Source organism: Cryptomeria japonica, chromosome 11, assembly GCF_030272615.1.
Source record: "Cryptomeria japonica chromosome 11, Sugi_1.0, whole genome shotgun sequence".
In the NCBI taxonomy this organism is placed as follows: Eukaryota; Viridiplantae; Streptophyta; class Pinopsida; order Cupressales; family Cupressaceae; genus Cryptomeria; species Cryptomeria japonica.
This window is the reverse complement of record NC_081415.1, coordinates 11,304,865-11,449,043: the sequence shown is the minus strand read 5'-3', so window position 1 is coordinate 11,449,043 and position 144,179 is coordinate 11,304,865. Positions and strand designations below refer to the sequence as shown.

At 37.1% G+C, this 144,179-nt stretch overlaps 1 protein-coding gene and 1 non-coding gene across 4 annotated transcripts; both read right to left on the bottom strand.

The window, feature by feature from the left end:
- Positions 1-53,234: 53,234 nt before the first annotated feature.
- On the bottom strand, positions 53,235-126,365 carry LOC131049503 (uncharacterized). Of its 3 annotated transcripts, none has more exons than XM_057983569.2 (5): positions 125,858-126,365; positions 99,723-99,796; positions 99,433-99,608; positions 63,458-63,566; positions 53,235-53,730 (listed from the first exon to the last, which is right to left on the bottom strand). In XM_057983569.2, exons 1-5 carry the CDS (start codon positions 126,246-126,248, stop codon positions 53,431-53,433), a joined length of 1,050 nt encoding a protein of 349 aa, XP_057839552.1. In that variant the 5' UTR covers positions 126,249-126,365; the 3' UTR covers positions 53,235-53,430. The 3 variants fall into 3 exon arrangements, with proteins under 3 accessions (XP_057839552.1, XP_057839553.1, XP_057839554.1); XM_057983570.2 differs by having other exon boundaries at positions 99,723-99,868; positions 125,858-125,995; XM_057983571.2 differs by having other exon boundaries at positions 99,723-99,833; positions 125,858-125,969.
- TRNAV-AAC (transfer RNA valine (anticodon AAC)) lies at positions 118,414-118,485 on the bottom strand. The gene has a single exon. It is a non-coding gene; the product is annotated as a tRNA-Val (tRNA).
- Positions 126,366-144,179: the final 17,814 nt, after the last annotated feature.

The following is a 144,179-nucleotide window of genomic DNA, read 5'->3' as shown; positions in this document are numbered from 1 at the left end:
CGACAGTGGCTTGGTGAAGATATCTGCTATTTGTTCCTTTGTGCTAACATACTCCAACACCACTTTCTTCTCTTGAGCTTCTTCTCTAAGATAATGATATTTGATAAAGATGTGTTTCGTCTCAGAATGCATAACAGGATTCTTTGAAATGTTAATGGCACTAGTATTGTCACAGAATATAGTTACTAGCTTGGTAACTTTCTCATTTATACCATCCAACAGTTGTTTGATCCATGCTATGTTGGTACAATTTAATGTTGCAGCAACATATTCAGCTTCTATTGTTGACTGTGAAACACATCCTTGTTTCTTGCTAAGCCAACTTACTAGTCTTTCTCCTAAAAAGAAAGCTCCTCCACTTGTGTTTTTTCTGTCATCAATGTTGCCTGCCCAATCAGCATCAGTATAAACTTTTAAATCAAAGTCATTTCCTTTCTGATATACTAAGCCATAATCCTCAGTGCCTTTCAAGTATCTAAAAATTCTTTTGATTGCTGTCATGTGTGTTTCCTTGGGATCTGCAGATAATCTTGCAACTATACCTATTGCATGTGCTATATCTGGCCTGCTATGAACAACATATTGTAGCTTTCCAATCATGGATCAGTAAAGTGTCTCATCAACAGATGCAGATTCATCATTCTTTGATAATTTACAGTTGGTAGTCATAGGAGTACTTACTGGTTTTGAATCCTCCATTCCAAATTTCTTCAAGATTTCCTTTATGTACTTGGATTGAGTAATGAAAATCTCATTTTTCATTTGCAGTATCTATAAACCTATAAAATATTTTATCTCACTGATTAATGACATCTCAAATTCTTTGCTCATTTCATTTCCAAAGTTCTTGCATAAAGAGTCATTTCCACAAAATATAATATCATCAACAAATATGGCTGAGATCAATATTCCATTTTCATCATTCTTCATGTACATATTGTTGTTCTCACTTGTCCTTATAAAACCAATCTTAATCAAATAAGAGTGCAATCTTTCATACCATGCTCTAGGTGCTTGTTTCAAACCATATAATGCTTTGTTCAATTTACATACCTGATTTTTACTCTGGTCTTCAACAAATCCTTCAGGTTGTTCAAGAAAAACTTCTTCTTCTAATATACCATTCAGAAATGCAGATTTGACATCCATTTGATATACCTTGAAATTTTTGTAAGCAACATATGCCAACAATGTTCTTATTCCTTCTAGTCTAGCCACAGGTGCAAAAGTTTCACCATAATCAATTCCTTCTTCTTGAGCATAACCTTTGCAAACTAGTCTTGCTTTATTTTGAATGACCTCTCCTTTTTCATTCAACTTGTTTCTGAAAATCCACTTTGTACTGATTACATTTTTGTCCTTCAGTCTTGGGACCAGTGTCCATGTGTCATTCTTCTTGATTTGATCAATCTCTTATGTCATAGCATTTATCCAATCTTCACTGTTAAATGCCTCTTTCACTATTCTCGACTCAAATTCAGATATTAGACATGTGTTATGCTTCAGTTTGTTCCTTATCATAACTGGATCATCCTTATCTCCTATAATCTGACTTGACGCATGATGTCTTCTGACATATTTGGCTAATACAGGCTCGGTAGGCTCTATATGATCTTTTTCATCACTCGGTAACTGGATATTCTCTTCATTTTCTTCAACAGTTTTCTCGGTAAGACTTGTCGGTTGAACATAGACAAATTCATCATAGTCTTCTGGTTCCTTGGAATTTCCTTCATCATTTCTTTCTGCAAATTCATCAATTTTCACATTTGCACTTTCTACTATTTTGTTAAATGATTTGATGAGATATTTAAATGCTTTGCTTCTAGAAGAATAACCAAGAAATGTTCCTTCTTCACTTTTTTGATCAAACTTGTCATTTCTATCATCTTTGTGTACATAGCATCTACTTCCAAAGAATTTGAAATAACTTACATTATGTTTCTTGTCATACCAGATTTCATATGGTGTCTTCATAGTTCTTTTCTTCAGTTGTACTCGGTTCGGGGTGTAAATTGTTGTGCTTATTGCTTCTCTCCAAAATGTTTGTGGCACTTTCTTTTCAATCATCAGGGTTCTAGCACAATCCACAATAGATCTGTTTCTTCTCTCAGCTATTCCATTTTGTTCTGGAGTTCTCAGTGTAGAGACTTGTCTTTTAATACCATGATCATTGCAAAATAATTTGAACTCATCAGATGTGAACTCTCCTCCTCTATCTGATCTAAGACATTTCATTTGTCTTCCTGTTTCATTTTCAACTCTTGCCTTGTACCATTTAAACATTTCAAAAGCTTCTAATTTTTTTTAAAAAACATAACTGACATCATCCTTGAGTAATCATCACAAATAATATGAAATATTTATCACCATAATAACTTTGAACTTTCATAAGACCACAAAGATCGGTGTGCACAAGATCTAAAATTCCCTTAGAAGTGTAAGACTTACTTGTAAAGCTTGATCTTGTCATCTTACCCATCTGGCATCCTCGGCACATAGCATTCTCAGGTTTTTCCAAACTCGGTAGACCTCTTACTTGGTGCTTCTTACTTATTTGGATCAGATTATCAAAATTTACATGACAAAACCTTTTATGCCATAACTAGGTATCATCTATCTTTGCATACAGACACTTATTTCGAGTTGAATCAAGGTAAAATGCGTTACCTTTTGTTTGTGTCCCGGTAGCAGCTAACTTTCCATTCTTGTCATAAACTTTGACAATTCCTTTCTGAAATTCTATTCGGTATCTTGTATTGTTTAGCTGTGCTACACTCAACAAATTGTATTTCAAACCTTCAACCCAATAAACATCATTGCATCTTGCATTGTCAAGAAGTGTTATAGATCCTTTACCTTTTACTGGACATGGTGCATCATTACCAAATCTTACATAGCTCCATCATAATCTTCTAACATAACAAACTTGTCTTTATCACTAGTCATGTGATGTGAGCATCCACTATCTATGATCTAAGAATCATTAGTATTTATGTGAGATATAGGGTTTTTTCTTCATACCTTTCTTCATCTGATCCATCTTTGATAGCCACATAAACTACTTCCTCTGTATCAGTTTCATCTAATTCATCATCATTGGATTTCTCATCAACTATTAAGCATATCTTTCTATCTCTTCTTCTAAAGTCTCGGTATCCTCTGTAATGATTGTCTTTCTGTCTATCATCTCGGTAATCTCTCTTTTCAGTAGAATCTTTGTCGGGACAGTTAGAAGCCATATGTCCTATCTTATCACAATTGAAACATTTCAAAGGTAGTTTTCCTTTATACTTACCTTTGCCTCTCGGTAACCTTCTAGTTAATAGTGCTTCAAACTCTTCTTGCTTTCTGATTTCCTCATACTGTTTGTGTACTTCCTTCATGTTCTTACGAAATGTTTCACTTGCTCCACTGTGATCTCCTTCAGAGTACTTATACTTTCTTTCATTGTAATTATTAGATTCATCAAGATGAAAAGAACTAAATGCAGATTCAACTTTATTTACAGAAGACCCACTGTTATCAAAATTACTTAACTCACATGCATGTAGCTAACCAATAATAGCATCTAAAGAAACTGGCATATTGGGTACAGACCTTAATTCATTGATTGCAAAGACTCTGATTGCATAAGCTGGTAGAAGGGTTTTTAACAACTTACTTGTTATATCCTTTTCTTCAATGGTTCCACCTACTCCTTTGATTTGATTGACAATCTTCTTTAGTCTTGTACTATACTGAGTTATGTTCTCACCTTCAGTCATCCTCATAGATTCAAGTTGCCCTCTTAGACTGTCCACTTTTGCTCTTTGAACATGTTCATCACTGCCATATACAGATATGAGCTTGTCCCACATTGCCTTCACATCATTGCAGCCTTCTAGATCATTAAACTCTAAGTCAGTCAATGCAAATGTTATTTTAATCATTGCTTGGATATGTTCTTTCTTTGCCTTTATCTCTTCCATTGTCAATGGATAGGTGCTTGGTGTAATGAAATCATTCTCCAGATAATATACAGCATATTCTCCAACTCCTGATAGGTGCAACTTCATCCTTTTCTTCCATGTATAGAAACTTACTTGTTCAGCTTTGGTGCATCCCTCTTATACATCTTTGGATCTTTGCCTCAAGTACCTTTAAACTTTTCTTCTGGAGTCCAAAGCTCTGATACCAATTGATAGTTCTGATAATTAATGTTAAGTACAGATGCCAAGCTGATAAGATGAGAGGGGGGGGTGAATCATACAAACTTAATCTTCCATAAAAACATCAGATTCAACCTCGATAACATATACTTCAGTGATATAACCAAAACTGTTAAACATGCAAACTCAAAAGCAGTTAAACATCATAAACCTCATAACACCAGATTTAATGTGGAATCCCAAATAGGGAAAAACCACTGTGGGATTTCAGACCCACTAAGAAATATACTCTTCTAGAGTATGCTCTGTTAAAAGCAAATCCTGTTAAAGATTACAAACACATTGCTAGATGTGACTCGGTTAAGGGATTTCCCTCAAATCTGTTAGGATCTTCACCTTGTTATAAGTGACCTTGTTAAAGGATTTCAAACACTCAATCAAAATGTCACCTTGCTAAAGGTTTTTTCAAATAAGACTGTTAAATCCACTCGGTTAAGAGATTTTTTGTCACTTCACAAAATAATAGTAATAAAAATCTATCTGCAACTTCACATCTAAAATGCTAAAGTAGATTCTTATTTGCTCAATACAATCTAGACATAGAACTAATCTTGTCCATCTACTGAGCTCTATACTCTATTATACAAACAGTTCTTCAAGCTTTTGTGCTTGATAATTACTATGTAGCATCCCTATGCATACACTTGCCCGCATACATTGTTTATCAACAGTTCCCTATTTATAAACAATTGTCAATCACTTAATCTCCTTGATCACATTTCCCATGATCAATCATAGCCATCAGATCTTCAAACTTTGACCAGGTTCAATGTATTCTTCGATCTGAAAAATGTTTTACCCCACCTTGGAACTTGCATACATTTCTTGGAACTTGTGCTAGGGTATGCAGTTCAATCTGCATTGTAGATCTTCATGTCGATTTTCCTTTGCCATAGATTCTTTAACAAACTTTATGCATGCCATACCAATCATTTAATCAGTTCCAGCTCATCAGCTCCCTTCATTAAATAACGCATGTAACCATTTGATGCATTCTATTACAGCTCGGTTACAACTCGGTAAATACTAAACTTTACTCAATAGACACTCTGTCTTCATTAACCGATAGCGATAACCTTAGGGTTTACCGACTAGGTTCTTTGCTCGGTAACATAGTATAGTATTAACCTTACAATAAATAACATATGTATGATATCAAAACAATCTAAACATTATGATCTCATCATTGTCTAACTCAGTAATAGTTGCCCATTGAATAACTTATTCATCCCCTTATTTATCATATTCTTTCTGTGTCTTTTACCGACACCTTTATACTCATCAAATCATACTTCTCAAGATATGGCAACATCATACTGATTTAGAAAATCAATATCTTGACATCAATGACAAAATAAGAATATTAAGACAATAAATCATCCTTAATCATTTATATCCATAATCATCAACAACCTTCTCAATATCCTTATTGAAATGCCAACAATCTCCCATCATCTATTATAATGCCAACACCTAATGCATGAACAGGTAATCTACCATCAAAGATATATATATAAGCAACTAGATCAACATGATTCACCATTTGACAGAAAGCAACATAGCATCACATGAAGAAGACATCACACATGACACGCATATTTTTCACATGGAAACCCAATTGGGAAAAACCACGATGGGGATGAATACCCACAAGCTTGTTTTTGAACTCTTTAGAAGTCTGCTCTATTAGGAGCCTTGTCCATCTCTTTAAATTGAAAAAGCAGTGCTAATAATGTGTATTGGGTAGAAGGTCTCATGCATAACCTTTTGAGTGTTGCTTAGCTGAATGATAAAGGACTCACTCTGGAATTCAAAGAAGGAGTGTGCAAAATAAAAGGAAAGAGTAGTGAACTGATGGCCACTGGTATGCGGACCAAAGGTAACTTATTTCAGTTAAATACAAATATCAATCAATGTCTAATGGTTGTTTCATGACAGTTGGATATGGCATAGGAGACTCTGCCATGTAAATTTTGATAATATTGTGAAGGCCAGTAAGATCAAGGCAGTTAGAGGATTGTCTGTGCTGAACAAACCGGAGAATCCTTTGTGCAGAGAATGTCAACTGGGGAAAATGTCTTCCTCAACCTTCAAAGGTAAATCTTTCACAGCAGATGATTTACTTGATCTTGTGCATACTGATTTGTGTGGTCCTATGAAAACTAGGAGTGTTCAGGGAGATAGGTACTTTATGATTCTTACTGATGATTGCTCAAAAATGATGTGGGTCACATTCTTGAAAGACAAGTCTGAAGCTTTTGGAAAGTTCAAAGCCTTCAGAGCACTAGTTGAAAAGGAAAGCGGTAAGAGGATCAAAAACCTTAGAACCGACCAAGGAGGTGAGTTCACTTCTAGTGAATTCAATAAGTATTGTGAAGAGAATGGCATCAAGAGGCAACTGTCTGCCCCCCAGACTCCACAGCAGAATGGACTAGCAGAAAGAAACAACCAGACTGTAGTTGAAGCAACCAGAACAATGTTGATTCAAGGGAAGGTCGCTCACACTTTTTGGAGAGAAGCGATGAGCACTGAAGTCTACACTATGAAACGAGTACTCATTAAGAAAGGTAAGGATAAAACTCCTTATGATTATTGGACCGGTAAGACTCCTGTAGTTAGCTACATTAGAGTGTTTGGTAGCAAGTGTTATATCAAGAGGAGTGAACACCAAAGCAAGTTTGATGCAAAATATGATGAGCGAATATTCGTAGGGTATTCCACCAAGATAAAAGCTCTTAAGTGTTTTAACAATAGGACTCAGAGAATTGTTGAAAGTATCAATGTTAGAGTTGATGAAACCTCTAAGAAACCTGAAGAAACTAGCAGTGAGCGAGCGGTAGATGAACCGGATGTAACCTTCTGGGAACCGATTGTAAAACAACCAAGTACCTGTAATAGTGCTCCTACACCAGTAGATGTTGATGAAGATGAGGATGAAGAAGAAAAGAAAGAGGAATTAGTTAAGATCATTCCTAAGTATGTAAAGCTACATCATGATCCAAAGCAAATCATAGGAGATAAGGATGCAAGAATTCTTACAAGAAGAAAGCAACTGGCAAGAGAACTGGTATGATGGTATGAAGTGAACCGATATGATGATGTGAACTGGTATATGCGAAAAGGTGAACCGATATGTTGGAATGTGAACTGATATTTGCAAAGTTTTTATCGAGGTTTCATTTGATATGACTACTGGTTGGTAGTCTCAGCTTTAGGGTTTTTGGTTGATGCATTTCAAGTCTATGTGATTCTACCGACAACATCCTGTGATGAGTTAGCACCAAAATGAAGATCAGATCCTGTTGCCACGTCAGCCTTATGTGCGTGAAGAATTTCCTTGAGGATCTTGCGTGAAGAAGATTGATTCTATCTACCTCGGGAATGTGTGAAGTCTTAGTAAACGGTGGAGAGCGCGTGATGGGTTATTAGCTTCTAGAAGCGGTGAAGAATGAACAATGGAGAACATCTTGAGATTTGTTCAATATTGTTTTACCCTATACAATGTGATTCTCTACAAAATACACAATTGTTAGATAAAAGTTTGTGGTTGTATAACACAAAAAAATACAAGAAGCAAAGATCCAAGTTAGTGTTATTCAACCAAAAACTAATCTAAGCAGGCATATCAAAAGAGATACTAAAAACATGATAAGATATTTAACTATGGAAGTAAATATAATGAGGCATCTCCAAATGTCTTTTAACATGCTCTTAGCTCCTTCTCCCTTGTTTCTCTGCTCTCCAAGTTCCAAATTAGTGTAGCTCTCAGTAGCTTTTTGCACTATGGATGCCTTATGGAGATTCAAGAGTATAGATGATTACTCTAAATGCTATGCAAGTATGAACAAGTTAGAAATGAGATTTTTATCTAATCTAATGTTGATTTTAATCCAAAAGAGTGAATATGACTAAAATATGTTAAATGCTCTCTAAAATTCACTATAGATTAAATGCATACAAGTTTTTCAGGATCTGGATTATGAAGAAATGGGCTCTATTTATAGGAAAAATGGAACAATGGATGGTTGAGATTGAGTAATCTCAACAAGGTCAGGATTGAATGATATTCAACCCATGTGAGGGCTTTCAATCCAATCCCACGATGACAAGTGTCAACATGAGAGGGGTTGAGAGGAGAGGGAATAAGCATTAAATGCTTGACATGACCTGAGAGTTAACTTGGGAGTTAAGGTCAAGGTTGGGTTGAATGAATAAATTCTTTATTCAAAGAATAAAGCTTTTATCCAATGGATAAATTCTTGTGCAAAGGTTAAAGGGATAACCATGGTCAAAGCAATAAATGCTTGAGGAGACACGTGAGTCGCATGAGAGTTGAGTTAAGGGTTAACCATAAATGGTCATGTAAGAGCCATTAGTGGTTTGGAAGACTTTAGAGGTTAGTTTTTTTAACACATAAAGCATTAAATGTTTTTCAAAGAATTTGGAGTCTTTGAGAAGTGACTTCAAGTTGCTTAGGATTGTGACAATATTTAGGGGATGGATTAGGTTAATTAAGAAGGGGTTAGAAAAATCTAGAAGGGGGTTTAAGAATGCAAGTGGATTTGGTGGGTGAGGGAAAATAGGATTTTATTTAAAATAAAAATTCATTTATTTCAATAAATGTGTGCAAGTTGCATTTGTAGGAAAATACAAGTGGGGGGGATTTAATGATTTAAATAAATATTTTATTTAATTTATTTAAAAGAGGAAAAGGGGATTAAATTGAATAAATAAAATTTATTCATTTAATTGATTTGTGAATTTGGTATAATGATTTAAGTAAAATAAATTGAATAATTTATTTAATTAATAGGAGAATGTTTGAAGATGAATTAATTAAATATTAATTTAATTAACTGATGGCTAGTGGATTTTTAAACAAATAAATAGCAAATACTTATTTAATTAAACTGGACAAATTTATGTGACTACATTTGCCCCTCTTTGAGATGGTGCGATTTGTCGCGTCGTTTCAAAGAAAGAAAAATAGGTGTGAAGAAATGCCCCATAAAATGTTGATTTAATGGGTGGTATGCCCCCTCGAGAGATGGGTCGAAAATTTTTTAAAAATCGAGCGATCTCTCGAAAAAGAATGAAAATTGGCAGGGTGGTAGAAGAGAAGAAGTTAGCAATGCTGGTGAAAAATAGAAGAAATTGAAGATAAAATGGAGAAACGGGAGGCTCGGGAAGTTCACGGGGACCACGACGGTGAGCGGGGAAAATTAGGGTTACAGTGAATGGTTTATATGGGGAGAAAGGGGTGAAAACAGGCTCATTTGCATTCGCGTCCATAGTGAAATTTTAGCTCTGATAGTAACTTTTTGGAAGAGCAAGGAACAGTCAGGATGTCAGTTCTCATAGCAGAGCACCGTTTAGAGTGAGTCTGTCAATTCCAACGGCCAGACGACTACGGACCAATAGTATGTGAATTTGAATTTTTTATTTTTGTGTATTTTTTATATGTTTTTAGCTAGGTCCAAGTTGAGTTAAGACAATAGTGCTAAAACTATGTTTTAGCGCTGTTGTCAACTAAATGAGCGTTTTTGTGCCGCTATGGCACTATTGCATAGTATTTTTAGCGTTTTGTCAAGGTAGCACTATTGCATAGTTGTTTTAGCGCTTTCACTTGTTTAGCGCTATTGGGTGGTTGATTGAGCGCTATTGTGGTTAAGAAGCGCTATTGCATAGTCAATATAGCGCTATTGTTGTTTGAGCGCTATTGCCTAGTTGATTGAGCGCTTTTGTTAGGAGATTAGCGCTTTGTGTGCAAGATAGCACATTTGCATAGGAAAATAGATGCCCCAGTTTGTTTGAACAAAAATCTCCTGATGCCAATGATGGATGGATGGAGAGATGAGATTTAGAGTTATTTTGAACCATAGTAGCCCTGATGAGACTTAGGTCATTAGGATAAATGCCTGTTGAAGTCTAGGTGTGCCATGATTGCTTACCTGTTGAGACCCGAAGATACTTGATCAAAGTATCTGTTGATATTCTAGGTTTAAACATAAGAAAGTTTGAAACAAAACAACTGATGATGATGATTGATGCATGTGTGCAAGAGGAGCTTCACGTCTTACAGTTGCGCAAGAGGCATCCCGCCACATAGGTGCTTCGCGAGCGGTTGACAAAAGCCGAGGTGGATTGCATTGCAACTACAAGCCTATATGATGTGATGTATATGCCCGTGATTCAGATGAATCATAGTTTGATTACAGCATTGGCAGAGCGGTGGCATAGTGAGACATGTATGTTTCACTTAGCACTGGGAGAAATGACAATGACTCTGGAGGATGTATGGCGCATCCTGCACATTCCTATCCGAGGAGAGCTGGTGAGTTATGACCGAGCATGGGGGACCCTAGCAGTGTAGAGATTTTTTGAGGAGGATGTCTATATTGATGATGGTTCGATAGCCTGGGAGGACATAGCTGTCTTGTATGAGCCATTACCAATAGTGCTATTAGGTATTGTTGGGGGACTACTATGTCCAGATAGACGATCGCATGGACTGGTCGTTGGTTGGGATTAGGTGATTGAGCAGATGATGACAGAGGGGACTTGGTTTGCATGGGGACTGTGCATGCTATCGCACTTATATCAAGAGCTACATGAGGTAGCATATCGAGGGATGAGCTCCTTGGGAGTGGGTATCACACTACTTCATATTTGGGCATGGGAGCATTTACCATTTACCCGACCAGTCAACTTGAGATTCCAAGCAGTGGATCAGTCCTCTGTATACATGTATGGAGGGATGATGAGTCAGCCCCACCTGGGGAAGTTAGAGTGGTGGCGGCGGGCACTGGATGATCTAGATACAGTGATCTGGAGATCATATATTGAGTGTGAGCCATGGGAGGATGATGCGGAGGCATTTCCATATGTGTTCATGACACGGTACCTCATTGGTAGGACAACCTACAATGTGGAGAGACAGTTGTCGGGTAGGGTGTTGAGACAATTTGGGTAGAGACATGGATTGCCTATTGGTTCAGAAGTGTATGCACAGGTAGTGCGAGAGAGATATATATGGGGACCGGTGTTACCCTATGATCAGGCACTGGCAGAGTCCGCACATTGCAGGCAAGACCATGGCAGATGAGGTCGAGGATAGTAGATGTTGGGGTGTTAGAGGAGTACATGCAGTATATGGCAGCACATCCTATTCTGTGGATATCAGATCCGATAGAGCCAATTCCATAGTTTGAGGAGGATAGGAGATGGAGACGAAGGAGGAGAGGAGGTCGCAGAGTAGTAGGTGGACAAGGGAGAGGGGATGGTGATGGTGGGGATGTAGGAGGAGGAGGAGGGGGTGGGGGTTTTGGAGGAGGTGGTGGATTCGAAGGTGGAGGTGGTAGTGGTGGTCGATTTCAGTGGAGAGGGAGAGGTGGGCAGCCATTGCGTCTATCTCAAGGACCTTTGATACAGAGAGGCATGAGACTAGGTGTCAAGGATGCAGGTGAGGGACAGACACCTATGGAGATAGAGGGAGCCACTGGAGAGGAACCTATGGATATGGGAGAGGGAGTTATAGGGGGAGATCTATGGGATCATATGATAGGATATTTGTAGACTCGCGTAGAGGATTTGTAGGCCGAGGTGGCAACTAGAGATGTGCAGCTATTTGCACGAGAGCCAGAGTTAACCATAGTGCTGCAGGAGAGGGATGATGTAGTGGAGAGATTAGCAGAGCTGCAGGAGAGAGTCTGAGTGGGAGTAGGAGCACAGGGTCCTACTGGGGAGGTGATGAGGGAGATCCGATGAGCACAAGCAGAGATAGAGTATTGGTATGAAGTGAACCAATATGATGATGTGAACTGGTATATGCGAAAAGGTGAACCGATATGTTGGAATGTGAACTGATATTTGCAAAGTTTTTATCGAGGTTTCATTTGATATGACTACTGGTTGGTAGTCTCAGCTTTAGGGTTTTTGGTTGATGCATTTCAAGTCTATGTGATTCTACCGACAACATCCTGTGATGAGTTAGCACCAAAATGAAGATCAGATCCTGTTGCCACGTCAGCCTTATGTGCGTGAAGAATTTCCTTGAGGATCTTGCGTGAAGAAGATTGATTCTATCTACCTCGAGAATGTGTGAAGTCTTAGTAAACGGTGGAGAGCGCGTGATGGGTTATTAGCTTCTAGAAGCGGTGAAGAATGAACAATGGAGAACATCTTGAGATTTGTTCAATATTGTTTTACCCTATACAATGTGATTCTCTACAAAATACACAATTGTTAGATAAAAGTTTGTGGTTGTATAACACAAAAAAATACAAGAAGCAAAGATCCAAGTTAGTGTTATTCAACCAAAAACTAATCTAAGCAGGCATATCAAAAGAGATACTAAAAACATGATAAGATATTTAACTATGGAAGTAAATATAATGAGGCATCTCCAAATGTCTTTTAACATGCTCTTAGCTCCTTCTCTCTTGTTTCTCTGCTCTCCAAGTTCCAAATTAGTGTAGCTCTCAGTAGCTTTTTGCACTATGGATGCCTTATGGAGATTCAAGAGTATAGATGATTACTCTAAATGCTATGCAAGTATGAACAAGTTAGAAATGAGATTTTTATCTAATCTAATGTTGATTTTAATCCAAAAGAGTGAATATGACTAAAATATGTTAAATGCTCTCTAAAATTCACTATAGATTAAATGCATACAAGTTTTTCAGGATCTGGATTATGAAGAAATGGGCTCTATTTATAGGAAAAATGGAACAATGGATGGTTGAGATTGAGTAATCTCAACAAGGTCAGGATTGAATGATATTCAACCCATGTGAGGGCTTTCAATCCAATCCCACGATGACAAGTGTCAACATGAGAGGGGTTGAGAGGAGAGGGAATAAGCATTAAATGCTTGACATGACCTGAGAGTTAACTTGGGAGTTAAGGTCAAGGTTGGGTTGAATGAATAAATTCTTTATTCAAAGAATAAAGCTTTTATCCAATGGATAAATTCTTGTTCAAAGGTTAAAGGGATAACCATGGTCAAAGCAATAAATGCTTGAGGAGACACATGAGTCGCATGAGAGTTGAGTTAAGGGTTAACCATAAATGGTCATGTAAGAGCCATTAGTGGTTTGGAAGACTTTAGAGGTTAGTTTTTTTAACACATAAAGCATTAAATGTTTTTCAAAGACTTTGGAGTCTTTGAGAAGTGACTTCAAGTTGCTTAGGATTGTGACAATATTTAGGATTGTGACCTCTCATAGTAATCTTGTTCACATTTGCAGAAAAAAAAAGCATGCATATGAATAGAGAATTTTTAAATGGATGGATGACATGCAATGAAATGCAATATAAACAGATGAGATGGAATGATGATCCATAGTGCTTTATTTTTCATCATTGAGCTTTAAAATGTTGTAATAAAATACAAGCAATTTGACATAATGATTCAAGATGACCTGAGTATTCCTCACATGGATTTGGATATAGCAAGTTAATACAAGCAACTTGATATAATGGGTCAAGTTGACATGAGTATTGCTTGCGGAATAGACAAGGATCATCTCCTTTCATGCATGACTTGGAACATCCTCCTTGACCTTGGGCCGATCATATCCTAAGACAAATTCATATTGTAATAAGAGATAAAACCTTTATCTAGCTTGGATGAGGTAGGAGGAACCAAAAAAAGAGCATTGTACCTGTAAGCAAACAACATATTTAATGAATAAAGAATATGGATCCTCGATAATGGTTCATGCTCATATGGTCGAGGTATACGTTGTAGTGAGCAAGCCTCAGTGATCTATGACTGTGTTTTGCATATGATCATGTAGCTTAGTGAACTTCCCATGTAGACACCATTAGTACATGCCCCAGAACTTCATCAGAAAAAAAATTCACAGAAGACATACAAACAATGCTTAGGAACCCGTACGGCCACTCTAATCCCTTTGTGGATATCCCAGAGTAGTGTATGAACCTGATATATATAAATGAATGAATAACCTATAATCAACCAAGTATTTGATAGTTGAAACAGAATTTTCTTGTCAAAGAAAATGATATCATGTCTTTGTTTTGGTAAGGAAGGATGCATCCTTGCTAAGACAGTTTGTGTGTTGATGTTGATTGGTTCGTCGATTTGATAAGTGATCATCATGTGAGTATTTTTTTTCAAAATGTTTGTTTGGTATCTGCTCAGATGAGTATGTACAATGTGTTGCCATGTTTTTTGATTTTCGATGTTTTCTGATGTTTTTGGATTTTGTGAGATAGTTTTCCAATGTTTTTTATATTTTGGTGATTGTTTTGAATGTTTTTGGTATTTTGTGAAATAGTTTTGAATGAAGAACCCAACGAATCACATGTAGAATCCACTTCCATCAAATAGGGTAAGGGCATTGCCCTCAGTTTAGACATGACTATGAAAAAGCAGGATGCAAGATGCATGAAGTACTTTCTTGATTGTAGATCAATAACAAGCCATGGTTTGGACGGATGGATGTGTGTATGTCATGAATGTGATCACAACAAACCTGAAAGACAATGGAGTCATAGCCTTTATGAGTGGCCCCTGTTTGCCAGGTTTTCACCATCGCACTTACCCAAGGTGCCACCGGAGTGGTTGTTCACTGTTTGGATGCATGATCTTTCTTTACTATTTTGATGTTTTTTTGTATTTTCTTTGGGATATTTTTCTGAATGTTTTCGGTGTTTTTATGGTATGTATGAGAGCTTGATGCTCTGTATAGCTTTATGTATAAAACTGTTTGAGGTGCATGTTGCTGATCGGATCTGCTAGTGGTTCTCCTTCTGAAGTAGTCAACTGATATGCCCGAGACCCAAATACAGCAGTGATAATATATGGACCCAGCCAGTTTGATTCAAACTTTCCTTGACGTTCTCGGTTGGTTTGGTTATGAGGATTCTCTCATAGAACAAGATCACCTACCTCAAATTTATGAGGTCTAACTCGGTGATTGTAGCTTCTGCTCATGTGTTGCTAATAGGCTTTGAGGTGATTGTATGCAACTTGTCGTTTCTCATCAAGTAGATCTAAGTCCTGAAGATGTGATACCCTGTAGGCTTCATCATCTATTAGTTTATGCAAGGAAACTCGTAGTGATGGTATCTCGACCTCAATAGGTAAGATAGCTTCTGCACCATAGACCAGTGAGTAAGGAGTTGCGCCTGTAGGGGTTCGAATACTAGTTTGATATGCCCATAGTGCTCGATTTAATTGAACATGCCAATCATGACTAGCATCATTGACTGTCTTCTTGAGGATTCTCCATATGTTCTTATTTGATGCTTCAGCCTAGCCATTGCCTTGTGGGTAATAGGGAGTGGAAAAGCGGTGTTGGATGTGAAACTTCTCACAGAGTTCACGGACATCCTGATTTTTCAAAGGAAGACTGTTATCTGTGATGATGGACATGGGTACACCATACCGACAAATGATGTAATTGAGGATGAATGAGGCGATCTGCTTGTCGGTGACTTGGGTAAGTGGAACAGCTTCGATCCACTTTGTGAAGTATTCGGTGGCGTTAATAATGAATTTGTGGCCGTTGGATGAAGATGGATGGATTTTATCCAAAAGGTCAAATCCCCATTGACAAAAAGGCCATGGTGTTGTGATTGGTTGCAATTCCTATGTTGGTGCATGTATTAGGTCTCCATGAACTTGGCATTTCTTGCACTTTCTGACAAAGTAGTAGGAGTCTTTTTCCATTGATGGCCAATAGTATCCGGCTCGTATGACTTTTTAGCTAGTGATAGGCCACTTGAGTGAGTCCCACAAATTCCTCCATGTACCTCTTCCAAGGCCTTTGTTATCTCATCTTGTTCCAGACATCCAAGGAGAGTACCTTCAAGCCTGCGTCGATATAGGGTTTCAGCAATAATGGTATATCGAGCAGTTTGGCGAATGAAGGTTTTACGTTGGTTATTCGATTGGCTAGGAGGAAGTGTGTGATCGTGGAGGTAGGTGTAGAACTCGCCATACCATGGGGATTCAGAACCGATAAGGTGACATATCATCTCAGATTTGGGGATATCATAAGCAGGAATCCAAAGTTGTTCGACCAAGAACTCATAGCGTGTTGAATTTTTTGGAAGATCTAGAAGAGATGCAATAGTAGCCATAGTGTCAGCAGCTCGATTCTGATCTCTTGGTATCTTCTCAAAGGTGAGAGTTGTAAATGATTCCTTTAGACTGTCCACCATTTATTTGTACGACATGAGTTTGTCATCTTTAGTCTGATACTCATCGTTTTCTTGTCGAAAGACCAACTGGGAGTTGCCATATACTTACAGTTCTTGTAACTTCCATTGTATGGCTAGCCTGAGTCCTATGATCAAGGCCTCATATTTTTCTATGTTATTTATGCATGGAAAGGTGAGCCTATAAGACTTCAAAATTGTGTCACCTTGAGGTGTGATAAACAGAATGCCTACCCCTGAGCCATGCCTAGTGTATGAACCATCAAAGTATAGTTTCCATGGTTGTGTTGTTGTGATCATGAATATCTCTTCATCTGGAAAATTAGAAATGAGAGGATGATCGCCTGTGAGGGGTGCATCGGCCAACTGATCTGCAATAACTTGTCCTTTGATAGCCTTACGGTCCACATACTCGATGTCAAATTCACTGAGAATCATCACCCATTTGGCCAAACGGCCTATCAATGTTGCTTTGCTAAGTAAGTCCTTGAGTGGATCAATCTTTGCAATGAGTTGTACTTTATGTGTTAACAAATAGTGCCTCAGTTTAGTGGCCGCCAAGATTATTGCTAGGCAAGCTCGCTCAATAGGGGTGTAATTGAGTTCATAGCCAACTATTGTACGAGAAATGTAGTAAACACCATACTCTTTCCCTTCTGCATTGTGTTGTGCCAATAGTACTCCCAAAGTTGTATTAGTTGTTGAAATATAGAGCAATAGAGGCCTACTTGGACCTGGTGGGATCAACAATGGCGTATTCATGAGATAATTATTAAGCATCTGGAATGCTTGCTGGCATCTAGCATCCCACTGAAAGCGGATGTTCTTGTGTAGCAGGTGTGTAAATGGGTGACACTTATCTACTAGTTGTGCAATAAATCTTCGGATAGATTGAAGCTGCCCTTGTAGTGTCCTTAGTTGGCTAATGTTCTTTGGAGGTGGCATGTCCATGATTGCCTTGACCTTTGTTGGATCGACCTCAATGCCTTTGCTTGAGATAATGTATCCTATAAGTTTCCCTTAGTTTACTCCAAAGACACATTTCTTTGGGTTGATTCGAACATGATATTGTTCTAGTCTATCAAATATTTTCTCTAATATGTCCAGATGACCTTCTCTTGTGAGTGATTTTGCTAGTAAGTCATCAACATAATCTTCCATTATGGTATGCATCATATCATGGAAGATAGTGTTCATTGCTTGTTGATAGGTCACTCCGGCAATCTTTAGACCGAAAGGCATTACGTTCCAGCAGTATGTGCCCCATGGACATGTGAAGGTTGTCTTATGTTGATCCTCTGGTGCGATCTTTATCTGATTGTACCCTGAAAAACTATCCATGAGTGAAAGCATGGCATGTCCTGCTGTGAGGTCTACTATGATGACGATATTTGGTAGGGGAAAGTCGTCTTTAGGACATGCCTTGTTCAGATCTCTGAAGTTAGTACAAATACGGATGCCCCCATTTGGTTTGCCGACGGGCACAATATTGGAGATCCAATCTGCATAATCAATTGGTCGAATGAAACCAACATCTAGGAGTTTCTTAAGTTCTGCTTTGACTAATACCGCAATCTGAGGATGCATTTTGCAAAACTTCTGCTTGATAGGCTTAGCTCCTTCTACTACTGTAAGGTGATGCATGACTAAATCTGGATCAAGACCAGGCATGTCTGCATATGACCATGCAAAGTTAATCTAGCGTTTCTGGAAGAATTCGAAAAACTTAGGTTGTTCCTCTGGAGTCAAAAGAGATGTCAGATGTATGTGGTGAGGAGTTTTAGGAGTCCCCACGTTGTATTCTTTTGTTTCCTCGATGAGAATCGTTGATCATTCCTGCCATGTACTAGAGGGAAGGATGTCAAACCTTTCATCCTCGGACGCCTCAGAGAGGTTTTCACAGCTGGATACCCTCTTTCTTTTTACTTTTGTGGGATCAAACAGTGCCACAATGTGGTTTTCACTAGAAGATCCATGTTTTATTGTTATATTTTTGCAGCTAAAAGGTTTGGCATCCACCCCAAAGTATGATGTGCTATTAAGTCCTATAGCGAATCCAGCTTTGTGATTGTTAGGCCCAATATGGAAAGCTAATGTACTGAGAGGGGAGGGGTGAATCAATACTTCAAATCCTTTTCTCAACAATATCTTTACTGTTATGCATAAACAGAATAATGCAGTAACATAAAACAAAACTATAATCAACAGATAACATTCATACATGATTCACTCCATAACACATATATTTTGGTCACGCAGAAACTCTTGGTTAGAGAGAAAAAACTGCAGTGGGGATGGCACCCACAACTTCACTACTGCAATAATAAAGAGTGCTCGGTTAGAGCTACATTTAGCTATTTCTGATAGCTTACCCTGTTAGGAGTATTAAGATTAGTTAGATCTACCTTACTAAAGGATTTATACAACACTATATAAGTGTAGCACCTGGTTAAAGGATTTACAATTTATAGACTTGGTTAGAGTCTTTTACCCTGTTAAAGGTTTCTTTTACAACTTCAAAATATTACAATATAATCATTACAAATATATGCAACTTCACATCTGAAATGTTGTAGCAGATTCTATATGCTCAAAATAAGATTACCTTGCCTATAGCATACCTCGGTAACTCATAAAGTAACTCGGTAAACCCTTCTGTTTACTCTATTCCTCGACCGTTCTCTGATAACCTTCTCGGTGACCTCTGTGTCTCTGTTACAGTCATAATACTCTGTGATTTCTCATGTATCACATAAGTCTTGCTTCATACACATATGCACACATATTTCTCACATTCACACCTCTTTCTAACCCTAAATTCATGTTGTATAAATAGACTTCTTATGTCGGTGATCTGATTCATTGCTTTAATCTTACAAACATGATTTCTTAAATAAATAACCATGCAAAATATTTCATTGGTTAGATGACCTCAAAATTATACAAAATCTGCATGTGCAATTTCCAATGTGATAACGGTTCTATGTGCCTTGATCTTGTAACACATTTTCATATGTGTGTCCAGGTTCAATGAATCTGGTAACACGTTTCACTCAGTGTATATCAACTCGGTGTATTATCTTTACTGGTCAGTAGACATGAAATAACACTCGGTAGACAGCTTGGTGTATACTGGGCTTTGTGACTGTTTTCCTTCTGTAACCGACTAGGATGTTCATACCGACTAAATATATCGATAGTGGTAACCGACTAGAGTATATAGAATGACTTTGTATATAAAACTAATGGCAATTTGATCAGTAGTAACAATCTCCCCTTTTGACATTAGTTGAGATGTTTGACAAAACTACTTTCAAAGTCATTACTCAAAAATCTGTATTCTTTACAAAATTTGACTAAACATGCAATATATATATTAGTCATTGAAATAGTATAATCAAATATACTCCCCTTATCAATATTCTATACAAAACTATGTAATGTGTGCTTGGTGATCAATACTCTGTAATCACTATTCTTTCCTCTGCTCACTGCTCTTGGATACTCTGCTTATTCTGCTCATTCTCTGCTCGATATACTCCCCCTATATACTACACTCCGATTGTGTGATACTTTGAATACTATACACTCTTGATGATATATTCTGATATATACACTCTTGATGATATACTCTGATATGCTCCCCCTTTTTGACAAACATCGAAATTTAGTTACCATTGGGAGGTGACAACTGATCAAAAATGGATTTGTACTTTGTCTTGGCTTTGGTGAGAGTGACAGAGAGTGCATCCTTTACACTATCCATTAAGGAATTTTGTGCATTAATATCAGCCAATAATGAAATTAAGCCATCTAAAGTGCTTCCCTCTCGTGTAGTAGAGAGATAAGTGGCTCGGTTTAGCTGTTCTTGAACGGATGAAAGATGAGGAAGAAATAATGTTTGAAGTGTCATTATGTCCATCCTGATCTTGTGTTCTTCATTCCTCGGTTCTAATTGTTGAGCCATGAGCTATTGTAGCTTAGTATAAAAATTCTGAATTGAATTGAGCTCGGGGGTCAACTTATTGGAGAGATCGGTGATCTCTTTCTCAATTGCTTCTGTTTTATTCTTAATGTCCTTAATAAATAAAGAAAATAAGCAGAGTTTCTGAAATAATGAAAGAATGTGCTTGAGTTGAGGGGACAACTTAGCAATAAATTTAACAAGTTTTACCTTGCCAACAGCAATGGATCTCTGTACTTCCTCTATCATTTTAGCAATTAGCTTCTTGTCTTTTAGTTTGCTCAAGTATTCGGATGCATCTACTCCAAATGTCTCAATCTGATTTAGGAGTTCATCCAATTGAATATGGACGGCTGCATCGATTGATACTGTAGCTGAAGGTAGCATATCTGATAGTAAGGTCTTGACCTTCTAAAGTACTTTATTCTTCTTTTGTATGGCCAGTTGCTTCTCCTATTTGACCTTTGCTTTACACAGTTCACCAAATTCATTGAGTGCTTGCCCTTTCAATGTGGAGATGTCTACATTGGGCAACACTATCAGTTTTCATAAATCAATTTTGAAACTATGCTTCTTCAACTTCTTTTCTTTACCTTTCACCGGGTGAACCACTACAATAGCTTGAGTGGCTTGAGGACCCTCGGTAGGTTGCTCGATAGAGACAACACTTTTGTCAGTTTCTTTAGCCTTGGTAGTGTCCTTCGGTGTCTCGGTGCTTGGTGTCTCAGCTGTAACATTTTCCGTGCTAGAAGGTGCTTGAGAGGTTTGTTCTTGTGAAGTACCTTCTGTTGTAGATTGTTGACCTTCAGTGCCTTCACCTGTAGCCTGAGGAGCTTCGGTTGTAGCAAATTGATTGATCGGTATGTAAGGCTAAACTTGTTCCAAAACAAATTCACTGGAGACAAGTTTTGCATAAGCATTGCCTTCTATCATTTCTTGTTCAGGTGCCTCTGCATCCATGATATCTTCATCTATTTGAATGGTGCCAGCAGGGTCTTGCTCGGTGACATTAGCCTCTTGGTCGGTGACATTGACTATTTCCACTGTAGATTGTTCACCAGCATTCTTTCTATTGAACAATATATTTGAACTTAAAAATCTTCCCGACGGTGCGAAAGCTAAAAGATCATCGGCCAAAAATATCACGTCGAACATCTCAAAATGAGTTTCACCGAAAGAATAGTTTCATCAAAATAAAACATAAAGTGTAAAACACTAAGTTAAAATGACTTCGGAAAAATATCTTTTTCAGTAAATGAAAGAAACCACTCATCGATATTCCAGTTTCATCGAAAAGCGAAAGGCCAACAAAAGGCAAAGTCGAGGAAATAAAATTGTCGAGGAAACTTAAAAAAAACATTCATCGAAGAACAAATCTTATCGATAACAATATGTCGATAAAAATAGAAGGATTTCATCGATAAAAGAAGGACATCGAAGAAAAAAGATTTCGGAGGGCTCGCGTGAACTTTCACCAAAGTATAAAACTCATCGAAATATGATTTTGATGAAACTCATGAATAACTCATCGAAAAAGATTTCATCGAAGAGAATGATTTTGAGGAGACTAGAAGATGGTTTTTCGACAAGGGCCATTCACCGATGAGGTGATATCGAGGAAAATGAACTTTTGATGAAAGATTAAAGCATTCAACCGAAGACAAGGGTTTCATCGAAAACTCGATTCACAATCATTTCAGCTGAACAGTACTTCCCACGAAGGAATTAAAAGCTCAAATTGAGGATGTCACATCTGCAATTAAGTTTGAACATTTGAGTAGCCGTTGTAAACACAGAGACATTAACTATTGTACAAGTTGCTCACACAATTACAGCTGAATTGATCGGATTTTCATAAAGAACCAGATCGTTGCCAAAAGACGGGAAGTTACAAGGAGCTAGCTGAAGTTCGTAAACAACAGTCAGAAGAGCTCGGCAAGTCTCCAAGTAAGTGTGATATCTTGCATTGATTAAAGTTATGGAACCCTCTTCTTCTTCTAAAAAGAGTAGGAAAGGAAAGGAATTGAACCCTGAAGAGAAACCCAAACGACAAAAAAAGGAGGGTAGAACTTTAGCTCAGGATCTGTTAGACCAGTGCCCGACATCTAGTGTGAGGTCCAAAAAGATAAAAAGTGAAGAGGAAGGGTTGGAAGATAGATTTGAACATCTAGGAGACATATGGACTAAAATCAGAGGACATGAGTTGTTCTTATTCGGTTACAAGAGAAGGGATGCTCCCAAGCCCGTGAGTAACTTGTGGAAGAAAAATTTAGGGAAATTGGTAGTTCCGAATGTATTTGTGGACGTCGAATTAATGAAAGCCCTAGTAGATTGTTATGATCCAAAAACCAAAACCATATATGACTACCGAGGAAATCCTATGGTGGTAATTAACAAATAGACCATTGATATGGTGTTTGATCTAGACTGGGATGTAGAAGAGAAAATTGACATATAGAAACTATCGCAAGAGTTCTTCAATTTAGAGGACATCTATAGGACATGGAGACTACCCATTCACCAACCAAAAGTGGGAAAGTCCTTAGTTCCTTTCAGTAAAGATGACAAGGTGCCTTTTGATGTCAACCAATTCCATCCATATTTCAAGTATACATACTATGTTGCAGCCCAAGTATTAGGCTTAGAAGCTCATCCTCTCATGGATATTGGGGTTATGGTTCTCTGTGTTGATCTACAATCAAAAGACCCTAGGCAGTTTGACTATGCCACTTATGTTGCAGAAGCCTTAAATCATGGGTTGGAAAAGTTAAAAGGAGATCTTGTAAATGTTCATTTCTCATTGTATTCCTTATTAATGCACATTATTCTTTATTGTGAACAAGAATTCAATTTCTGGTCAGACGATTTTAGCATCAGAGCTTATGATAAAAATGGTTTGAAGAAACCAGTCCAGTTGTGGGTTTCTGCATGGGATCAAAGATTTATAAACAAGCAATATTGGCACTTTCAAAAATATTTTGTAAAACCACTTAGTGCAGCCTTCGGACAACATAGAAGTTATTCTTTGTCTCCTGAAATCAAAAGATTCCTCAGGCCAAAAGACTTCTCTCCAGAGTCTCAGATTGACCACAACTGGGGTGATTGGTATTGCCACCCTAATCATATAGAAATTAGGGTATTCGGGTATGAAGGAAAACCATACATGCTTCCAATTACAGTGCCAAACAGGGTGGCTAGTCTAGAGATTGTCAGACAAATGTCTACTATCAGTGCCAAACATCTCACAGATTTTGGTAAACAATCTATTGTGCTAGGGTTACTGGTGTTTTCTGATTTCACTGTCAAAAGTTCTAAAAGTTATCATTTACTTCAAAATAAGTTAGATTATTATGGCATGACTCTGGGTGATCCTAGAGAGAACTTTGATCCTGGGGGATATATAAAAGCTGCAAGGGCATCACAGAAACTAAAAGCTGGAATACATGTGGCTCAAATGCCAGATGATTTAATCAGGAACCTTGAAAGGGAAGAGGCCAAGGTTTTGAGAGAAAGATGCGAGATGACTTGGGAAGCTTTCAAGTGGAAAAGAGCAAGGGGGATGGTGGATGGAGACCTACTTGGAAACCTCCAAGATCCTTTGGAGATATCCAAAAAACTACTTCAGCATGAGGTAGAGATTATGCATAGAGTACCCCCACAGTTCCTCCATTTTGTCAACACTAGAATAGATAGTAAGCCATTGGCTCACATGTCACCACAATCAACTGCTAGTAGCATCCCTGCTGACTCCCCTAGAGAAGATTATCCCCCTGGTTTTGAAGCAGAGGTAGATGTGGAAACTGGTGAATTTAATATTAGGGATATAGTTGATATAAGGATGACAGAACATGAAGACTTTGTTGCGGATGATGGATTCTCTTCCTCAGGAGAATTCCTTTCATTCTTATACCAATACAAGGGGGCTCATGTGAGACGATGTATGGCTGGGAGATCAAAAGAAGAGCAGATGAGAAGGCTGCAAGATGAGATAGATGCTATCATGAAAGATATGACCCCTGAGAAGGGGAGAAAAATATTAAAGGAGGCTGGTGTTATCATTTTTTCAGTTTGGGATATAAATTCAGCACTTCTGTTTGATGGATTCTTGAAGAAGCAAGACCTAAATCAACAGGTATTGCCTCAAGAGATAGATAAATTATTCATAGGCTCAGGATATGATCCTGATCAAAAAGCTCTCCTACAATGGGCACTGTATCCAAGAGGAAAAAAGACCAATTATTGTGGATATTGAAGAAACTTTTGGACACCTTATGATCCATCAGGTAGGAAAGACTGACCCTAGGGTCACTGCAAAATTAAACTTGGATGTAGCCAAACTAAATTTGGATCAGATAGAGTTTTTGGTCAAGGAAAACATTACCTATAAGGGTTTATATGAAAGAGCTAAAGAGGAGAATCAGAGGCTACAAGCAAAGATATTGCAACTTGAGACAAGAACTCCTTTAAGTGAATATGCTTCATATCCCACAGGACAAAGCTTGGATGATGTCTCTGATGTTCTGTATTGGAAATACCGAACAGAAAAGGCTACCAAACAGGTGATTAATATTCAACAAAAGATGGATAAATTGGTTAATGATATCATTAAACACAGGTTCAACACCATGCTCATACACGTTGAACATTATTGGAGGGTGTACACTGGAACCATAAAGGCATTAAGAGAGCATGAAAGGTTAAAAGCATGATTGCATGAAGTAATAAGCAATATTGATGTGATGACGCCAGAGGAGAAAACAGAAGGGACTTTGTATATGGAGAATCATGTTAAATACGAAGATGCGCTAAAAAGAGATCTTCAAGAATTGGATGATGGGAGCCCTATTGGAATGCCCTCGATTTATAAAGAGGGAGAATTAATATCTATGGAGGGATGGCAGAATAAACTTATAAGCGTCAAGGATCGGGCTCTGTCAAGATTGGATCGAAACAAAGATATGGCCCCTACCATCAACGAGATGATATTCGAATACCTCTCATAGGGAGAAGAATTAAAGAAACAGAGCATCAAGATCAAGACTTTTAAAGAAGATGATTACATTCATCATTTAGGGATGCTTAATCTCTTTTTACTTAATTTTGTCAGGAATGTTCAAATTGACAAATAGTATTTTGAAAAGACACATCTTTTCGTAGATAGCAATTGCTCTCATATATATATGAGAGAGGTTTCTTGTAATGAGGACTGTAATATATGACAGCTTGAAAGCTTCCTGTTATACAAATTTTTGACAGATACATAATATAATCAGTCATCTTTTCTTTTGCATATGTGTTGTGGATTATTTCATTTGTTGTTGGCAGTTGCTTGTGATATTATCTAAAGGAGATAAGGTTATTCATATTCCTTGAGTGAAATTCATGTTGTATGTTATAAGGTTGAAATAAAAGTTCTGCTTGTGAATTATAATTGTTCTTTGCAGTGCTTACTTGGGTGGTCCCTTAAAGTCAGGGTTAAATTCATTCAAGCAACTTATGATATAAGCATTCAATTGATCTCATAAGAAATAGTAACTGACAGATCCATAAAAGGGGTGGGTTTAAAAACTGTCTCACAAGATCACACAATAAGTCCTTAGGAAATATAAAGACTTTGTAGCCCAGATAGCAAAGAAGGCACTGGCCATTTATAAATTACAACTTATCACCATATTCATCACATTTTATTTTTAAACAATAGGATTAGTAGAGTAGGTATAGCAGGTAATTTAGCCAAAGTGCAATATATATACTTTTACAAAGATCAATACACACATCTGAAATCAATCTGTTTGAGAAATTTATGTCATTCTGAGACTAAGAGATATCAGATTAAGACACTAAATCTGCTATAAAAAGCATTAGCTGAAGGAACAACTAGTGAGTAGGTATACCCGCCTAGGTCCTGCAGAGCCTAAAGTGAGAAAGTTAGTAACCAAATAGGATCACTCTATAAGTTGGCCAAGTCAATTGGAGGGTTTGATCATAGGAGTTGGCATTTCCTTAGAACCTATCCAATCTGTTGGTTTGAGACCCAACACTTTCTTCGAAAGATAGTCTTCCATTGCTCTTTTGTTTCCTTCTCCACTTCTATATACAAGCCATTCATCAATTTCAAGGCCTTTTGTTTTACTGTAAATTGAGTTTGGTTGTTTGTCAGATGTTCTTTTATTTCATCAACTGACATATCAGGGAAGAGATGCACCAAACTTCTTTCTCTGATTTGTTTCTCTGAGTCTAGGGCATATTGTCATCTGGTTTCAATATGTGCATATAATTCCGTAGGAATAGAATTACATACTTCTAATGGGACAACTCAGAATTTGAGAAGTGTGCAAATGACAGCTTCTTCAATTTGCCTCTTTTCATCAGCAAATCTGGATTCATATTTGACAAATCTGAATCCACGAAATCCACCATATTCCTTTAGATTATTACAAAAAAATTCTACAATATATACATCTACCTTCTTGCTTTTCACAATCTAAAATTTATTTGCATCTTCTGATTTGGTATCACTCGACTCTTTTGGCAATATGAGTCTCCGAGTAGATTTCTTGTAAGTTCTAGTTACCTTAGGAATGGCAACAGTCTTTTGTTTCTTACTCGGTAATGCAGCAGATGCCCTTGTGTTAGGTCTCTTTGATGGAGGGGTCGGTAGGGCCATTGAAGTGTCCTTTTTCTTTCTCTTCAACACTTTTCCCTTCGGCAATTCGGTGCTAAGTGTTATGGCTGCTTCTTGGGCTTCTATCTCCTCTTCGGTGATGGCTAGAACTCCTTTGACAGGTGTGGAGGAAGACTCTTCTCCAAATTTCTCAGTTAATGCCTTAAACATTTTTGTAGCTTTTCTTGTATCCGTAGGTACTACAATGCTCATTTTTACTTTTTCCTTCATCTCTTCATAGGTTCCATACCTCATCTCGGTAGTATGCCTTGGCAATGATAGATAGGCATCGATTTGTTGTTGTGTGATATCAAAATCAATCTCGTAACCCATAGGTGACAAAGATTGAGTCCTCGATTCCACAGCATTCACATAACAGTAATCGGTGTCGACCTCAAAACATATTTCATCTTTGTATTTTTTTACCAGTTGTGGTGGAATCCGGTACCTGTTATGCATTTTCTCTTGGAACTTGTTGAAGTAGTCATCCACTATATCATTAAAGTTATCACCTAACTTCTTGATGAAGTCATTGATCTGATGGGTGATTGGTCGGTGTAGTTCCCAAACAACTTTACTGACTGTTGGAAAAAACTTCTCAAAATAGAAAAACATACATACAAGTAGTGATCCAAATTTTAGAGTATTTGTCGAGTTGTTCTTCGGCTTCCTGATTGTGTGCAGATTTTCAAACAAGTTCTTCAGCAATACTTCACACAAGTCAATTTTCATGCCTTTCTTAACAATTTTGTATGCTAAGTCCACTGCTGCACAGGGTACACTATTTTCCCTTGCCTATTGGAAGAAACAGTAACCAATTACTCTAATGGCAAATTTGAGTTCAGGATCAGTGACATTGTTCAACTTCAGACCTCTGTAATCTGATTCAACTCCAGTCAAACTAATCAATTCCTTCTATGATATCATTTTCTGTGCTCTGGCATGATCATAGATAGGATATCCGGTGATCAGTTGAATGGTTTCTTTAGTGATCTTAAATGGTTGCTCTTGTAGCCACATGAAATCATCATACACTCGGCTTAGTACAAACTTGACCCACTAGGGTTTGAACACACGGGGATAAGTTAGGGCTTCAGTCAATCCCTTGATTTTGATATGCTCATACTTGCTATCCATTTTACCATCTGTGCACAATTCATCATATGCATCTTTGATCTCAACATGACCGAGTTCTTCAACACGACATTTTGTGAAGAATCTCACATCCTCGACTAACAAGACTCGATCCGGGATGAGTGAAAAAGCAGTTTTGTCATCCGGTGCAGATGCAATTTTGGGAGTCAAAGAGTATTTTAGTGAGGGCTTTTCTACATTTGCGACAACAATGGGGTCTTAGATCTTAGATGCCATTTTGATTTCAGATAAAAATTGACACAGGAACCTTAGGGTTTGAGAACTAAACAAATGGCAGATGCTTCACACTCAGCAGATAATAACAACTTAATGAGTTCGGTAAACCAGCTTAGCAATGCGATGAGATTCAATGTAAATACCTTAGATTTTTCTTTGAAGATGGTTTGATTGCCTTGATTCGCTCTGCTCTGCTTCTTGAAAACTTGGTGAATGAAAATGACCACGAAAAACCTTTTAAGTACTCAAAAATACCTTGTCAGGCTCCGTGCAAGTTAGGTTAAAGACATTAAATGCTCTCGGTTTACTTAACTTTCTTTCCCTTTTTTTTGCGCTTTAACCGAGTAACCAGATTTCCTTCATATACCGACTTGACAAGCTTCCTAAATTCACCGACTTCACAGTTTTCCTTTAAAGTGCTCCAAAAGACTTTGATAGAATTTCAAACTTACTACTACATCTTACTATGTAGATTTTGAATTCAGTACATACTAAAATAGGAACTGTTTAAGATTTAACCTTGTGAGAATGCAGTCCCTTCATACCTTTGCCGATTAATTTGGAGTGGGAGCCCCTAACTCGGTAGGTAAGGTGCTTTCTTTATTTGACACAATTTCCTTCTTTCTCCAAATCATCTTTAATTTCTCTTTTATTTCCTCAGTGTCTTTTCAAGGTTGATCTCTGCAATCTCCAGTCAAGTGTCCAACTTTGTGACAATGAAAACATGCCATACCAGTATTTCTCCATGATCTTCAGTTATTCATTCCAAACCTTATAAAGCAATTGGCACTTATATGTCCATATCTTCCACAACATTCACACCATATCCTTGTATTGTAATCCCATGGTACTGCAAAATATTGTCAGTAAGGGTCTGTGTGAGTTTGGTAACCTCTAGTATTTGCTCGGTGTGCAGACCACATGTGGTTCTTTTGCTTAAACCAACACTTCTCGGTACTATGTTCATATCTATTGCAGTTTTCACAAAACCCTTTGAATTTTGCCTTATGATAATTGTTAATAGACTTTGTCCTACATTGATTAGATGTGTGACCATATTTATTGCAATTGTAACAATAACCATTGGTCTTAGTGGTATTTGGTTGCTTACCTTTTCTGATTTGACACATGTTGGCAGTATGACCTTGATTTCCATAGTAGTAGCAAATAGGCTTCTTCCTTTTGATGTCATTCCTTCTTCCAGCTTGTTTTGATGATTCTCCTCTCTCGGTAGTGCAGATTCCCTTCTTGGTAGAGTCTTTTCCTTTGTAACTGAGTCCTCCTTCTTTGTAGGGTCGTCTTGTGTTCAGTTGCTCATCCAACATCTTTGATGCTTCATAACTCTTCTTTAGTGTTTCCTTGGATTTCTTCTTTGTTTCAAGTTCATTGCTCAACCTTGATACTTCAAGTTTCAATGCTTGATTCTCATCATTTTTTAGATTTGCTTCGTGATGTGTATAACCTAGTTGATCTGTCAGATTTTGTTGAATACCAGTTAACCTTATGATTTCATCATTCTTATCAGATACTAAGACTTCAAGTTATTGTTTCTCTCTTTGTAGATCTCTTTCTTTATCCTCGGCTATCCTTAATGCATCTGGATTTTCAGTCATCTTTGTACTGAAATGTTCATGTTCTCTTTTCATTGCTTTTAGTTGATCAGCCAATGCTTTGTTCTTTTCTTTCAACATTCCAATCATTTCTTCAATTTCTTCAGATATATTGTTCTCAGATGATTTCTCAATTTGTTCCACTAACTCCTGAGAATCCTGCAAGTCATCAAATAATATTCTCCTTACTTTCAGAGATTTTTGCATTTGCCTTTGCATGTCTGTAATCACTTGGTTTGCATTATCTAGCTCTTCTTGTAGAAACACAATCCTCCGAGATTGTTTATAGCCTTCCATTGATAAGATCTTTCTCTTTAGGTAGTTAAACCCTTTTCCAAGATTCAAGCTCTGATACCAATTGTTAGGCCCAATATGAAAAGCTAATGTACTGAGAGGGGAGGGGTGAATCAGTACTTTAAATCCTTTTTCTCAACAATATCTTTAATGTTATGCATAACAGAATAGTGCAGTAACATAAAACAAAACTATAATCAACAGATAACATTCATACATGATTCACTCCATAACACATATATTTTGGTCACACGGAAACTCTTGGTTAGAGAGAAAAAATTGTGGTGGGGATGGCACCCACAACTTCACTACTGCAATAATAAAGAGTGCTCAGTTAGAGCTACATTTAGCTATTTCTGATAGCTAACCCTGTTAGGAGTATTAAGATCAGTTAGATCTACCTTACTAAAGGATTTATACAACACTATATAAGTGTAGCACCTGGTTAAAGGATTTACAATTTATAGACTTGGTTAGAGTCTTTTACCCTGTTAAAGGTTTCTTTTACAACTTCAAAATATTACAATATAATCATTACAAATATCTGCAACTTCACATCTGAAATGTTGTAGCAGATTCTATATGCTCAAAATAAGATTACCTTGCCTATAGCATACCTCGGTAACTCATAAAATAACTCGATAAACCCTTCTGTTTACTCTGTTCCTTGACTGTTCTCTGATAACCTTCTCAGTGACCTCTGTGTCTCTGTTACAGTCATAATACTATGTGATTTCTCATGTATCACATAAGTCTTGCTTCATACACATATGCACACATATTTCTCATATTCACACCTCTTTCTAACCCTAAATTCATGTTGTATAAATAGACTTCTTATGTCGATGATCTGATTCATTGCTTCGATCTTACAAACATGATTTCTTAAATAAATAACCATGCAAAATATTTCACTGGTTAGATGACCTCAAAATTATACAAAATTTGTATGTGCAATTTCCAATGTGATAACAGTTCTATGTGCCTCGATCTTGTAACATGTTTTCATATGTGTGTCCAGGTTCAATGAATCTGGTAACATGTTTCACTTGGTGTATTATCTTTACTACTCGATAGACATGAAATAACACTCGGTAGATAGCTCGGTGTATACTGGGCTTTGTGACTATTTTCCTTCTGTAACCGACTAGGTTGTTCATACCGACTAAATATTTCGGTAGTGGTAACCGACTAGAGTATATAGAATTACTTTGTATATAAATTTAATGGCAATTTGATAAGTAGTAACAGTGATCCCCGCTTGGTATGTTATCTCATAATTCCAAGAAGTCAATGATTGCCTCATCGTTTTGGAAGTGGTCAAGGCATGGGGGATTAGGTTGGTTCCATTCAATGAGTTCAGGATGGATAATGGGCATTACCTCATCGATTAGGTTAAGTTCATTAGATGTGTCAGTGAGGGTTAAGACGTTGTGGTGAAGGTTGTTGATGGTACTCTCCTTGTCAGAATCAGGCGTAGGATGTGAAGTAGGGTCTGTGGAAGAAGTTTCCAGTTCAGGAACCCAAGAGGTCTTTATCTGTGCTTCTCCGTAAATAGGGATATCTTTGTGGGGTGCAGGTAGTGATGTGTCTTCCTCATCTGTAGTGTTAAGCTGCACTAAATCAAATTCCCACTCATGGGAGTCAGTTTCTGAGTCACTTTCCAGTAGCCGATTATTGTACCATACTGGGATATCTTTTGAGTTAAATATTGCAGGTGTGATCGGTTGATGTACCTTTGTAGATAAAATGATCAGTGTTGCAGGAAGATTTATAGAGATCAATGAATCTGATATAGGAAGTATTGGTAGTGATGAATCTGCTGCTTCTGCTGGAACTGCTAGTGTTGTAGATACTGCTAGGAATTCGGATATAGTTGGTGTTGCGAAGGGGACTACTAATGTTATCACTGCTATTGATGGTGTTGCTGGTTCGATTGATGGGATGACTGGCGTTGCAGATGGTGTTGCTCAGTTTTTTATCCTCAATGGGGTAGTTGCTATGTTTTGGGGTGTTGCTTTCATAATCAAAGGCGGTCTCTTTGTAGTAGGTTGATATAGTGGTTTGTTGGGTTTCCCTTTGAATCTAAGCTTAGGAAAGATCTCCTTTTGAAAGCCTAATCTTGTGTTGTCTTTGGGTTTTAATTCTGGCTGCAGCGGCTCATGTCGCCCTTGCTTATAATACCCTAAAGCACTTTGACCATTATATCCCATTCTTTGCATAATGAGAAGACCTTTGCCATATTGATCTGTGGGAATCTTAGCTTGCGGAATGTCGGTGGTGATAGGATCCTTATAGATCCATTCTACTAAGTCTTCATCTCTGGTTTCCTCTTCTTGACTCTTTCCAAGGATGAAAGGTGTCAATGTACATGCTAGTTTGACCAGTGACATTTGAAGTACCTATTGAGATTTGCCATGTGTTTTAGGAGAAGTGGGTGTTTGTCCAACATAAAAGAGTTGGCTTAGATTGTATTCTCCAGGAACTTCCTCTGTAATTTTCATCTTGAGCTTCTCTTGCTTGGGTATAGTGGTGTTTCAACTGGAAAGAGAGGCTAGACTTACATATGACATGGAGGAGATGGCTTCTTTATTGTTGGGAACGGTAATCTCTGGTTGATGACTTATGTTATGACAATATGCAAAGGGGTTTGCATCACCTAGGATCATGATTTCTACACCATTATGTGGGAACTTGATACACTAATGGTAAGTGGATGGAATGGCTTGCATGGCATGTATCCAAGGTCTTCCCAGCAACAAATTATATGGTAGAGGAAGGTCCAGAACCTGACATATGATGTGCTTCACCACAGGGCCCACTCAGATTAGTAGTACAACAGCTCCTTTGGATGAATGCTCTGCATCATCATAAGCTTTGATTGTGATCTTCTTGCGGAGATCCACTAATTCAATTGCATATCCCAATGCAATGACTAATTGTAGTGTGCAAATATTCAGGCCCGCTCCATTGTCGATCAAGACTCGCTTGATCCTATGATGATTGATAAATCCTTCAATGTGTAGTGAGGCATTGTGAGGTTGCTGGAAGGATGAGTTGTCACTTTCAGAGAAAGTGAGACAAGGTGATGACCTTAGATTTCCGACCATGGCTTAGAACTGATCTATGTTCAAATTCGCAGGGACTGACGCCTCTTGGAGAGATTGATCCAAGATTGTTTTATGAGATGGAGATAGGCGCAATAGCTCTAGGATAGATATCAGTGCAGGTGTTTTATCTAATTGGTCCACAAGGTTATACTGCTTTAGGATACATGTGGTGCCTTGTGGAGCTGCTTTTATGGTAATCTTGTCGTGACATGTAATAACATTGCAAGTGGAGCTGGGATTTTTGATGGTAATAGTTGCAATTTGTTCACTGGCATCATATAGGTGATTCATAGTGTAATTATACATCACTTGTGTATAATCAATGGTGTCTGTGTTTCTCCCTGAAGTGGAAGGACCCCTTTGATCTTGTGATGGAAGTGGATTTTTGAACATCAGATGATCATTGTTTATTGTCTTTGGGCCGTGTCCTTCGATTTCAATTTCACCTCGATCAATAAGATCCTAAATAAGATCTCTCAATCTGTGACAATTGCTTGTCTTATGCCCTTTCCCTTGATGGAAATCGCAATGTTCAGTATCCCTCCACCATGAAGGTTTGACTTGAGGTTCATAATTTTATGTTTTGGGTAGGGTTACCAGATTTTGAGAGACCAACTGTCGTAACACTGTTTCGATGGGTTCCCCTAAGGGAGTGTATGTTCGTTTTGGTTTAAAATTGTGTTGACGTTTTCTGGGTTCATCTTGAGATGTGATGCGGCCTTGATTTGGAGGAGAAACTGTGTTATTCTTGGATGGGGGATTTTGTCCTGCAAATCAGACCACGGGTTGCACACTTTTGATAGTTCTTGCATCCACAACCCTGTCATTGATGACATTTTTGTTTTTGTTCCAAAAGTTAGGCTTGTCACTATTGAAGCACGGGCGAGGGCCATCCTTGGGCTCATTGTAGATTTTGATAAGTCCTTTCTTGATGAGAGCCCGCTCACATTTTAAGCCTTTGGTGATCATGTCATTGAAATAATCTGTGTCTTTGATGTCTAGGTGAAATTCCATTTCTTCGTTTAAGTTGAAAATAAATATTTCCACTAGTTCTTGTTCAGGTAACTAAAGAGAATGTCTTCTAGACATTTGATGCCATCGTTGCAAAAAGACTGAAAATAGTTCACCTAGTTTTTGTTTAGTGTTACATAGATCAGCCATGGTGATATCACGTTCAATGTTGTGTGAGTAATATGCCAGGAACTTATGGATGAGTTCTTCAAATGTCCTAATGCCACCTTGTAATTGGGAAAACCATGACGTGGTTGTTCCTCCCAAACTTTGGGGGAAAAGGCGCATTAGGTACGTATCCTCGTATGCCACTTCGAGGCAAGTTGAATGGAATTCTCTAACATGATCACAAGGATCTCCTTTTCCTCGGTACTTTTCAAACTTGGGTGTTTCAAACCCTCATGGAAAAGGTGGCATATGAAGATTCCTATCAAAGGGATAGGGAAAAATATCATTAAGTGAAAATTGATTAGTTTTCACACCACTATGAAGTTGTTGGGCAAGATTTTCAGCTTGTTGCCGCAACATCTCTATTTCATTTGGAGGAGGAGGAGGTGGGGGATTACCTTGATGAAGGTTGTATCTGATGGGATCTCTACCTCTTTCTTCCTCATTTCGACTTTGTCATTCTAATGCTTGTCTCAGTTGTGCAACATCAAAGTCAGAGGGTAGTTTGGCTCCTTCTTGAGAAAGTTTTAAAAAGTGAGCATCAGCATTGCTCCTGAGTATTTCGTCAAACAGTCTATTAAAGAGAGGGTTGTGTTGTGCCCTTTCTATTGCCGCAAGAGTAGGAGTACTTGGATTTTCATCATTTACATTTCCTCCCATGGCTTCTTGGAATTCATTGATATTTTCCTCCTCTTCTTCCTCAATCTCTTGTTGTCTAGACCGTGATCGGGTATGAGCCATTTTGTTTATAAGTTTTTGTTGAAGTTGGGTGAAAATGATGATGATTTGTTGATGAAATTAGAGATTTATGTTTGATGTGGTGTGTTGCATATGGATCTCTTGCACTAAAGGTAGATGTTACCAAAGTTCTTTCTTGATATGCTTGTTGTGTTTGATAAGGTTTGATGTGATAAGGTTTAGAGAAATCTGATATGTGTTACAGACTTAACTACCTAGTAATGAGAGGATTCACTCATAGATTAGTTTTAACCTGCGTAGAGATGTCTCTTAGGATGAGCTTATCCTAGATGTAGAGACACTCTAAAAAGTGATATTTTTGTGTTTGATTCAAGCAATGTCGAAATAGAACTTAGGACAAGAACCTCTTAATGTTTTGAGAGTTGAAACAGAGTGATAATGTGAATGTAGGAATGGATGAAATGTTTAACTTCAATAAAAGCTTTGTGTCACATATGGGACAAATTCTTCTTCTTTTCTTTCGAGAGTTGGTGGTTCTTCCCGAGCTATGTTATATGTGATGCAAATATCTGGAAAGAGGTCAGGATTGATCTTGCCTCCTTTGTTTTTGTGATAACTCAAAGTGCGATATTGCATAAAAGCTCGACGGTTTAATGACTCTTGATCAAACTCATTTGATTTCCCTTGAAGATAGAGATGCATATGATGTAGAAAAGCTCTATTAGAGACAAAGATTTGTCTATTTAGATAGAAGAATTTCCTCCTTTTGATAAGAGTCTTTGAGCTCAATGGTCTTTTCTTCAAGTTGATGTGTTGATGAAGATTCTTCTTTCTCAAGATGTGAAGAATGGTCATATAGTTTGATACTTTTGCTGTTTGATTTTGATCCTTTGTTGGTTTCTGAAAAATGTTTGTGTTGGATGAATACTTGTTTTTGGAACTGATTTTTTATTTTTCTTTGACAAGAAAACAAAGCAAGCACACAAACACAAGAATGTTGCCTCAAAAAGGCACAAATAAGTATGGGTCTAGATCAACCCAATCCTTGGACTTTTTATGACCCTTTCTTTTAGATGTATTTTAACGTGTTTTCCAAAGCCTAAAGTCAGCTCAATTTGTACTGGTCTTGACTCAAAAATGAAAACACTTCAAACACTCTTTATCCCTAAGGTCAAATGGCTAGTTGTGATAATTTCAGCCCACATCTTAATATTTCTTCGACTTTGGTACTACATACCTTATGAATCCCATCGTGGCAGGTAAGGATGTGATATACTAAGTCTTGCACGAGCATAACAAATAGATGATCCTTATGATGTGGGAGTCACCACTTTTATCGGGCTACAAGTAACCTTTCAAAAAGTTATGTTTCTACTCAAGGAAATATGTATGGTGAGTATCTTGGGAGCAAAACCATCTATGCTCTTGCATTGAATATATCACAAATATCCTCAACCAATAGAATGGGTGCGCTACTACTTAAAGGTGTTTGGTAATGTTCAATTTTTTTGGACATAAGTTCATTCTGCAGTGACTCACTTAAGAGTCTTGTAACTTGTGGTGGAGCCCATTCGTCCTTTCGGCAAGTTACACTATAGAAACAGCTATACCCAAGGCTACAGCTTTCGCTCTCACCTGATTTTTATAGTGGCTCGAAGGATTTACCGCACGAGGTCATTCCCAAGAGTGATCGATCTCTTGGCAGGCCTCTCTTAAAAAGATAAAACTTGGGTGTTACTAACACTTTTCTCTTGCACCTAGGACCATGAAAGCCAAGGGAGAGGATAGTGTGTGTTAGAAGTAGGACCACTCGACAAACTATTTTTGCACAAGTGTGCCAAACACAAAATACACTTGTTCTTTTAACTTGTCATTGCAATGATGTTCTATCTAATTTGGAGATGTTTCTCCAACAACCATGATGTTCTTTTTAACTTCAAAGGCAATATGTTTGAGTAAACTAGAATATGAAATCTTGGTCAACTGAATTAAAACATGTATGCATGAAGTAAATCATTTTGCAAAATAAGACAAATTGATTGTTCTTTTTACTTGCACAACAAGTTGAAGTGTTGATTGTGAATTTTTAAGTCTGGATTGATGCAAGGAAATCAAATTTGTGTTGTTGATTTTAAGCACCAAAAGGAAAATGAATCCTAATCTTGCAATGAAAGCAAATTTGAAGTTGTTTGTTCTTTTTACCTTGCAATAAAGAAAGATGAATTTTCGTTTAAACACCAAAAACAAGTTTGAGGTTCATTTTATGCACTCCAAAATAAAATGTGAGGTTTATTTTAACTTGTACAAGAAGGAAGAGTGGATTCTTTTTAACCAACTTTTGTTGAAAGAAAGTAAAAAAAAAAAAAAAAACTTAAAGCCTCTAAACTAACTCTTTCCCTTGCACAAAAAATATTAGAACCTGCACATAGTCAGTGATCAAATGTTAGTGTGGGCTTACACAAGCCTAAATTCTGATCTTGGTTACAAATTTTACAATATTGATCCTGAAATGCCTTGAAATTTGACTAAGTCTAAAATTTGGAAGATCTTCCAAAAACTAGATTTTGCATTACAACTCCTAGAGGTTTGAAACCCTTCTCAAACATCCTAACAATATATATGGAATATAACTTAAAGTATAAGAAAGAGAAAAGAGAAGAGGAGATGTCACTTATACTTAAATGTTATATTCCATATATATTCTTCCTCCGACAAGCCTAAGAAAAATAATTTTATCAGTTACAAGGCCTTTTTTACAATATTTTGTTACAATAGCGCTACTCTGTGTGAAAACAAAAGTGCTACTTAACACAAACACGCTAAAGTTTAGACAAAAGTGCTAAAGAAGGATATTAATGCAGAAGGGCAAAAGCGCTAAAACCTAAACAAAAGCGCTAATAAAAAGACAAAAGCGCTAGACTATAGACAGAAGCGCTAAACTTTGTACAATAGCGCTATCGTAGAAACAAAAGTGCTAGACTACTAAATCACAATAGTGCTAAAGCATGAACACAAGCATTGAAGCGTGACCTATGTGTCAAGCTAAACAGTCAAAAAGTTAGTTTGTTAAAAAAAAGAGTTGTTGGATTCACGTCGGGTTCACCAAATGATGCTCTTCAAAATACACAATTGTTAGATAAAAGCATGTGGTTGTATAGCACAAAAAAACACAAGAAGCAAAGATCCAATTTAGTGTTATTCAACCAAAAACTAATCTAAGCAGGCATATCAAAAGAGACACTAAAAACATGATAAGATATTTAACTATGGAAGTAAATATAACAAGGCATCTCCAAATGCCTTTTAACATGCTCTTAGCTCCTTCTCCCTTGTTTCTCTCCTCTCCAAGTTCCAAATTAGTGTAGCTCTCAGCAACTTTTTACACTATGGATGCCTTATGGAGATTCAAGAGTATAGATGATTACTCTAAATGCTATGCAAGTATGAACAAGTTAGAAATGAGATTATTATCTAATCTAGTGTTGATTTTAATACAAAAGAGTGAATATAACTAAAATATGCTAAATGCTCTCTAAAATTCACTATAGATTAAATGAATACAAGTTTTCAGGATCTGGATTATGAAGAAATGGGCTCTATTTATAGGGAAAATGGAGCAATGGATGGTTGAGATTGAGTAATCTCAACAAGGGTCAGGATTGAATGATATTCAATCCATGTGAGGGCTTTCAACCCAATCCAAGGATGACAAGTGTCAACATGAGAGGGGTTGAGAGGAGAGGGAATAAGAATTAAATGTTTGACATGACCTAAGAGTTAACTTGGGAGTTAAGGTCAAGGTTGGGTTGAATGAATAAATTCTTTATTCAAAGAATAAAGCTTTTATCCAATGGATAAATTCTTGTGCAAATGTTAAAGAGATAACCATGGTCAAAGCAATAAATACTTGAGGAGACACATGAGTCACATGAGGGTTGAGTTAAGGGTTAACCATAAATGGTCATGTAAGAGCCATTAATGGTCATGTAAGAGCCATTAGTGGTTTGGAAGACTTTAGAGGTTATCTTTTTGAACACATAAAGCATTAAATGATTCTCAAAGACTTTGGAGTCTTTGAGAAGTGACTTCAAGTTGCTTAGGATTGTGACAATAATTAGGGGATGGATTAGGTTAATTAGGAAGGGGTTAGAAGAATCTAGAAGGGGGTTTAGAAATGCAAGTGGATTTGGTGGGTGAGGGAAAATAGGATTTTATTAAAAATAAAAATTCATTTATTTCAATAAATGTGTGCAAGTTGCATTTGTAGGAAAATGCAAGTGGGGGGGATTTAATGATTTAAATAAATATTTTAGTTAATTTATTTAAAAGAGGAAAAGGGGATTAAATAGAATTTATTCATTTAATTGATTTGTGAATTTGGTATAATGATTTAATTAAAATAAATTGAATAATTTATTTAATTAATAGGAGAATGTTTGAAGATGAATTAATTAAATATTAATTTAATTAACTGATGGCTAGTGGATTTTTAATCAAATAAATAGAAAATATTTATTTAATTAAACTGGACAGATTTATGTGACTACACAATGTGATTGAACGGTCAGGATTGGACCGACTGTATTGTTAACCTAGATGCTTAGGGTTTTAGGGTTTTTCCACTGACCTAATTGTTGTCTATAAGGTCAATGATGATTCTCATTTGAAGTTGTTGGCAAATGTTGTGTGTGTATCTAAGTGTAGAGATACTTGATTCTTGCCAAACCAGTGCAGTGAGTAGAGATTTGCAGAGTGTGATTGCAGATGTAAAGGAACTAAAGTGGATTTGTCTTGGCATTGAGTGTTGTTATCAGATCAGTGTATTACCTGTTGACTTCTAACCATTTCAGCAGTTGGAAAATCCCTTTACCGGGTAGCTTTAACAGGATTTTTGTAAATCCTTTAACAAGGTGACTCAAAATCATTGAGTTCTTTAAATCCTCTGACAAGGTAACCTTTAACAGGGTTTTAACCTCTAACCAGATATTTAGCCATCCCTTAACCGGGTGATCCCTAGCAGGATCAGTTCCTAGCAGAACCTGTTGAAAATTCCTTAACCGGACTAGGGTCCTAACAGAGCGTACTTCAAAAGAGTTCAAGAAAAAATTATGGGTATTCATCCCCACCATGGTTTTTCCCAGTTGGGTTTCCACATGAAAAATCAGTGTGTTATGTGTGATGCTTTTTCATGTGATGTTTTAGTGTTTTCTATTAAGTGGCAAAGCATGCTGATCCAATGGTCATTGTATTTTTGATGTATTACTTTCGTAAGCATATAGGTGAAGTTGAGATGAGATGTTAGGTCTGAAGATGATCTAGATGAACCGGTTTATGTCTTTCACAGTCATAGTGTGTATTACCGGTAGTGCCTTGTTTTAGATCGGTGATATTGTTTGCCAGTCAGTGCAGTCTTTGCAGTTTAAGTTGTTGAAGAAGTTTTGTCCATACTGATTCACCCCCCCTCTCAGTATCTGTTGGTTATTTACTATTCATCATTATTCATCAAGAGAGAGAGAGAGAGAGAGTTGACAAAGAAAGAGAAAGTGAGTGGGAGGGGGAGAGGGAAAAAGAGAGATAGCTGAGAAAATAGAGAGAGAAGGGTAGGGGGAGAATGGAAGAGAGAGACACCTAAGAGAGAGAGAGAGAGAGAGAGAATGGGAGAGAGGCAAACACCTAAGAGAGAGGGAGAGAGGAGTGAGAGTGAGAGAGAGTGAGAGAGGAAGGGGAAGCAGAGAGGGAAAGAATGGAGAGAATGGAAAGAATGGGAGAGAGAGAGAGAGAGAGAGAGAGAGAGAAAGGGAAAATAAGGGGTAGGGAGAGAGAGAGAGAGAGAGAGAGATAATGAGAGATAATGAGAGAGAGACCTAAGAGAGGCGGAGTGAGAGAGAGAGAGATAGAGGGTGAGGGAGAAGGGGGTTGGGAGGGAGAGAAGTAAATAGAGTTAGAGGGAAAGAGATAGAGACCATATGGTGTCCTAAGGGGTCATATGGTATCCTACTACCCCTTAGGACACCATATGACCCCTTAGGACACCATATGGTTTCATTATTGGTTGTATTGTGTCCTAAGGGGTCGTATGGTGTTCTATTATCCCTTATGACACCATGTGACACCTTAGGTGTCATTAGGGTGTCATATTGTGTCCTATGGGGTGATATGGTCTTCTATAACCCCTTAGGACACCATGTGGTGTCATTAGGGATCGTACGGTGTCCTAAAGGGTCATATGGTATTGTATGACCCCTTAGGAAACCATATGACCCCTTAGCACTCCATATGGTGTCGCTATGGGTTGTGTGGTATTTTAAGAGGTCATACGATATTCTATGACCCCTTAGGACACCATAGGACACCATTTTGTGTCATTATATGGTGTCCTTATGGGTTGTATGGTGTCCTAAGGGGTCACACGGTGTTCTATGACCCCTTAGAACACCAAATGGTATCATTATGGGTCATATGATATCTTAAGGGTTCGTATGGTGTCCTATGACCCCTTCGGACACCATATGACCCCTCATGTGTCATTAGGGTCATATGGTCTCCTATGACCCCTTAGGACACCATATGACCCCTTAGGATACCATATGACCCCTTAGGACTCCATATGGTGTTTTTATGGGTTGTATGGTGTCCTAAGAGGTCATATGGTGTTCGATGACCCCATAGGACACCATTTGGTGTTGTTATTGGTCGTATGGTGTGCTAAGGGGTCATATGGTGTCTTATGACCCCTTAGAACTCCATGTGACCCCTTAGGTGTCGTTATGGGTCATATGGCATCCTAAGGGGTCATATGTTGTTCTATGACCCCTTAGGACTCCATATGTTGTCGTTATGGGTCGTATGGTGTCCTAAGGGGTCATATGGTGTCCTATGACCCCTTAGGTGTCGTTAGGGGTCATATTGTTTCCTAAGAGGTCATATGGTGTCCTATAACCCCTTAGGACACCATATGACCCCTTAAGACACCATACAACCCATAACAACACCATATGGTGTCCTAAGGGGTCATAGGATACCATATGACCCATTAGGACACCATATGACCCCTTAAGACACCATACAACCCATAACAACACCATATGGTGTCCTAAGGGGTCATAGGATACCATATGACCCATTAGGACACCATGCGACCCATAACAACACCATATGGTGTCCTAATGGGTCATATGGTGGTCTATGACCCCTTAGGACACTATTTGGTGTCGTTATAGGTCCTATGGTGTGCTAAGAGGTCATATGGTGTCCTATAACCCCTTATGATACCATATGACCCTTTAGGTCTCGTTAGGGGTCATATTGTGTCCTAAGGGTCATATGGTGTCCTATGACCCCTTAGGACACCATATAACCCTTTTGGACACCATATGACCCTTTAGGACACTATATGGTGTCGTTACATGTCGTATAGTGTCCTATGACCCCTAGGACACCATATGACCCCTTAGGATACCATATCATGTTTTTAAGGGTCATATGGTGTCCTAAGGAGTCATATGGTCTCCTATGACCCTTTAGGACTCCATATGGTCTCATTATGAGTTGTATGGTGTCCTAAGAGGTCATATGGTATTTTATGACCCCTTAGGACACCATTTGGTGTCATTAGTGGTCCTATGGTGTGCTAAGGGATCATATGGTGTCCCATGACCCCTTAGGACTCCATATGATCCCTTATGTGTCAGTATGGTTCATATGGTGTCATATGGTGTCCTATGACCCCTTCGGACACCATATGACCCCTAAGGACACATGCATGGATCCCAAGGATACCATATGACCCTAGAGAGGGAGGGAGGGGGAGGAGAGGGAGGGAATGGGAGAGTGATACACCTGAGAGAAGATGAGAGATGAGATAGAGAGATAGAGACTGAGAGGGAGAGACAAGAGATAAATGAGAGAGAGAGGGGGGAAGATAGAGATAGAGAAAGGGAAAGGGAAAGGGAAAGGGAGGGAGGGAGAGAGAGAGAGAGAGAGAGAGAGAGAGAGAGAGAGAGAGAGAGAGAGAGAGTCGAAGAGGGAAATATAGGGAGAGATAGAGATAGAGAGCAACACAGAGAAGGGGACTCAGAGAGAGAGATATAAGAGGTGGATGGAAGGATTGAAAGAGAAAGAGAGACCTAAGAGGTGGAGGGAGGGAACGTGAGAGAGAGAGAGAGGGTGAGAGATAGAGAGAGTCTAAGTGAGAGGGAGGAAGGGATGGAAGGAGAGTACAAGATTATAGAAAGAGAGAGGTATGAAGAGAGGGGGGGAGAGAGAGAGAGAGAGAGAGAGGGGGGGGGGGAGGTAGGGAGAGAGTGGGAAAGAGATACACTTGACAGAGGAGAGTGAGATAGAGAGATAGAGGCAGAGAGGGAGAGAGACTTGAGAGAGAGAGAGAGAGAGGTTGATAGCCAGAGACTTGAGAGAAATAGAAATGGAGTGAGAGGGAAAGAAAAATAGATTTAGAAAGAAATAAATACTTGATAGAGGAAGAGAAAGGGAGGGCGAGAGAGAGGGAGAGAATGGGAGAGACACTGAAGAGAGGGGGAGAAAGAGAGGGATATATGAAAGAGAGAAAGAGGGTGAGGGAGATGAGAAAGAGAGGGAGAGATACCTAAGAGAGGGAAGAAAGTAGAGAGGGAGAGGCCTAAGAGACAAAAAGGTATGGGTTAAGGCAGAGAGAGGGGGAATGTATGGAAGAGATGAGAGAGATAATGTTGATACGAGCATGATGATTACTGAAACTTGACTAAGTCAAAAATTTATAAGAATACTCAAAAAACTAGAATCTGCATTATAACTCTTGGAGATATGGAACCACTCTCAAACATCGTGACAATGCATACATAAAATATAACTTAAGATATAATAAAGATAAAAGACAAAGAGAAATGCCACTTATACTTAAATGTTATATTTTATGTATATATCTTGTTGGAAAACCTAATGGAAAGGTAAATGAATTGCATACAAGCCCATATTACTAATTTAAATTTTATTGATAGACAAATGCGTACGTGGTTTACAAACTAAAATTGCGTACGGGGTTTTAGTTTATAAACTGCGTACGATGATTTAGTTTCAAAACTGCATACGCGATTAGTATACTTTAAACCCTATATGTGGTTTATGTTTGGTTAGGCTTGGCAAAATGAGCCTAAACGCATACGAGGTTTTTATAATTTGAAATACGCCATGCACATTTTGTGTTTTTTCATTTTTTGAGGGGGGTGTGTCCACTTTTTGCACACCATCTTGGTGCACACACCCAAGTATCTTGCAATTGTAACTGTTACCCATGGAGAAGAGGCCTTGGGTTGGGGCTTATAGCAAAAGAAAAAGACAACATCATTCTTTCAAAGACTAACGAACAGAATGGATATAAAGTCCTAGAATTTGAAGGGTATTAAAAACTTCAATTTGGAATGTAAAGAGACACAATTGGAAAAGGACATAGTAGAGTGGTAATTCTAGTTGAAGAGACATGGATAAAAAATATAAATTTGGAACAAGAAGACCTAAACAAATAGTACATATGGCTGAAAGTAACAAAAAACAAGTAACAAGCAGGCTAGTCGTTGCCTACTTTGCCTCTAAAGGTTACAAATTATACAAAAAGAGGAATTTAGGTAGAATTCGAACAATTTTACTTGAAAAACCTACAATGAACAAAGTGTGGTAGATTATTTATTTTCATGCATAAGTATGTCTCAAGGCTAATGCACTTAGGAGTGGGAGACTACTAATAAAGTTGAAATTGGGTGAGAATTCAATATACATAAAGCTAAACATCAAGATAAATAAGAAACTAGGGGAACAAGTCCACCTCAACCAAAAGAAAGCACCTTCACAACAAAGAATATTCATGACTCAAGAAAATAAAAAAATCTTCAATTGCTCTTGAACGGCTTTATAGAGAATATGAAAATAATTAAGCTTACATAGAGAGCAAATTTATGAACTAGAATATGTTGATTTCCCTAATGGTCAAGGGCTTAGATAAGTGTAAGGGGGCTTGACCCAATAGAGGAATAAAAAATACTATTTTGACAAATCCTTGGCTTGATTATGAGTGCAAGATAGCAAAGAGAAATCTACAAGATTGCAAAACGTGCAAAGAAAATAAAAAAGAGCATGAAAAGATGCTCTAAGTTTAAAAAATAAAATTGTGTGAACACGAGAAGGGAGAAGTTGTTTTCACTTGGAAAACACAATCCCAAAATATTTTGGAAGAAACTACAACAAAAGAGAAACAAATAATAGAAAACAATATCACAAGTTTACAATGCCTTGAGTATACAAAGTTTCTTTATGAACCTGAACAAGATAAATATACACCCCTAGTAATTAGTGTGACTAATGAACATTTCACAATAGAAGATATCAACTAGGACATAAAAAGTTTGGAAAAGGGAAAGCACAAGATATCAATGGGCTGCAAGCAAAACATTTAAAGTGGGGTATTGAAGTCCTTGCACCCTATATCAATTGCATCTTCAATAATGTCATCCAAGAGGGCTTCCTGAAAGATTCTCGAAAGACTGGACTAGTATTGTTATCCCCTCTATGTTTAATCATTCACCGAACATTAGAATAAAATGTCAAGGACATTCTACCCTATCTTGATCAAAATCACTGCGTATGCCAAGATTGTATGAGAAAGACCACATGACGACTCCAAGGTTTATATATCCAAACAAGCGATTTTGTGTTGGGTAGCTTCCTTGGTTATGTATGTTGAAATACAAGGGGTACTTACGCTCAAAAATATTATTCACAAGCTTGGACTTATACAGATTTAACAATAGTTGCTCTCTCTCTCTCTCTCTCTCTCTCTCTCTCTCTCTCTCTCTCTCTCTCTCTCTCTCTCTCTTTTGTGATTTTCAGATTTAGACTTCCTCAAAAAGGATAAGGGTTTAGAGGTTCTATTCTACTCCTAGGAAATTTGAGAGACGATGTTGATTAAGGCAAAGGAAGCCTTACTTTGGTTTGTCAAATCAACTAGACAAAGAAGGGTGCAATCTTCAAGGGTTTGTGTTTGTAATTTTCATATCTAAAGTAAATATCATCAATTTGAATAATATATACTTAGATAAAAGTTAAGCATCCACATAGACAAGCTTAGGCTAACTTTACACGATGAATGAAAATCATCCACTCATCAAAAGTATGAGCAAATAGCTTCACCTTGAATCGACAATTATCAAATCTTGCATTTCATTTAACAACTTAAAGCAAATTCTAATCTATTGTGTTGAAGAAATAGTAAACCATGCCAATCACTTAGATAATAGAGATTACAAAGCGTAGAACCACACAAGCAATTTATTATCCAAAATGACCTCTTGCAACAATTTATCAAAAATCTCACACTCTCCAAATGAGAGGAAGAGACCTTATATAGGCACACAAAAGTTTTGAACAGTTGAGATCAAATATTGATCAAGGGCCCAGATCAAATAAACAAAACCCTAATTAGGGTTTCCCAAAACTCAACTAGTTCAAACAAAAGAGAACAAGACAAGTGGCACAAGTTGCTATTTTCAAGGAAGTGAGCATCCACTTTCTCTTATGGAAGCTACAAATTCAATGTATCTGGACGTGAGTGGTTGAACCTCCTCCATGGTGACATATGGCAAGTTGCCAATTTGATAATCAATCATATCCATGTCATCGGTGCATGCAGCGAAAGTACCTTCCCAATTAGCGGCTTGTGTTAATAAGTTCTCATCAATGAGCAAGAAGCTTGAAACTTTGGTGAGATCATCTTTGAGAATCGGCCCTGTGAAGCTAAAGAAATTTCCTTGAATCTTGGCCTTCAGATTCTCTACATGCAAATGCTTTTCGTGCACCTCATCCTGCCTCAATACCTCAACTACTACAAGGAAGACCTTGTCCTGAATACCTCGGATAATCCTCTCTCTCTCTCTCGCTCCACACAGTTAGCTTCTAATTTCTTCAGAGACTCGACCCTGGTAGTCAAGGCAAAGTACCAAGTGTTGAAGTCATATATGTCACCAGGCTGAATAACATTTCCATCGATTAAATCATGTTGGGGAAGCCCTCTAATGGCTTTCAAGCACGGGATTATTTTGCTCTGAATGTCTTCAATATCCTCCCAAGCTTCAGATATATCTTGGATTCTGTTGAAGAGGGATGAGGTGGAGTCATATGTTGATACTAAATTCTCAACAAGTATATCAGCATGCTCTATGGCATCAGAAGTCCATCCTTTGATTTCTCTAAAAGTTGTTCTCATGTCCTCGTAATCCTTCATGGACTCTTTTGGAAGGGACAAGGGTGGAGTAACTACTACCTCCTCCCGATCAATGGGGTTTGTCAAATGCTGGACATACCTCTTCCACTACTAATTTTCAGCTTCCAACTTCTTTCTCTTCTCAACTTCCTTGTTCAATCTCATCTTGAGGGTGTTGCGGGAATCATCAAACTCCTAGACTTTTGAATTTTGGTATTCTTACCCAAGCTTATGGTGGTGATTTCATATTCCTCGGGAGTGATGTTATCCTGAGCTTTATCTACTTTAGGCACTACCACCTAGACAGACCTGAATCCCACACTGTTCCATTGGATCAAAGAAAACTTCTTGGCTAGCTTAGATAGTCTCTTTTCATTTGGCTTATTCAACTCAACCAAGAGTGTTGTTGTATTATCTTCTTGATGAACTTCTTTAGGAACCTTAACTTTCATCCTATCTTTCAACCAATCAGAGATGGTTGACTGCTCCATGCCACTATCATCAAAATCATCCTCAATTCCTTTTAGTGCAAAAATTATACCATCCAAGAATCCTCCTTCAGGTTCAAGATTCTTTGCCTCTACAACTTTAGTGGCGATGGGCTCTTGAATTGGTTCCTCAATGATGGGAGAAGGGATCTCCATCTGATTGCCTCCCATTTCGTTGTCTAGTTCATTTTCATCAATTAAAATTATGACTGGAATTGTGGATGAAGCACTAATAGTTGAATGGCCTTCATTGGACTTCAGTCTCCTACTTCCATCTTCCTCTCCAATGACTTTCTTTCCCTTTACCCGTACTGAATTCCCAGTAGACTCCTTCCTTTTCCTTGATCCAACACTTTCTGGGTTCCTTGGATAGTTGCATATCACACCATGATTAGAAGATAAGGACTCATTAGTCCCCCTAAGATCGTAAGTGAAGGAGATATTCCTCGCTTTGAGCTCCTTTGTCTTATGTGCAGCCCACCACTTAGAGTACTCAATCACGGGTCTCATTAAATCACCCAAGTTGGATCTCTCAGAATTTGTCCATCCACTAGGGCAAGAGGCTCGTTCTTCAAGTTGGCATAGTGTGGCTACTCATATTCATTATCTACCTCAAGTTATCTACCTCAAGTTGATCTGCTATACGGAAGACTTCAGATGACCTAATCAAACTGAGTGGAATTCTAGACCATGGTGTCCTCACATTGAAGTTGTCCACAGCGTTGGCCCAATAGTCTTCAAGTTCTGACCTATGCTCAAACTTCACTTCATTCACCATTCTCATTCGGTGAAAAGGATCAAAATAGCTCCTTGCTTGATACTGCAGGAATGGGTACCACTAAATCTCTTTATCTGCATGTGTGGCAGCCTGAGCGAATGGACAAGACTCCAAGCCTTTTCCAATATTGAGGGGAAAAGATGCTCCTGTCTTCTGCTTTCCTCTCTGCACAACCATGAAAGTTTCCAACTATCTTATCACTACGAGCAAAATCATGATGTTTGTGGGAAACATGGAAAGCTTGTATGGGGGTCCAATGAATCCTTGGATTCACAAATATGTAAATCTGGGGTATTGGATATACCAATATCTAAATCTGCTAATCAAATCCTTGGACTACTGAGAGAGTTTGTAATGAATGCCTCCTTGAAGGGTCCTTGTGATGTGCATAAGAAAGGCGTCATTGACCATTTTGAAGTGAAACTTCTCTTCTAGGTGCAACTGTGGGTAGCAGTCATATACACTAAACTGGTTCTCCTTATTCCCCACTTCTTTGCAAACTAGGCCTTTATATCTATACGTTATGGCTAAGGAATATATCTGGTAGGAACTCATGTAAAAGGTCCTATTCCTCTCCAAGTTTCAAAGTTGAACATCGAAGTTATCACTAATGATCTTAGCCCAATTGATCATTTTCATGCATGTTGTACTCTCATGGATAAAGTAGTACATCCATGGCTCAAATGGAACACCTTGTTGGCTGCCCATAACTCTATTTAGCAAAACAATTAGATTGTCATAGTCTTCCTTTAAGCAGGGTCTGAGAAGGGTCTTAGGCATTTTTGACACTCTTTCGTGGCTTTTCCAACCATGAATGGTTGATATTGGCTCCGTACTCTTCAATGTTGTCCTCATATAATTTAGTAGCCTCCTCCCTTGTCATATAGATTGTGTTGTGGTATTCAGGGATACGAAAGGCTTCTCTTATTGCTACTTCTCCTATATTAGCCAGCACCCTTCCATCAGGAGCTACGATGTCTCTCTCCACATGGTTGTAGTGTTTGGAACACTCAACGATCAACTCATTAGGCTAGACTACTGGAAGAAAACCAACAACTTGCACAATTTTGTTCCTCACTATTCTCCAAGCAATCGGAGTGGGTAATTGTGAGTCTGTGCCATGCATTCTCTTCTTGAATTCACGGAGGTTGATATGTCCAAGGTTGGTGTCTCCAACCTGCTTCCACTTTGAGTTCATCTTGGATTCTGGAGGGAAATCCTTGTCTACTTGGAACTTCACCTGAACTTTTCTTGATGATCTGACCCCCAAGGTCATCCAAATCTACAAAAAAAAAAAATTAAAAATGAAGTTAAAATCTTCGTTTTATGTGTGCATCTAGGGGTTTTGACAACTAAGTAAATTCTGATTTTCAACTTTTTCAATGCTTAGTGATTTGGACAAGTTCTCAACACTTAGATTTTCTGAAAATTCTTGGGAAAACCTAAAAAATATGGATCAACTTGGGAACTTTGGGACTAGAATTTGGGAAAATTCAAGTCCCAAATTCCACTAGGTATGCATTAAAATCCCATTGAAAGGGCAAAAAATGAGAGAGGAAGGAAGAAAATTGAGACAAATAAGTTCTTTCTCTCTAAAAACTTAAAAAAATCAGGTCAAAAACCCTGATAATCTGCCTTAGAAACCCATTTCACCTTTAGAAATAAGACAAGAAAGAATAAAGGTGGTGTTGTTTGTCTTAGAAAATATGTGATTGCACCTGAAATATTGTTGAAATACTCTTCAAAACCTTCAAAATCCGCTTCAAATATGTGCGAAACTCTTCAAAACCTTGTTGAAAACCTTTAAAACTTGCATTAAACTCTTTAAAACTACTCCAAATTATCTCTCAAGCTCGAACTTCATTATGAATAAAATGAGAGAATGAAAGGTTATTTGTACAAAACCTCAAGAAGTTTGAATTTTCAATTTAGAAACACAGCAAATAATTCCAAGTTCGAACTTCTTTTGTTTCCAATTTTGCTTCAGTCTTCAAGTTCCAAAAGAAAGTTACTATTTTCTGTTTTAGTTGAGTTGAAATCCTTTAGGAAAAATCTGATTATGAATTTCAGTCTAATCAGAAAGTTTCCAATTTGATTCATGAATCGAACTCAATCTTCAATTTCTTCCAATTTGAAAACTTTCTTAAGATGATTTCCTAGTTCGAACTTGGACAAATCTTTGACAACAAGGCAGATTTCATGAGAATATTCTTTCACTTCAAACTTTAGTATGTTTCCTTGGGTGGACTTCGTAGTTTTCATTCCCTTGTAACTTGGGTGGACTTTATGCTTTTCATTCCATATTGCAAGTGAGACGGGGGACTTGGTTGCATTCACTCCCCAATGAGAGCGGACTTCATAGCTTTCATTCCTCGTGCCAAGTTGATGCAGTCTATTGTGGGGCGGTCTTCATTAACACTTTGAATTTCTTTGCTTCTTGTTTTCTTAACCCTTGGGTGGACTTGATCCCACCCTTGCACCATGAATATCTCTTTAAGGCAGACTTCACTTGCTTCCCTCCCTCTTCTCATGCCATGGGGGCAGACTTCATAGAACTTCTTCTTAATCTACATGGCGAACTTGATCAAAGTTGTGCACCATGCCAAGCAGACTTCATAGAAGGCATTCCTAGGGTGGGCGGACTTGATTAGGACTATGACCATGCTAAATCTTGTCCAAGGCGGAGTTCATTGATACCTTGACCACATGAGCATCAAGACCATCCTTGGGCGGACTTGGCGAGGGTTGTTCTCCATGAAAGCCAGATTTGAAACCTTTGTATCTTATCCAATTTTACTCAAATCATCTTGAAATTTTGAAACCACACACCATTATGCCTTTGGATTCCTCTGGTCTCCACAAATTTAGGAACTTGGCTTTTCGGACAAAATTTGAATTTTGGGTGAAATTCTCAATCATACCTGATGTGAATGGTAGCAAAACCCTAAGGAGGGCAAAACCTGATTTAAATCGCCTTCAATCTGATGTGCATTTGCTCCTTGAATCTGCTTCTGATTTGCTGATTAGAGCCTTGAATCTGCTCCTCAATTGATCAGCTGGAAATTCACTCCTGCTTCTTAATTTGCGTTCCTTTCTGCTGAGATTTGCTCCTCAGTTCTGCACCTCATTTGTCAACTTCTCTGCAAGAATTCGCTTATGTTTCGCTATTTAATCTGTGCTCCTTATTTCGTTCAGCCTTTAATTTGCTTTGAATGATGTTAGGAACGAATTCCTTATCTCACCTTTATAGCTCCTCAAAAGGCACTTACACCTCCTTGACACAAAGGTCGGTTAGGCTTGCATTTTTTAATTTTTTAAACTTTAAATTCATGTTTTGCAAATAAAAACAATTTTTTTTTGGAGGGAAATTCATGTTTTGCAATCCAAGTCGGCCCTCTAAATTCATGGTTTTTATTTCCTTTTCTAAGTCAGGTCGTCCTTCTTAAGGTTTTCAATTTTTCATTATATTGAAGGGTAAAAATGTTAAGTAAAGCACTGACCTTCCCAAGCAAATTTTTTCATTTGTGCATCCATTAATTCTACCCTGCATAATAATTTCGTGGATTTTAGCGTGTTGAGGAAAAATCCAAATGCATCCAAAATTTCGTGGATTTTAAGTGCTGTAGATGAAAAATTTCAGGGATTTTGGAAAGTTATGGAAAATCCAAGGCCTCCAAAAATTTCGTGGATTTTCCACTTTCCTAGTTTCATGGATAAATTCATGTGCTAAAAAATAAATTGTGGATTTTGCTATTGCAAGGAAAAAATTTCATCCCTTCACCTTTTTGTCGATTTTGTACACTCAAGGAAAAATCCAAATGCTTAAAAACAAATCGTGGAATTTGGGAAGTTATGGAAAAAATTCAATTTCACAAGAAAAGTCGTGGATTTTACTTTGCCTTGGAATTTTTATCACTCACCCTCTCTTTCATTTTCCATGATTTTACATCACTTCTCCATAATTTTTCCATGGTTTTTCCATGATTTTTGAGTGGGATGTTGACTTAGACATGGATTTTTTTGAAAGACCTTCATCCTAGACAAGGAATTTTCCAAATGAAATTTGCATCGAGTCATGGAATTTGAACTTGAATTCCTGACTTGATCACACCGTTCAAGGACAAATCTTGCATTCTAACACATTTCAAGGATTAATCAATACACTATTCCAGGATTGACAAGACATTACTACCTTCACCAAAGGCTAAAAGACAAATTATTATCAAGCTTAAGACAACTAAGCAAAAAAGCAAACAAGTGGGTGTCCCCATTTGCAATGGGAAGTGTGTATTTACAACACAACAGGTCCCATAGGCTGCTCCTTGTGGACTTTATTAAAAAATCTTTCATTTCATTTCATCTCAAAGCCATCTATCAAATCCATATTGTTCCTTAATTCTGTGGAAACACACATCAACAATTCATGACAATTTTCATCCTTTAAAACCCACAATGAAATTGATCAAATTACAAAAATGATGCCAAAGTTACATATACTTACCCGTATGAAAAGCAAGTTCATGCTTTCAAATGCCCAAACAAAACAAAGGCAAATGACTTCAAACAAACTGCCCAGATGGTAAAAGCTCGCTTAGTCTATAGTTTCTGCATTATTTGAACTATCAATCACCCTTCCATATGCAACCTTACAAGTTTCAATGAACAAAGAGGCAAATGGAAGCTCTGATCCTTTTGCTTTCTGCTAAAAGTTCTCCCTTTACCAAGATTCATCCTATTGCTTTTTACATTGGCCAGTTTCAATGTACAATTCCCTAATTCTAAATTGATGCTATCCAACTCAAAAATACCATTCTGCTCTTTGCTTTCAGCCTCATCCATAACATAGCTCACATACACAGGTAAGCCCTTGAAGCGTTCCAATTCATTGGGCACTTTGACAAACCTTTCAGCACCTGGAGAAGAAACCTGCACACAAAAGGTGAAGAATTATTGATATGACTTGATATTCATATAAGAAGGTTAACTATGATATGCATCTTCCTATTAAAAAATCACGTTCATATCTATAATTCTATTTGCCTTTCATGACGATAAAGGAATAGATTGTATGGTTAGAAAATCAACACCCAAAAATTGAAGCCCATATTCTTTGAAGAGGCTCATGTAAAAAAATATCATCTTGAATGATAGACTCTGAAGTAACTTCTCATTCTAGCTACACTAGCCAAGGATTTAGAAATGCTGGGTTTTCGACACCTAAGAAACAAGGTACCTTCTATTAGCACTAGCCACTCGGTGTGGAATCATCACTCAGAACGAAAGTTAAAAGTTTGTAGGAACTAATGATTCAATAAATTCATCTACTCAAACCATACTCCAATAACTCCAAAAAAATATTCCAAATTAGCCAATATTAAAGGGACAAACCACATTTCCTTTGTACAAAAAGGGCCTTGAAAGAAATGTCAATAACCATAAATGAAAAAGATAACGAAGCAGCCAAAGCACGTTGATATTTATATTCATAAAAATAGATATGTCCCTTCTCTTTTCACCAACTTTGTTGAGTTTATTCATTTACAAATTACAAAAATGGATTGGAATACATAACATGTTATGCATTGTTTCCACTCACCCTCAAAGATTTGTGGTTCTCTCAGTAAGTGAAAAGGCCAGAATACAAAAGCAATTTGATATCTTTATATGGCTGCTCAAAAATGAAATTAATGAAGACAAGATAAATGTAATAAGCATGGTTGGCATAATGATATACTGTCATGTTCTATGTTCAAAATTTTGAATGCAGTCTCTTCTATAAATATTTGGGCCTCTACTTTGACAAACTTGTGTTGGGTATAAAATAAGATTTTACTGAAATAACTAAATGCAGATGAATCAAATTGTGAGGTTACAAACTAACGGGTTTCTTCTTTAAAATAGGGTACAAATGGTTGATTTAGAATTTATATCAATGTCCTGTGTGAGAACCAGGTCTCTCAAAGGAATTTTGGAAGAAAGAAAAGTGCAGAAATAATAATTATTAGAAAAATTAGAAACAACTGTACAATTTCATTATGCCATGGTATTAGCCACAACAGGTCTGTAGCCTTCAAGAGAGGTGTTTATGTCAGTTTTTAACATAATTAGGCAAGATAACACATATGGAGACGAAATGTTATTGTGACTAAGGAGAATAGTTGGTATCACAAAGTGGATTAAGAAATGGGAAATTGAAGAGGTTTCCTAAATAACCACCAGCCATCTAAGAAACAGTCTCTCCTGCAACCCAAGTAGGCCTTGACTTCATCAAAACCCTTTCACACTAACAAAGCTAAGTGTATAGTTAAACACCAAGTATATAGGCAAATGCCACAATTGGCATCCGAAAATTTTAAGAACCTTACAAGTAATGATAGTTATTTTTATGACATCATTATTGCTTTAACAAAAATAATGAAAATGCCACATTTTGGTGTTTTATGTTCATAGACAAATTGCATTTGAATGGAAATGGCATTGTGAGTTTTTGAGAAGAAACTCTGCCACTCCCTTGCACACTTGCACACTTATGTTCTTTGGTGTTTGTTGTCATGATTACATTATGCAGGTTACAGTTTTAAGCTTTTCACAGCATCAACAAACACCAAGTCCAAATCTCCAGAACCACGTAGGGTTTTCTCAGAGAGAAATATCATAAATGATAAACTCAACATATTCCAAATGAGCTCTGAAATCATTTTTATAATTCCTCCAAGCTCAATGCCCTAATTAGGGTTGTGCAACCTTAAATTTAGTTTTAAATTAACCTGATGTCTCCCTAAGTTGCCAAGAAAATCATTTTATTAAATTAAATAACATTAGTCAAATATTAATTTTTAATTTCATATTTTAACATTATTTAGAATAATATCCCAAAACACCCCATATCGCCAAAATATCAACAAATTAAACAATCATCGACTGTCCAAAAATAGTAACTCTTCCAACCGCCATGTGGGTGTCCAAAACTAACACTTACTATAAATAGTATGGACAAATTGTCTAAAATCCCTCCAGAAAGTGTGTCAGAGAACTCCAATAAATCCTCTGAGCTCACTGGCGACATCGAAATACTGCTCTAAATTGGTTGACACAAACCTTGAAAGTTAGCGCCAGCTGCACTAAAAGAGAACTCAAAAAAATGGGGCATTACAATTTATAGTAAAGTTTTCTTAGGGCATTCTTAGGACATAACCACATTATCTCTCAAGTTATAAGATCAAGACATGCCTTAAAGTTATGCTGTCCTATGTTAACAATTGACATTAGAGTCAATACACATGAACAACCATGACAACTAGATGAATGGGTAGCGTAGAGGTTCACTCTTCATTCACCCATTGAGGGCAATATTAATAGATGATTCTTTGTTCTCTTTCTGTTCCAATATTTTGATCCCATTTCTTCACACATGTTTTGTAAATCCTTCAAAATCAATTTCAACAAGTTGCACAATTTTCCAATAGCTCTGCAAGTTCATTTTCGAATCACAACATCAGCAGAAGTCCACACCATTGATTGCTTCATAGATCAACAGTCAGCATGACAGGGCAAAGTTGTCCCTTTGACATATATTCCCTGTTGTGCCATTGGTTGAAAGATTGACACATTGGCTTAAACCACCCCCACAACAATAGAGATTATTAACAAGGCTTTCAAAGGAATGAAACCATCAACCACACATTCAGTAGATCCAACAGCTAGTGCGAGTTCTCAAAATTGTTGTAATGTCCCTTTCTAGAACATTGCTTATTTTTGCCTTAGAATAATATTTCAATTTCTAAATGATAACTGCATTTATATTTATAAAGATAAATTAAATAGACATCATGAATTTTATTATAGTATTCAAATAATTCTAATAATAATCTTATTTTCTATATCTGCTATATTTCTCCTTCTAAATAGCAGCTATTTCCTTGAATGATTTTCCTTTAATTGCTGGTCAAGATTTGGGTTTTCGTCCAAAACTTGATAATGAGAAATAAGAGTTTTTGTCTTTAAATCTCTTGATTTCTCCTTTGAGGGTTTGCATTCTCTTTGCCTGTAATTACTTATTTGCAAGTCACCTCATATTATCCAAATCGATACCCTTCTCCTTTGCTTGGTCTTCTTTAAATACCCGTTTTCCTCAAGAGCCACAACTATTTGTATATCTTTTCTTTATTATTTTAGTTAATACTTCCTTAGAGAAATTATATGAGTAGATTTTCTATTTTATTTTATATCTTTTTCATTAGTCTGTGGGTATAAGATTTCTCTTTAGGCTGTTTTGTATACAGCATATCATCATTGTTGTCATTGTTTCTATTCAACATCAAAACAGTCTTAATACAAGGGATGTTTCGAACTTTTACCAAGCTGACCATGCTTATTTGGTGTAGTAGGTGGCTGCAGCAACCTCTTCTACAGTTCACAATATTCTCAATAGTAAATACCTCCACACACCTTGCTTGACTTTGTATATTCAAGCTTTTGATGATGTTTACAGTCTCTAACCAATGTTAGACAGGTGGGGCCAGTAGGTTGAAAACAGTCTATACTTCCTTATATCCAAAAGCCCTTAGAGATTGATCATGCTTCAAATGTTATTAGGCGTGGTTCGGCATATACCATTTACGACAACACATTGATGTGTCTCTTCCATGCTGCAACCAGTTTTAATGGTGCGACTGGCAGCTTCTTGACAATTTTTCCCAATGATATATATAGATCTTTAAACCCATGCAGAAGACTTGAGCAATTTTTTCCTTATCATGAATCATGATGCATTTTGTCTTGCCCTAAGAACCGTAAGAGATGTATGAGGGGCTTTAGGGTTACTCTTATTTTAATTCAAGGTGGGAATATTACACTTGTTCAATCTAACAACTTGAAGCTATTGCACTATTGTATAGGAGCCCAGTGAGTCAGCCAAGTGGGTGGGCCCAGTTTTGTTTTTAACTTTCAGTGGAGACTAAATGAATTAAGGAAAGGTACTTGTACTATCAAACGCGTGCTGCTTTGGCACTTCTCAAGCAAAGGTCAAAATAACACAATTTTCTAGCAGCATCGTTTGCTAAGAAAAGATGTGATGGACAAAATGAGCCCCATTGTGATAAAGGTAAGAGGTATGAGCTGAAGTCACAGCACAATTGAGCCATTAATTTTTCTCATAATCAATGGTGCGTGCACCATTTCAAGAGCATTAGTCTGACAATATTTTCTATTGTGCCATTAGCTGAAAGTGAACACGTCAACAAATGGTTGAGCCCAAGTAGAAATAAGGGTTTTTAAAGACATGTCACCATGCAACGAACGTGTGGTGCACAAATGCTTACCAAGAATGTTGTCAAAACTGACACATGATTCTAATGCCCTATCAATTAAAGATGATATAGTACAAGGTAAGTGAACCAATCAAATTCGTCCAATATAATAAATGCAAAATGTAGCTAGTGGTGGAATAAAAAGAGCTTGAATAATGAAGTACATGCCAAATTCCCATCTCAATTGTCATTTGGAAAGCCAATTTGTAATGTCCCTTGTCAATTCTGATATAAACTTCTGATTTTCTTGGCTTAGATTGTAATGATCCCGAGGCGATCAGCTCACAGAAACCCCTCTGGCAAGTTGCGAAGACCGCAAAGAAGGCGTATGGTGGTGTTAGTGCAGAGGCCATACGGTGTTACAATGCAGGGCCATACGGTGGAGTTGGTGCAGAGGTCGTACGGTGGTATGGGATGGAGTGGTTGTACGGTGAAGGGGGTCGTACGGTGGTGTGGGGATGGAGTGACCGTACGGTGAAAGGGATTGTACGGTGGTGTGGGGTGGAGTGACCGTACGGTGAAGGGGGGTCGTACGGTGGTGTGGGGATGGAGCGACCGTGCAGGACGAGGTCGTACAGTGATGTGCGGAGAGAGTGGCCGTACGGTGAAGGGGGTCGTACGGTGGTGTGGGGTGGAGTGACCGTGCGGGACGAGGTCATACGGTGATGTGAGGAGGGAGTGGTCGTACAGTGAAGCCGTACTATGGACTTCTACATGTGGTAGGAGGGGAGGGTCTGCCCTGTGGTACGGTGGTTCAATGGACTACCTTCGGTGGTTCAAGGGTTGATCTTCTGCGCATATATCAAGTATTGACCTCTGAATGATAAGAATCCTTTAATATGCATGTATACTAGAAATGAAGCTATTTGATTCAACAATGATGAGTTTCCAGATTTGCCAGATCCAGAACAAGTACACAGAGCAGAATAGGGTGAGGGATGAATCCTACCGAAACTGCGGATACCAAATAGGGAGGGTCTTTCACCTCCGAAATGGCAGATAACAGAACTCCAACAGGAATTCGCACAATAGAGAAAAGATACCAAAAATTCGCATCCCTACCACAATGACTAACCCGGCCATATGTATGGGCTCCAGGAAACTTCCTGAAGGGTTACAAACGGGCCAACACGACCAACCAAAACTTGTCTAATCTAATTAAATAAGAGGGCCCGAAAGATTTGTTATTAAATTTGGGGCCTTACAACAAAATAATTAGATTTATTATTTAATTATATCGGGGACGTCACATAGATATTCCGTCAAACACTTGGCTAACAAGTTCTCAGCTTGCTGATTTTAGTTTCAGTTTGATATAAGGGACATCAAACACTATTTTTATTATGAAAAATCATTCGTAAATAACTTGAAAGTGAAGCATGACAACCATATAGTGTTTAGACGGCAACATAAGACAATTGGAACTCACAAAAATGGATAACTATGGACTGTCATTATGTCAAATAGATGTCATACATCCTCAGGAACTGATAATACAAGATGCAGCCACAAACTACTTCAAAACTTATTATATGCCAGCTCAATATGCCATTACAAAATCATCATATGGACTCATAACAAAAACTATGTCTCAGATTTTCTTCTGACAAATGGCACTTACCAATTTAATGCACAACAACTGCAAATTACAAGGGATTGTGGTGTCTAAATAACCTGGTGTGGATCGCTTGAATAAGGCGATGAAGAATCAAGCAATATCCAACATATTAAGGCCTTCCCAATGCTAAATCTAATCACTCCATAGTTCGGCCCTGCTGCTGTATGAAGGATGACTGAGATGTTGATGTGGTCTGCCAATAACCCCTCCAAATCGCCTCCTAGTTGACCAGTCACAATGCTAGATGGAAGCGCCTCACTGAATGGTAAGTCTCAATGCTCATACAAGAAGATATCACCCAAATCGAGGGGTTATTCAATGCACAGGTCCGTCTGATAAAACATTTATATAAGACTGATTTTTATCACCAAACTCCCTCAGAATACCTCAAGGGAAATTGCCTTGCTTCCCAAGTGAGATTGCTGTCCTTCAAGGTGGAATACAATGCACAATGATGATGAAGGGATCAAGTTCGTGGAATGGATGAAGTCTGTACCAGTCTGATAAATGTCTGCAACACAATGCGATTCACCTCCAAACACTCCCAAAAAGCATCGCCCTCTTCCTTAGACAATATTGCTGGCCTCAAACATATGAAAGCTTGCATATACTATGGCCCAAGGAGAAAATCATGAAAGTCTGAAGCAACTCTCCAGCTGATATGAAATCTCCTTAAACTCAATGTGAGAAGCTGAGTACTCCTCACTCACAAAGCAACCCTTCAAAGGATCTTTCACCTCCTCAGTTATGAGGATCGAAGGGAGGTATCGTTCCCTAGGATCAATTTTGCGGACAACCCCTAGGTTCCACAACTCAACACAAGAGGAATTAACAAACAACTGATGATTGACCATGAATCTCCCTCTTCTATTTATTCTTTTCATAACCCATCATAAGATTCCTTCTAGAAGAGGGTAGGTACACTTTATTATTTTTTAAGTGACTTTCTAATTATTTTTATTTTATACTTTAGTCACTTTATTAATTTAATAAAATATAAAGTCATCTCACGTATGTTATTAACATAAATATAATGAGACAACTTATATAATATTAAATTAATTAATTTCCCTTATCTCTCCACAAACAATTCCAAGCCAAAATCGGGGACATTGCACAATTTTAGCTCCATTGCATGGATTTCTTGCATACAATCTCCCAATTTTGCAGTTCTTTTGGTGATAATAGTATAAATATGTAGTTTGTATTCTATAGGAGCTCTACAAAGAGAAAAATGCTTATCTTTCTAATATTCTGGCCTTCAAGGCAAGAGATTGTTCTTTATATTCAGTTCACTAAACTAAGTGTCGCTATGCAAGTTGGCCTTTTGCATTCTGTGTAAAGAAAACTGATATAAATAGAAATCATCTCTTCTTCCTATGCCCACTTGTTGATTTTCTCCAGTTTTTATTATTGATCAATTGTTTTGTCATTAAAAGCCTTAACTTGTTCATGTGAAATTCTACAATTTATAGATAATATTGAAATCATGCATAATTGTGCTCTCTGCTTTCACTTAAGATTGTTAGTTTTAAATGGTATAAGTTCTATGCAAACTTAAATGGCAAAAGTAAAATCAAATGCTTTAGCGATTCATCTTGTAGCTTTGTATTTCATTTCAAGCAAATTCTTCTCTTTTCCTCCTTAAAGTTAGATCAAGAATATATTGAATATCATAAGAAGTATAAGCTTCTTAATCTAAGGTTATCTTGTAGATCATTACCACATTTTCAAGATTTCGAATGTTGGTACAAGTTATGTGATAATACGAATTTGAATATCAACAAGTAGCTAACCTTTTTCTAAGGAATAATACCTAACACAAGTAGAATATGATGAATGAAAGGTTTAACAAGTTGTACTTCATGAAATTATTGAACATTTTTATTTGCTATCTTGATTTGGCTAATTATTAAGATGCAATTGGTCAAAGTCACACATCAGTGATGCCTCGGGGCAATGAACGTTGAGGAACAATAAATAACACATTGTGTCTTGGTGACAGCTTCCACTTAAATCAAACCAGATGCACTTTGATTGAAAATGGTATATGTGCACAAATACTAAATTTGTTGGGCTTGGATCACATCTTTGAAAGGAAGCTAGCAAGAAAACACAACTTTACCCCACATGACATAAACTAAAGATCACCCATACAAAGAAGCAATGTTTTCATTAGAACATTTATCTGCACAAAATACATTTGATAGTACAATCCAAGGTAAGGTCCAATCACTTTGGAGTTTAGAAGGAAAATTAATAACATGAGCCAAGAACCATCTTCATGCATGCTATAAAACCAAAGTCAAGTAGGAGATCAGATGCATATGATGCTTTATTGGGACAAGTTAGACTGAGAAATTTATTACAGCAAAAACAAAACTTTTACAAAAGCTCTATCATTCTTTATCCTATAAACCTCCAAGGTGTCCAATGGATGTTCATCAAATTTCATTTTGCATCAACCCACAATTCCTCAAAAGGGATGTTATGATGATGAAGAGGTTAAACAATAAACTCCTCTAAATCTCATTCCAGATGATGAATCGTTGCATGCTAATCAGAGGTCTGTTAGGGGTCAATAACACATGTCAGTAGGGATGGGTGTTTATGTTTATGATTATGTTTATGATTATGAATATGTTGTGTTCAGTCGCCGAGAGGTTCCCGTCGAGTAGTTGGTAGTTGGTGACGGTTGGCAACTAGGCCAACCGTCGAGTCTATATATGATTTGGATGGAACCTCGGCAAGGATGGTATTGTACTAGCATATTCTTGAGAATTGAATAAAGATAGCATTCGTCTGGTATAGCTGTTTGTTATTGTTACTTATGCTTTGATATATAAATGTTTTGTACATGTCTAGTTGGTACGTGTGGAAAATCCTTGTTTATCCATGAGTTTACCAACATCACATTAAGGGCTAAACATTTTGGCGCCATTGCCTGAACGAAACTGGCGATAATTATGGCGGCATGCGGAAGGAATTGATGGGCCGGCCATTCAACCAGCAATTAATTGTCGTGGACAGCGACACACACGAAGAAAGTACCACGGAAGAGACCCGAGAGGATCAATTGACGGTAGACTAGGTCGAATTGTGGGATGTGTCGGTCACACAGTACATGCAGAGAGAGGCTCAAAAGAGAGCCGTCTCTGAAGGCACGGTACGTGGTGAACTCACAGTCAGCACTCCCGTCTTGTTAGAAAATATATTGTGTTATATTATATCATGCATACAAGTTTCAGACATTACTAGAAATTTATGAGAAGATAAACCTTAGTAATCAGATTAATGTTGCCAGGCAAAATTTAGGATTTGGCAATCATATGAAATCATCTATAGGACGGTACAGACCGAGGTTTTCCACCGTACTTAAGCTAATATGCATCCATGAATCCCTACCTCAAAATTTTGCCAGATTAACTGAAAAAGCACTCTAAAGATACTACCCTTCCATAGTCTGCAGATCAATCACCCAAAATTCAAATATCTTGATCCATATTTACTGGAAAGAATATTGAAGTCCAATCCTAACAGAGTAAATGTAATGTCTTTCTACAGATAATGGCATCTTTAAACAGATATCTACTAAGAAGTTTGCTCTGCTGACTAATAGTAAACAGAAACTATTCGGTTCTTAATTACATTTAATTGAAAAATTTGAGCATCTGATACATTGCCGTTGAAAAATCAAAAACCAAACAGTCAACCACTACTACTTTACCTCGACAGCCAAGTTATGCGGTAAACCCCCACCCTGCCCAGCTTCCTCTAAACGTTCTGCATACAAAGAATGGAATGCTTTAATGTCATCAATACTTGGGCAGCCATACCTGCAAAAAGCAAGAACATAGATTGAGAAATCACGACCCAGCAAAACTCACCAGACCCAAATTGGACTAGAACTAGGCAACTCGGCAAAAACCAAAACTCAGCAAAATTTCCAAACAGTGAAAAAAACACGTTTTTTACATAATAATCTTAGATAGTATGCATAAAACTGATTAAGACAACTGATAAGTGTAAATGTTATTCAATTCTCAATTCAAAATGCAAGTTATATTCTAGGTTATCTTTACTTTTATCTATGTAATATGATAAATCTGATTATCTTCTTTTATATTGCAGGTGAGAGGAGCATTTATTGATTTCGATGTCCTTCTCACAAATGCCGATTGATATGTATATGCAAGCAGGGAGGATCAAGCAATGCCTTGACCGGTCATGTCTGATCAAGACATTACTTGATTGCACCCTTTGACTGATCGTTACAATTACCAATCGGTGTTTACTTAATTAACAGCCCAATACCAATCGGTGTATACTTAACTTGCTACCCGATACCAATCGGTTTATACTTAACTTGCTACCCTATATCAATCAGTGTACACTTAACTAATCATCCGATACTAATTGGTGTATGCTTAATTTGCCACCCAATAACAATCGAATCCCGATAACCATTATTGTTCACTGTTTAATATATAAACCGATATAAATCGGAATACATTGGTTAGCCCAATAATAATCGGTGATCACAGTTATAATGTAAACTGAATTTAATCGGTATTCTATGCTATGATATGATTATCGATAGTTTAAGCATTGATCGAACTAAGTAGATTGAACATATACAAATGAAGAATGATCATCAAATGAAGGAACAATAGCTTGAAGTTTTTCATCATAGTTTATCGATAGGATAAATGATTGAATGAGAGACTTCATTTATCTCTCATTCAATCATTTATCTTACTGAAACTATAATGCATTAACAATAAGTAGATTTTTATTCACTCGTAGATAATAAAGAAAGTTCAATACACATCATAGTGTCATATGATCAAAAATTACAAATCCATTTTAATATTTTACAATAAAAATCTACATGTAGCAATTATTATTGACTGTGTGGGTGGCTATTTTATTCTAATATACCTGAAAATAGTTTCTTAAGCCAAATGGCTTCCCTACAAGCATGAGTAGCCGCCATATACTTAGCAAAACTGATTGCACCACCACATAAAGTAAACACACAAGCGCTGGTGAATTGTTTGCTATCAACATCACTTGCTGTCATATCCCCATATAAATATTTTTACACATTCATCTTATTTCTTACTAACTCATTTCCATCCTTTATATGTATTATTAATGAATTTATCTAACAATAATATTTAATATTTAATATTTATCCAACAGTAATATATAATACTTAATATTCATCTAACAATAATACTTAATATTTGATATTACCTAACGGCTAACAGTAATATTTAATTAGTTATTGCCACCGATTACCAATACCATTTGGGGGGAGACGTGACCCCACATAAGCCACGCCTCTCCCAACGGACACAGTCTCTGCCCCAATATAAAGCACGGGATCTGCAGGAAGAAAGGCACGACAGAGGAAGATGCAGGAGGAGGTCACATCCATAATGACAACCTGATCGAACATCCAGGTATGTTCATTAATATCCAATCATTGCTGACTGTAAGTTAAACAGTAAAGACAATCCTGTATTTGTTATTTAATATTATTCAATATATGAACACTATATATATATATATATATATATATATATATATATATAGAGAGAGAGAGAGAGAGAGAGATTATATGAATATATACACAAGAATAAATTAGTAATCCATTCTGAAGATTATAAGTAGACAGTACTTAACCAGATTTACAGTGATACAAATACATCAAAAATAAATAAATATATTCATCAAAGAACATGACTACCAATTAATTTAATACATCAAATAACAATCAGTTATACGAATCAGAGGTTCATAAATAAATAGATAACAAGATAAATAAACAATTGATAACTCCTGCAACATAAACAGAATGTCTTAAACTGTCCTAAAACCATAATCAGTACTGTATTTCCTATTCCCCGAGGGAGATGGGTGCTGCTAGGTAGGTGCAGAATAAAACCACTGCAATAGGAAGCCCCAAGGGTGAAAGGACTCCTCCTGAAATTTGGGCTGCAGGCCCCAAGGGTGAATGGATTGAGTCCCAGTAATCTGGGTTACATTAAGGAGGTGTTGTCAAGCACCCTAGGCAGCCAAGCCCTCTTTTGGGAATGGGGTCAGATTGGTTTGGGTTTAGGCATGGTTTTTAATAAGTTATATTACAAAGAATTAGTTGGTTATGCTCAATTAATAGCAATAGAAGGTAGTATTATAGATGTTGCTCTTGGTAATTGACAGTGTATAAATAAGGGACATTACAATTGGTATCAGAGCACCGTTCCTGCCAGCCTAAGGAACGAAATAATTGATGCAACTTACTAGGAGGGCTACATCCACCATCAATGAACAAATGATCAATGAAATGAGAGTCTTCATGGAGCAAACAAATCAAACAATCATAAACCAGAATGAAAAAATTGAAAGAACAAACCAAGCACTACTCTAGGCCCTACAAAACATGGGGAATTCAACTTACAAAAACAATCCCTCAAATGAGAGAGACATCAGTTCAAATCATTCAAGAAATAATAATGCATCATCTACATCTAGAGTACCCAAACCCCCATTCCTACCCAGGGAAGATACCCCAAGGGAGGAAGATGAAATTGACCTTCTCTCAAATAGCACTAAGGAAATTGCTAGAGCTTATAGAGACTTGGACACTGAGGTTAGGGAACTTATAACATTTAGAGAGTTTTGTGAAGCCAAGAGACATGAGTTACCTAGGAAAGGGGAAAGGCAACCAAATAAGGAATTGAGACAAAGTAAATAAGGTAACACTCCCTAACTTTGATGGGACAGATAAAATCACAGCCCATGCCTGGTTGCAAAAACTAAAAACCTATTTCACACTCAACCCAATAACAGAGGAGGATGCACTCCAATTTTCTACCCTACAGTTGGAAGGTCTAGCCCATGATTGGTGGCACCATGGACTCCTCACCCAAGGACATCAAAATATAACCTTCTATGAAGAATTCTCACAAAAACTTATCAAGAGGTTTGAAAGGAAACACCCCCAAGAAGACTTTAAAAGATTGACTCAATTAAAACAGCAAGGGTCAATAGAGAGTTACATAACAGAATTTCAGAAAATCTCAATCCAGGTCTCAGGAGTAGAAGAGGACAGGCTTACCTATCTATTTGTAGAAGGTTAAAAGGATTCACTCAAAGGGTTAGTGAGTGCTCTTAATCCACTATCTTTAGAAGATGCCACTGAAAAAGCATCAAGACTAGAGGTTACAACAGCAAGCAACAAACCCTTTAATAACCATGGCAAACCTTTCCACAAAAAGAATGAAGCTCACAAAACCATCCCTTCTAAGGAAGAATGTGATGAACTCGAGAAAAAGAACATATGTTACACATGTAAGGAACCTTGGGAGCGTGGACACTCTTGCCATAAGAAGGAAAAACTATGCTACAACTGTAAGGAAAAATGGGAACCAGGACACAAATGTGGCAAGACGGGTCGAGCCCAAATGATAGAAGTAACCTCTGAGGAAGAAATTGAGGAAAATGCTAACAAATGAGTTAGGACTTGTTGATGTGGCTAAAGTCGAATTACCAACTCTCTCAAGTCAACGCAAAATAGAATTTGTTGAGTATCCTATCCTCTCTTGTATAAGGAATCCCTAATGCTGTTTTAAGTGATCAAAGGGGACAACCTCAAGGTTCCAAATGTCAGGTCATGATTGCGGGATAGCTCAACGGTTTGGTGTGTTTTGTTGGTAACACAAGGAGCTTATGTTCACAACAAGTTGGTCTACATCTAACGATGCTAATTCTCAAGCTAGGAAATAAAAGCAAAAGAGAAGGGTTTAGGAGACCTAAGGACAATGACAATAACAGTTAATGCAGCGGGTAGACAGATTTCGATAAACCAATTCTTGTTTCACCAAAGACACCCTCACAACTCGACAAGAATGGTGCAAGCTCGAAAGGATAAATGGATTTTCAAACCATGGGGATTCATCCAAGCACCCAATTCTAGCGCAACCTGAGGCAAATACCCACAGTTGAACTAGGCACAGTTTTGAGTTCAGACTAACCGTACACAGTGACCTACAATCAGCGAGTCCTCAATGGTATGAACCTAAAAAGGAATCAAATATCCCCCACATTTCACCATCAAAATCATTGAATAATTCTAACCAGCTGAAAGGAAACCATGCAAACAGAATAAAACCAAAATAACAAACACCAAATTCAATGTTTATATATTGATTTTAACTGCCATTACAACAATTACCAACAGCAATTCTACTCTATTCTTAATCTGAAAATTACTTAAACTTATCTAATTTCTAACTCCTAAGAAACTAACTACTAAAATCTAGTTGTCTAAAAATTCTCACATCTAACTCTTTACAAGAGAAAGGCCTCTTCCTTTTATAGATTTTACAATTCGAATCAAGGGCCAAGATTGACTGCATCCAAGGACCCTAATGTGCCTTCCACAAGCTTGGCAGCTTTAGCCCATGCCCATTAACTTTCATTTGTCCTCCCAACCATATTCTCAACGAATTGCAACTGTTTGGCATCAATTCGGTCAATTTGGTAGTTGGAAATAACTGTCTTGTGTCCCTTTGTTATAAAAAGTCTTGAACGGGGCCCACAGGTAGTCCTTTTACTATAAAGTAGTTCAGTTTTACAACTGATTTTCTGGAATCAATTCCAGCTGTGTATTTCTGAGTTTGCACATTTTATAGCACTCTGTGTTCTTTTGTTTTCGATCTTGCTAGGACTTCAACTTGCCATCTGTTGATGGCACGTTTCCCCGTGATTTTTTTCTAGCTCTGCAATGCGTTCTTTATTGGCAGTGCTCACGATTGAGTCCTCAATCTCCGCCTCAAGTTGTCACCTTAGCCTTTCTTGACATCGTCGATCTACAAACAATCAATTTCGACTTGAATTAATCACCTCGCAAAATTAAATAAATTTAACAAATATTAAATTTTTGTCAAGGCAATGTCAAATTTTGTTTTGGCGAAGGTGAAAGATGTTTGCCTTTAAAACAATATAAATCCCGCTTTGCAAAATTAGGGTTTTAAGATTAAAATATGTGAGCTCTCACTTGGTTGACTCCTTGGCAAAACTTGGCTTTTTTGGGTAAAATGCGAACTTTTAATTTTCTAGCAAAATTTATAAAATCGTGAATCATCATCTATCTCAAGCCTTTGGTTATGAGGAACTTGGTCTTTAATTCTTTCCTCTCAGAACCTATGAAGTCGCTGATTTTGATTCACGCCCTAATTCGCCTAGTTGCAAACTCGACCTCTTAGCCCAAAACGTACGACTTCGACTCTTTCTTGCCAAACATAAGCAAAGGCTGATTTTCTGTTTGAATGCCTTCTCACTTAATGAAACTCAGCCATTTTATTGGACATGTGCGATTTTCCTTGTTTCTTGCAAAATGTGAGAAAAGGCTGAGTTTTTTTTTTCCATTTCGCCCTTGCACTTTAGTGAAACTCGGGCCTTTGCTCAAAATGTGCGACCTTTGTCCTACCAAGGGGATTCGGCCTATTTGAAGAGATTGGGCGATCATGTCTTTGAGCGACTTTCCTTTTAATCCTGCAAACTCCACAAAATCGTCGAGTTGTCTTTGCTACGCCCTTTGCAAATTGGAAATTCGGTCCTTTAAATGAGAATGAGCGAATTTCATTATGTCCCTCCTTGGTTGAGTTGCAAACTCAGGCCTTTTGGTGAAAAGCGAACCTTGGCTTTACTTTATGAAATGTGCCCCTTAGATTCTATTCACCCCCTTTGCTAAGAAAATGTGAACTTTATGAATTTCTCACAAATCGCACGTAATCACCAAGTTTTGCCTTAAGAATTCGCCTATTGCTAAGTGAACTTCGGGTTTATTGGTGAAAATGCGAGATTTTCACTTGGCTCTTTTTGCTTTTTGTAAATTCGGCTCTCTGGAAAAGAATGCGAGCTTTCTATTTCTCGCAAAACAGATAAAAATGCCGAACTTCTTTTTCGATTTGATTTTCACTTAAGAAAAATTTGGGCTCTTGAAGAAGAAATGTGAGAATGCCTTTCATCGCAAAAACTCACAATCTGGTTAAAACCGCTGAACTTCTCTTTCGCATTTTGACACCCTAATGCTTTTGTGCGTGATTGTAGACATTCTACAAGGGGGGATTTCTCGGTATTTCTTTGGCATTTGCAAGGGAAATTCAACTTCGCCCTTGTCTTCAAAACGCCAAACTCTGCAAATATCTAATGGGATGGAAGCCACGACACTGTGACGGGATTTGAAGGCAATATGAAAGGTTCAGATTTCCTTTAAGGCCCTCTCTCATACTCGGGTAAGCAAAATGGGGGTCCCAATCAAAAAGACAGGGATGTGTGCAAAACACACAACAGGACTAAAGAAGATGAACATGTAACCTTAGCCACCATCACTCACACTTCCAAACATCAGCTATTCCGCATCAAAAGTACAGTCAGAGGGCAAAGAGTTATCGTCCTTGTGGATAGTGAGGCATCCCACAATTTCATAAATGAAGGGTTATTGGCGAGAAGGAAGTTAAAAACTGAAAACTTTAAAGGGTTTACAACAACAATGGCTACAGGAGACATGGTCGAATGCAACAAAATAGTTCCACAATTAGAGATGTTCTTAGGCAAACATCCCATCAAGGAAGATTTCTATGTCGTACCCTTAGATGTTGATGTAATCCTAGCCTTGCCTTGGATATACTCTTTGGGATGTGTTGGTGTCTGTTTTATCATCTACCAAACACTAGAATAGGATACCCGAAAGTATTCTATCCTCTCCTGAAAAATCACCACTAATTCCAAGGTCTATATGTGCGAACAAGCGACTTTAGGGAAATAGTTTCTTGGGTAATGTATGCTGAAAATCTCAAGGGGGACTTACGTTAACAAGTGTCTTTTGAACTGCTGGACTTAGACGGATTTAGCAATTTTAGGCTCTTTCTTTTTTAGATTTTCTAGGATTTAGACTTTCAAAAAAAGGGGAAAAGAGATAGGGTTTAGGAAAGCTGATCTAATCCTACAAATTCTGGAGACAATATCAACTGGGTGCTCTCAGGAAACCAAACTTTGCTTCGCCACACTAAGGACAACTACACAAAGCCAATGCAATCTTCAATGGGTTGTGCTTATGATCGAGATGTTGGGATGCACAGAGGATGGGCTCAGACTAACTTTGCACAGTGAAATGGAAATCATCCATTCACCAAAAGTATGAGCGGAGATACACCATCAATTAACACTTATCAAATCCTTCATTCAATTTAACAACATAAAAGCAAATCTAGATTAATTTTAACTAAGTGTTGAGGAAATTGAAACCATGCTAATCATTCAAACAAAAGGGATTACAAAGCCTTAAGAGAAAGCGCACATGCAATATATAATTCGAAAATGACCTTCACACAACAATATGTCAAAAACCTCACCCTCTCCAAATGAGAGGAGGTAAACTTTTATAGTTTTTCAAAAATAAATGAATGGCCGAGATCAAATAATGATCAAGGGCCCAGATTGAAAGCTACAAACCCTAATTAGGGTTTCCCAAAACTCTACTAGTTTGAAAGAATAAGAAAGTGACATGTGGCACAGCTACTATTCTCACTGAGGTGAGCGTCCAGTTTCCTCTTTCGCAGATTCAATGTACCTGGACACGATAAGCCTGACCTCCTCCATAGTGACACTTGGCAAGCTGCTAATCTAGAAGTCGATGATGTCCACATCATCGGTACATGCGGCGAGGATGCCTTCCCACTCAACTGCTTGGGCAAGAAAGTTCTCATCGATGAAGAGAAAATTTGCAATCCTTGAAAGATCGCCCTTGTCAATCATCCCCGAGTCTTTGAAGAAGCTTCACTGCATCCTGGCTCTCAGGTTCTCTACCTGCAAATGCTTCTCCCTTATACTCTCTTTCTTCCAAATCTCAGACGCTACATGAAACACCTTACTCAAAATCTCCCTTACACTCTCCTCTGTTTCAAAGCACTTAGTCTCAGATTTCTTCAAAACTTCAATCTGGGTGACCAAAGCATAATACCAAGTGTTAAAGTCATACCTATCCCCAGCTTGTATGACACCTACATCCACCAAACTTCTCTTCGACAAGCCTCGGATAACCTTCAGATGTGGAAGTATTTCATCTTGAATTTCCTCCACATCTTCAAAATTTGCAGCTAGGTCCTGAATACGGTTGACCAACGAAGAGGCAAACTCGTGTGCTAATACTAAGTTTTCTACAAGTATATCAGCACGTGTTGAAGCATCTGAAATCCACTCCTTGGCCTGTGTGAATGTGCCCTTCATATCCTCGTAATCCTTCATTGACTCTTGCTGAAGAGGCTGCGGAGGAGTGACCGATATCTCATGGTTGAGTGGCCTGGTAAGATGGAGAGCATAGTTCCTCCATTGCTGGTTTTCTTCCTCAACCTTCTTTCTCTTCTCTCTCTCCTGGGCTAAACTCGCCTTGAGGGCGTTACAAGAGTCATCAAAGTACTGGACTTCTTGGTCTTGTGGAGGCTTACCCAACTCTATATTGGTGATCTTATAATCTTCTGGGGCAACATCATCCCGAGTTTTCCCTTCCTTTGGCATGGCTATTTGAACTGTCCTGAATCCTGCATTATCTCTCTGAATCAAAGAGAACTTTCTGGCGGGCTTGGGTGGCTTGATTATGGCTAGCTCATTCACCTCCTCCAGAAATGTTGTTGTGATCTCTTCAGAATGGGCTTCCTTAGGGACCTTAGCCAATCAGGAATGGTCGACTGCTCTACAGTATTCTGATCTAACCCATCATCTGTCCCTCCTATTCTAGTAGCTATACCATCCAAGAAGACTACTAGAGATGCAGGCGTTTTAACTTCTACAGCTGCATTTAAAATTTGCTCTCTGTCCGAACTTTGGACAACTCTTATCCTTTCCCTCAGCCAATCAGGAATGGTCGACTGCTCTACAGTATTCTGATCTAACCCATCATCTGTCCCTCCTAGTCTAGTAGCTATACCATCCAAGAAGACTACTAGAGATGCAGGCGTTTCAACTTCTACAGCTGCATTTAAAATTTGCTCTCTGTCCGAACTTTGGACAACTGCTTTCATTATTTCCTCAATCGAAGGAGAAGGCACTCTCACTTCACTATTAACCATACATATGTCCTGCTCCTAAACTGCATTCTGATTAGGCACGGCAAATGTGGCACTCAAGATGGAATGACCTTCGCTAGACTCACGTCTCTCCCCTACAACCTTCTTTCCTATGGCCTTTCCAAAGCTTCCAACTAACTCCTTCCTCTTCCGGGACCCAACACTCTCTGGATTCTGAGCATTGCCTGTAGAGATACAAGGGTTGGAGGATAAAGAGTCATCTACTCCCATCAAGTCGTAGGTCAGGGCCACACCTCTAGACTTCAATGGTTTCATCCTTTCAGAGGTCCACCATTTAGAATATTCAACCACCGACCTCATGAGGTCTGCCAAATTTGATTTCTCTACCTCTGCCAATCTATCAAAGCTAGTGGTTCATTTTTCATCTTTTCAAAGCCTAGTTGCTGAAGCTCAAGGCTATCTTCTACTTGGTCAGCAACTCTAAACACCTTCGTTGCTCTTACCATGCTCAAGGGAATCCTTGATCAAAATCTCTTCCTGATCTCGAAACTATCAGCTGCGTTAGCCCAATAATATTCTAAATCAGCTCTGTGCTCAAATGTCATCCCTTCGACCCTTTTTATTTTGTGGAACTGATAAAAGGGGTACCAAGCCAACTCCTTCTCAGTAGTAGCAGTGGCTTGTGATGACGAACACGTTTCCAGTCCATTCCCAATTATGAGAGAGGAGGTTTCTGCCTTCTTCTGCTTATCTCTTTGGATTGCCATATACCCCTCCAATTGCCTCACAACCTTGAGTAACACAACTCGGTTGGTAGGGTAAGCTGGAAGCTTACAGGGAGATCTGGCAAACCCTTGAATTCTAATGTAAGTGAACTTCGGGTATTGGATATACCAATATCCAAATCTACTAATGAAGTCCATAGACTCTTGAGAGAGTCTCTGATGTAGTCCTCCTTGCAACGTCCGTGTGATGTGCATGAGAAATGTGTTTCACCCTTTTAAAATGGAACTTTTCTTCCATGAGAAGCTGGGGATAACAATCATAGACTGGAAATTGATTTTATTTGTTTCCCACTTCCCCTCTGCAGGTGAGACCTCTGTATCTGTAGGTTCTTGCCAGGGAATAAAACAGGTATGAGCTCATGAAGAAGGTCCTATTTGCTTCCAGGTTCTTCAGCTGGCCATCCAAGTTGTCACTTATCATTCGAGCCCCATCTATCATCTTCACTCCGTTCATTATTTCATTTATAAAATAATACATCCAGGGTTCGAATGGAGCACCTTGAGGATTCCCCATTATCTTGTTCAGCAGGACGATCATATCTCCGATATCTTCCTTGAAGTATGCTCTTACCAAGCTCTTCCTCTGAAGTTTGGAGGCACCTTTCCTTGGCTTATCTAGCCAGGAATGATTGACGATGGCGTCATGCTCCTCCAAGTGGTCCTGATACATGCGATCAGCTTCATCTTTGGTCACATACACGGCATTATGATACTCTGCTGGAATTCTGAAGGCTTCCCTGATGGCCTCATCGCTGATGTTCGCCAATACTCTCCCATAGGGTGCAACAATATCCCTACTGGCGGGGTTGTAATGCCTAGCACATTCAGCTACTAATTCGGTGCATTGCATGGTGGGGAGAAAACCAGCAGCATGCACGATGCCACTCTTCATCATCTTTCGTGCGGTTGTGGTAGGCAAGAAGTTGTCCAAACCAAACATCCGTTTCTTGAACTCCCTCAGATTGATGTGCTCGAGGTTACTGTCGCTAACGTTCTTCCATTTCGAAGTCATCCTTGACTCGGGAGGAGCATCTTTGTCCACTTGAAATTTCATCGTGCTTAAAATCTGCAAGTAAAAATGAAACTTAAGTTAGCAATTGGTTCGCGAATTGAAGAAAATAGAGGCTGCGAATGGCTAAGTGTTTGGAGACTTTATTTTATTTTCATACTTAGCCACAAAAAACGGTTTTTTCACATGTAAACTCTTCAATCCTAGGGATAATTGTGAATGCAGTCCAACACCAAGTGTTATAGCTTCAAAACTTTTCTTTACTTAGCCAATAAAATGATTTTCCTTCACTAAAATTCGAATAGATCCACTAAAATCACTTTCAATGACTCTGAAAAACTCAGAAAATGCAAGAAAACTGCATTGTAAATTCAACTTCACCTTCGAATGACTTGGAATAAGGCTAGAAGTTTCTCAGAAAACTCAGAAAAAAATAATAATTCTTCCTTATACCTACCAGCTGGCTCCACTCCCAAAATCTGTGAATTCTTTGCCAAGAAGCTTGCCCAACTGCAAGCAATATCAATATTTTCTCCAAATGAACTCCAATCTGCAAATACTTCTTAATATTTTCCTTAGCTTGCTAAGGAATTTCGAACTTCTTGGTGTAAGAATGAAGCTAAAAAAGGATGCATTTGTAATGAAGTTGATTTCATAATTAGAAACACGCAAAAACAATCCAACTCATGTTTCTAAATTCAACTTAAATTTTGGGAAAGTTTCTCATCCAATTTTGTGTTGTGTTGTCATCTCTTTTAGTTCGAAAATCTTGTACTTGTGCAAGTTTCTAAATTGTTTTTAGTTCATAAATTCAAACTAGGCTTATAAATTAGTATCTTCCAAAAAGTTTCTAATTTGGAACTCAGTTTGAAAATCATCTTGATCTGCAAATATCTTCTTTCTAATTTCCATTCTGATTTTCTAGCTCGTTGATCATTGAAAATCTCTTTTTTCAACTTTCTAAATTGACTAGAAGTTCGAATTTTAGGAAGATTTGATGACATCACTTGGCTTCTTGTTGACTTTGTTTGATTTCCAAGAGTAGGGCGGAGTTTTAAGTGTTCAACTTCATGTTTGGGCAGAGTTTTGGAGGCTCTCTTCATGTTTGCTTGCCTTCAACTTCATGCTTGGGCGGACTTTTAGACTACCTCCAAGGGCGGACTTTGTCTTGGCACCAAGTATCACTTCATACTTAGCTAAATTTCTGTCATCAATTCTCCTTCATATTGCATCATATTAACCTCTCCATTTACTGACTTCCAATCTTCATGTTGCCGTCATTGATGTCTCTTACATAGGGCGGAGTTTGAAGGCATCACCTTGAGGGCGGACTTTTGAATGACCTCAACACATGGCAGAGTTTTGGGAGGCCTTAAGAGGCTTACACACCACATGAGCGGACTTTAAACATCCCTCTACATGGCGGACTTTAGGCACTCTCCATCATAGGGCGGAGTTTGAAGCCTTCACCAAGGGGGCAGAGTTTTCACTACCTTCTCAAGGCATAGAGGAGTTTTAAAGGCTTGGTTACTTGTTTGGACAGCGGAGTTTGAGGCTACCTTCTTAACATGGCGGACTTTTGGGTGACCTCAACCAAGGCGGACTTTAGAGCTCTCTCTCGAAGGCGGAGTTTTGGAGGTATCAAGGCAGACTTTCTCCACTTCACCTAGGGCAGAGTTTGGGCATCCCTCCATAGAGCGGAGTTTTGAGCTTCCTCTTCAAGGCGGACTTTCATGAGACATCAAGGAGGGAGGACTTTTGACTACCTCAAGCAAGGCATAGGGCGGAGTTTTGAAGGTCTTCCTTGGGCAGGCTTTGAAGGACACCAAGGAGGGCGGACTTTGAGTGGCCTCAACAAGGCCTAGGGCGGAGTTTTGAAGATCTTCCTTGGGCGGACTTTGAAGGACACCAAGGAGGGTGGACGGACTTTGAGTGGCCTCAACACATGGTGGACTTTCATATTCCCTCTTCAAGGCAGACTTTTCCATTGCTAGCATCTTGGGCAAACTTTGATGCCCCTTCCTTAAGCATGGCGGAGTTTTGGAAGGGCACCAAGGGCGGACTTTCTTCCCTTCCTTTGCATGGCGGAGTTTTGAGTGTTGGCCATCAACATAGGGCAGAGTTTTGTGCTCCCTCTTCATGGCGGACTTTTGAGTGTTAGCATCTTGGGCGGACTTTGATGCCCCTTCCTTAAGCATGGCGGAGTTTTGGAAGGACACCAAGGGCGGACTTTCTTCCCTTCATTATGCATGGCAGAGTTTTGAGTGTTGGCCATCAACATAGGGTGGAGTTTTGTGCTCCCTCTTCATGGCTTCTTCAACATAGTGGACTTTCTATCACCTACCATAACACTCAACATCATTGATTAGCCAGACTTAGAAAATTTTGGAAAATTTCAAAATTTCACAATTTAACCAAATTTAACCAGATTGACTTGAAATTTGAAATCCACACTCACGTAAACCACCTGAAGCATCATGACCCCTAAAAGGTAGGAAACTAGCTTTTTAGGGCAAAACTTGGAAATTTTGGATCACGATCGAAACAGGTCAGTGGTATCACTGCAAACCCTAGGTACCCATTCCGAAAAAGCAAAAAGCAAGTATCCCTAAAAAATAGAGAAAACTTTTTTAAAATAGCCATACCAGGGATTGGGCTAAAAATGCCAAAAACGAAACTTCCTAAAAAATAGGAAAAAGCAAAAAAGGCAAACTTTCTAAGAATAGAAAGTTGTTCAAATTCGTCCAAATCAATTGCGATCTTTGACCCTTGGCCTTTCTAGGCACTTTGACGGTATCCGAACTCTGGTATCACTTGGTTTGCAGAAACTAACTTTCAATCTCTAGGACTCGAACCGTTCAAAATTGAGCAGGGCTTGACAAAACTGAAGCGGAAGGCAACGGTACACTAACAAAACCCTAGAAAGCAGGAAAAGAGAGGGTCCCCATTTGCAATGGGGCGATGTGTGAAAAAGATCACAACAAGATGTTACATAATTGATCTTCCCAACTTAACAATCCACTTTCAGCATGAGGGAAAAGAAGTTACATTGAAGGGTTTACCAAACGGAATCCCAAAGGTAGTTTCTTGCAAAAGAATGGAAAGAATTTTTCAGTAAGTTTGGAAACACAATATTACTATTAGAAATAAAATTATTGTTTCTTGTTAACAACCTGACAAGATTATCATGTTATAATGTTTAGGAAAGGTCAAGGGCAATGGGCAGCACAATGCATGGTCCTTGACAAGTCTACTCCACAAGGGAAAGTCGTGCACATAAAACCCATTCTCAAGAAGCACAAAAGGGTCTTTGATGACATCCCTCCAGGATTACCCCCCAAAAGAGGATTCGAGCACATCATAGAATTGGAGAAAGGAGCACGGCCGGTAATCACCACTCCATATAGACATCCCCAAAAGTTTAATGAAGAGATAGAAAAGACTATAAATGAATTACTTGAGATGGGCCACATTCAACCAAGTTCAGGCCCATTTGCATCATCAGTTGCACTCGTCAAAAAGGATGAAACAATGAGGATGTGTATAGATTACAGGGCATTGAATAGAAAAACTATTAAAAATCAATATCCTATTCTGGGGTGGACAAGCTTATAGATGAACTCCATGGGGCCAAATACTTTTCTAAAATCGACCTAAGGTCAGGGTATCACCAAATTAGAATAAGAGAGGAGGATATTCCTAAGACAACATTCAGATGCCACTATGGACATTTTGAATTTCTAGTCCTCCCTTTCGAGTTAACAAATGCCCCTGCTACATTTCAGTCTTGTATGAGCCATACCTTCAAAAAGCAGCTCACGAAATTTTTATTAATATTTTTTGATGATATCCTTGATATATAGTAAAACATGGGAGGATCATCTTAAGCATATTGATGAAGTATTGGAAATCCTTGAGCAAGAATCACTATACGCCAAAGCTTCAAAATGTGATTTTGGATTAAAAGAAATTTATAGTTAGGTCACAAGATCAGTGAGCAAGGTGTTAGTGTTGACGAAGAAAAAATCAAGGCTATTAAGGAATGGCTTAGACCCAAAACCTTAACTCAGCTAAGACGATTTGTGGGGCTATGTAGTTATTACCAGAGGTTTGTGAAGGGATTCTCAAAGATTGCAGCCCCCCTCACAGATTTAACCAAAAAAGGAGTTTTTGGATGGAATGAACAAGCTCAACAAGCCTTTGACAGCCTCAAAGTAGCAATGAGCACATGTCCTATTTTGACCATTCAAAATTTCTTCTTACCATTTGAACTACAATGTGATGCATCTGGAGAGGGTATTGGTGCAATCCTCATGCAGAATAAGCACCCAATTGCTCTTGAAAGCAGGAAACTCACTACTACCAAGAGGTTCTACTCCATATATGACATGGAAAAGTTAGCTATTATGCATGCCTTGGCAAAATTTAGGCAACACCTTGTTTGTGGGAAGTTCTTGGTCAAAACAGATCATAACAGCCTACAGTTCTTGTTAAAACAAAGGGATCTTAACGATCGGCAGTAGAAGTGGGTAAGCAAACTGCAAGCTTATAATTTTGATATAGAATATGTTAAGGGGAAAAACAATATGGTAGTCGATGCATTGTCCAAAAGACCCTATCTATGTACCATAACAGATATCACAGCCGATTGGAAGCACTCCATTATCGGAGAATACGCCAAAGACTCCCATGCAAATGACATCATGGAAGGGAACATACAACATGAAGATTACAAAGTAGTAGAGGAACTCATTCTCCTTAAAGGGTCCTAATTTCAATGCAACACTCAGTTTTTCCAAAACCCTAAAGGAAAGGCCTCAAATTCAAGTATGAAGATCAAAACCCTAAACAGACAAAACATGCTCTAGACTTAGCTAAATTTGCTCAAACAAGCTGCAGACTTGATCAAACTGACCCCCAAACATTTGCAAACTCAAAGGACTAACGAAACTGTCGCGAAAAGACCCAAAAACCTAAACCAAAAGAGAAAGAGAGCCTAAAAAGTAGGGGATCCCCATTTGCAATGGGGTGTGATGTGTGATTAGGTCACAACATCAACCCATGTAGTCTAAACACTTCTTTGAAGAAGACTTCGACAATTTGAGGGGCTCTATACTTTGTAGATATGACCATAAAATGTGCATATTTGGTTAGTCGATCCACTACTACGTATATGCAATCTTTCCCTTGGATTTTTGGGAGGCCCACTATGAAGTCCATGGAGATACTTTCCCATTTCTAATCTGGCATTGGTAGAGGTTGAAGTAGACCCGCCAGATGAGTTTGCTCTACCTTATTTTGTTGGCATGCCTTGCATTCTGTCATGTCCCCTCTTTAGGATGACATGACACTTTACGTGGATTTGCCTATTCCAAACTCTCGTAGGCAGATGGTTGTGATGAGAGAGTCATTTTGGCGTTTATTTGGTGATTGGATGGCTCATTATGCTCTTGGAGACATTATATTTATTATTACTTTTTATTTGGGGCCAAAATGTTATTGAGGTGCACTTTTTATTTTATGAAGTAACTTTTTATCTAAAAAGTGCAATGAGGCTTCTAGAAGATTCTATTATGGATACTTCTAGAAAGTCATGGATACTTCTAGAAAGACTAAGAGGCTTCTAGAAGATTCTATTATGGATACTTCTAGAAAGTTATGGATACTTCTAGAAAGACTAAGAGGCTTCTAGAAGATTCTATTATGTGTATAAATAGACCCCATGGGTCTCTCATTTGGCATCGAAGTCTATTTTCTCTAGTGCATCTACTTGAGCATTTGTGGAGCTTGAAGGTCTGCAAATATCATTGATCTTTGGGAACGATAACTCCCTTAGATTAGCATAACTGAGGAAGTGAAATATCTTCTGAAGGGTTGCGTTATTGGAGATGGTACTCAGCCATTTCATGTTGGATTTCAATTGAGGGTTGATTTGAGGGCTTGTATTTGGTGAATAAGAGTTTTGAATTCATCCCAGCTCAAAATTTGGTACTGCAGCCGCACAGTACGACCCAGGTACGGCCTGCAGCAGGGACAGTACGGTAGTGACAGCAGGGCATTCTTGGGACAGTCCAGTCCTCCTTTCATCAGCATTTCATAATCGGAGTTCAAGGAGCGATTTCCAGGTTCCATTGCATGGTTTTTGTTGTCAATTTTTATGATAGAAGTGCACAGTTGTAACAGTCATATATGTATTCAAAAAACAGTCCATTGTAATCAGACATTGCTATCTTGTAGTTGGATTGATATAGTAGAGAAGGTGCATTGCAAGGTCATTGTTCATGTGTGATAGTTTATACATTCTCTTGTCATAAATTCAGTGCTCATGTGTAAGAGTTTGTAACAGTCATACATTTTTAGAAAATTAGTCTACTGAACAATGCAATCAGAATTTGGGAAATTCATGATATATTAGCATTGAAGTCCTTGCATGAATATTTAGAGTTTCATTATTGTTTATTGTGTTACATTTCAATATTGGTATTGTTATCTCAATTGTACTTGATGCTCAAAACAACTATCATATTGAAACACTACATCACAAACAAAACAATTCAGTGCATGCCAAGTGTTTGACAAATTGTCTTAGTTCAGATTTGGGGTTTATTAGTGGCCTTTATAGTAAGGGTCATTACACATTCTTGGACATGCTTCAATATATCCCTCTTAAGTCCTTTCCAAGAATATTTTTCCCTCACCTGTTTATATGTTTTGTAATATTCTGGATGTCCTGCTAAAGGATTGTCATGGTATTCCTTAATAATTCTTGCCTTCTTTTTTGAGCCGGGTGTCCTGCTAGATGTTGAGGGTAAACTCATCCTAGAACCAGAATGGGTTCTCAACATGAGGGAAAAGAGATTAAGGAATAAGGTCATCCCGGTGTATTTGATCAAATGGAAAGGGCTAGCAGAAGAAGATGCCACATGGGAAGGAGGAGGAATTTTTGAGCACCCAAACCTTAAATTGCTTGAGGACAAGCAAACTTAGGGAGGGTGGACTGTCATATTCCCATATAAATATTGTTATATAAATATTGTTGCACAATCATCTTATTTCTTACTAACTTATTTCCATCCTTTCTATCTATTATTAATGAATTTATCTAACAATAATATTTAATATTTAATATTTATCCAACAGTAATGTTTAATACTTAATATTCAGCTAACAATAATATTTAATATTTAGTATTACCTAACAGTAATATTTAATTAGTTATTGCCACCGATTACCAATAACAAAGTGGTGGCAGTCAAGCAAAAGTCAAATACCAGTTGAGGGGAGACGTGACCCCACATAAGCCACATCTCTCCCAACGGACACAGCCTATGCCCTAATATGAAGCACAGGGTCTGCAAGGAAGAAAGGCGGGATAGAGGAAAATATTAAGGAGAAGATCCCAGGATAAGGTCATGTACATAGTGACAGCCTAATTGAACTTCCAAGTATGTTCATTAATATCCAATCATTGCTAACTGTAAATTAAACAATAAAGACATTCTTGTATTTGTTATTTAATATTATTCAATATATGAACACTTTAAATACACACACACACAGAGCAATTATATGAATATATACACGAGAATAAGTAATCCATTCTAAAGATTATAAGTAGACAATACTTAACCGAATTTACAATGATACAAATACATCAAAAATAAATAAATAAATTCATCAAAGAACATGACTACCAATTAATTTAATACATCAAATAAGAGTTAATCAATTATACGAATCAGAGGTTCATAAATAAATATATAACAAGATAAATAAACAATTGATAATTCCTAAAACATAAATGGAATGTCTTGAAGTGTCCTAAAACCATAATTAGTTTTGTATTTCCTATTCCCCAAGGGAGTTGTGTGTTGCTAGGGAGGGGCAAAATAAAACCACTTCCATAGGAAGCCCCAAGGGTGAAAGGACTCCTTAAATCTGGGCTGCAAGCCCCAAGGGTAATGGACCGAGTCCTGGTAATCTGGGTTACATTAAGGAGGTGGTTGCAAGCACCCTAGGCAGCCAAGCCCTCTTCTGGGAACAGGGTTAGATTGGTTTGGGTTTAGGCATGGTTTTTAATAAGTTATATTACAAAGAATTAGTTACTTACGCTCAATTAATAGCAATAGAAGGTAGTAACGTAGATGTTGCTCTTGGTAATTGATAATGTATAAATAGGGGCCATTACACTTGCCCACTTTGGATCCACATAACCATGAATATCAAGAGCAAGTCTCCTATCAAACTATCATAATAACACAAGGAATACACTGAGATATCCTACAAATATCTAAAGACTCTTTTAACTGCATTTCAATAAACTCTAGCGGAATTTGGCATATATATGGAAAGAACTCTCATTGCTTGGGCAATGTCTAGTCTAGTACATACCTTAACATGCGTCAAACTTACAACTGCACTCTAGTAAGGCAATTTGCCCATGTCTTCCATCTTCAATGGGGATATTGGACAATCTGAAACAAATAACTCTGTTCCAATTGTAAAAGGAACACATAATAGTGTAGAATACTGCGCATCAAACCTTTGTAAAACTAAATTGACATACTTACTCTAGCCAAACCAAAGCATTTTGTTCACTTTCTCTTCTAATTTTCATCCCAAGAATGTTGTTGGCTACACTCAAATCTTTCATTTCAAATTTAGCTACAAGTTGAGGTTTTAGTTATGAAATCATCCATTTCTCTTTACCAATAAATAACATATCATCAACATATAATGCAATAAACAGGAAACGATCACCATAAGTTTTATAATAAACACAATGATCTAATTTAGAATGCTCAAACCCAAACTCAATATATGTGTATCAAATTTTTGGTACCACATCCTAGGACTCTATTTGAGGCCATACAAAGATTTATTCAATTTACTAACCAATTTACTTTTACCTTTCACCACATAGTACTCTGTCAGTGTCATATAAATATCCTCCTCCAAATCACCTTGAAGGAAAGTTGTTTTCACATATTTGTTCAGCCTTTAAATCATAAGCACCAGCAATAGAGAGCAAAAATTCAATGGATATCATTGTTACAACAGGAGAAAATATCTCAACTTAATCAACACTCTCAACTTGAGAATAAACTTTTGCAACCAACCTCTCTTTGTACTTCTCACTACCTCCATCTGAACAAATCTATTTTTAGAACACCCATTTGCAACCAAAAAGTTTTTGTCCTTCATGCAATGGTACTAGATCCTATGTATCATTCATTTTCAAAGCTGCCATTTTTTCATTCATAGCAATCTTTTAGGATTCTACATTATTCATACCTAATGCCTCTTCTCTAGATGTAGGTTTATCCATGTTAGTATTTGAAGCAAAAGTACATACCTAATCATCAAGTGAATTTGTTTCATGTGGTTGTTTATGCCCCGTAGACCTTGGAACAAGTTGAGATGAAGGTTCTTCCTCCTCTTCTGAAGATTCAAAGCTAGATGAGCTCTCCTCCACTTCTTGTCTATTATGGGCCTCAATTCAACTTTCTCATTCATAAAAAGAAGTTGAATCACATCATACTGTTCAATTTGTTTTGGCTGCAATGTAACAAAAGAAAACTTAGTTTCTCTAAAAATAATACTTCTACCATATGCTACTTTTTGTGCAACGAGATCCCAAAACTTCTAACCTTTCACACCATAACCATATCTGATGATTATACATTTCACAGCCTTGTTCACCAACTTTGTTCACTTCTCCTTTAGCACATGTGCATATGCCTTGCAACCAGAAACTCTAAGATTTCCCAATGAAGGCTTGTTACCCAACCATGCCTCTATAGGCGTATTATCAATAAGCGTTGATGTAGAAGACATGTTAATCAGGTAGCAAGCAATGGCAACAGTTTCAAACCAAAAAAAATCTTCTAGACCAGCACCACTAAGCATATTTCTAGCCTTCTCCATCAATATCATGTTCATTCTTTCTGCAACTCCATTCTTTTGTGGAAAATAGAGAGTTGTCTTTTGTCTCAAAATGTCACAATCTTTACAAAATCTATCAAAACCATTAGAGAAAAATTCACCACCATTGTCAATCCTCTAACATTTTATTTCTTTTCCAGTATGCAACTCAACCAATGCTTTATGTTCTTTTAAATTGACTAGAAACTTCAGATTTACTCTTTAGAAAATATATCCATGTCCTACTATAATCATCAATAAATGAAAAATAATATGTAGATTTTCCAATGGCAGGAACAACTATAAGACCAAACCCATCAGAATTAATAAGATCCAACACAACACAAGATTTATAAGAACTGAAGTAAAATTGTAGTTTTGTTTACCATAAATGTAATGCTCTTAGAAATCAAAATCAAGATTACAATCAAACAACCCTTCAACAAGGTTTTTATTTTTCAAGGTCTTTAGACCATTTGCTCCAATATGGTCAAGTCTCTAGTGCCATAACACAATCTTCTCTCAAGTAACTTTGATTCAAAAGAAAGACCATTTGTCGAAGGTGAAACACTCTTATAACAAAGAAATCATAGAATTACTTTTCACAAGTGTTACTGCACTCAACAGTGTCAATATCAAGCTTATACAATGTGTCAAATATAACACCTCTAGTGATCACCATAGCACCTCTAACAATCTTGCATTCTACATCAGAAAAGACTACATACACACCCGCATCTATTGGTTTGCTCACAAATAACAAATTTATTGCTAGTCCAAGGATATGCAACACACCATTAATCATTTTTATTCTACTATTAGGAAACCTAATTCTAACTTTCCCAGAGCCAACAATATTTAAACAAGACTCATAACCCAAGTACACCTTACCTACATCAAATTGTTCATATTCAAAAAACCAATTTCTATTAGAGGTCATATAGAAATATACACCTGAATCAATTAACTAAGCATCATTACCTACACAAGTGGCCAAAGTTGCAATAAACACGTCACCATCTTCCATCTCAAATTCAAAACCAGAATTAAATCTCTTCTTTTTCTTCTTTTTTCTTTGAACTCCTTATGGAAGTGTCCAAGCTTACCGTAGTTCTAGCAAATAGATTTGGACTTTCTAGGAGACTTGGATCTCTGCTTGGACTTAGATGTATCATGCTTCTCATTTTTCTTGTCTTTTTTTTAGGTCTTCAACAAACATTTAGCGGCTACTCGGCATCGATATATACCTTTCTCTTTATCTCTTTAGAATGCAGAACTCACAACATCTTCAATCTTCAAGATAACATAAGTACTCTCAATAGCTATAACAAGAGAATCCCATGAATTGGGCAAAAAACAAAGCAATATCTGACATTTCTCCTAATCCATTTTGACACCAATTGATGCCAATCGAACCACCAACATATTAAATACTTCCAGATGGTTTGAAATTAGTCCACCTTTGCCATTCTCAAGGAATGCAATTTCTTCCTCGAGAAAATCTTATTCACTAAAGATTTGGCTTGATAAATCTCGCCAAGTTTCTTCCATAATTTCCTTGCAAATGACTCGTCATGGTCATATTGATCAAAATAAAGTCGCCAAGCATAATTTGATTAGATCTTTGGCCTTATAATCCATAACATCATATTGATCAACCAAAGTACGATCTACAGGCCTAAAAACGTTCGAATCAATGACATTCCCACAAATCACAATATATTAACAGATCCTCCACTTTCAACTTCCACATCTCAAAATTGTTACCAGAAGATTTCTCCATCTCTATTCTCCTTGATGAACTTGCCATTTGAAAATTTGTGCAACAAGATCACAAAGTATCTTCTACACAAGCTCCAACTCAAATCCGGGTTAGTTCAAAAAACTCAACCACTCACAATTGAAACCAACGGTGATCGAGCTTTGATACCACTTCTAAGAAGGCAGAAAAGCTTCCTATACTAATCTTGAGAGGAGGGCAATGCAAAAAAAAAAAAGATCTTTATAATAGTTATAGAAGTTAAACTAAAATAAATATAAATATTATTCATACCACAACACAATGATTTACATGAGCAAAATCCTTTTGAAAAAAAAAAGCCCACCCCAAAAGTAGCCCAATATATTATTTTAAAATCAACAAGGTTATGGCCCATTCAAGGGCAGTTAACAGTCGATCCTTCTAGTTTGCACAAGAAGAAGGTGAGACGAGAAAAGCCAAATCAAGAATGGGTAAAGATAAACTTCAATGGTGCATCTAAAGAAAATCTTGGAGTGTCTGGGGCTGGATGTGTGGCTCAGAATGAATATGGAGTGATTCTAGCAATCGGAGCTCAAAGAATCAAGGATGGAACCAATAATGAGGTTGAAGCTCTTGCAACTTTGCTTGCTATTAGGCTTGTAAGACGACTTGGCGTATCTAGATTACACCTAGAAGGCGACTTGCTGATAATTGTAAATGCTAGGGCATCGGGGGAAGCTCAAAATTGGAAGATTAATATAGATATATCCAACTAATTAAGAACCTCTTAGAGCAATTCCAAGATTTTAAATTTTCCCATATACTAAGGGAAGGAAATGTACTTGCGGATAGAGCTTTGAACAAGGGGTGTGGACTTGACAGGGTGGATGATATTCGATGGTGGGATGAGAAGGATAACTTTCCCTTCCCAATTGAGGATGCTGACAATGGGAGTGAAGTGATGGTTGAGGGTACATAAGGCAGAGCCTACCATTAGTGCGACATGGAGGAGGGAAAGATGTTGCCTACGTAGAATGACAAACTAACTTCAACGTCGTTGGTCTCAAACACCTCGACCTAGGGAGCGCTTCAATCAAAGCAAGTCGAATGGATTAAAATGACCTAGATCCATTCAAAACACACAATCAAAGAAGGAAGGAGATAGAGGGGCAAGCAAAGCTTTAGAGGGAAGGAAAACAGTAGAGTGCACAGACTGAACACAGATGGAGGCCAACTTTTCATTAGGGGCTACCAAGCAGCAGGGAGATTTCAAAGGGGTAGTAACAGAGGAGCGAATGAAGCACATTCTCAAGATAGATGACCCTTGCTTCTTTCTCATGGTAGATATGATGTTGGGTGAGAAATATATGCAATCTGCTTTCAGATTTCGAACCAATGTGGATGTGGCCTCTATTTTCTTGGCCTAGCGTTTGGAGTTTGGTTCAAAAGATGATGTAAAATGGGTAATCAAAGAATGCATAAGAGAGGAATGGAAAATTGATCTAAATACTTTTTTAGCAATGGCAAGACCGGGAGAAGGATTTGTCACTACCGGTGGAGAATAGATGCATGTGGTTGAGTTTGAGACACCATTGAAACCTTTTCTAATCTGGGGAGTTGATGATGACCGCAAAGCAAGAAGAGCTGAAGCACAGAATGGGTGGAGGCATATTAAGGAATAACTCGGAGATAGAGAGGTGGCTTTACAAGATCGAGAGGAAGATGATGGGAAGAAGAAGAACAAGATGAAGCCATACTTTAGGAAGGAGGACTATTGGCATAACAAAGGTTTCAGAAAAGGAGAATCTTCCAAATAGTCAAGATTTTTGTATTTGTATTGTCTTAGTATATGTATCTAGCCCTTTGGAGAAAAGGCATTTTGTAACTATGTTTAAAAGGGTAGAAAAATAGAGGTGAAGGTCTAGAAAGTGTTTGCAGATTTTGAAGTGGATCAAGCGAGTAGGGATAGGGGAATGGATGCTCAAGTATGTAAGGGATATGTTAAGCAAATATGTAACTATTTTAGTAATTAATATAATATATATAACTTTTACTGATAAAAAAAAAGATTCAACAAGATTACATTACACTTGCAAAGAAAGCTTCTCCCAAGAGTATAGCCATACAGAAATCCAAAAGTAACTCAATAGCTATAAGACTCTTACACACAACCTCCATCTTATGTACCTAATATATAGAAGATACAATACATGCAACCATCAAACAGTATTACAAAACCATGAGATAAAAAAGGCTTCAACTTAACTCTAATCCAAAAAGCCCTATGATGTGTCAAAAGACGCACCAACACATCTAACTCTCTCTTGCAGCTCATTTGTGTTGAGCACATTTGTACATGTCCCATTTTAGGAGACCCATCTTTTAAAAGCCGTAACTTTTAATCTAAGAGTTTGATTGACAAACCGTCTGAATCGCCAAAAAGCTCATGAAATGCTCTATCAAGCTACAACTTGCTACGTTGATTACTACCACTTCCGAGCCCAAAAAATGTCTGGCCTTTAAAATTGGACTTTTGAAACTTTAAAAAATGAGAATTTTAATATCTTCAAATCAAGACATGTTCTTGCAATGAAAATTTAACAATATGCTTATTTGGCCAATCTGTAGCTTTGGAAAAACTTTCAAACCAATCTTGCTCAAATGTAAACTTACAGTTACTACAAATAGTAACCCTATGTAATTGCAAGGTTGAGACACCATATTCCTACCATTTCTAAGTTGTGATTCTTGATCTTCCATAGGTGGTTTCTAGTTTGGTTGCTCAAAAGGAGCTGATATTAGTCTCATTGTTGTGCTCCCAAGAGCTTCTATTGGTCTCATGTTAACACTCATATGAGCATAACATTTGTAAACAATTAGCAATATATAAAAAAAGGGCCAAACATGCTTTCCCCAATAGCACCACCAACACCTTAAGTGAATAGGTCTTCCCACCACAAAAGTTTGGCATTCTCCAAGGATGGTGGACTTCTCCAAGAAGTTTGGAGTGCTCCTAGAAGGTTGAAATCACATGGAAATTGGATAATTATGTCCACCTTGATTTCAAGAATTCTATGCTGATATCAAAAAACCCTTTGGAGAAAGCTCACCAAAAATGTTGGAGTTTTCTAAAAAAATTGGAATGGACCAAAAAAGGGGAACATTACAGAAGTGGGGGAAAAGCACAACTCAAAAAAGTCAAAAAGAAGGGACATCCTTTTCAAATGCTACCAAAAAATTCATCCAATCAGCTCAAAATCAATAAAAAACCTGTTCAATTCACTTTTTGTTATCAATGCATCAAGAATAGAGCTAGATAAGTGAGAGTAAAAAGTGAACTAATCTTTTGCCTTTATCATCACAAACTGATGTTTTGCACCTGTTGGAAAAATTTAGAGAAAGCCTAATAAGTGTTCATAAAATGTTATCCAAAAGAATGCCCCAAAGTTTTTGGGCAAAGGAATCAAGAGCTGTTTTGACTCCCATGCAAGTTTCTAACCTATGGACAAAGAAATGAGTGTAGTATGTATGCCATGCTGTTCCTAACTTCCTACCACAAGCCAAACCTTGCACATTAAAATGCATAGACTGCATCTATTGATTATTCTATTCATCAACAGGTCAAATACAAAAACATAATCAATTACGGACAAAACATATCGTTTCCTATGTTGAATCGCATATGAAGCACACTTCATAACTTTGCCTTTGTGTTATGGACTGATATAACAAACTTTCCAGCATTTTAAACTCATGCAGTAACTTGAATTTATAATTGAAAAAAAAATACAAAGTTGACAAAGAGAACAACGTGGACCACCTTAAGGTCCACTATCAACTACTTTAACCACGGGCATAACCATTGCAAAGAAGAGTATAAATAAATAAGATATCTAGAAGTCAACAATTTTAACGATGAACTAAAGAAATTTCATAACATAATCAAGAACTACTCTATAAGAAGTTAAGAACCATCATCAGAGATAAGAATGAAGCCAATGCTTGAGCAACAGAATAAGATAAATGATATTATAAATGTTCTTGTGGCAAGGAGGTGTCATTGAAGACTCCATCAATGATTATAGGCTCCACCCAATGTTAATATATAATTCCACAAAGGATCTCTGCAAGATCCATCATCAGTGATAAGTCCGGATTTAAAGTTTTTGACTGAGTCTATGAATTAGAGGAAACGTTGATTATTGCTCATGTCAACCCACTTGACTTCAAACTTTTGCACAGTCAATAAATGATGTAATCAAACCTCAATTTTATTACCAAATTGATCACAAACCACCATAACACATGCCTGATGAGAGTAGACTTCTTGATACAGTGTAGTCATGCATGTCTAGTTCCACTTGCACTCCCAATGCAAAGTAAAATCATCCGTGTCACCGGTGATATGCCCACTTGTTAGTTACTATCCCTCCATGTGAAACTCCCATTGAATTCTCAACATAGTCATTTGCACCAACAAAATATCCACCCTTTATGGTTATAGCAACATGAGATGGGAATAACCCATCTCACTGTAGCGTACACTGTGCCCTTTCTTTGTGACCTAGCACATATATAGAGTATCTTTCACTCCCAGCCATTGATGAATGGAAATATTGAAGACAGATTGAAAAAGGGAAATTAAGTATTAAAGATGCCTATAGACTGAACAAATTTATAGGAAAACTGTACGAGGATGCTCCTGCCTGTGAGATCTCTTCTTTCCATTATTTTTTTATTTTTTAAGCATTTACATCAAAATAGGTACCCAAAAACTAGATGCCAACCAGCCATGCTTACATCAAAGAAAACTAAACAAATGCTTATTGACTCAGGACTCATCCAAATATTACAATAATTGTTTATCCATGTAGTTACCACTTAATTAACATTTTATCCCTATCTATAACTTAACTCCATAAGAGTTTATAAAAGAAGGGTGGCCATATCCACCTTCACATGATTTTTATAAAATGGTGGACTAGATTTGAAATAACATTAGAATTATAGTATGAAACCATAAACTTAGTATTTTGAGACATTAGTCAAGCCCTAATTTCACACATTTTTTTAAAATCCTTAAATGACAAAGTGTATCTTATAGGGGCCAAAGTGACTTGAAGAATAATATTTATTTTATGACTTTGTAGTTTGTACTATAAGAACCCTGCTTATTCTTCCCTTAATTTTCTATTTTGATGGTTTGGCATTTTGTCAAACACTTGTCATGCAAGCCTCTGAATTCTCATTTTTTCTGGGTATGATATGAATTTTTGAGTTTGTTGTTTGAATTTTGGATTGATTGTGTTGCAATTACATGTACCAAATAAGGGAGAACATAACAAACAACTTAACAATACCAGAGGAACCCTTTATTGGTGAAATATGAGGTCTGATTACAAATAAATCAGGTATTTATCGGACTGTAACAGCAAGTACAGACCCTAAGTATTTGAGTGTTCAATAATTACAACATACCCGAATGATGCATAACTCCAATGGCAATGAGATGAGCAATGTAGAAGACTATATGATGATGAAACAAACTCAAATCTAGACTCCAACAAATCTGAGATTTCTGTAGATAACTGGAAGATCTGAAACACAATGCTGATTGCAAATTTGGTGATGCCAAACTCTCCAAAATCTCTTCCAAACCCTACCACAACTTAGCAATGAAAATACTAACAAACACTTGCTCAAACAAATCTAAACCTGCTGCAAGCACTGTTCACATCACTGTGGCAGCTCTGTTCACAACATTGTTCACGTCATTGTAGCAACATTGTTCACATTACTGTTCATGGCACTAAGATCACCCAGATCTGATCATCAATCAATGCATAAATTCATGAATTCTTCTAAGTTTTCTCCTCAACCCTAAGCTTCCAATCTCTACATGAAACTTGTTAAATTTTTTAACGTCGGTCGTACTATTTCATGCTTCCGATATATATATATTAATTTTTACACCGTTCATGGTATCGGGTGGTAAAGTGATTCTCAAACAAGTCGCACTCCTTCCGATCGGGTAAGTAAATGGTGACTAGTTTATATATTGTGGTGAGAGGTACATTGGGAAGAGATGTGTCTTCCCACGTGGGAAGACATATCTCTTCACTACGTAACCCCTCATCCACTTATATAGCATGCTTACATTGAGGAGGATGGACACACCGAAATTAATGAGTGTTGTGCATCTTCAAAACACGCTATAGCAGATAAAATACAACTTTCAAATCATATCTCCATCTCTTCTATTTTGATCACAGAATTTTGAAAGAACTTAACAAGGTATCAGAGCCAGGTTAAGGAAGATCATATTAAAATTCTGTAACGATCTCATAAACTTTCACCAAGCTCTTACTAAGATCACATTCCCATAATCCCAATGGCAACCGGAGTTAGGTTTGAAGATAGATTAGATGGAGCATCAAATTTTGTATCTTGGAAATTCAGGATCATGCTTGTTTTGAAAGAAAATAAAATTGACTCCCATGTCAAAAGTGAAATTCCTGAACCCTCTGATGATACAGAGAAAATTCAGTGGAGCAAGTACAGTGAGAAGGCCCTTAAGATAATTGTGGATTCAATAAGAGACCACATTGTACTAGTTATTTCTAAATATGAGATGGCCTTTTAGATGTTCAAAGCACTAGCTGACATTTATGAAATCAACAACACTAGCAGGGCTCTCACCCTAAAGAATCAACTACACCATATAACGATGAATAAAGGAGAAACAGTTACATCCTATTTCTTGAGGATCACTGAGCTTAGGGATCAACTATCCACTATTGGACATCTAGTAGACAACAAAGAACTTGCTATGATGGCCCTAAATGGACTTCCTACCTCATGGGAATCGTTCATTCAAGGAATCAGTGCTCGTTCTAAATTTCCCAAGTTTGATAGATTGAAAACCGATTGCATTCAAGAGGAATCTCGGCTTGTCACAAGAGGAATAAAACAAAACAATGGTAATGAAGACATTCAAGTTCTAAACTCTAATTCCCACAAGAAAGGAAAGAAGAAGAACTTTAAGAGAAAGAGGGACAACAACTCAAATGGGAAGAGGTCTTCAAAGAAGAAGAGAGACATTTCTGAAGTACAATGTTTCAGATGTGACCAATATGGGCACTATGCAATGAAGTGTCCAGATAGGATCAAACAACAAGCTTCAATGGCAGAAATTAAGAAAGGGACTAATTCCGAGAAGCTAGTCTTCTACTCAGCCCTCTCTAGTCAAGTCACCTCCAATTTCAACACATGGGTGATTGACAGCGGAGCATCTCGACACATCACTGGATTTCGTGAGCACCTAGATACACTTGTGGAAAGTTCAAATGAAGAAGTGACAATTGGTGATGACTCAAATTATCCAGTTATGGGAATAGGAACCTGCAATATCAACCTAAAGTCAGGCATATCCCTACAGCTGACTGGAGTTCTATTTGTACCTGGTATAAAGAGAAACCTTGTCTCAGTTTCTGCACTTGAAGATAAGGGTTACAGATTAACCTTTATGGAAGGAAAGGTACTTGCTTGGCCAAAGAACTCCACCATCAAGAAAGACCACACCATTGGAGTAAGACAAGGGAGCCTCTACAAACTTTGCACCACTCCACCTCTAGCCTTGATTCATGAGACTCCAGATTCGAATGAACTTTGGCACAGGGGATTAGGGCACCTTCATTTCCATGCCCTACCTAAGATAGAGAAGATGGTGATCGGCTTACCCAAGCTAAGTCAAAAATCTGAAGGAGCTTGCAAAGGGTGTGCCTTGGGAAAGAATACTAAAGGGTCTTTTAATTCTAGCAACAGTAAATCCAAAAATGTATTAGAATTAGTTCATTCTGATTTATGTGGACCCATGTCTATACCCTCATTAGGGGGATTTTTATATTATGTAATACTTGTAGATGATTATTCTAGGAAGACCTAGATATATTTTCTGAGGTACAAAGAGTCTGAAGAAATCCTTTCTAAATTTAAGGAATTCAAAGCTCTTGCAGAAAATATGACAAGTAAGAAAATCATAACCTTAAGAACAGACAATGGGGGGGAATACACTTCTAATATGTTTAAAGATTATTGTATAAATGCTAGGATTAAGAGGAAGTTAATTGTACCTTATAACCCACAACAAAATGGGGTAGCTGAAAGAAAGAATAGGACTATAGTAGAAGCTGCTAGGGCTATGTTGTTTGACCAAAATATAGAAACCTCATTTTGGGCTGAAGCATCTACGACAGTTGTGTACATTCAAAATAGATGTCCTCATTCTCTTCTTGACAATAAAACCCCTGAAGAAGCCTTTACTGGCAACAAACCTGACATAAGTCATTTCCGGATCTTTGGGTGTCCAGTCTATATTCATGTCCCCAAAGAAAAGAAGTCAAAGTTAGAACCTTCTGGAAAGAAAGGAGTTTTTGTTGGGTACAGTGAAACGTCTAAAGCCTACAAAATATACATACCTGGTCAAAGACAAGTTGAACTAAACAGAGATGTCATCTTTGAGGAAGACATAGCATTCAGGCTCTAATGAATTAGAACACCAAGATCCTCCTACAAGCTTGGATGAGGATTCCACCCCTAAGATTCAGAGGGAGACCCCTGAAGATGCTGAGCATGAAGTTCAAGGCTTACCTTTAGAAGAAAATTATCCCGAAACTAGGAAGAGACCACTTTGGGCTAAAAGGATGCTTCAAGAAGCTGAAAATTATGCTGCTCCAAAGGGGACCTTCAGAGAAAGTAAGAGACCTAACCTATTTTCCAGTTATACTGCCTTGATGAGTGAGATCATTGATGTAGAACCTTCCTGTGTTGGAGATGCGCTCAAGCATCAAGTTTGGAAAGATGCTATGTCAGAAGAGTATCAGTCAATTCTGAAAAATGATGTCTGGGATATTGTGCCTAGGCCTAAAGGCAAATCTGTGGTATCTTCTAAATGGCTCTTCAAAATCAAACATGCAGCAGATGGCAGCATTGAGAAGCACAAAGCAAGGTTTGTTGCTAGAGGTTTCTCATAGAAAGAAGGTATTGACTATGAAGAGACATTTGCTCCTGTTGCCAGATACACTTCTGTCCGAGCAGTTTTGTCTATTGCAGCATCTGAAGGATGGAAAGTCCATCAAATGGATGTTAAGACTGCTTTTTTGAATGGTAAGATTGAAGAAGAAGTTTATTTGGAGCAACCTCAAGGTTTTGTGATTCATAAGGCTGAATCACATGTCTGCAAATTAAAGGAAGCTCTATATGGACTGAAACAGGCCCCCAGAGCATGGTATGAAAGAATTGATCACTACCTCTTGGAATTAGGGTTTTCCAAGAATGAAGCAGATCCAAATCTCTACTACAAGGTAATCAATGGTGAATTATTAATTCTTATTCTTTATGTTGATATCTACTAATCACAGGAGAGGATAATTGTATTTCTCAATGTAAGAAAGAATTAGCCTCTGAGTTTGATATGAAAGATTTAGGAATTCTTCACTACTTCCTTGGATTGGAAGTTTGGCAGCAGGCAGATGGTATAATCCTTAATCAAGGAAAATACACCATTGATATACTCAAGAGATTTGGAATGATGGATTGTAGATCCATGACCACACCTATGGAGACAAATCTGCACAAACTAAAGGAAGCAGCTGCAGAATCAGAGTTTGCAGATCCTACCCTCTACAGACAGATTATTGGATCTCTGATGTATTTGGTAAACACAAGACCTGATATATGTTATGTTGTTAATGCACTAAGTCAGTTCATGTGTGAACCTAGGGAAATACATCTTATTGTTGCAAAACATATTCTGAGATATCTTCAAGGAACTATTGGTTTTGGTCTGAAGTATAAACATGTAGACCTTGACCTACATGGATTCACTGATTCTGATTGGGCTGGAAGCGTAGTTGACAGGAAAAGCACATCAGGATGTTGCTTCAGTTTAGGATCAGGAATGATCTCATGGATATGTAGAAAACAGTCTTCAGTTGCTCAGAGTTCTACAGAAGCTGAATACATTGCAGCCTCCATGGGAGCAAGAGAAGCAGTATGGCTTCGGAAATTGCTTGTAGGACTGTTTGGTCAGCCCTTAAATCCTACTGTCATCTACTGTGACAATCAAAGTTGCATCAAGCTTTCAATGAATCCAGTGTTTCATGACAGGTCTAAACACATTGAGATTCCTTATCACTATGTTCGAGATATGGTAGAAAGGAATGTGATCCGACTGAATTATATTGGTACAGGTGATCAGATTGCAAACATTCTTACCAAGCCTCTCTCCAAGATCAAGATTGAACACTTTAGAGACAAACTTGGTATGGTTGAAAATGTTATTTAATTTTGAGATAGAGTCTCATTTATTCTGATATACTAATATATTAAAGATGTTTAGTGTGTAAACTCTTTTATTTGTCATGTGTGTGACTCCATGACTACATGGGCCTTCTGTGAACATTATTGAAGGGTGACGACTTTTCAATAATGAACACTTGTTTCAAATTGATATTGTAAGGTGAGGATTTTACAATTATCAATTTAACTATCTTGATGGATATCATGTGACTTGATATCTGTGGACATGTCATGATAGTATATATATCTCTGAGACATTATGGTAGATATTTGTTGGTTGATATCATTAAATAAACCATAATTATGATAGAGATCTTCATGGTGAATATTATGAACATAATATTCGTGGACATGCCATGAAATCATTATCAGTATGGTAGGCATCATGTGACTTGATGCCAGTGCACATACCTTACTTGATAACTATGAGTTATGGTGAGTATCATGAGACTTGATATTCATTGTTGAACCATATCTCTGAATATCACTATGGTGTGATATCTCCTCTCTTTACAATCAATGGATGAATTGTGATGTTTTCTCTAACATGAAATGTGTCCTTCCTAGTTAAGAGGGAGTGTTAAATTTTGTAACGTCAGTCGTACTATTTCATGCTTCCGATATATATATATTAATTTTTACACCATTCATGGTATCGGGTGGTAAAGCGATTCTCAAACAAGTCGCACTCCTTCCAATCGGGTAAGTAAATGATGACTAGTTTATATACTGTGGTGAGAGGTACGTAGGGAAGAGATGTGTCTTCCCACGTGGGAAGACATATGTCTTCACTACGTAACCCCTCATCCACTTATATAGCATGCTTACATTGAGGAGGATGGACACATCGAAATTAATAAGTGTTGTGCATCTTCAAAACACACTATAGCAGATAAAATACAACTTTCAGATCATATCTCCATCTCTTCTATTTTGATCACAAAATTTTGAAAGAACTTAACAAAACCTATAGAATATTAACCTATAATTGATCCAATGAAGTACAAACAAAAACCCTGTATGGATTTCCCTCAACTGTGAACTAGGTTTTCGTCCAATTCACGAAATCTCCAATGAGTTTTCGTTCCTAGAAGTCTGATTTGTTGTTGAATCTCTTCCTCGGAGCTCAATTCCCAATTTGATGTTGTAAAAATGAATGCTTGAATGGTGAAATGAGGCCTCCAAATGTTCTTTTATTGACTCCAAACCCTAATCAAACCCTTTTAGAGTTTTCCCTTTATTTTAGTAAAGTTTATTTAAATTTAATTTCCTTTCTAAAGAGGTTCAAAGTCGAACCACTGCAAGGGTCTTATTCTTCATTAATCAAATGACCACCTTTTAAAACAACATTAAGCCTCCTAGGGGTGTGTGCCATGGAGGGGTGCACTTAATGTAATATTATATTATAAAGTAATTTTCTATTAAAATCACTATTTTTTTTTAAATGAAACATTAAAATAATAACTTTAGTATTTCAAATTTATTCTTGGATCCATCACTTAAACTCTAAACTGAAAACTAAGTGCTATAGCCAGTCCAAGGATGATGTCTAAATATAGCAGGGCCACTGCCAATCCCCTCCTAAAAACTAGGAACCCTTCCTAAAATTTAGGAAACTGTCTCAAACCATCCGGAATGACTCAGAATGTCTCCCAGACCATCTTCCAGTCTCCTCCTAATAAATAGGGATCCTCCTAAAAAATAGGAGACTGCATCTGCATCTCTGGAAAGGTTTCTGAAGCCCCCTGCAAAGCTCCACTAACCCCGGTTGGGTCCCCTAACCACTCTGCTGACCTACGGGAACCTCCTGATTATAGGCCAACCTCTACTGTAGTCTGAACCGCCTAAGGAGGAGACATAAAATGTACTTTAATACTTCTAACACAGGTGTAATAAAAATTAGGAGATACATGACTTCTAGTGATTTAAAAACTCCATGACTTACTATGATGTTCAAACCTATGACTGATATTGTTTCCTTTTCCCTTGAAGAAAGAATTATTTTGAAGACATTTAAATATCAATGCTTTTCTATTTTAACCTAATTTAGGGGAGTGATTGGGGAGAACACCAAGTAAGAATCTAGGATGAATTTAATTGTGTTCTTTGGCATGTGGTTTGAGCACTGATTCATCCTTCCCCTCTACAGAAACCTGCAGGACCGCCGGCAGAAAATGCTGAAAATCATTAAGTGCCTTAGAATCTATGTTGCTATTCCATTGCATCCTGTCTTTGCACCACAGTGATGCGTGTGTATTTCAATTTCTCAAGCTAAAAATCAAGAGTTTCATCGAATGTCATATTAAAAAAAATCTATTGATCTGTGCATCACATAAGATGAGGGAAAATATGTTTTCACTACAGAAATATCCATCATCCATTGATAGATTTCAGATCAGTAGCATATGGAAGAAATATATATGTAAGAACTTTCTGCAATCAATTGCATACAAGAAATAGTGTCCAGAAACTAGCTCTCATATGAAGTTCATCCCAGAAACTTCGAACAATGTAGTACATTATAAACAATAAAAAATTGTTAAAAAGTTTATACGTAATTCATCCACAAAGTAGGATGAAGAAAATCTTGCACACAGACATAGCAACTTCTACAAAAATATCAATATGCTACACAGCTCTATCCACTAGCTATTAATAGTTTATCTTTCGATTCTTGCAATCAATAAAAGTAAGCATATAATTGCTAGGGTAGATAATGTCTATACTATAAACTTTCTTCAATGAAATATTTAAAAAAGGATAAGATAGATGAGCTAAGCTACTCACTTGTCAGAAACCTTGTCTAATCGCACATAAACATAACCACGATGAGAAACCTTAAATGCATAAAGTCTTAAATCATCCTTAAATTGAAGCAAGACTTCCTCGGCAATGGCTAAGGCCTTGCTACCCCATAAAGTATCTCCCAAAACCACTCCACCACCATCTCCTCCATCACCTATCTAAATTATATGAACAGAAACATATAAAATTAATGGAATACAAAACAAAAACAAGCAATAATTAATATTTTATTGATTTCCTGCTCATCTCAAAATAACAAGTGTGAGGCTCACCTGAGCTTCAACTTCCTCTTCCTCCTCTTCCCAAGTACCCTCCTCATCATCATTATCATTGCACCTCAACAATTCTGCCATCACCCAATAGCTTCAACCATGTGTACAAAACTGAGGTTCAAGTAGACAAACATGGCAGTTCATAGCTGCATTTCATAGATCAGTTGGTCTAGACCCAAACAAGAGAAATTCCATTTAACTACCACCTAACAGCAATATGAAGTTGCTTCATGCTCAAATTAAATATTTCACCTTTTCATTCAGCTTATTTGTCAAGTCCAAAAACACAAAACCACAGATGTACACAGCAAATACAATATATATCCATACATTAATTATAATTTGTCAAATTTCCAGTTGAAGCAATAACCTCTTAAAAAAATGAAAAGCATGCAGAATCAAGCATACACATTCCATTTGATAACTTTGGAATATGTTGGTGCACAATTCTGCTACTTCACCAATTCCAAGTTTCACTGTGATGCTCAGAGTTTGGGTAACGTACCATATGTGGCTGGCAGCAACATGTGGTGTAATTTGAACTTACGATATTCAAGTAAGAGTTTGGGTAACTTGCACCTCTAAGGTCAAACCTCACAAGCAATCCCAGCTGGGCCACCAAAGTTAACGCGTTAAGGGCGCGTTAAGGGCCTTTGGTTAGGGTTTTGAATCCACTTTACCAAGTTCTACAGACTTCACAGTTAAGCATACAAAAGGGCATGTGCTATTTACTAATTGGATAATTAATGTCCAGTCAACTATTAATTGAAATATTTTAACATATATTGTTACCCAGTCACATCCCAATCAGCATTAGGTCATTATTTATCATTGACAAACTAGCAATTAATCAAGAGAGGGCAATTGGCAAACCAAGATCAAGGATTCTAAAGCTATTTAATTCTTAGAGACATTGCTTTGGCATACGAAGGCCATTTTCTAACCTATTCAAACCATTCGAATGATATTCAAAAGATCTACAATTTGACAAAGATTTCATCAAATTCTGATTTGGTGACAAAAAACAATGAGAACACTAAGCTTGGATTCAAGTGACCATCTTAAGATAACTTTGAGAAGCAGTTTCATTCATAATAGACATAATATTTCCACAAACCATGAGACTAACTTGAGAGTATTTCTGGTAATAACTACTCTATGATCCATCCTCAAGATTTGGGAAAAATGTCTGTGGGATTGCAGACTTTGCTCCATAAATATTGACAACAACAACAATTGCTAGCAGCATGGCCTGACAAAATCAGAAGAATTCCATTCGCATTTAAAAAACATCAGTGACAGCATTAAGTTCCCCAAAGAAATTGAAAGTGATAACCAACTCCCTTCAATGAGACCACTAAGCTTGGATTCCAGTGACTATCTTAGATAACTTTAAGAAGCGGTTTCATTCATAATAGACATAAATATTTCCACAAACCACGAGACTAACTTGAGAGTATTTCTGGTAATAACTTGATGAAATTTTTTGCATCAATGTTTCAAATACCACCCTACATTATGTTAAAGGCATCTCCAACAAGATATCTAAAATCCTTCATTTAAAAAAGGCCTCAAATGTGCCTTCAAAACCTATAATACAATAAAAAGCCTTATTCCATGAACCAAAGGTCCTAGAGATGATCTTAATATTGAGGTCTATTTAGTGAGGTGGGTCACTCCACTAGGACTAGGATCAAGCAGAATGGTACAAACATTAAACATGACCACATTCACAAATCTCAAAATGCACATGATTGCTTTTTTTATTTTTATTGCGAAAGGATAATACTCCAATAGTGTGTCCCATTTTTGGCCTAAGTGGAACACTCAAAATCAACATTTTAAAAAAAATTCAATTTGTGTCAATTATGGCAAATAAATAGTCAAAAATTTAAAGATGGTGTGAATTAACGAGTTGTGGCATTTTCTTTGTAAATTCAGGTTGTAATTTGTTTGAATTTTTTTTTTAAATATTTTTTCATTTTCATTTTTATTTTTATTTTTTCAATCAATTTTTGTTTCTATAAGTTTTTACTGAGTGACATTTTTCCATATAGAATAACTTTCCATAATTTCTTGCAATTAGATCATTACTCCTGATGTCTATTGCATAGATATCTTTTTTTTTTTTTTAATCTATTATTAAGTTTTTAATCAGTACTAAGAAATATTTCAGATCTATATTATGATGTAACACATTTCTATTAGCATATATATCTAAATTATTTTTTCCTTTTTCCATTGAATCAAGGACATCCATGTGGAATGCAATGTATTTTTTGTAATTTTTTTAGCAATGTCTGTTACTTTTTCTAATTTCTCGAATAGAGGTCATTAATTTTTTGTAATGGACTTACATTCATTATAAAATTAAAAAAAATACTAAACATACTATAATTTTCAAAAAATTAACACTAAGGCCTGCATATTTCTATTAGCATATATATCTAAATTATTTTTTCCTTTTTCCATTGAATCAAGGACATCCATGTGGAATGCAATGTATTTTTTGTAGTTTTTTTAGCAATGTCTGTTACTTTTTCTAATTTCTCGAATAGAGGTCATTAATTATTTGTAATGGACTTGCATTCATTATAAAATTAAAAAAAATACTAAACATACTATAATTTTCAAAAAATTAACACTAAGGCCTGCATAATTCCAAAATGGTATTTCCAAATGACTTCATTTGATCCCCCAAAAGATGAAGCAAAATTATTTACTTGTCCTCATTTTGATAAGTGTGGAGGAGACTTCATTAAGGGTTCGATTTGAGCTTGGGGATTTTATCCAAGGGGGGTTTGATCTAATCCCCTTCAATCAACCCCCCTTAGATGTATCCTTAAATCATTGAATCTTCTCAAAAAAAACATAATTTCAGGTAAAAATTAAGATGTCCAATAAGTGAGGCACTCTATTGTGGGATCGTCCAAGACATTTGGGATGACAAGTACATTGATGGATTGCCTTCCTTCATAGTGATCTCTAAGAAGAAATATACATAAAGCAGTCATTTGCTTTAGAAGGAAATAAAGACAATTGAGATGTATGCATGCTTAAAGAGTCCCTCTATAGCTTCAAGAAATCTTCCACAGCATGGTAAGATGCACGAGGATTTTATGACATGTGGATTCAATTGATGCACTTCTAATCTATATACTCTACTTGTTGCCCCTTGTGTGAATAATAAATTATCACAAGGAACAATACTGCCATGACAAATAGAATGAAATCCCAACTCCACAAGGCCTTTGAGATGACAAATCTTGGACTAGTCATGGTGTAAGAATACCCCTAATTGTTTCAAAAACTTAACAAATAGAGTTGCAATACATGTTCAATTATACATCAATCAAGTGTCAAGCTCAAAAATCAATGAAACTATCCTAGGTTTGTGTTACTATTTAAATCCAACTTGTTGACAGTATTATCTATCTTAGATATGTCAAGCCTATCAGTTTTAAACAACATTGTTTCACTGTTTATGCCAAAATCCAAAAAGATTTAATGCTAAGTTGCAGGGTTTGCAGGGTAAGCATGTCGGTATTGGTTTGGGCCGGTCTAGGTTCGAATCCTGGTCCAGTTCGCCTACAAGTCCAGCCAGGGTCTATGCCTGAGCAAGCCAGTTTGACTTGGGCAAATCTGGTCGGTGTCTTTCTTTTTGCAATTTTTTTTTTTTTGGAATCCGCCACTTGGAGAAGGCAAATATAACCCTAAAAGTGACATTTAAAACACAAACTAAGTTCATTTTCCCTCATTGAGCAAAGCTTGGCTTCCAACATCAAATAGGAGTTGAAGATCGAGTTTTGAAACTTGAACAAGTGTTGCAGCATCATTTCTACACATTTGCAAGCTTCCATTGGCTATAAGAGGTAGATTTTTGTACATTTTTTCAACCATTTTTGTTTCACAAACTATCACAACTATCAAACATGAAACATTATGGTCAATTGACCTTTTTTTTCATTATTTTTTTTTTTTGAATGTGTTCGTATAATTTCTTGCCATAGGAACTAGAATGGCATCTGCCTCTTCCTCCATCGGCACAAATGAATGAACAAAATAGAGATCAGATCCAAATTCTCCCCTATGGAAGTACATTGACATTATACGACCGCTTCCAAGAGGTTGAGGATTTCATTGGAAATGCCAAAGATGTGATAAAAAACATAATATTTCATATTATCGGTGTTAATTTTAGTACTTTCAGATTGCATAAAACTCAGAAAAATAGATTTAGATTAATTGATTTATTGTTTTCAGACTTTAGACATAATAAAGGAAATGAAATGCTAAAGACAATGCACAGTTACCCTGGGAAAACCTCCTAGGAAGAAAAACCCAGCCAAAGGATCCTCAGATCTGATTTATGATTTAGAATTCAATAGAAAATTACACACTTATCTGGTTTTACAGTCACCATGAGAGAGGAATAATTAGGTTACAGTCCTCCTTATCTGATTACAGCCCTTTAATGGAGTCTTCAATGTTGTATGATGATCTGCTGTCTCTAAGGGAGTTCGCTGCCTTCAAGGTAAGATCTGCTGCTGTTTGATCAAGTTCGCACCCTCCTATTTGGGTCTGCTACAACATGTGAGGTTCGCTGTTTGCTGGTTGAAGTCTACTGCACTCCTTATGAAGTTCGCTGCCACTATGTGGAAGTTCGTTGCCTACTATGAAAGTTCGCTCTTCACCAAAGATTGTTTTATCAATATGAAACTTTTTTTTGTTAAATGAGAGGAAAGTGTTGCATATATATAGGTGACATATAGATCCCTAAACATGTCGGCCTCCTTTATACTTTAAACATTTTATTTCTTTCCTTTTAATTTACCTTGATGGGGTCGGCCCTATCAAGGAGGCATGTTTATTAAGTGTGTGGCGAGCAACCTTTAAGTGCCGAGAGGTGATGGGCCTAGCCCTATATAAAGGGGGCGGATTCCAATGTTGCCTATGGCAATAGGAATCCGCAAGCCCTAATTACAACTAACACTCCCTCTTAATTAGGGAATAGAATCATAATCATAATCTTCCAGCTTGCACACAAGCATAGACTGGATCCACCTTGCATTACTCACAGAGGGTGGAGAGGATCCTTTGCTTACCATCTTACATTGCCCGCAGAGGATGGTCATAGGTTACAATACCATCTTACATTGCCCGCAGAGGATGGTTTAAGTTTATACTTCTCCCTAAGAAGTTTACAATACCACCTTACATTGCCCACAGAGGGTGGTTAACATTTACAATACCATCTTACATTGCCCGCAGAGGATGGTTAATAATCACAATTTTCCCTGAGAAGTTTACAATACCACCTTACATTGCCCGCAGAGGGTGGTTAACATTTACAACACCATCTTACATTGCCTGCAGAGGATGGTTTAAGAATTATGCTTCTCCCTAAGAAGTTTTACATTACCACCTTACATTGCCCGCAGAGGATGGATTTATACAATACAAAGTATCACTGCACTAGAGACTCCCTCTCAATTGGAGATTCATTTTCCACAATACCAAGTCTATCCCTGAAGTACACAAACTTCACTTTTGCTAGAGGCTTGGTAAGAATATCTACAACCTGCTCATCAGTGCTGACATACTTCAGGTGAATGGCGCCTCTTTGCACCATGTCCCAAACATAATGAAAATGAGTTTCCACATGCTTTGACCTGTCATGAAACACTGGATTGTTAGACATTTTAATACAACTTTGGTTATCACAGTGAATGACTGTAGGATCCCATGGCTGACCAAACAGTCCAGCAAGAAGCTTACGAAGCCATACTGCTTCTCTGGAAGCTACACTTGCAGCAATATACTCAGCTTCAACAATGCTCAATGCCACTGAGGATTGTTTTCTGCAAGCCCAAGAGATCACCGCAGAGCCCAAGCTAAAGCAAATACCAGAGGTACTTTTCCTGTCTTTGACACTTCCAGCCCAATCTGCGTCAGAATAACCTTCCAAGGTTATTGGAGTGTTAAGTGGATACTTCAACCCAAAATCAATAGTGCCTCGCAAATATCTTAGGATATGCTTGGCAGCAACCAGGTGAACATGCTTGGGTAGGCTCATGAACTGGCTGAGAGCATTCACAACAAAGCATATGTCTGGTCTAGTATTGACTAGATATATCAGAGATCCAATTAACTGTCGGTACTCGGATGGATCTGCAAAATCAGAGTTAGCTGCAGAAATACTCAACTTCTTTAAGTTAGATTCCATAGGAGTAGACATTGGCTTACAATCCATCATCCGAAATCTTTTCAGAATGTCAATAGTATACTTTCCTTGACTTAGAAAGATTTCGTTAGATCTTTGCCATACTTCTAAACCTAGGAAATAATGCATTAGACCTAAATCTTTCATTTCAAATTCAGAAGATAGATCTTTCTTGCATCCAATAATAAGTTCATTTTTACCAGTAAGAAATAAGTCATCCACATAAAGAACTAAAATCAACATTTCATCATTTGCAATTTTAAGATAAATGTTAGGGTCAGCATCATTTTTACGAAAGCCTAGACTTAACAAATATTTATCAATTCTTTCATACCAAGGACGAGGGGCTTGTTTAAGACCATAAAGAGCTTTCTTTAACCTGCACACGTGAGTTAATCTATCCTGGATCTCATATCCCTCAAGTTGCTCAATATAGATTTCTTCCTCAATGACACTATTGAGAAAAGCAGTCTTAACATCCATCTGATGTAGTTTCCAACCCTTAGCAGCAGCAATAGCAATGATCATTCTAATGGAGGTATATCTAGCAACAGGGGCAAATGTTTCTTCATAATCTATGCCTTCCTTTTGGGAAAAACCACGTGCTACAAATCTAGCCTTATATTTTTCAATACTACCATCGGCATTATGTTTAATTTTAAACAACCATTTAGAGGAAACAACGGATTTACCTTTGGGTTGAGGCACAAGGTCCCATACATCATTCTTGATGATTGACTGATATTCTTCATCCATAGCAAGCTTCCAAGCATGATGACTTAGGGCTTCTTCAACATTGCAAGGTTTAGATTCAATGAGATTAAACATTAAGGAAACATAGTTGGAAAATACCTGAGGTGTCTTAGATTCACAAAAGGTGCCACTTGGAGCAGCAAATCCTTCTGCTTCTTGAATGGTGTTCCTTACCCAAAGTGGCCTCTTTTTGGAGACGATAATGTCACTGGGAATGTCAATGGGATTCATGGGCTCAGGAAGATCATCATGATCCTCTTGGGATGGAGGTTCAACTTGTTCCCTCTGAATCTCAGGGTTAGTATCAACATTCGTATTTTGATTAAAATTAGATTCATCAATAACACAAGAGCCTTTCGATTTCTTAAAAGCAATGTCTTCTTCAAATGTAACATCCCTACTTACCTCAATGTACCTTTGACCTGGGATGTAGATCCTGAATGCCTTGGAGGATCCATTGTATCCGACAAGCATGCCTTTCTTTCCGGAGGGTTCCAACTTTGATCGTTTTTCTTTAGGTATATGAACATAGACGGGACTTCCAAAGATTCTGAGATGACTGATGTCTGGTTTGGAACCTGTGAAAGCTTCTTCCAGGGTCATGTTCTTTAGAGCACGATGAGGACATCTATTCTGTATATATACTGCAGTTCTAGAAGCCTCAGCCCATAGAAAAATCTAAAGGTCTTGATCGTGGATCATAGCCTTTGCAGCCTCCACAATGGTCCTATTCTTTCTTTCAACGACACCATTTTGTTGAGGATTGTATGGAACACAAAACTCCCTCTTAATTCCTGATTCAATGCAAAAATCATGAAAGCTTCCGGAGGTGTACTCACCTCCATTGTCAGATCTTAAACATTTAATTCTTTTACCAGAGGAGTTTTCAGATAATGCTTTAAATTCTTTAAATTTACTTAACACTTCATCAGATTCTTTAGTTTTCAAAAAGTAGATCCAAGTTTTCCTAGAGAAGTCATCTATGAAGATTACGTAATAAAGAAATCCACTAGGAGATGCCATAGACATAGGACCACATAAATCAGAGTGAACAAGTTCAAGTTTGTCTTTAGCTCTATTTTCACTTTTATGAAATGGATTTTTAACATTCTTACCAATAGCACAACCTTTACAAATGTTATCATGAACTTGACTGAGTTTAGGCATACCTTTGACTAACCTTTCAAGTGATGGAAGAGCTTGGTAATGTAGATGTCCAAGTCTTCTATGCCATAGTTCACAGGATTCTGGGACCTCATTAATGAAGGCTTGAATAGGGTTAGTAGAGAGCTTATAAAGACTATCATATCTATGACCAATTATACGAGCAGATTTGAAACTAGCTTTCTTAGACCAAGCAAGAACTTTTCCTTCAGAAAATGCAATTTGATAACCTTTATCTTCTAGGGCAGAAATGGAAATTAGATTTCTTTTAATTCCAGGAACAAACAGTATATCACTGAGATGTAATGAAATACCAGAATCTAAATTTAGAGAAGTAGAACCAAAACCTCTTACCGAATAACGAGCGTCATCACCAATTACCACGTGAAGACTGGTATCCTTTTCTACAAGACCTGAAAGGTGGTCACAGTAACCTGTGATGTGTCTGGAGGCACCACTGTCAATCAACCATGTATTGCTATCTGAGGGAATACTGCTAGATAGGGCAGATATGAATAGGAAGTCATCATTGTGTTCTGAAACTTCATTTAGATTAGCTTCACTTTGGTTAGGGTTAAACTGGCATTCCTTAGCATAGTGACCGAATTTGTAACATCTAAAGCATCGCACACGCGAAGTATCTCTTGGTTTCTTCCAAGAGTGTTGGGAACTAAAAGGTCTTGATTCCCTATTTCTTTTAGGATAAGGTTGCTTCCAATTACCCCTTTTCTTGCATTGGGCAGCTAGCATGTGATGCTCATCTACATGAGGGCTCTTGGATTGACCTCTTGAGAAGAGGCGAGACTCTTCTTGGATGCAATCATTCTTAAGACGATCAAGGGAAGGTAGCTCAGACCGGCAACTTATGGTTTGGATAAATGATTCCCAAAAGAAGGGTAGGCCATTAAGGGCAATCATGACAAGGTCTTTGTCTTCCATGATATGACCAATTAATCCTAGCTGATTCTTAAGTTCAGAAATTCTCAAGAAGTAGGAAATAATAGAATCTTCTTTAGCCATTTTGATATTAAGTAGTTGTTGTCTTAACGTAATTGCCCTACTAAGATTGTTAACTTCATATGTACCTTGAAGATGGCAGAACATTTCCCTTGTAGTGGTGAATGAGGCAATAGAGGTGACGAGGTGATCTTTGACTGAATCAATGAAGATCTTCCTGGCCTTGACAGCATCCTTTTTGAATTGTTTTAACTCAGCAGCATCCGATGGCACAATTAGCTCTTTTTGTTCTATGAATTGGAGGAGGTCTTCTTCCTCGAGAGCCAACTTGATTCAAACTTTCCATGCAGTAAAATTTAGATTCCCATCAAGCCTATCTTCAACTTTCAGCCCCATTGACCTGATTTGCAAAAACTACAGCAAACTGAAAATAAAGGTGAACTGAATTTTAAATCTGAAGATTAATCTAACCAATTAGCTCTGATACCATGTTAATTTTAGTACTTTCAGATTGCATAAAACTCAGAAAATTAGATTTAGATTAATTGATTTATTGTTTTCAGACTTTAGACATAATAAAGGAAATGAAATGCTAAAGACAATGCACAGTTACCCTGGGAAAACCTCCTAGGAGGAAAAACCCAGCCAAAGGATCCTCAGATCTGATTTATGATTTAGAATTCAACAGAAAATTACACACTTATCTGGTTTTACAGTCACCATGAGAGAGGAATAATTAGGTTACAGTCCTCCTTATTTGATTACAGCCCTTTAATGGAGTCTTCAATGTTGTATGATGATCTGCTGTCTCTAAGGGAGTTCGCTGCCTTCAAGGTAAGATCTGCTGCTGTTTGATCAAGATCGCACCCTCCTATTTGGGTCTGCTACAACATGTGAGGTTCGTTGTTTGTTGGTTGAAGTCTACTGCACTCCTTATGAAGTTCGCTGCCACTATGTGGAAGTTCGCTGCCTACTATGAAAGTTCGCTCTTCACCAAAGATTGTTTTATCAATATGAAACTTTTTTTTTGTTAAATGAGAGGAAAGTGTTGCATATATATAGGTGACATATAGATCCCTAAACATGTCGGCCTCCTTTATACTTTAAACATTTTATTTCTTTCCTTTTAATTTACCTTGATGGGGTCGGCCCTATCAAGGAGGCATGTTTATTAAGTGTGTGGTGAGCAACCTTTAAGTGCCGAGAGGTGATGGGCCTAGCCCTATCTATATAAAGGGGGCGGATTCCAATGTTGCCTATGGCAATAGGAATCCGCAGGCCCTAATTACAACTAACAATTGGGTGGTAGGCCATTTGTGTAGAATACTGGGAAGAGGCATCAAAAACTGCCCGAGAAAAAATGGTGTGCCTATACCACAAGAGACGGTGTTGAAACATATTAGGGAGCATGAAGAAGCAAAAGAGAGAGAAGCCCGTAGATTAAATCAAACCGTTCCAAAAAAAACAAAGGGAATGTAGCCCCCATCTATTCCCAATATTGTAGTAGAAAACGAACCCTTTTTTTCCACAACTGAGCTTGAAAGTGAAACACCCATTGCATGCAAAAGATCAAAGGGGCCGTTAGAAATTGCATTTCAAAATGAGAGTCGAGACATTGTCGACCAAGATATAGCGAGATGCATATATGCAAATGTGTTGGCTTTCAATGTTGTTTGCTCCCCATATTGGAAAAAAATGTCGAAAAGTGTTAATGAAGCTCCAAGAGGGTATAGGGGCCCAAGTTATGAGATGGTAGATGGAACCTTGTTGGAAAGAGAGGTGAAAGGAGTTGAAGATGCATTGAAGCCCATAAGGGATTTATGGGTTGAGACAGGTGTATCCATTGTTTTAGATGGATGGACAGATTCCAAAAATCGTCCCTTGATAAATGTCATTCCAGTATCCCCTAAAAGGGCAATGTTTTTGAAAGTTGTGGATTCTAAGGACCAGGTAAAAAATGGGCAATTTATTGCAGATATTCTCATCTTTGCAATCGGGATAGTGGGGCCCCATAATGTTTTTCAAGTCATAGCAAATAACGCAAAAGATTGAAGAGTTGTTGGTTTATTGGTGAGGAACACAATCAGCACATCTTTTGGACACCTTGTGCGGTCCATTCGCTCAATCTTATGCTACAAAAGATTGGGAATAAAATTGATAGGATCAAACAAGTGTATGTAGAGGCTAAGGACATCCAAATGTGTAATGTCTCCACTTTGAAATATAATTTAATCATAAATAATAATAATAATAAAATTAAAATACAAAAGAATAAAAATAAAAATTAAATTAAAATATAAAAGAATGTAATTAAATTTAATTAAAATTTGATTAAAGTTAATGAATGGTCAAAAGGCATGAAATAATAAGCTGACTTCCCCAAATATGAGGTATAAAAGGGAGAAGAGAACTTATTTGAAGGGGGGATAATTTGGGAATCAGGAGTGTAAATCTGATTTAAATAAGAAGTGCAGATCTGATTGTTTAAGGTCGTGTCCCTTTCAAAGGGCAGAAACAATGAAGAGTTGCACTCTTTCAAAGGGTGCTAATGGTGAAAGGGTGTGTCTCTTGCCAAAGGGCATACATGATAAAGCGGTGTGACCTCTCCCTCACATTGAGAGATACAAAGGAAAGTGTTGATGTGTTTTTTAGACACTTCAAACACAGAATAAAATACCAAAGTATCTTATCCTCTCTTGAGCAAAATCTTCCCTAATGCTAAACTTTGTGATCAATTGTAAGACTCCAAGGTTTCTATTGTCGGATCTCGACTCGTGGATAAGCTCAATTGGTAGATGTGATTGTTGAAAATCCAAAGGGACTTACGTTGAATACTTGAATCTTTGAACATTTGGATATTGTGAAACTTAGATCCTAACTACTTGCTAGGAAAATAAAATGGCAAAAGACATAGGGTTGGAGGAGTCTGATCTAATCCTAAGAATGTAGGAACAATGGACAATCCTTGGTGAAACTCGACTAAGCCTTGCTTTGACATTCAAAGCAACAACTCCACAAAGCTTAGTGTGATCTTCTAAGGAAGGCAAAAATGATGTTCAAATCACTATCAACAACAAGGATACCATCAAAGTGATGCTTATCAAGGTACGAATAGCAATTGAAATTAAGCTCATTTAAGGAATCCAGTTGACCACAAAAGGCAAACTTACGATCAGCAAATTGCTAGTGGTATGGATAAATGAATTTCACAATTAGTCATTCATAATTCCTTTCATTCAACTAAACAACATGAAAGCAAATTGAGAAGTAGAGACCATGCAACTTGTTGAGATAACACATAGAATTCACCATAGCTTCAATGAAATCATATGCTCTTTATAACAAAGTCTAGGCAACAATCTTTGCCTTCTCCTAATCTAACCTCTATTCTAATTCCTAACTATTTTCTATTCTTCTACTTTTGCTAACTTGCTATCAATCCCCCTTTACAAATGACAAAATTGAGCCTTATATAGATAGCTCTTTACAATGATTGGCTCAAATTGATTCACAATCAATGGCCAAGATCACATGATAGAAAACCCTAATAAGGGTTTGTTGTTACAACAAACTCCTTTGACCAATGAGAAAATTACATTTAGGTTCGATATTGAATGTGAACAAATAGAAAATGAGGGTTGGTAGCTCAAAGTTTGTGTCTTCATGGGATGAATCAGGTGCATTGCATCCAGACATGCTGACGTGGAGCCTCTTGATTGGTTGAGTGATGACTAGGATGCCACCTCGGTTTGCACTTGTAGAATTGATGGATCAACACAAAGTGTTTGAACAATATCTCTCAATACTCAACAATATTCAGTTCACTCAATGTGATGATGATAGTTGATCTTCCCTTATTCTTGGTCTTAATCTTGTCATTTCTCATCACATCCTTGTAGTGTGAACCTTGCCTTGACCTTGTCTTCTTGTTGAACCTAAGTCCTTCATCTTTGCAATGTTTTCAATCTTATTCCATCATTCCTCGCATTCACTCCTTGCATTAGACATGGAAAAGAACATAATTTTAATCAAAATGCCAGAAATGAAAACAATATTACACAAAACTTATGCTTTCTAAAATCTTTTCAAATCTGTAATCTCCAAAGCTGAAACTGATCTTGCTTGACTTGTAATCTGATCCAATTGTGCTCAAATCAGAATGCCCTAGCTGGAGAAATTCACCTAAATCAGGTCTGATGGTATACAGAATTTCACCAAATTTTGTCTATAATGCCTTCAATTTGGACTATAAATTTTCCAGATTGGACTTAGAATTCTTCTTACCCAAATTGCTTCCCTTAAAGGTTTATTTTGATCAATGAAATGATCAAAATTCTTTGCATAAGTCGCTGATCTCCTTTGTCTAAATCGCTGGCCTGAAAGTGAAAATTGTCCTTTAAAATTGTCGCCTTGAATGATAAAATCGCTGAAGATAAACTTGCTACTGTTTTGTACTTGAAGATTGAATTTTCCTAGAGTGATGTTTTAAAAAAAAATGAAATTGAATACCTTCTTATATAGGTGCTGAAGACATAGAGTCACTACCTTTCATCTCTACTTTCCACATAGGCCGACTTGTTTTTATTAAATAAAACGTTTTGATATTCTTTTGGGCGCTAACATCGTACTTGCCAACTTTGCCTTTCGAACTTGTTTGTTGGGGTTCATTTGCATTTCACAACTTCAGCATTAATTTTGCTCTCATTTGTACCTTATGATCTTGGCAGCAATTTTGGGTTCATTTGCACTCGATCAAAACACTTTTCAAATCGGTCCTAGACTTTCATTTGGACTCAGTGATCTTGGTGGATTTGATTCTTTGGACTTGATTCTTTGGACTTGAAGTCTTTGGACTTGATTCTTTGGACTAAATTTGTTTCATGTTTTGTCTGTACTACTTCCAAGTCCAAAACTTTAAATCTTGAAAGATGGTATTTTATCCTTCATTTGGATTAAATTGATTCCACGTTTTGTTTGTACCACTTCCGTTTTGTGAAATCTCCAACTTCAATGGCGGAAATTCATCTCCATTCGTACCTCATTTCATCCGTAGCTCTTCCGAGTCTTGAATTCTCCAACTTGAAGGGCGGAAATTTCACCTTCATTTGTACCAAGTTCGAATTGGGATTACAAGGTTCTCATTTGCACAAACTTGGACTTGCTAAGCAAACATTCATCAGGATCAATTTTTTTAGCAAACTCATGCCTTTGTCAAATTTTTGTTTCAAAACCTTAGTTCATGCCATTTCAAACCATAAGACCTTTTCTCACAAATTGACAATTTTTTAGCAACATTAACCACTTTGGCAAGGTTGGCAACACAACCTCAATCCTGACTTGACAAGACATATTTGTTGATTTTGTGTGATCAGACTGTGAGGAATATCGTTTAATTTAATTTTATAGTAGAGTATACAGTTGTTATTGTATTACTGTCTTAATTCCACAATGTAGGTATTTGAACAGCAAGCAGTATGATCAATCTTCCATGAAATGATATCACAAAGAACAATGTTGTTCTAATGTTTAATCTCCCACGGAATAATATCAGAGATAATAGTGTCGTTCTAATGTTGCCTTGCTATCTGCATACGATCTGACTCTTATTCTTATTCACCACCACTGAGAATGAAGGCGGCAATCATAATATATTTGAACTAAGAGCCACGTCTATAGCATGAACCAATGCGTCTTCCAAAGAGCGGGCACAACTAAAGATATAAGAAGACGACTCTTGAAGAACTGATAACTAAAGACTTGTAATAAATTAATCGTGGTTTACACATGATAGCTAATCGGTAATTAGTAATAAGTAAATTACTGATAATATATGCAAAGCAAATACGATAGAGTATAGACAGGTTTCATTACATGCAAAGCACATAAGATAGAGTATAGATGAGTACCAATAACCTAAATGTTCAAGGCCAATAGGCCAATTGAACATTTAGATTAGCTCTATCGGTTACAGTAAGGATAACGACCAGAGCTATTATCATTAACACTCCCTCTTAGCTTGGGAGGTATCCTTCTTAATCTCTGAGTCACATACTGATATCCACCATGACTACTTTCAAAGGGAGGATCCATCATAATGACACTCATGGATGAAGAAGGAATAGATATCACCTCACCGTGATATCATCTATTATGGCTTATCCATGGATATCACCTCACGTGACATCCACCATAGATATCTCCTCATGTAATATCCACCATTATGGCTTATCCATAGATATCACCTCACATGACATCCACCATTAAGTGTTATGGCATGTCCACGGATATCACGTCACATGATATCCACCATAAATCTATTAATGTAATACCCACCACTATGGCTTGTCCACAGATATCACGTCTCATGATATCCACCATTATGGCATATTCAAGGATATTACTTCATGGCATGTCCACGGATATTGCGTCACATAATATCCACCATGAATCTCTCTTTATGTAACATCCACCATCATGGCTTATCCACGAATATCACGTCTCATGATATCCACCATTATGGTTTATCCATAGATATTACTTCTAGATATATCAACCATCATGATATTTCCATAGATATCACGTCTCATGATATCCATCATAATGGTGTGATCAATCAATATTGTAAGATCGTCACCTTACAATAATGATCAGATATACAAGTGTTTATCATTGAGAGATCGTCACCTCACAATGATATCCACCATGGCTCATCTAGAGGATGAACACACAAGTACAAGAAGGTCATCACGGATTCTCTCACGAGATGTTGTCATGGAGTCACACACATGACATTAATCATGAACCATAGCAGATTAATAAGTTGCATTAATAAGAGTTTACACTTTAAACATCTTATAATAAGAAATAATACATTGGTATAATAAACAATACAACCAAATGAATGATGCTGAGACTTAATCTTAGCTAGGGCTACATTTTCCACCATACCAAGCTTGTCTCGAAGGTACACAAACTTTATTCTAGAGAGAGGCTTGGTGAGAATGTTTGTCATCAATTCATTAGTACTAATGTTTCTTAATTGAATGACATACCTTTCCATTTGAACTCCACATGATTTGACCTTTCATGAAATACAAGGTTGGAGTCTGCATCATTCTTGGTGTATTCCAAGCTCATCAAGTATTCATCTATCCAGAAATATCATGACTTAGGAGTCAGCATAAAGGGCCTTTCAGTCTACATGGGACTCCATCCCATGAATCATAATCTTTTAACTGATCACTAGAGAAATCATCTCGACATAGTTCACTCCCTCTGAACCACGATTCTCTAGCTGCTCCCCCTGTCACGGAAGCATACTCTGCTCACAAGATTCCAATCATGGAAGATACCTCGCCCAAGGTTGCTTTTGATGGATTTTCAAACTCCCTCCGAATGTTGACGACTCCTTTTTTGAGTAAACGATTACAGCCACAAACTTAGTCTCATGGTGGCAAGCATCAAGTTACAATCTCATGCTTCTTGGTCCATCATGAAAGCATCACAAAGAGATTACTAATAGTTCAAGACTATCTTGAAGAGAAATATCAATTCTAGAATCATTCATGATTTACTATCCAAATGTTATAGCATGAATTAAAAACTACATGAAAATTCATGAACGTGATTCAAATATAAAGAACTTATCTCTTAGTTGGTTAGTCTTCCTCACAATCCACCAACGTTCTTTCCTAATCTTTGCACAAAATTTGCTTTACCATCCATTCACCTTCTATTTTTGAATCGCATCCTTTTGGTTTTAACTTTTGTTCCAAACAAAACTCACAATATTATGGTGAAGTCGCTTCATAAGTAAATCGAATTTTTATTAACAAATCTTCCTCGAACTTTCTTCTACGTAGGATTCATTGTCTATTGTTTCAGTGCATATCACACTAAATGTGAAACACTTATATCATTTCGGATCACCGCACCCGCTCATGAAGACATGAAGGTCATCATCACAAAACAGAACGTTGCTATCACAGAGCAGATCTCTATCTTATTCGATCTCAAAGATCATTAGTTGTGACCTTGTATTTGTTGTCAAACATGAATCTCAATCACTAAACCCAAGCTTGAGGGTTTGCCATTATCACTTTGCCAATGTCAAAATCAATGTTGTCCAAGGCAGATTTGCAATGTGAATCATATTGAGGTAACCGCTAATAAGAAATCAGAGATCGATATCCTCTTAAGTGCAACCGAAGTGATGGATTCGCCTTGCTTTGAAAGTCGTTGCCACAGAGTTGATTAGAGCAAAATCACTATTAAAATAATTCACTGGTACCTGTATTGAAAATCGAATAGCTTAAGGCAGTATCGATTTTAGATTGATCAAATGAAATGATATCATTCTTAAGGTTATTGTTGCTCAAGATCAAAACCGTTGAGCATCGCCTCAACCTGATGGTGTAATGTAACGGCTTGGAAGATTCACCTATATGCAAGCAATATCAGTTTCTTTATATAATCCCTACTTCCTTTAAGATCATGCAGGTTGTTGTCTTGTAAGTCAGATACACACCAACAAACACATCTTCCACTCCCATGTCTTTTATTTTCTCAGTGACAGTGACTACACCAGTCTCTGTTACTCAGATTGTTGTATAGTAATTTGTCATAGTGCCTTTTAGGATCTTCCTTTAAGTTGTAAGGCTCTCTCCAAAGGAACCTGCTCTGATAACATGTTGATTTTGTGTGATCAGACTGTGAGGAATATCATTTAATTTAATTTTATAGTAGAGTATACAATTGTTATTGTAATACTATCTTAATTCCACAATGTAGGTATTTGAACAGCAAGCAGTATGATCAATCTTCCACGAAATGATATCACAAAGAACAATGTTGTTCTAATGTTTAATCTCCCACGGAATAATATCAGAGTTAACAGTGTCGTTCTAATGTTTATTATCACATGGAATAATATCAGCGATGATAGTGCCAATCCAACTGATATATTTTAATGTTGCCTTGTTGTACGTATCCGATCTGACTTCTAATGTTGCCTTGTTGTCTACATACGATATGACTCTTATTCTTATTCACCACCACTGAGAATGAAGGCGGCAATCATAATATATTCGAACTAAGAACCACGTCTATAGCATGAACCAATGCATCTTCCAAAGAGCGAGCACAACTAAAGATCTAAGGAGACGACTCTTGAAGAACTGATAACTAAAGACTTGTAATAATTAATCGTGGTTTACACATGATAGCTAATCGGTAATTAGTAATAAGTAAATTACTAATAATATATGCAAAGCACATAGGATAGAGTATAGACAAGTTTCATTACATGCAAAGCACATAGGATAGAGTATAGACAAGTTTCATTACATGCAAAGCACATACAATAGAGTATAGACGAGTACCAATTGTTGAGACATGGACCAGCTAGGACTCGAACCTAGGACCTTCCATACGTTGTTGGAGTGCTCTACCACTGAGCTACTAGCCCCTCTTGGACAAGTCCATCATCGGTCCGGGTGTGGCTTATTTCCAGCACCAACACCCCCCCCTTAAGCCACACCTCTCATGTGCTTGGGGCTCCTAGCCTAGACCTGACTCTGATACCATGTTGAGACATGGACCAGCTAGGACTCGAACCTAGGACCTTCCATACGTTGATAGAGTGCTCTACCACTGAGCTACTGGCCCCCCTTGGACCAATCCATCGTCGGTCCGGGTGTGGCTTATTTCCAACACCAACACCAATAACCTAAATGTTCGAGGCCAATAGGCCAATAACAATTTAGATTAGCTATGTCGGTTACAGTAAGGATACCGACCAGAATTGTTATCATTAACAATATTCACTTCTCATAAGCAAGGGCTAACAACTACTAAACTTACCAAGCAAAGACGACTTAACTAAACACCTAAACCTAAGCAAAAAGTGGGGGTCCCCATTTGCAATGAGCCGATATGTGAAAATGTCACAACATAAAGGAATCAAAAGCATCCAATGACATTACCATTGATCAAATCAGATCTGAACTGTTATTAAGTTACAGGCAGTAACATCCTTGTTCTTGGTGGTATGCAAAATACATATGCTTAATATATGAAGCCTCATAATGTTCTTATGTAGAATTTTATAGTAATATTAATATAGACTGCAATATGCATGACAGTCATTCTTAAAATTATGGGGATGTGCTTACATAAATTATTTATTATTAATTTTATTAGGATTGGATGTGGAATTGTTAGGGAAAAGTGATATTAATACCTCATAAGGTAGATAAGGCCTGCGGTGCAATGGACATGTGCTACATCATACAAAGGCAAGGGATAAGGCCTGCGGTGGAATGGGCATGTGCTACATCATACAAAGGCAATGGATAAGGCTTGTGGTGGAATGGGCATATGTTACATCATACAAAAGCACTACTAGCAGAGGATGGTTTTCTGGTGCCCTAACAAAGATACTTCCCAATCTCCGCTAAGATCGATTATTAGGATTGATTAGGGATTAGACCTGGCTATGTTGATTATCCCTTGTATGATGTATGTTAATTGTTCCCTAGAGCTAACAAATGCATAATAACCTATAATAAGTATGATGAGATGTGTTTAGTTATTGGAAAATAGGCTATCTCCTAATAAGGGACATTACAAAATATTCATCACAAACCACCACATGTCTTAAGGGATTTTTAGATCTTTTACAAGTTTGAAGCTATTTAAGGTAAGTGAAATAGTAATTTAATTTTACATTTTCTAATTTTTTTATTTTCAATGTTCATAATTTGATTGTGTAACCTATAATGTGTATTCTTCTTTAAAGTTTGTCTTTATTTTTTAATCATTTTGGCTTTAACTTATGTTATAGGTTGGTGAGACGTTGGTGAGACCTGATTTGCATCTAACACAATCATCTTGAGATAACTTGTGAAAGTTAATGTGGCACTTTGTAATATGGTGATCAACCAAGACTGGACTTTATGGAAGCAAAGCAACACTGAGAGGGCAACAAGAATTAGGCAAAGGATATTGGATCGCTCATGGTGGGATCTTGTGAAATATCTCCTTAGTTTCACCGAGCCCATTACGAGCATGATTCACTACACTGGCATGGATAGGCCTTGCATTGGAGAGATTTATGATGGCATTGATTCAATGCTTGAGCAGATGAAGTGCATTATAAATGCAAAAGAGCAAGACCCTGAGGAGAAATTCTTCAAACAAGTACAAGCAATTGTTGTAGAAAGGTGGAATAAGATGGCCACTCCTTTACATCTTCTTGCCTGTGCCTTGACACCCAAGTACTATAGCAATCAGTTTCTTGATCAACCAAGAAGGCTTGCACCATGAAGAGATTTAGAAGTGTCTGATGGGTACAAGACAACATTCCTTAGACTCTACCTTGAAGATGATATGCAAGATGTGATTACAAATGAGCTCATAGAATTTGCAAACGGAAATGGTCTAAGTGTTGACGCTCCCTGTCGTAGACTCAAGAAGGATGCTCATAGTTGGTGGTACTTCCATGGCACATGCTTCCAAAACCTACAACCCCTTGCAATCAAAATTTTATCACAAGTTTAATTAATTTTATTTGACCACAAGTAAATTTTATTTATAGTTTACTTTGTCTTCATAGGTTGCTTGTAATTTTTATTTATAAAATGAAAAAATTGGAGCACATACTCTTTCATCCACTCAGTAAAGCACAATAGATTGCAATCAAAAAGAGCGGAGAATTTAGTATATGTGCATTTCAACTTGCATCGTCTTTCACACAAGCAACATGACAAGCAAGGGGAGTCAAAGATGTGGGATATAGAGCCAAAGCATACTGACTTGGATGCTTCCACTTCTCAGTTTGTTGCATTTGATGACTCAGAAAGCAAGCAAACTAATAGTGCAAGTGGAATTGGTATTGGTTCATCTAATATCAATGTCAACGATGAGAATGATGAGAATGATGAGAATGATGATTTAGAGAATACATTTGATGATTAAACTTTAGAAATTAAAACTATAGTTCCAATTGTTGTAACAACGATACTTGAACTTGTGTTATCCTTGATTTTAGCTCACTCAAATCGTGGGATAACCCCTACAAAATTTGCCTCCTCTAAGCACGCATGTCGAGCCACTTGTCAAATCCCCTCATGCGTAGTCAAGTTCCTCGAGAAATCGTCTCTCATTTGGATCCCTTAATTTGTCTTCTAAAATATTGTCAAAAGTTTGTTTTCCAAAGTTAGTTTCTTTCCTCTTCATGCATTTTGGGTTTTAAAACCCAAAATGCACATCTCTCATTGCATATGAACTTTGGGTTTTAAAACCCGAAATACACATTCATCGTCAATGAACATGCACTTCGGTTTTAAAACCCGAAGTACATATTTAAGTCCATTCTATGTGCAATTCGGATTTTAAAACCTGAATTGCAGGTCATCCATGTTGCACAAATTGCAAATCAGATTTTAAAACCCAATTTGTATATTTCTCTCGTCCCACATGCACTTCAAGTTTTAAAACCTAATGTGCACTTTCCTTGCATTTCCTCACACACATGTAAATCGGATTTGAAAACCTGATTTACATCACTGTGCACTTGCACATTGGATTTTAAAACCCGATGTGTACCTTTTGCATCACATGCACATCAAGTTTTAAAACCTGATGTGCAACCTTTATTGCCACTTACGTGTCAAACAGGTTTCAAAACCCAAATGACATATTTATGCATTGTCACTTGCATTTTGGGTTTTAAAAGCTGAAATGCACATTTTTGCCCACTAACATGCATTTTGGGTTTTAAAACCCGAAATGTGCATTTATCCAAGCTAAGTGCAAATCAAGTTTTGAAACCCAATTTGCATGTATTGCCAACCTTCTGTTGCAAATCGGATTTTTAAACCCGATTTGCATGTTTTAACCCTTTCTTGTTGCAAATCAGGTTCTAAACCCCGATTTGCAATTTTTGATCTACTATGTCAAAAAAATTCTAACTTTGAGGATTCTTCAATTCAGTACTGCAACTCCATTCCAGATGCTAGATTCCACATACTAGGACCAGATGACTTCGAAACATAGGCTACCTTGCTATGATATAAAGACTACTTGACAAAGGATGTTGATGTTGAAGACGTGTTTCCAGACACGGTGTTTATTTTCATGTTGTCAGTTATGCATTATGTAATTTGTTTATGACAATTTACATGTAATTTGTAAAATTGTAATTACAAGTAACAACAACACAAGTCCAAAGTCAAATAAGACCCTGTTGTTGAATAAGTCAAAGTTAGTTGCAACTTTCCCTCTTTTTGTTCAATGCTTTTCTCTATATTAAGAGGAAGCTTCATTGTAAATAGGGATCTTTTTGGCTAATGCATCGAAACTCTCCCGGATTGGAGAACAATCATAGACTTTGTACTTGTAGTGAAAATCTAAAAATTCTTTCAATAAAGAAATAGAAGTTGTTCTCCAATCTTTATCTTGGAAGCACTTTGTTGGATGTGGGAGTGTTCTTATGTCATTCTCATCATATTATCTTTAAAGACTGAATTGTGTGTTGTGAGAAGCTATTGGATTGAAAGGTATTAAAGTGAAGTATTATAGACTTTGCGCTATAATAGTTTATTGTGGATCAATTATTTGTGCTTGGTAATTAGGTGTAGACTTTATGTTGTACCAAGTTATTTGTTTAGAGTAGAAAGAATTGTGATATATGTGTGAAACTTTGAGCTACTAGTATATTGCAATATAAGTTTCAGGAATCAGTAAAAGAAATATCATATAAGACTTTGAGCTTACAGTGGTCTTATTAGTTTGTTAGAATCACCGGTACACCTTCAAGTTATTCTTTTGTTTATCGGTTATTATTGCTTAGATTAGTATCTTGTAATTGTTATTTGTTGTAAAGGAGAAAGTCTACTCTGAAGTAAGAGAGTTGGGCTAACACTTATTCTGAAAAAAGAGAATATGGTCATTGTAACACCCTAGGATAGTTTAGGAGATAGCTACTAGTTGTCTTGTTGCAATAAGAAGGCAGCCTCCCCTTTGTGAGGAGAGATTCAATCTCATCATACTGTGGTTGAAATCCACATTTTGTAAACCTTCCTAGTTTACAAAATTTTCAACCTGTCCAAGGGGTTGTGTTCTATTGGTTAAAAGCATTGAGTTTTCATTGTGCAGATCAAAGTTCAAATCCCAAAGGGACACCTAATATGGAATTCAAAGTTGACTCTTAGTCTTCCACAGTTGCCTTCTAGATGGTTTCTAAAAAGTGGATTCTAATTTGTGACTCTTCGTCTTCCATAGGTTGATTCTAGTGTGGTTGCTCGAAATGAGCTAATGGTGGTTTCTAATAAGTGGATTCTAATTTGTGACTCTTGGTCTTCCACAGGTTGATTCTGGTGTGGTTGCTTGAAATGAGCTAGTATTAGTGTCATGGTTGTGGTTGCTTGATATGAGCAAACATTAGTGTCATGTAATGGTCTCAAGTTGATGCTCGTATGAGCAAAATATTTGTAAACGATCTGGAATTTTTTTTAAAATAAAAAATTCAACCAACAACTTGATATTATTATTTTGTCATTTTGATATTGAGCTTGATGTATATGATGCTATGATTACATGTTTATGTTGGTTTTGTTGTTTATATCATAGAAGCAATAGTCGAGAAAAAAACCAGATTACTCCCGATTAATCGGCAATCGGGACTGTTCTCGATCAATTCCCCCAAAAAATTGGAAAAAATTGTTGACTGTTTTTTTTCCGATTTTCAACGATTTTTTCCATTTTAAATCGCCAAAAAAATGCGATTAATCAATGCGTGAAATCCTGCCACAAAAACCCTAGACTATCCGCAAAAATCGATAAATAGATGAAGTTGAAGACGAAAGGAAGCAATTAGAAGGTTTTTTTTGGTCGCGCAACAGGGCATTACCGGCTACTTCAAATTTTCAGGTATTTCTATTTAGTATTTACGATTCTTCCTATACTGGTTCCAAAGATTCTAAACTATAAATTCCTTGATCACGGAGACTTGCGGGAAACAATTGCTACATGTATAAATTTTTTGTATGTTTGCCATTGTTATGTATGTATATGTTTGCGGGAAACTCATATTAAAACTAATATGAGACTGCACAAGAGAGGTTTTTTAAGAATGGAGACTTGTGGGAAGCCTAATATTAAAACCTCTCTAATATGTTTACCATTGTTAATGTATGTTTTAGTTTTAATAAAATTAAGATTATTGATATATGTTTTAAGATTAGGTATAAATTAAGATTTAAACATATATGTTTTAAATATGTTTTAAGATTAGTTATAAATTAATATATGCTAAAACAAAGATTTTTAATATATGTTTCAGTTTGTTTGCTATGGTAAATGCTATCTTAATATATGGTAAATGATATATTAAGATTAGGTATAAATTAAGATTAAAATTGATATATGTTTTGATATATGTTTTAATATATGTTTTAGTTTTAATATTAAACCTCTTTATGTATAAATTAAGAAACTAATATGAGTTTGCCATTGTTATGTATGTATATTTTTTAAGAAGTTTGCCATTATTGCACATGTATGTTTTATTTTCTGTATGTTTGTTATGTATGTATTATGTATGTATGAAACTAATATTGTTATGTATGTATATGTCGAATGGTCATTGTTTGGGATTATGAATTAAATGTTACGAATGATTAAGAAGACTTTGTAATGCAGGTACATTCCCAAACCATTAAGAATATTTGAATAACAATTATGGTTAGAAAATTCAATAGAAGAGGTTGCATACAAACTGCTTGACAAAATGCCTATGAAGCATAATTTGAGAAAAATTGCCAATTTGTTCGGGATTTTGACAATAACCTGGAGTTTCAACAATCCCTTCCTCCTTCAATGGCCTCACATAAAACCTCTCTTGTGCAAACATAGTGAATATAAAACCTCTCTTGTGCAGTAATTTTCAGATTTTAAAAAACAATACAATAACAGGTAATGTAGGTAATCTATCACTTGACACAGATTTCTGATTAAACATAATTTCCGATTAAAACATCTCACATCTGACATAATGCTGATTAGAACATAGTTTCTGATTTAGAGAACCCAACATGTGAAAAAAACTTAATCTCAATTAGAACATAATTTCCTGCAATTCATGTGTTCAAGTGTCTATTTTATTTGCCTACAATATCTCTATGCTATGGAAATGCCCTAAAATATATAAAAAAAAGTAGTTTTCGATTGTTTTTCTGCAATTTTTTATGTTTTTTGTAAATCCGATTTTTTCCCAATTTTTTGAAAAAATTTTATACTTTTGTTTTGTCGATTAATTCCCCAAACGATTATTGCTTCCTTGGTTTATATGATGCTATGTGACATTCTAATCTTAATTCATGCTTCTAGGCTACACACACAAACGAAACCAAACCCTTTGCAAAATTTTGCCGTACCAGCATACCCGAACCGGCAACTTAGATTTAATGGAAAGTGCCAAAGAAAATTCTAGCACATCTCAAAGCCACTTAATATTTAGGTAAAAAGTATAGCATATAGATCGATACAGTTGGCAAAAGTTACTCTAGTCCTGAACAGTTTGATGAATATGGCACTCGCAAATCTACCTCTAAATTCGTATATCATCTCAGTTAAGGACTAAACATATTGCAAGTATAAGAGCAGCATGCCACTATGTTATCTTCTCCTAAGCAAAGTGTCAGGGTGAGATAAATGTTGATCAATTGTTAAGGACGAAAACACCATCACGCTTATCAAAAATACAAGTGAATTGGGCTAGTTGGTAAATTATTAGGTTTTTCATGGTAGAGACCAGATATATTACAGGTTCAAAATATAAAGAATATTAAAATTTTCTTAGGTAGTAAACTGTCACAGCCAATTAACATGTCTCCGAAATTAGTTAAACTATCCACTTCTAGGTGCGACTGAGATGAGGTGCGAGCACTAGGTAGATTTTATTAAGAGATACCCACTTGTCAAAAACTAAGAAAAGGAAAAAAATTCTCAAATTCATTCTGAAGAAAAATTGGCCTACCTTCTGTAATTTCACCGCTCCATTCATCGTCATCATTAGCTTCTTCTTCTCCTCCTTCTCCTTCTTCTTCTTCGTCTTGAACCAACTCCTCTTCCGTCTCGTCTGACAGGCGGCTTATATTCTTTGCCGGGCGGCGCGTCGCATATGATCTCGCTGATACGTTTCTTGAGCTCCATGAGTTTCTAAGATTTTCATGTGAAGGGCATGAAAAATGTGAAAAAACATGGGGTATCGAAAGCTGAATATACTTGTTATTATCATTCATGCCAGTCACTGCTGAATCTTCTTCTAATCTCCCGTAAAGAGATAGAGGAATGCATGATTTTAATGGGGGTGGCTTTGCCCTTAATAATAAGGCATAGCTTTTAGCACCTAGGTAAAGACTTCTCATGCCGCTGCAAAATCTACTGAAACCTCACTATATGACACTCAAACCCTGCAGCTCACTCAAAGAACCGTTTGTGATCTATTAGTGAGTCTAAGGAACTGTTAGAAATGGGAATGTCTATTTAAGTTCGTATCGGGCCATTCTTTTTCTTTTTAAATTTTAGTCTTATTTGATTATATTTGTAATGGTGAGAGTTGGATTTTTCTTTAGGATTACATTTGTGTAATATCTTTTTATCATCAAAGTTGATCTATAATCATGATGAAAGAATTTTATCATCAAAGTTTTGGATCATACTACATAATCTATGATTCATGATTAGGATGAAATAATTGTGATTTTTGATTTCTAGTTAATTTTTCTAACATGATGGAGTGTGGAAATTACATGACTTTCGTGGTGAAATTGGTGAAATTTGTAGATTTATGTTTTCTTTTATTAATTTTTTATTTATTTTGACATTTAAATATTAACAATGATTTATTTTTATACAAATTTCAGGATGTGGTCAATGTTGAGGATAAGGGTTTATGAAAAAGGTCAAGGGACCTTTCTTTTTTTATATAATAGGTCAATGTCATCCACTCACTCTTATCTACTTTATTTATTAAGTATATGATTGATCAACTCGTATTGTGTATATAATCATTTCTAGGGTTATTATTCAATTTAATTGGATAACCTTGTTGTTCATGATTTTGTTTATACCATTTGCACCCACGTAGTGTCCAAATTGCATTTGTTTTGTCATGAATCAATTCAATATGGTGAGATGATTTTGTTTATGGTGAAAATGGATAACAACAATGTTGAAAGACTAAATAGATTCAACCACAAAACCCTAACCTAACAACAACAAAAATCCACCATAACATATGAAGATTACCTAAGACAATGCAAATCAAACGAAATCACAAAGATTATATCATCACATGTCCAATAAGGTTTGGATCTCCATTCTTCCTATTTCCATTGATCTTGTTTGATGTATTTGCTCTCAAATTTTATGTGCACAAGAGCTCAACAAAGAATGGAATGTGGTTGCAAGTAGGATCACATGTGTCAAGTAGTCAATTGATCAAGTAGTTAGGGTTTGATAATGAAGGAAGCATCTCCTTATGTAGAAGACACTATATGAAATGGAGGGATAAGATTGAGAGGTGTAAAAGGAGGTCGGCTATGATTAGAGGGTAGGTAAAAGAAATAATAAAATAATGAAAGGGGCAGGTAGTATATGAATTAAGAGATGAATGACATGTGTCATGGGTAGAAAAGGTTAATGACTTAATTAAATAAATAAAGATTTATCTAATTAATAGAAGAAGTGGGATCAATTAAATAAATAAGATATTTATTTAATTTAGGAAAAGGATAATTTAAATAAATAAATGTATTTGTTTAAATGAGAAATAAGGCTAGAAGAGGATAAATGAATTAATTAAATAACTAAAGATTTATTTAATCAATAGAAGAATTAAGCTAAGATAATTAAATAAATAAATTTAATTAGACTGGACAATTTTGGGTGTCTACATTTTGCCCCTCTTTGAGACAATGCGGCTTGTCGCATTGTTTCAAAAAAGATAATATGAACTGATACAAAGTTGCCCCAAGATGGGAATGATATGCCCCCTCGAGAGATTGGATGAAAATGTCTGAAAAGATTGCAGACAATCTCTCGATAAGAAAGAGAGGCTAGAATGGACTGACCGGATAAAGTGACAGAGTCACAGGATAATGAAGACTGACTTGGGAAACGAGGGCTAGGGCAGTCTATAAGATAGACCACGAGGGAAATGCATCCTCATTGTCATCTATACCTCCAAGAGATTAGAGTGCAAAGAGAGAAAAGAGCAGCAGCAGTCAGCAGCGATGGCTTTGGTTCACAGATTCGACCGTGTTCGCCGATTCTAGAGGCCAGCAGAGGCAGGAGAGCCAGCAAGTACCACAAAACCTCCTTGTACTTTGATGCATTTATTGTTGTCATTAATGCATACTAGGTAATGTAATAAATGTGCGTTTATGTCAGGAAAGCGCATTTGTGTCCAAAAATGTGAATTTCTGTCTTCTAGGTCAAATCGGCAGTTCTGTGATGAACATACGCTGTCGATTGGATAAGTTGTTGAGAGGATACACTCAAGCAAGTCCTCTAGGGAAGACTAGGATAACAAATAGGGCTAGGATTGACAATTATGTGATAGAACATATGTTGCCAATTAGGAAACTACTCAAGAGGATTCACTCAAGCATAGGCCCTGGGATAAGATAGATCAAGGCACTTTGTGATGAACAGTGAGTACCAAGATATAGTACTTTGTGACGAACAATGAGTGCAAATGTGAGCAGCACTTTGTGATGAACAGTGAGTGCAAAACACATAGTACTTTGTGATGAACAGGGAGTACCACTAGGATAGAAGCAACACTTTGTGATGAACAGTGAGTGTCACTAGGACTAAGATGATTGATTTGTGTGACTGTAGGAGTATTTGCCTATAATGGAGTCACGGGAAAGATTCCCATCGACTCAGAGATTGCGACCTGAGTTGACAGCCGAGGACTGAGCTGCGATTGAGGCTATGGGATTAAGACATATTCTGTATGTGCCTGAGTTTCAGGTGAACATGGGATTGCTGACTGCACTGGCGGAGAGGTGGCACTCTGAGACTTGCACTTTTCATTTGTCGATGGGGGAGATGACAGTCATCTTGGAGGATGTATACAGGATTCTGCGGATACCGATCGATGGGGAGCTAATTCTGTACGATCGAGACGGAAACAGGGATGCCCTGAGATGAGTGTTTCAGGATCCAGGATTGGAGATGAGGGCTGGACACGTGGCTTGGGATACTATGACACAGACAGGATTGACACTACCAGCAGTGTTGGTAGGAGTTATCAGTGGGTTCTTATGTATCAGTTTTGTACCATTTTGTATGATGATGTAGACACCTTCAAGTGATCGTAGCCATATGATTTTGACATCATTGTATCATGACACTTTTGATTTATATATATGAGATGATTCATCCTTGCAGTAGCTATATGCATGTGTACCTATGTGATGCTTCTATGTGATTCTTATGATATGGATGCAAATATGTATATGATGCAATGTAATATATTTTATTTTTTGTTTTTTTATGTTTTATATGTGTATGCATGATGCAAATGTGAATGTATGTAATGCAGATGAATATGATAATGTAAATGTAAATTGTGCTAACAGGTGTTGTGTGTAGGATGTGATGCAGTTGTGATATCTATATGTATGCATGAAATGCTTATATGTGGTAATGCAGGTACAACTACATGAAATGCAAATGTTTTTGGTGTGTCATTATACTCAGTCATGCGATAGCAAGCTATGCGGACTCGAGAAGGACGATGGAAGTCAATCAAGAAAGGGGGATGGAAGACAGAAGATATGAAAGTGAAAGAGCTTCTTGTGTGTTATCATCATTGAGCTTTATTATGGCAAGTAGGTTATGACAATCGAGGCATATGTTCGACCCAGAAAGTCATTGTACCTGTTTGCATGGAGATAAGACAGTCACAAACAAGGAATGCCCCAGTTCATACTAGACTCACAGTGTCCTCATATCCTTGGACAAGTCATAACATTAGTAAGAGACAATCCAAAGACAACAAAAGAAAAATAGGTGATGATACCCCATCCTCGCCTTTCTAGTCAAAGACATCTTGGAGATAAAATCTCTAGTTAGAGACATCCTGGAAAAGCTAAAAGATATGTCACCAAAAGATAAAATCAAAAGAAAACCAAGACTCGACACCAACATCCACTGTAGTCCTCAAGTTTAGCATCTCTTGTCACTTGTATAAGTCTTATTTGATTGTGGTCACAATGTTTACTTTCACAAAAAGGATAGATAGCACGGAACCATATGTTGTCTAAGTCTGTTGAAAGATTTGATTTTTTTGAAGCCCGTTGCTGCTGTGTCTCATCTGAAACTAACTGAATCCATGAAACTGATACTTTATTGTGGAGAAGATAGAACTTTATTGCGGATCGACGATGCAAGTGTTTCTTTATTGCGGATTGCGCGCAGATAGATCGAAGGAAGCTGGAAGAAACTGTACTCCTCTGAACATGTGATGCTCTCAGTTCCACACCCATCACTAGATGTAGGATTTGCCTTAGCCACAGATAGGATTTGATTTATTGTGGATGGAAAGGGAGGTGAAAAGGGAGGTTTATTATAAATGGTGAACCAACCTTGGGTAGATCAATAACAAGCCATGATGGGAATGTGTAAGTTTATTATGAACGAATAGGTTGTGAGTGTGTGCAAAGTGAAAGGATAAAAGTGAATCTTGAAGGAGGGAGGAGCAATGTCTCTACGCATGGCGCTGGTGATCCAGTTTTCACCATGGTACTTGCCTAGGGCACCACCAAAGTGGTTTTCACCGTTGGACGAAATTATTTCTCTTTACTTTTTTTGATTTTTTTCAATGTTTTTGTGTCACAAGGCGCCTGTTTGCCAGGTTTTCACCAAGTAACGATTTTTTTTGTTTTATAATTTTTTTTGTATTTTTTAATTTTTTGATTTTTTTTGTATTTTTAAAAAAAATTATTTTTTTGTATTTTTGAAACTTTGTATTTTTTATTTTTTTTGTATTTTTGAATTAGGATATTCTAAAGAGCTATGTGTAAAACCTACGAAAGTGCATGCTATTGATAGGATCCTCTAAATGTTCACCCTCAGTGGTTGAGAGTTGATATGCCCCAGATCCATATGTTGTTGTAATGATGTAAGGACCAAGCAAGTTTGGTTCGAACTTGCCCTTCTTCTCTCTGTCTTGCTGATTTTTAGGATTTTCTCTTAGAACCAAGTCACCTACCTCAAATGTGTGAGGCTTGACTTTATGATTGTGGATGCATTGTTCCTTGACTGAATGATGTGTAGCTCGAGTGATTGTCTTCCTTGATGAAGGAACTGAGATAGAATTACTAGTGTGTGGACTATACAAGCTCGTATGCATGTCACCTAACGAAGTTTGGGCATCCCTGATAACAAAGTCCCTCGAGGAAGCTCCATTAAAGGTCCATGATGTATCGCCAGAAGGGAAAGGATGTGTGGAACAAGTAGATGAGTCATGAAGGCTTATGATTGTGAAAAGAAGTGAAAGTAGGATAGCATGATGGAGACTTAGGATCAACAAGTATGCTTTTTGACTTGAAATTTTAGAACTTTTGCCCCCGGTTATTTTGATATTAGGGGAGATCAACTCTTGCTCTTTTTCTTTCATAGGATTTTTATCCTTGACTTTGATTTTTGCAGAGTCCAATAGCTTTTGATTTTGATTTGGATTAAAGCACTTTTCTTTATTTTTGACTTTTAAATTTTTCTTTTCAAAGCTTGATTCTTGATCCCCAATGACTAAGGGCTTTTGTGATTCTTGCTAATCCAAGTTTGGGAGAGGAGTGGAAATGGAATGAGTGGATGATATGGTAAAGCTATGTGAGTTCTCGAGAGGGGAGGCGATACACTCAATAGATTCTTTGTTGGAACCACTCTTAGGACTATTTATATCAAAAGATGATTGCACCACTAGAGGAGATTTGCATTCAGACTCAGTAGCCACAACACTGGGTGGTTCATACCCAATTCCTTGCAAATTGTTTATAGATTGTTCCTGTTGACTGAATTCCTTAGGAGATAGTGGGAGTTGATCAACATGAAAGATATACTCACCACATCCCAGGTCCTTAAACTTGAACTTTTCTTTGATCTCTGCTTGTTTTGATCTAAAAGCTTTCAAGGATTCTAGATCCACATATGCTGATGAAGGAATAGCTTCTCGATTGACTAGGATTGTTATTTCTGATCGAGGTCACAGATTGTTGCAATATATGAATGGATTTGGGTTAGCTTCGACGGTCACTTCAATTCCATTGTGTGGAAACTTGATACATTGATGATATGTAGATGGGATTGCGCTCATCTCATGAATCCATGGACGTCCCAAAAGTATGTTGTATGTAAGATCAAGGTCAAGGACTTGACAAACCACATCCTTCGTAACTGGCCTAACTCTGAGAGGTAAGGTGATTGTGCCCTTGGATGAATGCTCTTCATCGTCATATGCCTTGATGGTGATTTTGTTTGTAGAATTTACAGCTTTATCAGAATATCCCAATTGTTTAATTGTGCTCAATGTACAAATGTTTAGACCTACTCCTCCATCTATCAGGACTCGTTTGATTCTATGTTTGTGTATGAAGGCTTCAATGTGTAATGGTGCATTATGTGGCTGACTTACGGAGGCATCATCGGCTTTTGTGAATGTAAGGGAGTGTGGAATGGAAAGGTATCCCACCATGGCTTGAAATTGGTCCATGTTCAGATCAGTAGGGACGGAAGTGTCTCTCAAAGTTTTGTCAAGAATGGCTTTATGTGCGGGGGATATATGTAAGAGCTCAAGGATGGAGATGAGCGCGGGTGTCTTCCCTAATTGTTCTACAAGGTCATACTCAAGTTTGGTTGATGAGGAAGCGGTGTTCTTGGTTGGAGCACCTTGCAAAGTGATTTTACCTCGATGGGTTGTAACATGACATTCAGAGGTAGGTTCGGAAGAAGATCCAACACCTTTTAGGACAATCTTGGGTCTCCGGGTAGAATTCTCAGGGTTTTTGTCCTTGATGATAATGGTAGAGACATAATTGTCCATTGAAATGTGATTGATAGTTGAATCATAGTTATAGGTTGCTTTGGTATAGTTGGTTTGGTCATCTATGGCTGCAGCTTTTCCCTTGTCATGCTTTGGGAATGGTTCCTTAAACATCTCATGTTCTTGATTGGATGAGTGCCCTTCAATCTCAATGTCACCCCTATCAATGAGATCTTGTATGATGTTCTTCAGTCGATGACAATTTGTTGTCTTATGACCCTTGCTCTTATGAAATTCACAATATTCGTCATCATTCCACCAATTTGGTTTGACCTTTGGTTCATATGGAGGAAAATCTGGAATAGTGATTACTTTGTTTGCCACTAGCTTCTTGAAAACTGACTCAAGTGGTTCTCCCAATGGAGTATACTTCCTTCGTGATTTAGAAGTTGTTTGAGTATTCACCTGATTTGATCTGGAAAAAACGAATTTGGGTCACACTATATTGGCATCAACAACACCATCATTGACTGTGTTCTTGTTTTTATTCCAAAATCTTGGCTTGTCTTTTCCTTTAAAGTCATCTTTGTTTTCCTTGAATATCTGAATGACTCCTTGTTCAATTAGGACCTTCTCTGTTGCTAAGCCTTTTTCAATGACGTCCTTGAAGGTGGACAAACAAGCTTTCCTTAGATCATAGCCAATGTCTTTGTTAACATTCTGGATGAACATTTCTAGCATTTGTTTTTGTGGAATTTCACAAGAGCATCTGCTAGCTAGATTCCTCCATCTTTGTAAAAATGATGAAAAAGACTCTCCATCTTTTTGCTTGGTGTTGCACAAAGTAGTGACTGATATATTTGTCTCTATGTTGTAGGAGAAATGTTGGATAAATGCCTCTGCTAAATCACCCCATGACTTAATACCAGGTGGGAGTTGGGAGAACCATTCCATAGCTTGATCACCTAGGCTTTGTGAGAATAATCTCATCAAATATGTCTCTTCTACTGCTACCTCAATGCAAGCTGTGAAAAACTGTCTTATGTGTGCCTTAGGATCCCCTTTTCCTCTATACTTATCAAACTTAGGTCTCACAAAGTGTGTAGGAAATGGAGGCATTGGAATGCTCTTGTCAAATGGATAAGGACATATGTCTCTCATTGTGTATGTTGGCTTCGGTGTATTTATGTCCTCCATTTTCTTTTGTAAGTCCCTGATTTGTTGCTCCAAATTGTTCTTAGGTGGAGATCGACTTCTTGGACCATACCCCATGCTTGAGGCACCAATTGAGGAGGAGCATGTTGCATATATGGATGATATTGATCATACGCATGTTCATATGGAGGAGGTCTATAGTGATGCTGCATATATGGACCACTTGGTATAGATTCATGTTGAGGAATGAAATATCTATTTTGTCCATGTATACCATACTCTACAGGCATGTCATGTTCTAATGTGTTGCCCCCAAATTTGACACGGGGTTTCCTTGTGTCCAAATTTTGAGCATGCCTTTGAATAACCAATTGTTTTGGTGGTTGATCCTTAGCATTGGTATGTGATTGAGCATATCTTTCTGCATAAGACTTCCATAATGGTCTGCGAAGGTGAGTATCATATGCTTGACCATGTGTGTATGGGACCTTTGGTTTTTGAAACAAAGACGATGGTGATTCAAGCACCATATGTGGTCCTCTATTGCCTCCACTATTAGGTCTCCTTTGATCCATGTTGGAGTGAGTTTGTTGCAAAGGTCGATTTTGCATTATTTCAGACATGTCAAAATCATGAGGTATCTTGTTTCCACTTTGTGCCATCATTTGTAAGAAATATTGTCTATCCCTCCTCATTATTTCCTCAACCAATCTGTTGAAACGGGGATCCATAATGGTGTCTTCCACTTCTACTGAATGTACAAAAAAGCTGTCCATATTGTCATTGTGTGTATCATTGTTGTTTGTAGTGTCCATGTTCTCAACATTTGGAATGTTTCTATAAGCATCCATGTCAGGTAATATAGTATGATCAGGATTGAAAAAGATATCATTGTCATACTCATAAGAACTCATGTTTGCGGACTCTTAAGCCTCTTTAGTTTCTCTCCTAGATTTTTGGGAACGGGTTTCAACCATGAACTAGGTATTGACCGAGATGTGTGAGACTAGATGAAAATGGAAAAAGTATGGAAGACCAAAGGTTGGATGGAATGTAAATGAATCTGAGGTGTACTTGCAATATCTAAAGTGTAAGACCAAGTATGTATGTAGTAGAGTAGGTGTGACTTCCGAAGAGATGATAGTTTCTCTTGATGAGGTAAGTTGACCTTGACTCTAAGTAAGACCAAATGAGACCCAAAGGTGATAGACCTTGATGAGGGACCACTTAGCAAAATGTTGTTGTATGTAGTGTGTTGACAAAGTATAGCGAGGACAAGCAAGTGACCTTTTGACTCGAGTTTAGACAAATGTGAATGTAATGTAAGGTGTAAAGCAATGATGGACTTTGTGAGACCCAAAGACAAGTTGAATGCTAGATGAAAACCTGGAGAAACAACCTAGGAAGCTCAAGAATTCTGAAACTGATTGCTTTTGTTTGCTGGACTGTAAAATTTTTCCAATTTGTGAAGTTGTTGGTTGTGACCAAATCTAAATGTTTGACTGTTTTTCGTGACAAGAGGACACAATGTTGATGAGGACTCAATGTTTGCAAGTGTTTAGACTCAAAATGACTACAAGAAAAGTGTGTTGTTTGATGTAAAAAATGTTTTGCATACACTTGAAGACACAAAAGACACAATGTTTTGTTGTTTGGTCTTGAATGTTTAAAATAAGTCAAGCACAATTCTTATGGTTGGCCAAGACAATAGTTGTTGATCCCACATGAGGTTTTTCCCTCGAGGCTACGCTATTCAAAGCGGATACTTAGATGCTTGACCTCACTGGCTCCACCCTCGGCACTCACTTCTTGGGTCAGCCAAGCATCAATCCCCATGAAAACTCCCCGTGGCGAACTTTGTATCTCTACTAAGAACCGTATGTGTGTGGGCCGCTACCAGAGGTCTGACCTCCTGCCCCAACAAATAGAAGGATTTGGATTTCTAAAACAAAAATGTGCTAGGAAGGGCATTCGCTCGTGTGGCCATATATGCGGCACTTTCAGCTCTGTAAATACAGAAGGCTCCTAGCCGGTAGGGGTTACGCCCTACAACTGATCAAATAAATTTGATCAAACGGGTTTATGGGGAGACATAGTGTCGATATGAACTAATCAGCACACGTTATCCATAGTTTTCACCATGAATACAGTTGTTTATAGTGGTTCGGAAGAGGTGGGTTTTCCTCGCTACCACTTGGGTCATTCTCTTCTCACTAGTAGTCCTAATGACCACACGGGAAGACAGACCCTCTAAAGACTAAACAAAAAGAGCCAATTGCTCAAGACACAAAAGACAATGATTCAATTTTAATGCACCAATTGAAGTGTTTGCTAGTATATGAAAATAAGGCACATAATAAAAATCCAAAAACCCTTGCCAAGGACCTGCAACAAAGATTTATTAGTAGTTTGAATTGTTTGAAATAATCACCCCTTCCTGCAAGCACACAAGTTAGGTAAATTTTAGATCCAAAAGACTTTGTGAAATAGGGGCCTTCAACAATGCATTTTGTTTACCAATTCAAAGATCCGATTCATCATAAAAAAAGAACACCTGTAAAATTTCAATAGATTTCTAGAAATGTAAGAAAATCCAAAAAATTTGCTAATTTGCTCCAAAAATTATTTTTTTATGAAAAATCATAAAAAATTCATATAAAATGCAAAATCGATCCAAAAAATCTAAAATTTTTACTGGAGAGTCCTGATGGTATTCCAAACCTACATAAAAAAATTTCTGTAACAAATCCAAGCAGTTTGTGAGATATGAGTAAAATAATACAAAACCCTAATTTTCAAAGATCTGATTTTTGAGGAATAATTTTGCATCAAATTTTAAATCACAAAGAACATATCCTATGTATAATTCTGAGATATTTCAAAAAATGTAAGAAAATCCAAAAAATTCGCTAATTTGCTCTTCAAATTAATTTTTTATGAAAAATCATAAAAAATTCATATAAATTGAAAAATTGATCCAAAAAATCTAAAAATTTTACTAAATCCTTCTGATGCTTTTCATGACCTGTACAAAAAATTTGATGCCAAAATTCGAAGCCGTTTGTGAGATTTGATCAAAATAAGGAAAAACCCTAATTTTCAAAGATCCGATTTTTAGGGAAATATTTTGCATCAAAATTAAAATCACAAAGAACAGATCCTGTGTATAATTCTAAGTGATTTCCAAAAATGTAAGAAAATATGAAAAATTCTCTCATTTGCTCTCAAAATTATTTTTTTATGAAAAATCATAAAAAATTCATAGAAAATGAAAATGTGCTCCAAAAATTCTGAATTTTGTATTGAGAGCTTCTGATACTTTCTTCAACTTGCAAAAAAAAATTTGATGCAAAATTTCTTAGCCGTTTGTGAGATATGATGAAATCTCTCCAAGATATTGATTTTGTGTTCAAAACCCTAGCTACACAAGGTTATTCTCCACATTGTTTTACAAAACAACAATATAGGGTTAGAAAAATCTACAAAAAACATAGATCTAACAAAAATACATGTCCCATCGGGCGTGCCAAAATGTTTATGGTGAAAATGGATAACAACAATGTTGAAAAACTAAATAGATTCAACCACAAAACCCTAACCTAACAACAACAAAAATCCACCATAACATATGAAGATTACCTAAGACAATGCAAATCAAACGAAATCACAAAGATTATACCATCACATGTCCAATAGGGTTTGGATCTCCATTCTTCCTATTTCCATTGATCTTGTTTGATGTATTTGCTCTTAGATTTTATGTGCACAAGAGCTCAACAAAGAACGGAATGTGGTTGCAAGTAGGATCGCATATGCCAAGTAGTCAATTGATGAAGTAGTTAGGGTTTGATAATGAAGGAAGCATCTCCTTATATAGAAGATACTATATGAAATGGAGGGATAAGATTGAGAGGTGTAAAAGGAGGTCGGCTATGATTAGAGGGTAGGTAAAAGAAATAATAAAATAATGAAAGGGGTAGGTAGTGTATGAATTAAGAGATGAATGACATGTGTCGTGGGTAGAAAAGGTTAATGACTCAATTAAATAAATAAAGATTTATTTAATTAATAGAAGAAGTGGGATCAATTAAATAAACAAGATATTTATTTAATTTAGGAAAAGGATAATTTAAATAAATAAATGTATTTATTTAAATGAGAAATAAGGCTAGAAGAGGATAAATGAATTAATTAAATAAATAAAGATTTATTTAATTAATAGAAGAATTAAGCTAAGATAATTAAATAAATAAAATATTTATTTAATCAAACTGGACAATTAAAATATTTATTTAATCAGACTGGACAATTTTGGGTGTCTACAATTAAGTATATGATTGATCAACTCGTATTGTGTATATAATCATTTCTAGGGTTATTATTCAATTTAATTGGATAACCTCGTTGTTCATGATTTTGTTTATACCATTTGCACCCACGTAGTGTCCAAGTTGCATTTGTTTTGTCATGAATCAATTCAATATGGTGAGATGATTAAGAGATTGTGTCAATTGGCACTGATCCTCTTACTCACTTTAAATTCACTATATGATGGGGGTAGATGAGCCCCTATAGGAAATTAATTATTTCCCTTTAGGGAGCGAGAGACAAAAGGGGGGGCACTACTCTAAATCATTCAATTGCATAAATTATTGTTGTGTATAAAGTATAGATAGACAAAACATTGTTTTAACATTTGGTCCTTCTCTCATTCTCTCAAAGTTCTCAACTTTGATTTGAGATTTTGATCTCTCCTTTTAATCATAATCATCCAATATTATAGCCAATAACTGTGAATGATGTTCAATTTACAATTCAATATGCAAGATGTATTCTAATTTATATTTTCTCGATCTATGTATTATCTATTTATATTATAAATCTAATTATCTTCTTTTGTATGGCAGGTGAGAGGAGCATTTATTGAATTCAATGTCCTTCTCACAAATATCAATTGATATATATATATGCAAGAGGGGAGGATCAAGCAATGCCTTTGATTTATAATTATCAATCAGTGTTTATTCTAATCAATAACCCGATACTAATCGGGGTCTACGTAACTTAGTATCCGATGTCAATCAGTGTTTATGTGACATGTTAACCGATGCCAATCGGTGTCTACGTGACTTGTTAACCGATATCAATCACTTAACTAATAGTTAGATACCAAGCGTTGTATGATTTGCCACCCGATAACAATTAGTTAATCTCGATAATCATCATTTGTTTACGGTGATCACAGTTATAATGCAAACCAATATTAATCGGTATACTATGCTATGATATGATTATCGATAGTTTGAACATTGATCGACTAAGTAAATTGGACATATACAAGTGAAGAATGATCATCAATTGAAATATCAATAGCTTGAAGTTTTCTTGATAGTTTATGGATAGGATAAATGATTGAATGAGAGACTTCATTTATCTCTCATTCAATCATTTATCTTACCGAAGCTATCATGCATTAACACTCCCTCTTAGCTGCGTAAGATAAATGAAAACAATATATCAAGCATCAAAATTCAAATGATGGTTAGTACACAATCTGACTTTCTAGAAAATCATATCACCTAATCACATGATATGAAGTATCCCCTAAACACGTGATACAAATGTCCATCCCGTCAATCTCGTGATGACAGGATATCACCTGAGCATGTGATATCAGTATTGCCTAAACATGCAATACTTAAGGATAATCATATGAGAAAAGATTAAATTCTTATCTTATCCAAGTTGTGGTATGTGCACTAACATCTTATACAAATGTTTTACCACAACACAATCATGGCACATCCATGAGACACCAGAGATCCAACATGATAACTGGTTTGGACATCATAAGATCGTCACCTTATAATGTCTACATACAAGTGTTCATTATCTTGAGAGATCGTCGCCTCTTAGATATGAACCCAGGGGATAAAATCCAGAATGTCCTATCATGACAAATAAGTTTACACATTAAACATCTTATTGATACGTAAATACAGATTACAAAGCAAATTACCTTTCTATCATACCTAAACCTTTTCTGAAGTGATCAACCTTCACTCTGGAAAGAGGTTTGGTCAGAATATCTGCAATTTGATCTCCTGTACAAACATATTCTAATTGGATCACATTCCTGTCTATCATATCTCGCACATAGTGGTATGGAATCTCAATATGCTTGGATTTGTCATGGAACATTGGATTTACTGAAAGTTTTATGCATCTTTGATTGTCACAATGTATAACAATTGGTTTCATAGGTTCTCTAAACAACCCCACAAGCAACTTCCTAAGCCATACTGCCTCTCGGGCAGCCATGGAAGTTGTAATGTATTAAGTCTCAGTGGGACTTTGAGCTACAGAAGACTGCCGATCCAAGATATCATAGCTGAACCTAGACTGAAGCAACACCCTAAAGTGCTTTTTCTGTCAGTCACACTTCCAACCCAATCTGAATCTGTAAATCCATGCAAGTCTATATGAACTTTCTCATGTTTGAGACCAAGGTTTAGGGTACCTTGTAGGTATCTCATGGTGTGTTTTACTGCAACCAGGTGTATCTCCTTAGGTTCACACATAAACTGACTTAGAGCATTAACTGCATAATAGATATTTGGTCTTGTATTTACCAGGTACATTAAAGACCCAATCATATGTTTGTATTGAATAGGGTCAGTGGGTTGTGACTCTGCTGCTGCTTCTTTAAGTTTATGTAAATTGGTTTCCATAGGAGAGGTCATGGGCCTATAGTTTAGAATTCTAAATCTCTTCAAAATATCCAAGGTATACTTTCCTTGGTTTAGTATAATGTTGTCAGAATTCTACCATACTTCCAATCATAGGAAGTAATGAAGGAGGCCCAAGTCCTTCGTATCAAATTCTTTGGATAGATATTTCTTGCATTGATCTATAAGGTGATCATTTCCTGTGATTAATAAGTCATCAACATATAAATTCAATATTAGCATATCACCTTTATTTCTTTTGTAGTAGAGATTAGGATCAGCAGCATTCTTAGAGAAGCCTAGTCCTAAGAGATAGGTGTCAATTCTTTCATACCAAGCCCTGGGAGCTTGTTTAAGCCCATAGAGAGCTTTCTTGAGTCTACACACATGAGACTTTGCATCATGAATTTCAAACCCTTTAGGTTGCTCTAGGTAAACTTCTTATGAGATCTCACCATTTAGAAATGTTGTACCTGGCAACAGGTGCAAAATTTTCTTCATAATCTATTCCTTCCCTTTGTGAGAACCCTCTAGCTACAAATTTGGCCTTGTGTTTTTCAATATTGTCGTCTACAGCATGTTTGATTTTGAAAAGCTATTTAGATGAAACAACAGATTTCTTAGTTGGCCTAGCAACAATCTCCCAAACATCATTTTTCATAATGGATCGATACTCTTCAGACATGGCATCCTTCCATACTTGATGTTCAAGTGCATCTGATGCATTGTTTGGTTCGGCTTTAGAGAGATCATTCATAAGGGCAACATAGCTAGTGAATTTATTAGGCCTTTTGCTTTCGTTGAAGGTCCCTGAAGGAGCAACAAACTTCTGAGCTTTTGCTACAGTCTTGGTGGCCCATAGTGGTCTTTTCTTGAGGTTTTCTCTAGGTGGACTTTGAGTTTCACTCATAGTTTCCTCAGGATTCTCCCTCTAAAGCTCGGGAGTAGGATCTTTATCTATGCTAGGGGTAGGGATATAGACTTCAGGGTCTAGAGAGCTTTGGGCTCTTTTGAAGGCTAAGTCTTCTTCAAAGATCACATCCCTACTTAGTTCAATATTCTTTTGACCAGGTATATAGATCTTGTAGGCTTTGGAGGTTTCACTATATCCTACAAGGATTCCCCTTTTTTCAAAAGACTCTAATTTTAATCTTTTCTCCTTAGGAACATGAATATAGATAGGGCATCAAATATCTTAAGGTGGCTAATATCTGGTTTTGATTTAGTAAAGACTTCCTCAAGGGTCTTATCTTCAAGATGGGAGTGAGGACATCTGTTTTAAATATATACAGCAGTACTAGTTGCTTCTGCCCAAAGATTGACATTTAGATTCTGATCAAGAATCATAGCTTTGGCAGCTTCAACAATTGTCCTATTTTTCCTCTCAACTACCCCATTTTGTTGAGGGTTATAAGGTATTGTTAACTCCCTCTTAATCTCTAAATTTTTACAAAACTCTTTAAATAATTCAGATGTGTATTCCCCCCCATTATCAGTTCTTAGGGTTTTAATTTTATTTCCTGAGTAGTTCTTTGTCAGTGATTTGAATTCTTTAAACATATTAAGGATCTCTTCTTATTCTTTACATTTCAGAAAGTAGATCCAAGTTTTCCTAGAGTAGCCATCAACAAATATTACATAATACAAAAACCCCCCCAAAGAAGGTACAAACATGGGTCCACATACATCAAAATGAATTAACTCTAAAATTTTACTTGTTTTCCTAGTACTATTTTGAAAAGCACCCTAACTATTTTTACCTAGGGCACATCCTTTGCATGCCCCTGAATGATATTGCTTTAACTTAGGTAGACCTGTGACATAGTCTCCCATTGATGATAAAGCTCTAAAATTTAGGTGGCCTAGTCTTCTATGCCAAACTTCTTTAGCATATGTAGTTTCATGGATTAGGACTAAGTTGGGCTTTGTGCATAGCTCATACAAGTAGCCTTGTCTTTGACCAATCGTTTTATCTTTCTTGATGGATGAATTATTTGGCCAAGCCAATACTCAGTTGTCCACGAAGGTCACTCTGTATCCATTGTCCTCTAGTGCTGATATTGAGACTAGATTTCTCTTGATGCTTGGAACATATAGTACTCCTTAAAGTTGTAATGATACACCTGATTTTAGTTTGATGGTGCAAGTTCCAACTCCTTTGACTAGATGTGTAGAGTCATCTCCGATAGTTACTTCCTCATCATTATCCTCTTTCATGGAGTCTAGCACTTCTCGGAATCCTGTAATATGTCTAGATGAGCCACTGTCGATCACCCAGGAATTAACTTTGTTTGATTCTTGGTTTGTGAGTGCTGAATAGAGTACATACTTCTCAGGGTCCTCTTCCCTTTTAGATTTTCCTGTTTTGGCAAATGTGGCTTGTTGCTTAGCTCTTTCTGGACATTTGTCAATATAGTGCCCAAATTTATCACACCTGTAACATTGAATCTGAGAAAGGTCCTTCTTGAAGGTGTTCTTGTCGTGACGACCTTTTCTCTTCCTAAATTGTTTCTGCTTGCTTTTCTTGTTTGAGTTCGTATTTAGAACTTGGAGATCTTCATCTATATTCTTTTGCTTGATCCCTTTCTTATTTTGCCTTGATTCCTCTTGGAGACAGTCAACCTTTAGCCTATCAAAATTTGGAAATTCATCCCTTGCACTGATGCCTTGGACGAATGTTTCCCATATGCTAGGCAACCCATCTAGAGCAATGAATGTTAATTCTTTGCTTTGGATCTCATATCCAAGGGTTTCCAATTCATCCCTTAGGGTAGATATTCACATTAAGTAGGCATTGATTGATTCTCCTTTGATCATGGCTATGTGATTTATTTCTCTTTTTAAAGCCAAGGTTCTACTGGCATTAGATATCTCAAATGCGTCTTCAAGTGCTTTGAACATGTTGTAGGTTGTTTTATGTTTCCTTGTGATGGGCATAATATTATTTCTCACCCCATCGACTATGATTTTGATGGCCTTTTCATTTCCCTCTCTCCAAGTTGTTTTGTTAGGTCCAGTCTCAAGTTTTGTTGTTTCAGTTTTTACAAATGATTCGACTTTATTTTCTTTTAGAATCATTTGAATTTTGAACTTCCATGCTGAGAAGTCATCACCTCCTCTGAGTCTATCTTCAAATCTGATAGCACTAGCCATTAAAAGAATTGTGATGTTGAATATATGCTTGTTTTGGATTTTCTGCAAAATTGAACAACCTCGGGTTTGATTTAACTATAGCTCTGATACCATGTAAATGATGTTCAATTTACAATTCAATATGCAAGATGTATTCTAATTTATATTTTCTCGATCTATGTGTTATCTATTTATATTATAAATTTGATCATCTGCTTTTGTATGGAAGGTGAGAGGAGCATTTATTGATTTCAATGTCCTTCTCACAAATATCGATTGATATATAT

What these genes read in the sequence shown, in the direction of transcription:
- LOC131049503 (XM_057983569.2), bottom strand. Translation starts at nt 126,248, where the DNA reads ATGAGAAGTCTTTACCTAGGTGCTAAAAGCTATGCCTTATTATTAAGG. An exon ending in GAGCGGTGAAATTACAGAAG is followed by an intron (nt 99,797 to 125,857) that starts GTAGGCCAATTT and finishes GGGTGATGGCAG; the next exon opens with AATTGTTGAGGTGCAATGAT. An exon ending in AAGAGGAAGTTGAAGCTCAG is followed by an intron (nt 99,609 to 99,722) that starts GTGAGCCTCACA and finishes CATATAATTTAG; the next exon opens with ATAGGTGATGGAGGAGATGG.